Here is a 107,643-nt window from a genome sequence, read left to right as displayed (position 1 = left end):
ACAGGGTGCTACGAGATCGGGCTCGACATGGTGCTACGGCAGCGCTACGACAGTGTGCGTCACCATTAGCCCATTGTACATTCACGTGCTCGTCTTTTGAGGGGTTCCTTCTTGCCCTCAACTGCGAGAGTATAAAAACAGCTGCCCCCGGACGCCAAAAGGAGGGCTCCGATTTCTTCTGTTGAGTGAAGTGCTCTCCCGTCTCTCTACTTCGGTCAAACCTGACCGCCAACTCTTTGCGATGTTAAAATAAACAAGTTGTTTCGTTGTTACCAGTCGACTCATGCTTTGCCGGGACCTTCGGATGCTTCCAGTTGTACCCCAGGCCGCCAGGCCAACGCTACCCTTGGGGCTTGCGACCCAGGTACAACCACGGGCGTCAGCGCCGAGTTCCCAACAACCGATCGTACCAGCGGTGCGATCCAAACACCGGTACCTTTGTGGTAAAAGGTTCGCTTTGGCTACAGAAAACGTCACCCTTCGTTGGCTGCAAACAGAAAAAAAAATACCACAACGTTAAGTTCGCCAGGTGGGCTATCGAGTTGCAAGATTATAAATTTGGGACAGACTATCGCAGGGGCACTCGACATCAAGACGCCGACTGCCCCTCTCGTGACCCGGAGGCTCTAAGCGACACCTTACCAGCATTGGCAGTCCTTGATTTACGCACAGCACAGCTGCAAGACGGAGAAATCGTTGATATCCTCCGACAACTGTCCGGTGAGGTGCGCACCCCCAAACGTCGTCATAAAAGCCTTCTAGTCTAGTATGTCGTTCGAGATGGCATCCTTTGTCACCGGCACCGTCAAAATGCGTCGTACCTGCCCGTCGTGCCGGCGGTCATGCGACGATCTGTGCTACTTATGTGTCACGACGCTCCGACTGCCAGTCACCTCGGGCTCCACAAGAAACTGACACGCATCAAGGAAATATTTTGATGGCCAATCGTGCATGCTAAGTTTCATCCCACCAAGTTTCGTCGTGCACGGTCTGTCAATCTGTCACCAGTCCCCATGCAACGAATCCCTTCTCCTTAAACTTTCTTTGCGGTCGTGGGAGTCGATCACTTGGGACCGTTTCCTCGTACGCCGCACGTGCCAACTAATCGTGGCAACAGACTACTTCACAATGTGGACCGAAGTTAAACGCATCCCCGACTGTTTTCAGTGTGTTTCAGCGGGTTCAAACTTTCCATAACGAGTGCGTCGTTTTTCGCCACGGCACGCCACGCTTGCTCATTGCCGACCTCTGCATGGAATTCATGTCGCGCGGAGTTAGGAACCATTAAATGAACATAGAATTCGTCATGCCGCAGCCACCCCACAGCATCCGCAAACGAGCAGACAGCTGGGAGCGTACAAACTGCACCATAAAAGATATATTGACGTCATGCGTAAGTCGAACTCGTAACGACTGGGATGAATACGTCGCTGCCACACTGTTCGCGCTGAATACGTCTCAGCAAGGGATCACATGGGAATCACCATTCAAGGTCGTCAGTGGAAAGACGCCGAGGCTTCCGAAAGAAAGTTTACTTTGTTGTGATGCCTCGCTGCACCACCGTCCTCCTGGCGCCAGTGCCTCCGAACTTAGAAAGACGCGCTTCAGAACTTGGCTGGCCAAAGCGCACCAACAGGCAAAACTGCGTTAATCTTTCCAGCAAAGCACGTCTTCGTTTCGACCAGGAGACCTACTACTGGTTCGACGCATCGAGCGTGTATCGCAACGCTGCCAGAAGTTTTTGCCCTGGTTCGCCGATGCATGTTGTGTAGTGAAGGCTATGGTCCCATTTACCTTCCGTCTGGCGGCTACTACGGAGCTGGGCGTCAAAAGCCGAAACCATGTTATCTCGGCCCATGCTAGCCAGCTGAAACTCTACATCTCTCGAGGTTTCGATGTTGACTTCTCTTCGACACGAACCGCACCTCTGGGGGAGATGGGGTGACGAATGTAGCGGTTTAAGTGGCGCGCTTTGAAAAGGACGAACTGACTGGCAGGTGAGATCCAGTCTAGAGGAAAGAAGAAGAAATAGGATAGGACGTCGGATGGTTGTGTCGTTCGGCTGAGAAACATCCAACGTGCTGTTCGATATTTCAACATTCCTAAACTAAATATGGCCCCTAACGTTCTGGAATTGATAAAGCGTTTCTTCTAAAAATACGTTAGCGGATATCAGTCTCCACCAAGTACAGTATCCTGAGCTGTATCTCAAGGGTCCGTCTTAGGACCACTACTTTTCCACTTATACATTACCGAACTCGCTACCAATATAACATCCGGCATCGAACTTTTCGCCGACGACTGCGTAATTCATCGCGTTATTACTAATTGTTCCGATCGCCTTAACCTAAAGTGGGATTTGAATAGTAAACTCCTCTTGGCGCTTCCTATGGCTCATAACGCTAAACAATGACTTGTGCAAATACACGCTCCTATCACTCGTCCCTATCAATTTCGCTTTCCTTTCTTATGCCAGGGATGGCAGGCTACTGTCTTTTGTTTCCTCCTACAAGTATTCAGGCCTCCCGATTATTAAGAACGTGTCCTGGAGAGCATGTTCTCAACTGTGTCACTAATAATGACAATCGCACGCTTAGTTTTAAACGTCGTAACTCTTCTTCCGCGAACATATGACAAACTACAGATTTGTAAAGCTTTATTGAGGAGTAAAATTTTATCTGCAAGTGCGATGTAGGACCCCCTGGTCAGTTAACACAAGATATGCTATAGAATCAGAGCAACATTAAGCCACCCACATTATTCGGTCTAAACTTTCCCGTTACGCTAGTGTGTCATTAACGAAACAAGAGCTCAACTGACAAGTGTTGGCTTGCCGCCTTAAAATTCAACCTATAAAATCTTTTGCTTGAACCCCATTCTCAGACGCCACTCATCACTGTACTCATGGTACGTTTCAGGGTACACTTTTTAGGTGTTTGGGCGCGGTTGTAACCGCCTGATAGCTGGGAAACCCTGGGCTGTATGTTTTGTTTGTCAGTAATAGTGAAATCCCTCTTGCGCTTTGAGTCATCGCTCTAGTTTTTAAATTTCTCACGGGATTAACACTGTGGGTAATATTTAGCGAGAACTTGTGCACCATCTCCATGGAGCACTGGCTTCGATCTCAAAGTTATTGATCTTCCTGAAAGCGGACAATCGCAGTCGTTGTCATACCGGTTCTCGCAGAACAAGGCGTCTTTGAAGGGATATTTCAAAAACATATTATGCAAACAGAGAAGCGAAAGAGCGTTATTGTGCTTCTGAAATAGTAAAAACGTCACCACAGTGCACGAAGCACACAAATCTAGTTTTCGTCCGTGCCTTCGCGGGCGACGGTTTTTGTATACCAGAGAGCAAAAAAAAAAAAAAAAAAAAAACGCTAACAACCGGATTACCAGCGGTGTCCTCATGATTCTCAACGACCTACAGGTGACTTCAAATAGTCTCAGTAAGGGTGGCTGCGTTAGGTCGGCAAAAATTGTAAACGCAATGAATTCGGGACGATAGTGCTTAAAATTTATTCCAGGATATGTCACTTGCTTTGTAGCAGGAAGCAACCAAAACGGTGCAAAGCAAGCGCGAAACAAGTGGCTGCACAACTACGCCATGTATTTCTTTTTTAGTGTGATCGTCCAATAAACTGAGAAAAAAAAGGGACGATAGCTTGTATAAAGCAGCTAGCCCATCTTATAAAATTCATTTCGCAAACAAGAGTATAAGATAAACTTTGGCAGGACGATGAATCATGGTACCTCAGATAGCTTCAGCTCCCTGCTCCAGGCTGGCCGTATGCAGACAGGGGGATGTTGACTATACCAACCAAGGGCAATTTTTATTGTCTGTCCGGTCAACATAAGTACTCGTAACGACGGCACCGCAAAACGCACGTCAACACATAGAAAAGTAGTGCACAGGAGAAGCGTCGAACAAAATAACGACATAGTTTGGTAATGGCAAGGACCCCCGTAGATGTGGCCACTTTAATACAACTAGGTTAGGTGAATTCTTTCAAGAAGGCCTATTCCGCATTTACGCAGGCTGACAGATGGAACTGCTTTGCATAACTCAGTTTCTTTATAATAAATGTAATGAGAACGTGCGCACGCAGCGGGGATTTTTGTATGCATTCCTTCCTGTTTGCAATAAACAGCTTCTTCTTAGTTGGGCGTTTGCTCCTACTGTGCGCAGGTTCATACTGCCCTTCGTAGAAGGAAAAAAAAGGAATTTCGCATACCGGTTCCTTCTATCAACCTGCTTGATTGCGAAGTCAGCCTTCTCGAATAGACTTGGCTTAAGCTAGTGATATGAAAGGTGCGCGCGCAGACGAAAATCGCTGCAGTTTGCAGTCAACTATCATTTGGTAGATCCTCCCTTGTCCTCTGTACATTCTTCTATTTGACTTGCCGCCCTTTTTCCGCTGCAGTCATAATGAACATGATCGATCTCGTCCACTTTTACACCATACTACGTTAAATACCGCTTTCCTGCAGCTCGAATAGGAACGCGTGGGACTTACGCGAAGGGGCAACCATACATTTTTCTACAAGTGCGGTTCATTCGTTCGCAATAAATGCTCTTAAATGATGCAGAAGTAGTAGTGGAAAGAACTATTTCACTTGATTTCGCTGTTATTCTATAAAACTAGTGTTTTGTGTAAAACAGCAGAATTCCAAGCGCTCAAGACAAGCTATACTCAGTTCCATACATAGCAGTCAACGCTGTGGATATCTGAGACTTGTTGTAGAGGCTTCCTTCGCTCTTGGATATAGTCCGATGTTTTTTTTACTGCAGCTGTGGGGAAACGTTTTATGTAGGCTCAGTATTCACTGAAACATGTTTTCTTTCCTAGAAACAAACACACGGTGGTACACGGCCGCTAATACGTTGTTTTTGATCATCTTTATTTTTGTTCTCTTCGGGTTCTTTACATGCAACCCGTCGCGAGGAGCCTCACGTGCATGCTTGCGCGAGCAAACGCTGTTGTTGCGCAGCGAAGCATAGACTGAACGCGCGGAGGGATAAACTTTCTTGACCGAACTTCTTGCATAGCTTCCACAGCCTTGACTGCTATGCATGGAACGGAGAACAGTGTTCTTACCTAAGACGTACCAAATGCAATAAAAACTTCTGGAAACGTCGTTATTGTAAGAAAAAGAAGACACCAACCTTAAGAAATCAATAGCGTTAAAATTCCTCCGCAATAATTTGCAGACGAACGTCTTTTATAGCAGTGGCACATTTCAACACTTAGCGCAAAGAGAACACTTCGAAACAGTTTTCACAGTATGTAACTCCAGGACTAACCACGGTATCCTTAGTCTTTCTTGCTTCGGATAAAACCGCGTCTTTCGCAATCCGCAATAGTCTGAACGGCGACAAGTTCGCCAACACACACACACACAGTCAGTCGAGAAGCATAAGGGATGCGGGGAAATGTAGTTTATATCACAAATGTGTTACTAGTGGTATAGAGAAGATGGGCTGGAAGATGGTAGATGCGACCTCTGTTTAACTGCATGCACTGGCTTCGCACTGACACGCTATCGGACTCCATTCGACACCCAGTGAGTGTAATTAGGTGCATTAGTGCGGTAGGGGGGGACTTATAACACTCAGAATCCAGAACACAAGGGCCAAGAGGCCGCCGCCGAAGAGGTCTCCAAGAGCAGTCAAAAACGGTATGGCCGCGTTGTCCGGATCCACTCCGCGGCTCCATAGAGTGTATACTAGAACACGGGCCACGTAAAGCAGGATGCACACCTGAATGAAGGCTGCTACCACGTATAGCGCCACAAAGGGACCACGAAACGCGTCGCCTTTCCCTTCGACACTGTCGATGACTGCTACGAAAATGAGCTGACCCGGAATCAGTAGAAGCAAAAGAAGGCGAGCCGTTCTGGCGTGGAGGCAGCTACCGAAGAAAACAGCTATGGGTCCTACGCAGCGGCTTTCTTCCGGTGGCAAGCTAGGCCGCTCGCTACTGAGATGCAAGTATGTGGATATTCGGCTCGCCTGCACGGCCACTAGGTTTCCTCCGACGCCGTTTATGACTGGCTGATAGGCAGCGAGGCCTTCGTACTTGGTGCTAGCGATTTCCAGGATGTAACCGCCACCGCTGGAGACGACGATAGCAAAGAGGACGGGCAGCCATCCCTGACTCAAAACCTCACGCGTGTAAGGGTTGCGGTAAGCCAACAACGCCCACACCGGGGCTAGAAGCACTACTGCGCCCAGCAGTAAGCCCGACGCCCATTGCTGGTTTCGCAGTGAAACATGCAGCAACGTGGCGAAGCCGGCAAGAAGCGCCAGGGTAATGACGTCGCCCAGAGAGGCGGCCACAGGCGTGGCCACGTTGTCCGGGTTCATGCGTAGTCGTTGGCACAGAACTATAACAAGAACCATCACGCTTGCGAGCACAATGCTAGCAAGCTCCGCCGTAAGCGCCGCGCTAGTGACGAGCGTGAGGACGTGGTTCCAGTCTAAACAGCCTTCTGAGGCGAGCGACTTGACGACGGCAAGCATGGCAGCGACCAGGCCGGCAACGATTGCCTGACACTGGATAAGTGCGAGATTTCCAGCGGTGATGCTCAGCAACGCTGAACGGCTAGCCGCATTGCCAAGGTTCGCCAGTGTTGACATACGGCAAGCTAGAGTCATTTCGAGATTTCCTTTGAGACCCAGCAGCGGAGGCACCATAACCATAAGCTCGGGGATTTCCTTGAATACGTCCAAGTACTTCGCTTTATTGAGCAGCACGCCGGCTGCCACCATGCCCAGCCCGGCTAGCATGAAAGGAATGAAAACTTGCACGAGAATCTTCAGCGGAGTCTCCACCACCTCTTCGTCTTTGGGCTCTTCGGGTATTGGCTTACTCGGGAGAAATGGCTCCTGCCCGATGATCGCAATGGCATTGCCCTCTTCGGCGTCGCTGACGAGGGGCTTAGCGGGAAGATCCTGGATGACGTCGTACAGGGAGCCGCGGGGGCAGAATCGCAGAAGACATGAGTTGCGATTACGTGCCGCATCGAATTCGGGGTGCACGCCCGCGGACACTGTGCGTAGCCGGTTAGTGACGTGCGGTTTTCGAAGCACCGAAGCCTCCACCAAGGTGAGCGAGCGCTGGATGGCCGGGTGGCCCCTGTTGGTAACGATAGAAGATGCACAGTCCCCCGTGTGGCAAGAATCTATGGACTTGGAAACCTCCTCAGTTGACTCTGATGCTTCGAAGGCTTCATTAGAAAAGCCGTTAAGATGTACGCCGTTCGGACACCTGCTGCTGCTATTGACCTTGCTACTCTTCTGATTGGGGACACCACCACCGATGTTGACGAGGTGCACGCCGTAAAGGTCGTGTGCACCTTCGGTGTTTTCGTTGGTCATGATTTTACCGGTTCAGAAAGCACGCGGCGTTCCGTTGTTCGATGCGTGCGAGAGGCGATGCAAGACAGGACGATCACGCCTGGCGACCGCCGGGAGCCAGCTGGTGGGTATGAAGGCGGCGCTTGCCGATGTGTCTGCTGTGACAGTCCACGGCATCGGGTGATTGCGGAGGTGGTTCGTCCAAGGGACCCAGCGCGTAGCCGGAAGCCAACGTGCAGTCGACGGGGCTGAGCGGCACCGCGCAAATAAACTTTGACATGGAGCTCGGAACACTCACGCGAACAACACGGCTGTAGAGGCGCAGCCGTCCAGGCTCGGCGAGTTATGAAATGCACTCGTTGCGACTGGCCGAGACACGAAGCTGAAACGCTGTCAGCGGCAGAACGTTGTGAACGACGCAGGAGTTGACCGTTGTCTGCGCTGTCAAGTGCTTGACGAATGGCGTAATCGTATCTTCGGTGGGCGATAAGGATGAATGAAGTGGCCGCTGCGATGCCGTACGGGTGTGAGCGCGCGAACTATCAGCACGACATGTGAATATTTTTCTCAGGGAAGGCCCACGCTTGACTAAAGGCTGCGACGCCATAGAACGGCGAATCGCCCGTTGGAACTAACCGTATTTTCCCGTTTTCAAGAGTGACAAAACCCATACGGTTCTATCCGATAAGTGACACCGTCCTGAAATACGATCGGTAATATCTGCGTAAGGACACGTGGGGCCGGAGGCATTTAGGTTGCCGACGATGTATAATCAGAGGTTGGCGCCCACGATATTGCTGTCTGGGCAGTGAAGAGGGGCACCGGTGCCTACATTCTGTAGGTGACGTGCCGGTACCTTGATAAGCGCCTATAGCAAATATATAACACATTGAAGAGTGCCCACGTGAGTTGCGCATTTAATTTCATTTCATTTTTATTCCTTAAAGACCCCGTGATGAGGTATTACGTAAGGGGTGGGTTACACAGAAATAAGCAAAAACCATGCCTTAATCTATGGTGAAAGGTGACTGGCGACGCTTTCTATGAAAGCGGATGGACAAGGGGTTGCAGCGATGCCGCCTGGAAGGCTATTCCAGACAGCTGCTGTACGAGGAAAAAAATGACGTAGTAAAGGTAATGGTGCGGTGCACGTGGGCGAGCGACTTCAAGAGGATGACCAGTGCGATTAGATATGCGTGTTGGGTGAATAATTTATGGCGGGATACCCATAGTGCTATGAAAAAGTTTATAGAATAAAGAAAGACTGGCCATGCGGTGGCGACATGAGAGAAGGGGTAAATTAGATTCTGCTTTTAATGATGACACGCTAACATCATAAGAAAATGAACGATGAATAAATCTAGTAGCACGGTTGTGTAGTGACTCAAGAGCGTCTTGAATATAAGCTTGTCGCGGGTTCGAAATTGGTGAAGCATATTCCAATTTTGTTATCACGAGAGTTTTATAAGCTAACAATTTTACGCTTTTATGTGCGTTAGGTAGATGACGTTGCAAAAATCCAAATGCTTTATTCGCAGATGATATGACGTTAGTGCGCGTAAAGCCCAAGAAATGTCATGGTAGAAAGTGACTTCCAGATACTTGAATGATTCAACTGCTTCGACGGGAAAGCTGCTAATCGCATAAGAAAAAAAAAAACAAGTGGAAAGCGGCGGCGGTTGAAAGATAAGGCTTTGCATCTGGGAGGGTTAACTTCCATTAGGCAATCGTCGCACCATTGTTTTACATGGTTAAGATCACTTTGAATTGTTAACGGATCAGAGGCGTTGGCAAGAGGGCGATAAACAACACAATCGTCGACAAACATTCGGATATTACAAGATACATGAGTTGGTAGGTCGTTACTGTATGTAAGTAATAAAAACGGGCCAAGGACGGACCCTTGTGAAACGTCTGATGTTACTGGAAGGGAAGCAGAGGTAACATTGTTAACAAAAACAGGCTGAGAGCGGTTATTTAGAAATTCGCGGGTCAACTTTATGATGTCGGGGTGAAGATTTAAATGTGAAGGTTTGAGTAGAAGGTGCTTGTGGGGTACTTTATCAAACGCTTTCGCGAAGTCCACGAAAATGGCGTCAGTCTCAAAATTCCAATCTAAGCATGTAAGTCGTGCGCAAACATGGCCAGTTGAGTTTCGCACGAAAGAGCTCTGCGAAATCCATGTTGCGCAAGATTGAAGAAACAATTCGAATCGAGGAAGTCCATGATATGTGTGTAAATGGCATGCTCCATATTTTTGCACGGGATACTAGTTAAAGAAATGGGTCGGTAGTTTTGCCGTGATTCTCTGGTACCTGATTTGAAGACTGCAATGACCTTTCCGTATTTCCAATACGCTGGCCCGTGAAATGTGACTTTGAGTACAGTAAACACAAATAAGATGCACAAATGTTTTGAGTGTTCCTTAGAAATTGTGAATTAATGTTATCGATCCCGGGTGATGAAGATAGCTTAAGTTTTTCAATATATTGTCGTTCTGGGATAATTTTCTCCGGATACGTGGCAAGTCATGAATACGTCTGTCACTTTTATTCCTTAATACCTGACTTTTTGCCTACGCAAACACGCTATGATGTCTTCTGCCAGAAATGGGCTTCGAAGTTGTAGTTAGGATTCTCACGATTTATGTTCCTTGAACGCTGTACAAAGGCCAGGCAGTCTGTCCTTCGAATAATAAATTCTGCATACATCCACACGTTATGCATTTTACTAATCTTTTAGGTAGTGTTTAATTAAGGACGCTTGGACGCACAGGCGCAAGAAAATGGTCACTATACAAGTTCTCAGCCTAGCAGTACAGCCAGGCTTGAAGACGATGCTTCTGCTTTGAACAACGTTTCCTCGAACAACGTTACCGCAGTGGCTGGTTATTTGCTGAAAGTAAGTTTACTTTTACTCATCTTAAGTTACTAGCGGCAGATCTGTGCTCGCTCGTGTAAGATATTTTGATAATGGCACTAACAGATATGCAGTGTTTCCATGTTTATCATGAACGGCGATAACAAATTATTGATGTGTGCCACACGTGGTCCAGGCCGAACATAAACAATAACCGTTGAGCGTTTAGCGGGCGTTTAAGGATTCGCCACCTCTAGTCAATGATTCGGAATAGTATATTGTAAGTATATTGCCAGGATAGAATCCTAGGCGAGGCAATGTTTTTATCGAGTTGTAACTTGTTGCTATAAGTAGGAAGATACACAAACAGGATTTCCTCTCTATGAGCACGTGCGTCTTGGTAGATGAACAAGTTCTTGCCTTTGTACCTGCAGTTGCGGTACTTGGAGGGGCATTGTAAAAAAAGCAGATTCGCTTTGAACATTTTGCTTCGACCGATCGCATTGTGAATTCGATAGTCATGGAAAATGACGCCGACACTACGAAAAGACATGCTTGTTTGAGAAACGACTTTAATGAAATTTCGCTTCAGTTGAGCTGCGAGAATGAATGACTGTAGAATTTAAACACCAATTTGAATAACGGAGCCATTGAAACCAGTGGCATTTCTACTTATATTTGCGATAGCATTATTTATTTACTTATTTAGTCTTTCCTTCCCCTTCAGGGCCTTTCGACACGAGAGAAGGTAGTGGGTTACAGAAGAAACGACGTAGGGAGAGGGGGCTAGGAACAAAATTCGTCATTAGAAACATTAATAATTTTGTCGATTATATATTGATTACTAAGTGCTTGTTGAATGCCGATTTATAAGACAGCGTATTATACTCTACATAAAAAGAACTCGCTTTATTACTCTTATTCAATATTAGCTAATGCTTTTCAAAGCTCACGTTTTAATAGATTAAGTTGCAGTAGGAATGTTTTTTCATTCTTTCGATGATCGCGACAATAATGATTGCAAAAACACGCCGTGTAACATAGGCACCTCAAACGTTATCCTGACGATCAATGATCTAAGTAATATGCTCTTGACATGAATTTCGAAAGTATAGTATGGTGGTGACATAACATATGTAGCTATACGTGAGAAATCATTCGACATGTTGCCAAAAGGCTGGAGACCCAGACTGGATTTCATCGTAGCCACGCTCACAGCACGGCGTTAGATTCGCATTATAAAACGAGTTAATTCCGATATTACGATTAGATCAAGGGGATCTAATAAGTTTCATTGAATGAGGTCCCATAGAACTGCAGAATATTCTAAGTCTTTTACTAACAGGATTATCCGAAGCAGAATTTGAAAAGAGGGGAAGCACAAGAAAACTTACGTAATAACTGCAAGAGATCACTTTCAAGTTAAATTCTGTTCATCGTGTCGAATCAGCGATCTGGATATGGATCACGCCGAAGTGGTAGTCTAGGAAATAATATTTTACGACTTGGGACTGTTCGGAACGTGCACCTAAGTCTAAGTGCATAAATGCTTTTGCATTTACCCAGGCTGAAAAGTTGTCACAGCAGCCGCAAACACCAGCTCGACAGCGCAACTGTACATCCATTAGACAACCGCAGCGGGCATTGCTGGTTTTGTTATTTACATATTCGACATGATGACTCCACGCTAAGTTAGACGTTACGCGCATGCCTACGCATTTGTATATACTTCCTATTTATAAAGAAACGGTAATGAGAAGCTACGCGAGCAGGTTACCGTTAGATCGAGATACTGTCCTGAACTTGCACTTGCACTTGTGAAGCTCCATTCGCTACATTCAGTACTAACTGTTGACATTATTGAGGTCGGCCAGAAGCAGGGTGACGCCATGTCCGGTACTATTTCTCTCAAGACTGCACAGTCACATGCAAATAAGTGTATGTCATAAGTGATAGCAGTAGCAAAGTCATCAACATAGATAAGGAATACAAGAAGTCGCAGCACGGAGCCATGTGGAACTCCTGACTGACCGCTGCTGTGGTGAATCAGGCTCACTATTCGTTACCGACTGGGAAGAATTAGCGACAAATGATTCAATCTACTTTAAAAGGTTATCATCACGACTTAGTTTCCTTAGCTCATAAAATAAACTTTATTGCAAGCGTTGTCAGGGATTTCTGAAAATTTTTAAATTAAAAATCGCTGGATCCTCGAAAGCCACTTTATAGGATTTGCACTCACCAGTCTATCACGGAAGCGAAGGTCGCCGAAGACAACCAGTTCAGGTAGTTCAGGATGCTTCCCACTGAATAAACCCTCACATGCTCTTATTGATGTTTCTTTAAGGTTGCGAATTTCGTCGCTCCACTTCGTGCTTCGAGCTGTTTCATCATCTCCAGCATGTCCTGACTGCATTTCATAGAATGCTCGGTGCCACCTCGGCTTGAAAGGCCTGAAAGTTGTGCTGTCGTACCATAATTCAATGTTGTTTGTCGAGTACAGTTCCGAGGTAGTGGAAAACCAGCCGTTTCGGAGCCCTCCTAAACGCAAGGAAAGCTCCTTACAAATTATCGTCTTACCGGCCAGTAGCTGCAGCGTGTTGTTGCGGGGGTGGAACGGATCGTGGATAATAGAGCTTCATGGGGGAAAAAATGAGCATTTTCCTAAAATGATAACCGGATTCAGACGTGGATGATCTGCTGTAGATAGATCACTGATCGTTTGTCCACGATCGCACACGGAAAACGGAGACGCAGGAGCACTTTTCTTAGACATAAAAGATGCCTATGATAATACACTTCAAGAAGCCATCCTTGATGGCTTGAGCTCGTCGAGCATTGGCGGCAGTCTCTACATGCGGCGTGTAGATTACCTGAATGGCTACATAAGTTTGATGTTCACGAATGATGGCGGAACAAGAAGACTCCTTGTTGTCCGTGGATTCCTGCAAGGAGGTGTCCTAAGCCCCACCTTCTTTAATGTTGCCTTCGTTGGCTTTGCTCAAGTAACCCTTGGTACAATACGTAGCTACGACGATCACATATCAATATTCACGAAGGACTAATTGTTGGGCTAGCTAGTCTCTCCTAGCTGAACAGATAAATTAGTGCGACATAAGACACGTCTCTCTCTCTCTCTCTCCATTTTTTGTGTCTGTATATTTTGTCAGTATAATTTACCTGTTCAGCCACATATGCATATGGGTGTCCGGCGTCACGTGGGCTTAATTCGTATGATATTGCAACGAGCTCTGCCCTTAGCGTCTCCCCACCTGCAGTTCCATCTGCTGTTCCAAGTGGATAACATAGAGTCTATTAGCACCGACTGCTTGTCTCAAGTCTCGATATTGGCATGCCGCATGGATGACGCAGAAGATAGATCTAGACGGTGTAATCTTTATTTGATGGTCTGAAACATGTACGAAACGAAAGCTGGCAGGATTCGAAAAAGCTATTAACTAAACATTGAAAGTTGCACGTCGGCGCTGTTGTTCAACCACGTGACTTCTATCGTGCTCACCGACTAGGAACATTCCGCCAGGATGGGTTAAGACCAATTATTGCTAAACATTCCCATTTCAAAGAAAAAGAGCACTGTCTGTAGGAAGTAGGCTAAAGCGCACAACTTCTGGCCTCGTTTCCGTCTCGCTTGAAGGCACTTGGTTCAGTTTGGTAAATTCATGCAAGCCCCTTTCAAGCTCCGCTCCGACAAGCTTTTATGCGGTAACAAAGGCGATATACTTGACCCAGCTACAGAAAAATAATTGTTGAAAAGTCGAAGTAGCAAAGACACTCACCCTTTTAAATGAACGGGACTAGGTTAGCATAAATAACGAACTAACAAAGTTCTGTGATCCTTTTACACTTGTTTATCCCTCACGCACCGTCGTGTCAAATTGGCAGCTATTCAAATCTGAAATGGCGCTTTCAATAAAAGTACATATTCCCACTATAAAAATAACTGAACGCGCACGCTCTGCGTTGTTCAATACAACCTTGAAAATATTAACAAATAAAGAAAAGCGTCTACATCGCCCAGCTAAAGCCTTGGATTCTTCTTTGGGATCTTCAATAACATGGGACAAGTATCACGCTACAACGAAGCATTATAACTCGCTTAATACCGCTACCAGACGCAATTTCTTTTCCTTACACTCCCGTCAATGTTACACAGTATTCCAAAACGTTTCTGGCGAACCATCAACCTTCATCAGGAGAGCATTATTTCGCTTTGTGATGATATGGGCAGTATTATGGTGGAAAGCGAAGTTGCTAATTTCCTAAACATGACTTTAACTTCGTTTGTTACTAATGTAAACACTGAAAACATGCCCGATATTTTACCATACACTGATACTCATATGAATAACATTGCGTTTTGACCCACCTGGCATTGCTAAAATAATTGATTCACTTAAAAAAATATCGTCGACCGCAATCGATGGAATCAATGCCAAGATACTAAAAAAACACTAAGCATCATTCCAGCATAATTCTTGCCAAACTTTTCCAGCAATATCTTAATACAGGCACTATACCGATTGGCTGGCGTGTTGGCAAAGTAATCCCAGTTTTTTTTTAAAAAAAGGCAGTAAGTCCTGTCGCAAAATTACCGCCCTATTTAAATCACATGACTCAACTCCAAATTATTAGAACATGTCATTTTCTCCAGTGTAGTGACATTTCTATGGTGCATGAACTTTTTTCATTCTAACCAACACGGTTTCGGTAAAGGCTATTCCTGCTAAATGCAGCTCGCTTTATTCTTGTACGACATTCACTTATCCCTTGATAATGACATACCTGTCCATGCATTTGGCCTTGACTTCGAAAAGGCGTTCGATAAGTACCTCAGGCTCGTTTACTGCCCGAACTTTCACAATTAATTAGATTCAAGCATTCTTAACAGAGCGTCATCATTTCGTCTATGTTAATGCATATTCATCATCATTCTCACAAGTGTTATCCGGTGTCCGCCAGGGCACGGTCCCAGTGCACTTCTATTTTTAATATATATTACCACTTACCCCTTCATCTGTCATCGAAAATGCGCATCTTCACCGTTGATTTTATTCTATGCCGCCTTGTAACAAACTCGTCCGATATTTCTATCCTCCAGAACGATCATGATCACATAGAAGAGTGGTGTGAAACTAGGTTAAAGCATTTAAAAATTAATAAAACTCTACTATTTTCATTTCTCCGTCGTCTCAACTTTCCAACTCCTGAATGAAATATTAAAATTGTCCTATAATTCCCGGTGACACGTTCAAATACCTCGGTGTTCACATCTCCCCGAGACCTAACTTGAACCAATCATGTTAAGTTACTAATTCTGCAAACCACGTCTTGCCCTACATGTGTCGCAATCTCTTTCTTACACCTTCCTGTGTTAAGTTTTTGACATACGACACACTTGTCGGTTCAAAACTAGATTATGCTAGTGCAATATATGACCCTTTCAATTAAACCTAAATAAAAAGACTCGAAGCGGTCCAGAAAGAAGCGGCTAGATTCATCTTGAGTGATCGTCCTTACAACTCCAGCATAACAGCAGTAAAATCCCAACTTGATCTACCTGCCCTAGCTCATGGCCCCAGAAGTTCTCGACTAAATCTTTATCACATGTTCTGTGACTGTTTGCCGCCTAAAAATAATATCATCGTTTCCGTCCATCGCATGTCACGCAACACCCACCCAAACGCCGTCGTCCCTCTACGTGCCCACACGTCAACATTTCATCAATCATTTTTTATCCGAACTGCGCGTGACCGGAACCGCCTTCCCGACCATGTTGTTACGATCGCCGACCCTGCATATGCAACTCTGCCGTCGAAGAAATGGCACACATTCACGTTAACCCATAGGATTATCGTGACAAACTGCTACGCATCGTTATTCTTTTATTTATCGCACCTTTTATTCACTGATTTGTATACATTTGACCTGTATGACGCAGTCTTTGCTGTAACTATGGTATATCCTCTGTACCCAACTCTCATGTAATGTCCCTTATGGGAACCCTTGATGTATAATAAAAAAAAAGCAGTAGAAAGAAAATGTGTAGATATTTTCTCTTGGTCACCTTAAACTAGCCCAAATGAAATGTGCTCTTTGCTTCCGTTGGCTTCCTTCATTGCCACATTAAGTTGTCCGCGAGCATAGCCACCGGGCCGGTGCCTTGATGGCTGTTTCAGCTTCCTACAAGATCTGCCGATGTCAACCACTTCAGCTACGACGCGAACGAGGTGAGTTTCTTGATATCAGCACACGCGCGCCTCTTCAATGCCTTACTTGAACTCTAGACTTACTCGAACTTGATAAGCAAAGCTTAGGGACTCCTACTACTACTAGATAAAACTCTGGTGCTGTGATCATTCAGTCACAATGGGAATGATGGGTAGTACATGGACTTGTCAAATATTCGTGCTTGCCGCTTCAGACTTTCTTGTGGCTTCGTTTATTACGCTTTATGTGGGCCTGAATTAACATAAATTTTAAAGCAATTTACACTTCATTGAGAATGTAATATTATTCCAGAAGCATACAGAATCGCTTCTAAATGTAGCGGTTCCGCTTGTCCATGGGTGCGCGGCTTAACGGTTCCATTATCGACCTTCTGTACTACAGGTTCTATGTTCGAATCCTGCCGTCGGACATTTTTATTAATGTTTACAGAATTATTTGTAACTCAGCACTTTATTAATGTGACCAATTTGCAACGTCACGCGCCCAACCTGCCGTGGTTTCTCAGGGGTTATGGCGTGCGGCTGTTGAGCACGGAGTCGCGGGATCGAATCCCGGCCACGGCGGCCGCATTTCGATGACGGCGAAATGCGAAAACACCCATGTACTTAGATTTAGCTGCACGTTGAAGAACCCCAGGTCGTCGAAATTTCCGGAGTCCTCCACTACGGCCTGCCTCATAATCAGAAAGTGGTTTTGGCAAGTAAATCCCCATATTCTTTTTAATGTCACGAACCCATTTAAAGCCACAAGGACGAAGTTAAGCAAATCCATGTACTACCCCTCGTTTTCATGCAGGCAAAAGTGCCCTGCTTCCAACTCATGCAGACACTAGTGTCACACTTCGCTCTAGTGATTGTATGAATCTCTATGCTCCGAAGAAGCATAGAATTTCATGCAATAATTACTACAAGGAACTTTGGAGCTGCAATCGCTTAGCCACCCTGGGAATGATGGGAAGTAGATGGATTTGTTGAATCTTCGTGCTTGAGAAATCAAAAGTTCTTGTGGCTTTGTTTGTTATGCCTTATATCCCCTCATTGTCGTAAATTTCAGAGCAATCTATACATTTGGAAGTGCAGGAAGAAGGAGGTTAAAGCAAAACTGCCGGTTTGGAGGGAGCGCCCGTCATGTGAAGCCTCCGCGTCGCCAGCTAGCGGCAGGCAAAATAACGCCAGTCACCGCAGCTTATGTGTTTCGGGTCGTCGTATGTTGCCGTGTGCGGTGCTGTGCGGATGCCAAAATGTGCTAGCGGGCTCGGTTGTTTTAGGAAATAAATAATGAAATCTTTTCTTATTTTTAGAAAACATGCTACATCCATCAGGCCTAACAAAGCCACGTTGGGCTTGACTGGCAGGGCGTGACAGGCAGTATACGAACTGTTCCAAAGTGAATAGTGGAATAAAAAGAGAAAAAAAAGAGCAACCGAGAGCGAATAAATGTTAATATATACACCGATACGCACTGTAAATGCATCTATAATACGTGTACATATATGCACATATACATGTTTTAGAATCACATCAGGCGCGCACAATTATCACCATGCCACACGACTAGTTTGCACATCACTATCAAAAATGAGTACTTCATTATATACAACAAAATGAGTTAAAAAACCAGAAATGTTCTAATTAACTTTTGCAGAAACAACATTTCTCATCACATTTTTAACGAAAGCTACTCTATAGGCGCAATACAGAAAAAGGTAAGTGAGGTATATTTGTATATGTGTTATAACCACTCAAATCTGCACGTTTTAGTGCTTTCTTGGGCTTATATCTTGATATGGACTGCAGCATGTTGCAAGGCATATAATTACACAGCGCCGCAACATAGAATTCACGCATTCTTTTGTGGTATTTTGTTGCACAACGAGGTATTTGATAACACCATTTTGGTCTAAGGCCACAGGCAGTTGCGTGAGGTACTTATGTGCCCAACTGGAAGCTTTCCCAACTGGAAGACCTATCGTGTCACCGTAAATTTGCTCGTTTAACACTTTTCCATACGCTTCATCACCATCCATCTCTTCACGATGATTTCTTTCAGTCACCCCATGCCATCTTTCAACGACCTGATAATTCTTTCAAAGTTAAACGCGTAAAGTGCCATTCATCCTCTCATTCTAACTCTTTCATTCCGCGCACCATCAGTCAGTGGAACAATTTGCCATCGCACATTGCCACATAAACTGACATAAAAAATTACAAGATTTACTTTGCTGTGATGGAAATGTGAAATAATATTTTGTTCATTGTTCTTTTGTTTATCCTTTCCTTTCGTATTATGCTTTATGTTTTCATTGTTGTTTTTATTATAGCTCTATGTATTGTTGTTGCTTTTTCTAATATGTACAGTGTTATTAATGATTGCCTCGCACCCCCCCCCCCCTCCCCCTATTGAATACCCTACCGTGAGGGCCTTTAGGGGTAACATGAACATGAATGAACGAAACGATTGTCCCAGAAATGTATCAGGGCTATTGTATGCAGTAAAACCAGAGGAAAATGTGGCATTGATAATAGCTTAAAAATGTCGGCGTTGTCTTCAAGACACAAATCATAACCTATACATTTTAAAAGGGAGCGCATTAGTGAGTTACTTCTTTTTTGCCAACGAAGAGCGCAATGAGATTAAGAAGTAACCTACGGAAAGTAGACGTACAAGCAGTTGACATGTTAGCGTTATCCTTCTCATTTAAATAAGGTTGCAGATAAGCACTCACTTGCTCTAAAATGAAGGAACAACATATATTTCAAGCTCAAAGGAAACGACCGGCACCAAAGTTCCGAGACCCTCTACGCAATGAGGATGGTACAGCGCCGGCAACACCTGATGATAATCAAGATAATCTCATGCTTGTTGCATCTACTTATGCATGTACTCATGCATGTACTCATGCATGTACTCATCCATGTACTGCTGTTTCTCATGCTATGTTTTCAGTTTTTATTTACTTTTTGTTGTCAGAGCTTTCATGATTGATAAATTTAACACTGCAATAGAGAAGATGAATAAACGCTAATTATTGCGCGAATTTCTCCCACTTTCAGGCAGCTGCGCATTCAGGCCGATAAAGTGGGGAACTGTCTCTGTACTCGGATATGTGAAATCTGAAGACGTCCAATACGGCTCGCCTCATCGCGCACACTGTCGCCTTAGAACTTGAAAATCCCGTTAAGCAACTAAAAACCTCTGGAAAAGTCAGCGAGCAGCGCTGCGAAGCATTTGGCAGGCCGCTTCTTGCCCTCCGCAAGATGGCCGCCACTCGCTTCGCCCAAGCCTGTAGGCCGGTATAGGCAACTTCCACTCTATAGCAGCTTTCTTTAACCTCCTTGTGCAGAACACACTGCGAACATGCTCAATCGCTACTAGTTGCAACTATTGAGCTTGTCGAGGTAGCGAAATCGAAACGCACCAAGCTACTGAAGGCACTTGCTTGCCAGCGATAAATTCAAAAGGGCGTTTGATATCCCTTGTTGATGCATGCGTCCGTGGCGTAATAGCTTCAACGTCGGGCTTCTGTGCTTACAGGTCCTGTGTTCGAATCATGTCACCGGAATATTTTAATAAGGTATACCTACGTACTTAGTACTTAGTTGGAAATGACGAGGTTACAAAGTCAGGAAGCCGATATAAGCCAGAAGGACGAAGTTTAGGCAAATCCATGCACTTCCAATAATGCCCATGCGGGCCAAACCACCCGTATTGCAGCTGCCGCAGGCACTAACGCCAGAATTCCCTCTGGTAATTATTGTATGAGACTGTGCAGACAGATAATGATGCGGCATGCACACTGTACGTGATACTGGGCGAGCATATTTAAGATTTACGAAAATTTTACAAATCACGGGCTGCATATTACATAATTCAAGTCCTTCAGCTGAATAATTCATAGAGCATGATTTCACTGGCAAGATAAATTGAAACACGCATTCATCTAATTTACAAAAAAATCATTAATTATCTTCTTTAAAAGTACTTTACGATGCATGTGGCCGCTTTGTGGCCGGGGAGTTCACAAGGGGTAACGACTTCGAATGAGTTCCTGTAATGACACTAGTTGGAAAATATGGGATATAAAACTCGCCATAGCACTGCACTGTTGTTTCACTTACTTTTTTAAAGAAATCGTTCTTTCATGCATTGAACTACCAAAGTAACTGGAATGCCTATTTGTTTTGTTCAACACTTTCGGCACTAATATCTCGAAACTGTTGTCACCCTGGAAACTGATTGATTGGATATATCTTGCAAACCAACCGGCTACAATTCTCAAATTGCAACATGTCTCGTAAAATAATTATTTACAAAGTTAATTGGTGAATTTTAGCTAATTGGAATAATACACGTTTAGATTTTAGGCGCTTGTAATGTCCGGCTCTTCGAATAATGCAACTCAAGGACGCGAATTAAGGTATCTGCCGTAGCCAATTAAAAAAGAATTCCGTAGAAATTCCAAATTATCACCACGTATATCTAGAAAGTGGAAACGAACGCGAAACGCTTGCATCGAGACAAACACAGGCTGGAGGGCATCGCGAATTCGGAAAGTTTCGTACAAGGTGTCTTTCATTCGCCCGTTCGTTGGGCTGCGTGATCTGCCACTGCTATCCTTATGGAAAGCTTGTGCGTCCGGTACCTATAGTTGGTCAGCGGTTACCTACAATTTTCTTTTCCTACTTTGCTGCACTTACTGCATTTGGGATGCCACATTCTTGCACCACGGCATGTGAACCTGCTCTTCGCCTGTTACCCAAGTTAGGTCTGTCTCACACGGGGTATATAGGAGCCCTAAGCCTCGTTACATATTTGTCATATTTCTTTCTGGATAAAGCACTTATAGCTATTCTACCCTCGACAAGGACCATGCACTGCCTTTCAGTATTTTGTAGCTTCGTGGTCTGTTTGCTTTAAGTGCTTTTAAACACACTTAGCTTGTGTTGAAAAGAGTTTCAGAGCATGCGCAGAAACACTTAGTGAACTTGTTTCTAGGGCATCAACTTTCAGATAGTTCTGTTATCTGGGCTGTGAAGGCAGCATGGCAAACAGGAAAACTCTACTCGCTTGCACACGTGGACACCGCAATCGTGTTTTCAAGAACACAACCCCTCATGGCGGTAGCACACAAAAGAAAGAAGTGTGCCGACGAGCGTGTTGTCATCCCCTTTGAACGACGCCGTATCGCGTATCATTTAGGGCTGCCGCACATCTCCACCTTCGCGGCGACCGTGCCTACGTCACTTCCCGGTTCGAGTGGGATGCCGTGGCCGATAGCTTTCTTTTTGTGAGAGGTATGCGGGCTTCGTTGCTTGAAAACAGAATTTACAGCATTCCAGCTTCGGACGCGCGAGTAAGAATTGCCTATTGTTTTGTTGCACTTATTATGCTTTCTATTGAAGCTCGGAAAAAAAGACACGCACAAAGCATGAACACAATTTATTGGCCTAGAGTCAGGAACGCGTAGTCGTGCTATCTCACGAAGACCTTGTGTGCAAGGTTTGTCAACAGATGGCGCTTCGGATGGCACCAGACCAAAACAGAAGCATGGCTTGTATAACGTAATACATTTTTGGTACTGTGGCAGTGGATCGATTACTTTTTACTCAATAATGCTAAGTTTATTTCAATTGCTATTTTGTTTGACCAAGTACTCAACCAGCCACTTGGTACCCGCCGTGGTTGCTCAGTGGCTATGGTGTTGGGCTGCTGAGCACGAGGTCGCGGGATCGAATCCCGGCCACGGCGGCCGCATTTCGATGGGGGCGAAATGCGAAAACACCCGTGTGCTTAGATTTAGGTGCACGTTAAAGAACCCCAGGTGGTCAAAATTTCCGGAGTCCTCCACTACGGCGTGCCTCATAATCAGAAAGTGGTTTTGGCACGTAAACCCCCCCCCCCCCAAAAAAAAAAAAAAAAAAAAAACCAGCCACTTGGTTGACGAGACAAGACGTAACAGGCGAAGAAACTTCGAGCATTTCCATTTGGCGGCAAGTACAACGCCGCGCGGTCACACCACGCAGCTGCCTTCAGTGTGCGCATTGCTGAGAAGGGTAACGCCCGGGCACTCGCTATTTCTTTCCTCATCTCAATATGCAGTTTTCAAAGCAAAGAACTAATTTAACCGGCACTGCCAGGTCTCAATAGCGATGGTCGCAACACAGGGTGTCCCACGTAAGTTGAGCCAAACATCTAAAATGTGCAAATGCCGTGTACCTAGACAAAACCAAGGGGATGTTGTTTACCGTCGCTTGGAGAAAGCAGTTTTTTTTTCGAGCCCATGGAAAGATTGCAAGAAATTCCTGGGTTTAGCTGCATTGGTGGCTCAATGGCTATATCGCTCTCCTACTGAGCAGGACGTCACCTGTTGGAATGACGACAACGTCAGCCACACTTATACGGCGGCGATATGCACAAACGCTCGTCTACCTTCACTGCAGAAAAAAAAAGAATTAAAAAAAACTATGCTGCGGAATACTTCAATTTCTCCTACAGAAGATGTTGCCGAATTGAACGAACCGATAATCCAATTTAAAATTGAGTTTTTTCTTTCAGTTTATTGTTGAAGAAAGAAGTTTTCCTGGTTTTCACGGGATTGGCCCCGGTAGGTCAAGCAAAAATGTTCGCATAGATATTATCAGCGAAATACATTTGTTTGTCTCTTTTCTATCCTCAATTAACATTTGTATTGGGCTTGACCAGCCACGTGCGTATAGGCGGATAGATGTCGTATGCGCAAGTGAATTGCTCTTAATTTGTGAATAAGGTACTGTTGCAATTACTCCGAGTAATGACGTCCAGAATATGGCTATATACAATCGTAGAACGATATAGCTCGGTGTGTCACAAAGGGCCGGTTATTTTGGCACCAGATATATTGTCAGGTGGTCCTACATTATGTCATAGGTAGCACTTGCTTATCTCTGAAAATACTAATTATTTTGGTATAATCTACGGGAAAATTAGCTCCCAGAAAGCAGAAGAGAGCAAAAAGTATGTTAGTAAATTTTCTTACTCTTTCTATTTTTTATTAAGGTACATTAAGAAGTTTATATTTAGAAGCCCGTGAAGAAGCTCAAGTGGTCGCAATTGGACATCAAAGCCAACTGTGCAGTATCGGGGCTTCACAATCTAAAAAACAACAACAAAGAAACTTCAAAAGTGGAAAAATACCTTTCCCTAGTATAGCGAAGTAACAAAAGTTGCACATGACGGTCCACGATATGAGATTGTTTCCGCGTCGATGGCACGATGTTGACAATGCATGAGAAATGACGCACTGGATGAGGAGTTAGCTTTAGGAATTGCCTGATACCGAGCAAGGAAAGTACTCTATTGCTCTATTGGATTAAAGAGCCTGGCACGTTGCTTTCTTCATCGCGGAACTTCAGTCTGATGTGGAAATTTTAGTGTTCAGTGTTTCCCTACTTCTTTCGCTCAATTTCATACGGTGGATTCGCCATGGCGAAAGCCGTAGGTCGAATGCAAAAATGAAAATTTCACCTAAAGCTTGGCCGAGCTAAGTCAGGGCTGAGCAAGTTGGCAGGCATTGATGTGACTGAAAGGCAGGTGACTGATGTGACTGAAAGACAAGCGAGGAAAAGTCAGGAACAAAAAAAAAGTCTCCGCAGGTCTATGCCAATCTTAGCCACTCGTACGTGAACGACATCGAAGCTGTATAAGGGTGTACTCACACCCTTGGAATCTAAAGCTATCCTCATCGGAGGGGCCGGGGGCAGACGTCTCGACGCCATCCTGCTAGATCCCCAACGAAGATATTTCTAGGGATGGGCGGCGCAACCCGGACGAAGGACAAAAGGAAGTGGACGATACGAGCGCAGAATAACAACTGTCGTATTTTTTCAAACAAGTGATTAGATATATAGAGAATGTGGTCATGTGATGAAGTGACGCATACAAGTAGTGAAAGGTTGTCAGCCTATCTTGCCATTAAAGATTTTCGTTTTTTTATCATTCAGAGAGGCAGAAGTCTGGGTGACGCGTGCGCCTGGTAGGACATGCATGTAGTAGGCTTCCACAATCTCGCGGTTGATTTGATTTCCATTTTTATAAAATATGTTGGTTTTACAGTGAAGCTGTATACCTCTAGCGTCCAAACAAATCTTCGTGTCGTTTGCGTGGTAAGCAAAACAAAAAAAAAAAACGCCCGACACTGGGCCAATCCCGGAGATTGTGCAACCCACGGCGGAGGTGAAGCAGGCGTTAAGCACGCCCCACACCTGGGCCAATCCCGAAGATAGTGCAATGCAAGGCCGACCCGCGGAGGACATAGTAATAGTAGTAATAGCAGTAGTGTTAGTAAAAACTTTGCTAAGAGAGTGTCGGAAAAGCGGTCAAAGAGTGTTGGGTGGATTCCTTAGTCCAAGGCTCCATTGGCCTTGGGGGCCCGCTGGACTTCCTAGAGGAGTGTCCTCTGCAGCCCCAGGTCCAAGCAGGCGAGCTGTACCTCACACTGCTCCACTATGTTTGTTTGTGTTAGGCTGAATAGAAAACCTCTGGCGGCATTCTTTCACACGTTCACGAGATGTGGGAATATTCGACCCTGTTGAATTCCTGATCGCACTTTGGTGCCCCTTGATGCAAATGTTAAGGCCACTTCCCTTCTACCCAAAGTACGTTTTACGGCAGGAAAGTGGAATGATGTACACCCCTCCCACCGAGAATACCACGAGGTGCCCTGTGTGTTTGATGTGGCAAATGGCCTCGGAAGCCTGTTTAGGTCTATTGACGCTATCGGTAACCTGGTTTAAGGAGTCTTTAGCTAAAAAGACGGCTTGAACACCATGTTTTATGGCTGTCTTCTTTAAACCATGCTTCATGCAAGGGTTTGTTTGAAAAAACCGAAATATTGTATAAAAATGAAAATCAAATCAACCGCCAGGTGGTGGAAACCTACTTCATGCATCTCAACCCAGGCGGATGCATCAGTCAGACTTCTATCACTCTGCATGATAACGAAACGAAGTTTTTGAATGTCGTGATACGCTGACGCCCTTTCAGCACTTCTACACGTCCCTTCATCACATGATCCAATTCTCTATGTAATTAATCACTTGTATGAAAAAAAACCAGTTAGTCTGCGCTCGTATCATCCACTTCCTTTTGCCCTTCGTACGGGTTGCGCTGCCCGCCCCTAGGAATATGTTCAATCACCAATTCGCCCAGCTTGCTGTGTTCACCCCAACGCCTGTTAGATAAGCAGCCCCTGGGCAGGCTCGTGGACGCCGAAGCCAACGTCGATAAGACTCCGATAGGGACGCTGATCATGCGAGAACACAGACGCTGAGGTACTTGGCGTATCGTGCAAGTCAATCCCGTAGACAACTTTCTGCGGCAGCGCCGCCAAAGCTACTGAGTCGTAACACATTTTTTTTTTTGCTGTGGATCGGCATGAAGTCCGCGAATGCAAGCAACAGGAATCAGCGTAGCGTAAGGACACCGTATAAATAATATATATATATATATATATATATATATATATATATATATATATATATATATGATTTATTTTTGTTCAACCTTTATTTGATAATAAATCAAAAGCTTGCTTATGAAAATGGTTACCTTTATCATATTCCTTGTTTTCTCGCTTTCTGACCACCATTTATGATCTTCCTTGTCCTGCAATCTGCCAGCAAAAGCAACGTCCTTCCAAATGTGTCGCGAAGCTTGAGGCAAAAAGCGTTTCAGATCGTATTATGTTCGTCACTGGCACGAGCAAGGTAGGTTACGGTAGCAGCGATTGAAGCGTCACTATGTGAGGAAGGAACAAACATTGGGAAAATTGGGAAACATTGCTTTTCCAATGCAAACGAGCCGAAGATCGATTCAGTCAATGAAAATGAAATGCCTATTCAATTTTATATGCGCTTGGCTAGAAAAGGTAAAGAACTCTATTTTACTTTACCACTATGAATAAAATGCAATGCAGCTTTTTAAGTGTGCAGAAAATGCGTAGGTAAGATTCACCTGTTGCAATACGCATCTCCCAAAGCTTGTGTTGTTTTCCTTGTCGACGTTTGTCGGAATCTCGTGGGGTGGCTACATCCTCTCTTGTCGAGTCAAAACTAGTGAGATACGACTGCCAGATAATTGTTTAGCTGTTTTTGCGCACTTGCGCTGGCCGACCGGCTTGGCGCATCACGATTGTACCAGCACTCTACACACACAGCTTGAATTAAATTATGAGGTTCTGCGTGTCAAGACCACTATCTGATTATGAGGCACGCCATATGGGGGGGGGGGGGGATTCCGGAAATTTAGACCACCTGGGGTTCTTTAACGTGCACCTAAATCTAAGTACACAGGTGTTTTCGCATTTTGTACCTTCGAAATGCGGCCTCCGTAGCCGGAATTCGACCCCACGACCTATGGCGTTGGATTTAGCAGCCCACCACCATAACCACGAAGCAACCGCACCCGGTACAGACACAGCTTTTGCCGGCCTCCAAGGAATGTACGTTTTGTGGAGCGGTGCGATTTCGACGCCCGTACGGCTGATCGTTTGCTACATCGCTTTTCGCGCTGAAACCTCGAAACGCCGATCAAGGTGAATGGCGGGGCATTTTGAATACACCGCTCCAACTGCGGGCTACCAAAACAAATTTCGCGCCTTTTAAAGCAAAATTGCGTCACTTCTGTTTATAATGGATATGGGGTCACGTCATTTTTTTTTCTTCCGCCAGAAGTGTTCCTTCGTCACACATAAGCCGCTAAGCCCCATGATCTGCGGATGAACCGCTATCTTTTTAACGCATGAACTGCTGTGGAAGCTTCACTACCAGCTATATTTGCCTTGGCAAAACGTCGCCACTACTCTGCGCAGTAACACAAGAGCAGCTGATTCGCGCATGCGAGCGTGTTCGCGTAGCTTTGGCTCAGCTGCAGCGTGAGGTTCTGGTCAAGTATAAAATTGACCTGAGTTGTACTGCCCAGAAGCCGTGCGTACAAAGTGCCAGCACATTTGGGACCTTTTTAGCTGATCTACAACGTTGTGCTATGGACCCCGACAGCTTTTTGTGGCAATTAAAGAAAAGCCAAGGAGGCAAAGCGCGCACAAGCGAGATTGCTTCTGAAAAGAGTCCCACATTCTCATCCGCGTTAGTTTTTAACCCGGAGAACAGAACAGAAGACACAAACAGTCTACTTACAACTGATAAATGCAGCATTGGCAAGCGGGCCGCTCCTGCTGTTGTCAACGTACGTCTGCTTTTCTAGAAGAGGCTGCTCAAGTCCGTAGCGTGGACAAAACCTTCTAACCTGTTTCTTAGTGGCTTTCGCAACTCCACGTCCACATTTGAAAGCTCATTGTATTGTGTAGCATGTGAGTGTTTGTTCTGTGTGTGTATATAAATATAATTCGCTGGATAGTGCCCATATTTCCATACCAAAATGGGTTAGCTTCCCTCGATAGCCCAGCACGTCCGACTACTAAAGGCACCTTGCTGAAGTGACATGGCTGCGAATCTCAGAGGGGACCGTAGCGTTGTATGTCTTTATTTTTCGCCCTAGGCCAATGGTGAATATTGGTATGACAAAGGCGGCCTGACAGCGACACAATAACATCGATGGCAACAACGGTCGACGTCACTCTAACGAAATAGGTGGAGTGACAAGGCAAATCCACTTTCGACCAGTTAACTGATGTCGCAGCAAAAGCGCTGGTTACACTTCGTTTATCTGTTAAAAAAACTCTGCTCGCAACATCAATGCTTTCATGGTGTTATCTGTCCCCTATGCACACCCATATTCCTGTGATGGATGAAAACATACATGTAAGCATGTTGCATTGAGATTCAAAGATAGTAGTTTCTGTGAAGCCTCCCAATTCCCGGACGTCGAATTAGTATGGATTCCACGGCACGAGTTCCTCCGTGGAAATCAGCGTGCGCACGCTGTAGCCCGAGCTCATGCCTGCGAGGCTCCACAAGTGAGAGATACGGCCGCATCTATGGCGCCCGTATCTTTAGAACGCCATACTTCAACACCACAGATGGAACAGACGACAATGCCCACCTCCACACAATACCCTCTCATGTGAAGACGCCGTAACATGGCGACAATACAAACCAACACATACCCCCTTTAAGCAGACTACACGCAGAACACCCTACCCTACACCCATACAAATGTCCCCTATGTAACGACTACGCCTCCCTATATCACACCACATGGGCGTGCCCCAACGTCAAGGCAGCCCCACAAATACCCAACCCCATACGCGAGCAGTGGGATACTGTGCTGAATAGTTTGGACCCGCGATGATCAGAAGGAACTGGTGCGGCGAGCCCGGGAGACAGCAAGAGCCGCAGGAGCCCTGGACTATAACGGCGCCTCCCGCACAAGCAGAAAGACACCTGCTTGCCTTTTTTTTTAAATACATGTTTCTCCTCCTCCTCCTACTCCTCCTCTAGTTGGTAAGGAGCGCCTAAATACAGACACAAAGAACAAGAAGTCTTAAACGCTGTCTCAAGGTAGCCCATTCGTTCATCTGAAAGCAAACAAAATATTAAAAAGAATAATTTACATAAGGAATAAAATGAGAGCTAGATTATGAGAATTGTGATATAAAATTTACGAAGAATTGATACGCAAGCAAACTTCTCGTAGTTTTGGAAGGCGGTAAAGTGAAACAGAAACAATGGGAAGTAGAATGTGCAGGTGTATGTATGTAATAATTACAGCACTATGACGATGAAGCTTCACGGTACGATGAGAGACGCGTAGCGCATTCCTTCATCCACCTTGGTGGACCTTGCTGGCCAAGGGGAAGTTTTAGTTAGCGTTGAAACGCGTTCAATCACACGACTTGACATGCTGGACATCGTGTAAACGGTCGCAGTGCCACATTACAGTGACAAACTCGCAGCGAACTTGGGGCGACGACTTTGGGTCCCGTAATTGGCAGCTTCATAATCGGCTAGACGATGCATGCTCATGTTTTATTGGTGCTACCAAAGGGTATCAACGTGCTTCCATGAATGAGCAAAAATTATTGGAGCGTATATTCTTCCTTTTCAGGCATGCGTCCGTGGCCTAATGGTTAGGGCGTCAAGCTTGTGTCATGCCGGACATGGGTTGGCTGTGGGTATGTGACACGTCTTTAGTCTCATTATTGTCATTGTCATCTACAAGTCTTGGATCACGCCTCGACACTGTATTCGCGAGCCTGGCGACGAAGGATTGTTCGCCAGCACACCGCCATGATGCAATTGCTGATGCCATTTCTGATGCAAATCACTAATACATATATATATATATATATATATATATATATATATATATATATATATATATATGGAACATGACAATCATACGTAGAACTCATCGGTATGGGGCCACAAGATATGCACCTCTTGACAAGCATTCTTTGAGCTGTTGGAGCGCGGCGTTTTGACGTATGTTTGTGGCGGCGCAGTAGATAGCGCCTGCATAGGTCATAGAAAAGTGTAAAACGCAGAATGAGGTGTAAATAGCGAAGTGACTGCAGGTCGGTCGGTTACGGTTGCTCGGTGCGACTTCTTGCTTGGAACTCCGTGTCCCTTGGCCCGTGCGGGTGGTTATGGCGCGTTTCGTCTCCTGTTGATACATTGACCCCCGCGAAAAGCGGAAGAGATGTTCATCATAGAAATGGTGACACGTATTCTTCAAAATATTGCTCCTTAGTCTTAAAATTTTACGACAATCCCCAACCGGCGGCGGTCAAATTGAAGGAACTCATATCCTTTCTTGTGGTCGCTTTCGAAGCCTCCAACAGACTAACGTGTTGGCTTCGGCGGCAGTGGCGGTAGCTGCTGGCATCTCACTAGGCTGGAATAGAAGCGGATGAATTCATGAACGGCTGTCGGCGTGCGAACGATGGGAGGAGCCGCAGTAGAGTGGCTGCTTCCTCTTAAGGCGACAGCGTTAAGAACCCCGAATCGCAAAAAAAAAAAGATCGGCTGTCGGTATCGAACGTCGTTTCGCGAAGAGTCATTCCGAACAGCAACCGCGCAAGGAAATCGTAAAGCAGGACCTAGACACAACCTACACATGTGCTAGCGTCGCAATTTAATCTGAAGATACGAGAAAACATAATTATGTTACATGAAAACACAAACACAAATCCATTTTCTAGCGTTTCTACAATTCATAGAGCAGCGCGGCCTTCTGGGCTCCTTGCAGCAACACCATCTCGCTCGCCTCCGCGCACCCGCAAGAAAGCTGTGCTTACCGGGAAGCGTGATAAGCAGTTAGAGAACTTTTAATGCTCTCGCGATCCGGTCTCAAAGGGGAAAATTAAGCGTCCTTCAAATTTCCCGCGTGGACCTGTGTATCAGAACTATGCGGCGAACGTCGTCATTCTAGTTTCCAATGCAGCAGCCCGGAGGTGCCGGATGGTACATCTGCGGGACGGTCTGCGATAGGCTGTAACAACGACCAGAAAGGTGCACAATTTCGCTTGACGTTGGCTGAAGTCGTGAAACTCAGAAACCTGCTGCATTTATGGAGGTAGTGGACCTGTCGGTTTTGTCGGCGGAATGTGCCTCTGCTTGTCGATGAAGGTTAGGTTGGTCGGAGATGTTGGGGAAGTCGCATACTATGTAGTCGGGTTTGTGGTGTCCTCGACACAATAGCGCTAGCTCCGGGACGACCGCTACCAAGGTGGCTGCACGTAGCGGTATTTCGCAATGACAAAGCAGTCATTTTTGTGGCAGTTATTGTAGCAGCTTATGCCTTGTTGTTGAACTAGGTCTTAGGAGGCCTCCACGATGTCAGTAGGTTGAACTCGGGGCTACGCTTTCGTGCGCTACTTCGCCGGTGGTGGTTGTTCTCTTCGCGGCGGTGGCGGTGGTAACAGGATCAAGACTGACAGCGATTTCATTGGTTGTAGATTGTCTTCGAGGTCGGTTCGTACTATACGGCTGGTCGTTGACGTCTACTCCACGCACGCTACAGGAGCACAGATATGTCCACGCGGAATATTGTAAATAAACATGAACGGCTGAGCAACTGGCATGTCGGATTTGTTGTTTCGGTTATCACGCTCTCCTTCTTCTCCTGCTCTCAAGAAGAGGCGTAGGTTTCGTTTCTTTCGAGAACGTTTACAGGAGCTTCAGGTTGATAGTACTTACATCAACGCGTATGATAACGCTGCCGCCCGTATAATACTTGTACTTCAGTTTTTTTTTGGCGTAGTCCAAACAAAAAATACAATAAATGCTGGGGACATTAAAAAAGTGTTGTGTCAGACGAAATCGATGTACCCAGGCACATTCTGGCAAACAGTGCTTAAAAAGTTTGCATTCAACACATTATTGACAAAGACATAATATGCTTGAACGAAATAAATACAAGTGTAATATTATCCTTGAGAGTGATCACAGCAAAATGCCTAGAAAGTTTCACAGATCAGAATAAATCAGCGTAACGACACATAGCAACGGAAATTCTAACGCATTTTCAAGAACATTGACAAATGTACAGTTTGAGGTTCTTTTTCGTGACACAATATATATATATATATATATATATATATATATATATATATATATATATATATATATATATATATATATATTGCTGAGGTTACCAAGTCCTTTCACAATCTACTTATCCCATTTTCAGTATTATTACAGCCACGATATCTTCGACAAAAAGGCACCAACTACGGGGTGTCTATTGTAACCCGTATGAGTTTTTGCGCTGAATCCCAAAGTTTCAGAGTCACGAATACTCCCGCTTATTTGCTTGAAGGTAATAGCAATCTTTAACTACATATCATATTGACACGTGTAATTGTTTACACTCCTCCGTTGACCGCTTATCTCGGGGTAACACATCTTAAACGTTATCAGTCGGCGCAGGACGTGCCTTCATGTGTCGGAAGTTTCTGCAATGTTATCGATAATGAGTAATATACGTTGTCGGTTCTTACCGAACCTTGTGTAATTGAATTCTACGCGTGACTCGAATTATGTAGTACTTTCTGGAAGGCACGCGGGCACCAGCGATCACATTGGAACCTTTAAGTCATGTGCAAAAGCCGACAAGCTCCACCCGCTGATCAGATTTCAATGATTACTGAGTTTGCTCGCAGCTTTCGTTTTGTTTCGAGTGGCCACAAGAAATTCAGGTTCGCATAATAATATGTTAGTTTCGTCATTAACACTTTTGCTACTGCGTTCTCCACCGCCACTACAATGTGACAAAATGAAATGGTAAAATTTGGTATGTGCGAAGCAGATTGTGTGAAGAGCATTTGCAATATCACGGAGCACTTTATTCCTGAGACAATTAAAATATTTTATACTCGTTTGTCATTTGTTGTGAGGTTACATCCCAATCTAGCGAGCAGTATGTATAGTTAAGATGAGATCAAAGGAGGGTGCTAAATGTGAAAAGAATTGACTTTGCACTTAGTAAATGTCTGTAGCTAGACAACAAGCCAGCAATTTTTTCCAAATTTGATAGAACACGCTTAACTTCCGAATGCTATAGTAAATGCTTATTTAACACTACACGTAGTACTTTATTTTTTATTTCATTTTATTTGAAAAACACCTTACAGGGCCTTTCGGGCGTTGAGTAAGGGGGCAATGTAACAAAGAAGTGTAAGTACACTGGAAACAACTCAAGAATAAATCTAAGATAACCATACAGTGGCTGAACTGAAAAACAAAACAAAGCACAGCATGCTCAAGTATAGCAGATATATAAGAGAAAGGAGATTATGTAAAATCACGCACAGGCGTTGACGAAATATTTTACGATCAGTTATCGCGACGACATCATCGGGGAGACCATTCCAGTGGGATATGGCACGAGGTACAGCAGACAAATTCAATGCAGCGGTTTTACCGAAAATGCGCTTGAAGCTAAATTGATTATGTAATGTTAAGGACGTACGGGCTGGGGTTTCGAGGAGTAATATGCATGGCTTATCGAAACGAATATATCTGGGAAATAGAGCAAATCAACCTTGCGGCGGACGTTTAAGGGCTGTAAAGAAATATCGCGCTTGATCTACGTTATACTGAACTTTCGATGAAAATTCAGAGTTATACATCGAGCAACTCTGTCCTGGATGCGTTCCAGCATGGTTATTAAATATTTTTGGTGTTGTTACCATACAGCGGATGCAAATTCTAGTTGCGGGCATATGAACGTCAAGTATCCTAATTTACGCACGTCAGCAGATGAATTTTGCAGGTTGTGCCGCAGAAAGCCATGCGTTTTAGATGCACTTGCGCAAACTGTAGTGATATGCAAAGACCAAGAAAGGTTACTAGTGAGGTTTACACCAAGGTATTTGTAAGTAGTGGTACGTGACAGATTCGCGTTATTTATGGTGTATGTGAATGCAGAGCTAGTGTGCTTGCGTGAGAACGATATACTATTAAATTTGGAAGGGTTAAGAGACATTTTGCATATGTTAGACCAGTCGGTAATAATGTGAAGGTCATGCTGCAAGGCGGTATAATCGTTAATGAAATTGTTCGGTCGGTAAACAACGCAATCGTCGGCAAACAGCCGTATGCAAGAGGAAATGTTTGAAGATAGGTCGTTAGTAAATATTAGGAAAAGCAGAGGCCCCAACACACTCCCCTGTGGTACACCAGACTTGACTTCAGTGATAGAAGGAGAATCGTTAACAAAGGCAAATTGGCGAAGAAGCGATAAGAAGTTTCTAAGCCAAGAACGGGTTATTGAGTCGATACCTAGATGAGATATTTTAGAAATGAGCCGGCAGTGTGCAACGCGATCAAATGCTTTTAAGAAGTCCAGAAAAATCATCGTCTATTTTTTTACTGTTGTTCATACTGCTGTGTATATCGGTGGTGAACTCCAGTAACTCTGTTTCACAAGGTAGACCTTTCCTGAAGCCATGCTGTTTCTGAAGAAAAAAGGTTTTTTTCTAGGTGCGATTAAATGTGCGAGGCGATTATGTGTTCAAATAGTTTGAATCACACAGATGTTAGCGATATTGGGCGATAGTTTTCAGGCCTATGTCCATTTCTAGATTTAAAAATGGCGACAGCCTTCGCAATCTTCCAGTCAACGGGCAAGACGCCAGAAGACAAGGACTGCTTGAAGATATGATACAGAATGACACTTGAAATAGATACTCTGTTTTTTAATAGCTTAGTGTTAATATTGTCAATACCACAGGCAGATGTTCTTTTAAGTTCATTATTGAGGCTAACAGTGCCTTCAGTTGAGATTATTATGGGTGCCATAAATGGGTAATCGTAATCCGGAACCTCTGGAATATGGGAATGGTGTTCCCTTGTAAAAACAGTAGAAAAATATATATAAAATAAGTAGCGATGAACAATCCCCGCTTGAAAGGGGTTGTTTGTCGTCTAGCAGGAAAATATCGGAAGTGTGACGGGGTGTTAACGTTTGCCAAAATTTTTGCGGGTTAGTCTTCAGAAGAGACGGTAAGTCGTGAGCGAAGTACTTGTCTTTAGAAGTGCGTAAGGCTAAAGTGTATTCACTCAGGAAACTTCTGTACTTCCTCCATGAGGACTCGCTTGCATGGTTTATAGACTGCGGTACAGACATTTCTTTTATTACGTAGTGTTCGAAGTTTTTTATTGAACCATGGTTTAGACTATAGTTGGCTGCCAAAACGTACGGAATATATTTGTCTGGAAGAGCGAGTAATTTGTCTTTGTAAAGTATCCAGTTTTCATTACCGGAACATTGGGAAAAAGACAGCAAGAATGAGTCACTGAGAAATAACTGAAGTTCAGTGTTGATGGCAACGTAGTTTGTTGTAATCCCGAATTTTTTAATGCTGAAATCCAGTAAAAAACATGGGTATATGGAGCGTCAGCTGAAGCAGCTCATGGTCCCTAAAACCGTCAGAAATTAACGCAGGACACATGGTTTCAGGTGCAGTAGTTAGTGGCAAATCTAAAAGGTTATTGTCATGGGTGGGTTGATTGATTACCTGAGAAAGATTTAGGTTCAAGGTTAATGCAATGAAATCAGTTGCGTGCTTGCACGATGTAGACAAGCATGGCTAATTGATTTGGGGACAATTGAAATCGCCAAGCAGATAAACATGAATAGTCGAACATTTATGCATGGCAGTAGCAATGCTTTCGCGTAGTTTATCAACAAATAGAAGGGACATTTCAGGGGGCGGTAACAGACACCAACTAATATGTTTCCACAAATGGTTTGACACGCAACCCAGATAATCTCAAGCGATGACGAGCTGTCAGCTTCATAAGAAGAAATGCTTTTACTCATTGCAAGCAAGACACCACCGCCCCTTTTATCGTTGCGGTCATGCCGATAAAAGCTGAATATCTCACTTTCTGTAAAAATTTCACCATCTGAAACATCGTGGGGCAGCCATGTTTCTGCTAGGGCTAGAATGTCGGGATTGCTTTCTTCTATAAAGGAACAGAACATATCGCGCTTATTTAGCATACTACGTATGTTAGTTTACGATATTCTGAGCAAGCGAGATGAGTCAGTATAAAGGGGCAGTTTAGGGGCCTGTGCATTTATTGATGTTTTTAGCTATCTGCTGCATAGTACGGCGATGTCTCTATCAATATCGTACACGTATTCCTTGTTATTAATGCACATTTTGTCAAATGAAAGTTTGCACGGTTTGTCCTGTGCTGTTGCATATTCAAGCAGTCTGTTTCTTTCTAAGCGAGTGCTTGGCGCGAAATCCTCGCGAACAGATAAGCGGGAACCTTCCAGCTTCCTTGCAGAAGCCAAAATGTTCTGTTTTTCTTTATATGTCACAAGCTTAGCGATTATTGGCCTCCATTTGTCATGAGCGAATCGACCAATTCTGTGCACTCGTTGAAACTGGTCGCTTGATAATGTAAGCTACAACCTTTCGGCGCATAGATCGATGACTTTTTGCTCCGAAGTCGTCCAATCTTCACTGGACTCATCGCTGATGCCAAAAAAAGTAAATTTGATCTACGTAGTGTGTTATCGGCGTCCTCGTACCTTGAAGTTATGATTTTTAACTGGCGTGAAAATAACTGGATGTTGTAAGGTTTGTCTGTACCAGAGGTTTTACGTAGGCTAAGGGTGGACTCGACAGTGGCGACTCTGTCCTTAAGGCATTTTACCTCAACGTCTGTGGCGTCCTGCTTCTCTTTTATCCCCTTAAGTTCCACTAAAATTGCACTTTGGCCTGCTTCTATTTTGTGTACAAGGTCTAACACAAAACATTCAGGTCCAGGATTAAGTTTGACATCCGCCGACAGCATCAATCGCAACGAGACACAGAAATAAGCATGAAATTGCACAAAGCAGCATAGTGCGCGCTTTACACTGTCATAGAGCTCGATTGGGCAGGAAACCGCTATTAGACAGCAATTATCGCACTTAAAGCCAATGGTATTGTCCACGTAACTAACGTGTAACAACAGAAGCGGTGAGCGTCCCATTGTCGTAGCGGCGTCGTGCCCAGTAGAGAGCGGTTGTAGCGGACTTTTATATCCCGTGCCGGATGCGATGGTGGTGCCGGTGCATTGCCCGCGTTGCCAGGTGGTGATTCCGTCATCAGCCAAAGTTGGTGCCGCATGCCACGTAGGTGCTCCCTCGGTCTGCGGCAGATCCACGATTCCATTGTTGACAGGGCTCGGCCAAGAAGACCACGCATGCGTGTCCAAGATACGTGTCACACCCACGGAGACATGTTCAAGAGTGACGGGAGGCCGGCAGTACAGCCCGGGCAGGAGGAACTGTAACAACAGAAGCGGTGAGCGTCCCATTGTCGTAGCGGCGTCGTTAGTTTGCGAAACTGAATAAAAAATTTGTTGACCTATTCATAGAGAAAAGTTGCAATTGATGTTTCGTTCAAATGGTGCAAAGCAAATCGCTTGCCGTTGTTTAGTGTTAATGCGCCGCGAATTCGCGATTCTCCAGTCATTCAGCTTTTGAAGCGTGAAATATGCGTTAGAACTCAGTTGAGAGATATGAGAGATATGAACTTATGATCTTTAGTGAGATCATAATTCTCACTCACCAACGTGACGCCTCGTATTAAAATGACAGTCCGTTTCTATTTCAAGTCAGTAGGAGAACCGGGTAAGCACCGAAAGGGTAGAGCTCCTCTAAAGTTAAAGGATACGGCTCAGTGGTTACAGAAATGCAAGGTAGAGTGATATCGAATACGTACGTATCAATCAGTCAATCAAATAATCAATCAATCCTTCAATTTGCCATAATTTCAAGAGCAACATAAAAATGTATGCAAAGATTATTTGCACCGATAGCCTAAAATGTCTAGCGGCCGGTCCAATGCAATATACAACAAAATATGCACAGCTTAGCTAAGATGAAAAATACTTACACAGACAAAAAAGATAAATATATACATATACATATACCCGCATGCATATGCATTATAATACATACACATATATTTTTAACATGCAATGAACTCAAACTCAAGCCGTTTCACTGAACTTACACGCAGGTTCATTGGTCTTGCACAGACATAAAATTACTTGCATGCTAGGTCTAAATTACGTGCAGGATTTTCTCAAGGGGGATCATGATTTAGATCTTAGTTCTATTAAGTTCTGTTAGTCTTTTGCCATAGGTGTTACGACATTTCGGCAGTTTATTGTTCCCATTTGAAGCATGTCGCGTATTGCATGTAGGAAAGGAAAGAAAAACATTGAACAGGAAGAAGCAAGTATATTTTAGATTGAAACAGGAGCCTTGTAGGAGCGCAAGATCGGAACGGAAAAAAAGCGCTGGGATTGAAAAATGTCACCTGTAGGTCGATTGTGGCCTATCTATCTGGATACTCCCTTTTGTAGTCCTTCTAGTCTACACAAGTGTAACTGGTGTATGTCCCACCCCATGAATCCAGGCAGTAACTTTTGTGAGAGTGACATAATGAAAGGCACAGTATATAGTGAATAGCTTATGGGAAATATTGGCGAGCTTTTATTGCAGTATAGCAATCATAGACTTCTTATGCGCATAGATTCTTAACTTGGTCGTGCCAGTGTAAATCCTCATCAGAAATGAGCCCCAAGTATTTGAAAGAAGAGACTTGCTAAATAAGAATATTGTTTAATGATACGTAAACTACAGCATCAGTGTGCTTTCTGCGAGAGTAAAATACAACGTATTTTGTTTTTTGCCCAGTTGGTAGTCAACTGATACTTGGTAAACCATGCTTAAATCTTTGACAAATCGGTCTTCATGTCGTTTTGGAGAGCTGCAGGGGGGCGTCCTGTAAAAATATAAAGCAGCCTTGTCCGGGTACAGCGATGCTTTTGACCTTTGGAGGGCTTGTGGGACATCAGTCATAGTGAAAAAATGTATGCTGGGGTTTACGTGCCAAAACCACGATATGATTATTAATCACGCCGCAGTTGGGGACTCTGAATGAATTTTGACCACCTAGGGGTCACTAACCTGCCCCGAATTCATGGGACACGGACGTTTTTGCATTTCGCCCCCATCGAAATGCGGTTGCCGCGGCCTACATTCGATGCCGTGACTTCGTGCTTGGTAGCGAAGCACCAAAGCCGGTAATCTACCACGGCATTTGGGACATCATTTATACGAACACAGAACAATATAGGGCTTAAAATTGAGGCCTGGTATAGCGCGCAGTTAATATTAATATAGAATAAATTAATGTGACTAATGATTACCTTTTGTTTATGCGCCGATAAATAGCCGGAAAATAAAACAATGTAATCTGTGATGTCATAACAATGCATTTTTTTTCTAGTAAAATTGAATGACTAACCGTATCAAAAGCTTCTATAACGTCGAAAAATACTACTATTGCTATGTTGATTTCATGTAGAGAAGAATTAATACAGTGCAAAAGCATCTGATCAGCAGTAGATGTAGACCTGTACGAAACAAAGCTACGCCACTGGGGAGAAACAACATCACGATTTCTCAGGAAGGGCTTTAACTGCGACGAAATTCGGTGTTGATGCAACTCAGGACAGGTATCGATGTATAGCTGCCTGGGAGGTTCCAGTCACCAGATGTGCATATTGGTTTTACTTATCGGTCATCAGCGTGTTAGGATAAGTTGTAGAAGAAAATATGTGGTAAAATAGGTGGGAAAACGGGCTACAGAGAACATTAATGTTTGCTCTTAAAATCCTCGAAGCTATAGCGTCATGGCCGGCCGCCTTCTTCCCCGGTAACTTGTTGATAACCTTAACTGATGTCATCCTCGGGTACATCGCGCAGATTAACATTATCTGCAACAGTACAGAATGCACTGAGATTCAATATATGAGTACGAAACTTGCTCGCAAGGCTGAGTCCATTAGTAAACTACTTGTTAATGTTGTCAGCCACTTCACATGCTGGATTATCAGGTAGAATGCGTCATTTCTCCACTGCGACTGTAAGATCTTAAAACTTTGCCATGCCTTTTTGGCGTTACCTACATTTTTTTAAAGATTAGGTTGGTATAGTAGAACTTTGATTTTCTGTAATTGCTACTGATTTATTTCCGTTCAACTTAACATTTCGACGGTACTATTCACTGGTACTGCTATTTTTCCATCAATCTTAAAAAATCATTCAGCTTCAAGTCTTTGAGTATACTTCAATTCATCTATAGGCACATGGCATGCTCATAATTTCGGCCCGAACGGCTGCGCGTGGACTGCTCGATGGCGTCCGCAATGCGTTGAACAAAGTTTTCACATACGGCATGCACGTCATCGTCATTAAGTAATTCAATATTTGTCGACAGAAGTAATTTTCGCGCGTAATAATAATCTGGAACATAAAACTTAACACAGAGGTAATCTCACAATGATTGTCGACGATAATGCGACTAGCATTCAAGCAAGGTAGGACACAGCGTACAGCAGAAGCGACGTATGTTTATTTATTGTAATGGTCATTATGAGACTTTTCTTGCTTCAGCTATACACGATATGCACTGCCTCCGAGCTTACGTTGATGCAACAGCAACATGACAATGTCGCCAATGAGCATGACTGTATGACCACAATGGCATGACGAGCACTCAATGCCGATAATTGAAAGACGAAGACGGAGCGACTTTGAAAAAACGCAGATGTGGTATGACGACGACGGCGTGACGACAACGAATACAAGATTCTAAAATTATCACAAAAGCATAAGGAGGACAAGGCGACGACGCCGGCATGAAGACAATGGGATGACGACGAATGTATGATGGCAGTGGTATCCCGACGACTGTACGACGGCAACCACATGATAAAGCTGGAATCACAAAGATCGCACAACCACGACGGAATGACGACAGTGCATGACAAAGCGACTGTGTGACGACGACGTAATGTCGACGATGGCATGACAGCGGTGGTATAACCAAGAATTAATGACGGGTAGAATATTAACATAGAGGAAATCCAAATGACGTCAATTAAGCGGCGAAAACACTATAATGAAAAGGCTGGAGCGACGACAATCGGACGACCGGAACCCCATCACAACGAAGGACAACAAATGCATGACGACTGTATGACAACGACGGCAGGATGAAAGTGATACGGCAATGGTGGGATGGCAACGATAAAATGAATGCGAGAGCATCTAATCCATGAGCACATACATACATGGTCGGATACGTAGAAGACGTGACGACGGTGGCATGACAAGCGTCAAATGACCGATCGGTATTGATGGTGGTGGAATGACCACGGCAGCACCACGACCATGAGCATGACGACAATGGTATGGCGAGTACTGCATGACGACGATAGAGTGGTGACGAAAGCACTGCGAGAGTCGGATGACGGACGCTTGAATGACGACAATGGAATAACCACGACGGCATCATGACAACAGCGTCGCCCCAAAGGCATGGCGACGATGCAATAAAGGCGTAGAGTGATGACGGTATTATGGTGAGAATAGGATGACGAAGCTAAAGTGGCGGCGATAGAACTACCTTAACGACATCACGATTGAGGTATGACATCCAATGCGGAACGTTGATGACATGATGACAACGACATGACGAAAGTCGGATGACAGAGCTAGAACGACGATGATGGAACAACTACGATGGTATCGAGCACACGGCCAGGCACCTAGGGACCCAGGCTATCAGACAGCTTGGACCACATGGTCGGCATAGTAGGCATGACGACGATGGCATGACCATTCACATGACGAAGCTGCAATGACAATGGAATGATCACGATGGCGTCACCACCGTGATCGCATGCCTAGTGGCCCTAGAAAAAAGATAATTTTAGCTGCTATGTTGGCGTATGAAGACAGACAGACAGACAGACAGACAGACAGACAGACAGACAGACTCGAAATGCCTGAAGTAAGCAAAGAATGCTAATCACATCAATATAGGGCTGATGTTCGGGAACTCGAGCACTACGCCATCGCGACTGTAGACGAAGGCTGTATAAAATGAGTAGCTTATTCAGGCCACTGGGTGCACCATGGCCTCTTTAGTGGGTACGGGAGTAACATCGTAAAAATGGCCCGCCCATTAGAATAGTTCGTTTCACATAGTGAATGCTAACTTGAATGCGCCAAAAAAAGTGCAGAAAACCTCTGCACGTTTAGCAGCGGTAGTCTAAGAGTTGTGAATGGTCTGCCCAGCACGGCGTACGTGTTTCAGAAGAAAACGCTTCTGCGACTAAATGTAAAGTCAAAAATTACATTTCTGAGTTTTATGTTCATCGCCGCCTTGCGCTTGCAATAGGCGATATTCTAAATGTCAAGTGCAATCTGTCGTAAGGCGCCACCTACCATCTTGTTGACAGCATGGCAAAACAAAACTGCTCTCTACAATATAGCTTGTCATATACCTGCTACTTTCAACCGTGTTCTGTAACAAAGTCCCAGTGCTGTTCACTGCTATGTGTCATTAAACAGTGGCCGATGATGACGCCTTTGCGGACAGGGTGCTAAAGTTAGTATAGGACAGTGCGTATTATTTATTTACATCTGTGTCTTTGCGCTTTACCGTGACTAGTACATTAGGGCCCTCCCAACTCAAAAAAGGCAGATTTCTGTAAAAGTTCTCACCGTGTCACCTTCGTTTAAATTTGCGCTTAAAATCAACACTATCATCATCAGCAGCAGCCTGGTTACGCCCACAGCGGGGTAGAAGCCTCTCCCATGCTTCTCCGGTCATGTGCTAATTGTGGCCACGTTGTCCCTGCAAGCTTATAAGACCGTTTATAGTGTCCTTGTGTATCGTGTCCCTCCCACACGCACTGAGTGCTCACTCTCTCCCTTTCTTCCACTTTATATTCCCCTTTCCCACACACCCAGTGTAGGGTAGCACACCAGATGCTGTTATGGTTGACCTCCCTACCTTTCCTACCCTTGTTTTCGCTCTCTCTCTCATCCGCCAACATAACTTTCTGCCGCACCCGGCTACGCTTCCCTTCCCTTGAAATCCAGTCCGTAACTCTTAATGACCATCGGTTATCTTGCCTCCTGATTACATGCCCTGCACATGCCCCCCACCATTTCTTTTTCTTGATTTCAACTAATATGTCATTAACTCGCGTTTGTTCCCTCACCCAATCTGCTCTTTTCTTATCCCTTAACGTTACACCTACCATTCTTCTTTCCATAGTCCGTTGCGTCATCCTCAATTTAAGTAGAACCCTTTTCGTAAGCCTCCAGGTTTCTGCCCCATACGTGAGAACTGGTAAGACACAGCTGTTATAAACGTTTCTCTTGAACGATAATGGCAACCTGCTGTTCATGATCTGAGAATCCCTGCCAAACGCACCCCAGCCCATTCTTATTCTTCTGATTATTTCAATCTCATGATCCGGATCCGCAGTCACTACCTGTCCTAAGTAGATGTTTTCCCTTACCACTTCCAGTGCCTCACTACCTATCGTAAACTGCTGTTGTCTTCCGTGACTGTTAAACATTACTTTAGTTTTCTGCAGATAAATTTTTAGACCCACCCTTCTGCTTTCCCTCTCCAGGTCAGTGAGCATGCATTGCAATTGGTCCCCTGAATTACTAAGCAAGGCAAAATCATCAGCGAATCGCAAGCTACTAAAGTATCCTCCATTAACTCTTATCCCCAATTCTTCCCAATCCAGGTCTCTGAAAACCTCCTGTAAACACGCTGTGAATAGTATCGGAGAGATCTTATCTCCCTGCCTGACGCCTTTCTTTATTGGGATTGGGTTGCTTTCTTTATGGAGGACTATAGTGGCCGTGGAGCCGCTGCAAATATCTTTCAGAATTTTTACATACGGCTCGTCTAAGCCCTTATTGTTTAATGCCTCCATGACTGCATAGGTTTCGACTGAATCAAACGCTTTCTCGTTATCACTGAAAGCTATGTACAAGGGTTGGCTATATTCCGCACATTTCTCTATGACCTGATTGATAGTGTGAATGTGGTCTATTGTTTAGTAGCCTTTACGGAATCCTGCCTGGTCCTTTGGTTGACAGAAGCCTAAGGTGTTTCTGATTCTATTTGCGATTACCTTAGTAAATACTTTGTAGGCAACGGACAGTGGGCTGATCGGGCTATAGTTTTCAAGTCATTGGCGACCCCTTTCTTATGGATTAGGTTTATTTTAGCGTTCTTCCAAGACTCCGGTACGCTCGAACTCATGAGGCATTGCGCATACAGGGTGGCCAGTTCTAGAATAATCTGTCCATCATCCTTGAAGAAATCTGCTGTTACCTGATCCTCCCGATCTGCCTTCAAGGGAGCAGCAGCAACTTCCATATAAAAGTTCTTTCATAAATGCCTGTCCAGCTCACTACCGTGACGATACTTTATTTGTAGGGTCCTTTTTGGGTAAAGAGAGCATTTTGAAGTGTTTGAGCGGCTTAGCTACCATATAGAGTCGGAATCAAAGGAGCCTGTGTTGTTGCAGCAAACATTCTGTCTAAATTTGTTCCTGACCAAGTGCAAATAATAAAAGCATCGAAGAAGACAGCGTGATGTTCAGAAAATTGTATTTCCATCTGCACTGGAAAGAGAAATTCCGGCAGAGCCCATCACAATAACACTGTGCACGTTAATGCGATTACCATTAACTAGTGTAGCGTCACACCGCAATGCCGAAGACAACTTTAATCAGGATCTGTAGTGCTTATTCAGAGATTTTCATTGCTTAGGTTATGCGCGAGATAAGTATTTCCGTGGTCGGCCAATTTATCCATGACACTCGCTTGGGAGGGACGTCCATGGCTATGGCGACATGGCGACAACTGTATGACGATAAGACGTTGATAACGATGGAACGTCGAAGCAATGACGCCGACGGCACTACGAAGATGGTTTGGCAGCTAGGGGATGTTGATGATGGGATGACGCTTCTCAAGAATGACGATGGTGTAGCGACGACGGTGTGACAAGGACTGCATCACGACACTGAGTTGACGAGTGTATGACGACGATGGCTCATCGACAACTGCGTGATAATGATGACGTGGCGACGATGGTGGCGTGAGAAGAATTGGATGACGACGACTGTATGAAGATGATGGCGTTACGGCGGCGGTATGAATACGACGGCCAGATAACGATGGTGCGACGAGTATTACCATCGTGAACACATACCTGGTCGCCCTAGGAATAAGATAACTTGGGCTGCTGCGTTGACGTGATAGGATAGATACATAGACAGATAGAATTCCGACGGAACCCATTTCACGACAATGGTCGACATTACACTGATTAGAACTAACACAATGTATTGACAACACCATAGTGCTGAAGACAGGATCATTTAAAATCTGTAGTGGTTATTCTGAGAGTTCTGCTGCTCCCGGTATATGCATAGACTGCTACCTGATATCGGCCCGCGTTGTTATTACGTCAGCTTGGCAAGGTCAGCCATAGGCATGATGAGATGAAGACGACGCTGCGACAACGATAGAGCGATGAAGGAACCTCGAAGACGATATGACAACGGCGGCATTGCGGCAGTGGTGTGGCGACTGCGCAGCGTGACGAGGATGTTACGGCAATAATTAGGTGACAACGATGAAAGTACCCCGATGGCCTCATTACGATGGCACGACAAAGAAGTTATGGCGACGAGTGCATAACGACGACGCATGACGATGACATCATGACGGCTATAGTAAGGCGACCATGGCATGACGACGACTGTATCACAAGGACTACATGATTCTTATTGGTGGGACAAGAATGTAATGAAGAAGATGAAGTGACGATTCTAGAATGAACACAGGAGCAGGACCACGATACTGTAGTCGCTGTATGACGACAACGGCGTGACGACAGTGGTCGTACACACTAGTATGACGATGTTTTAGAGACGACGATGCAACGATCACGATGGCGTCCCGACAAAGGTATGTCAATGAATGCATGGCGATGAATGTATGACGACGACGGCACGACGAAAGCCAGATGACGAATATAGAATGACGATCACGCAATGGCTATGACGGCATCAACCTCAAGCCCAAGCTATACCACAACTTGGTCCACCGGTTCGGCGAGAAAAGCGTGACAACGACGGCATAAGAAAAGTCGGATGACAAAGCTACAATGAAAACAACAGAATAACAATGACAGCCTTACGCCGCCATTCTGACAGGGAATGCATGATGGCTGTATGACGACGATGGTGTGAGGACCACCGTAGGACGGGGGTCAGGTGACGAAGCTGGAGTTACGGCGATACAACGTCCATGACAGCAGCACAGTGTACCGGGTGCCCTAATTAGATAGCTTGGTTCACGAGGTCGGCGTGAAAAGCGTGACGACTTAGGCATGACACGTGTCAGACGATGAAGCTGCAATGACGATGATACAATGACCATGACGACATCAGAACCATGAGCACATACAGTCAGCGCCTCTAGAACGCGTGCCTGTGCAACAAAATCCTCTGTATAAGGAAATAATTCTGTCCTGATCCTATTGTGGGCAGTGCAGTCTGAGACCACCAATGCACCAATGTGATCCGTAAAACAAATGGTTTTGGATGCCTCCATTACTCCGTTGTAAAAACACTTGACTGTACTTAGTAACCAAATCTGGGGGACGATTTGGTTCATTTTGTCCTCAGAGGCTAGATAGATAAACAGGCGCCTTCTCAAGATGAGGTTAACAGACACCATCTCAAGCAATGTACACAGACACTTTATGTCACATGACGAAGTTGTAATATCGATGACAGAACGACAACAATGGCAAACCGAACACAAGCACCTACCTAGTGGCCCAAGCTGGTAAACAACTAGGGTCCGTTAGTCAGGGTAAGAAGCGAGATAGATAGATAGATAGATAGATAGATAGATAGATAGATAGATAGATAGATAGATAGATAGATAGATAGATAGATAGAAAGATAGATAGATAGATAGATAGATAGATAGATAGATAGATAGATAGATAGATAGATAGATAGATAGATAGATAGATAGATAGATAGATAGATAGATAGATAGATAGATAGATGTGCTCAAAGCGCATAAAGTGCGTAAGGAATGCAAATCGCGTTATAAGACTTATTGGTCACGATGGTATCACGGTGGTGATGTGACAACGAATGCATGACAACGGCTGTATAACGATGACTCAATGATGACGCCGGCATAAGAGCAGCAACACAGTCAAGATTGAATGACCACCGCATGGTTACGCTGGACTGAAGAAACAATGACGTTGTTTTGAAACACGAAAGCTTTATGACTGCGTCGCCATGACGTGAGTCGGATGAGGAAGTTGGTAACGCTATGATGGTATGAGTACGACGGCATCATAACAACGAGTACATCCCTAGTAGCCCAAGCTTGTAAGCAACGCTTTTGACTGAGTTGGTGTAAGGGTCCTACAGATAGACTCAAGTTGCCGGAAGTAGACGAAAGAATGCTGATCGCGTTAAACGCGCTTTGGCACGTTTGTGTAAGCGTGCAAGCAGGGAACTTATTAGAGACATTTATTCACTCAAATGGTAAGAGAGCACAGCAGGTCCTGCGAACCGAGTTAATAAACTGGAAGAGCGGTTACGTCAGTTCTCTGTAATTACTGGTGCAACTATGGTAAAGGCAGGCAACATACGAGCGCTCTATCCTTTAGCTGCCGCTGCTCTTTACACAGCGGGTTGTTGAATCGCGTGCACGTTCGTTTCGAAAAATTTGGCGTTTCTCACCATGTGCTTCTTTGGTTTCTGCTCTGGTATTTAGAAGCCGAGCTCGTAGACCTAGCCGCGCGCTTGCAAGGTTGCTCATGGTCTTGCGATGTAGTTTCCGCCATAGTGTATGTGAACAACGCCTACCACGGCGGTAGGCAGCAAAGAACACCGGCACGAGCCATATGTCCGGCAGCGCGTTCCTAGGCGCATGAGTGCCGCAGAATTGGCGCCGCATTCGGAAGTGCCACAACACGCGCCTAATGTCATGAAGCTAGCGACGCTACTTTTGAACGCTGCCCTACCTTCCAGCGCACCTTCAGTGAATATGGCTGAGACAAGCGAAATTGAAGCCAGGAAACCACGGGTTGATGACGACAGGACATCTACCTATGAGCTAAGTGAAGATGAAGACATCGACTGCGATGGAACCTCGCTCTCCTTGGTGACGTATGAAAAAAAGTGGCCTGAGGTATTTCGAGTTGTTTTTCGACCCTCACAGGAAGGACACAACTTATGGCAAGTGAATCCAAACCGCGCTGCGTCGGAAATTGTTTCAGCGGCATACGAAAAAGTACAGTCATTCCCCGTGAATAGAGATGGAAGTTTCTGTGTCAACGTTACTTCAGTCTCATCTGCAAGACATCTACTGTCGATGAGCGAATTGGCTGGTTTGAGAGTCAAGCCTTTCATTCCTGCATCTTATACCAAGAATGTTGGCAAAATACGCCATGTGCCAATTGAGTATACCGAAGAACAACTGGTTGGCTTCCTGATAGATTTTGGCATTACATTTGCCCGTCGTCAGGCACGCTACAATCACCAAGAAGACGGAGCGGTAGAATCACGCCCTCTGAGAACCGTCATTCTCCATTTCAAAGAAGACCAACCAATGCCGTAATGAGTGCATTTAGTTTTACGAGTCATTCCGTAGAAGAATATCATGACCCTACTCTGAGATGCTACAACTGCAAGATATTTGGACATTTATCGAAGAACTACCGCAGTCCACGTCGCTGTAGATGGTAGATGTAGATGTAGATGTAGAAGACCACAACCATTCAGCGTGCAAGTCTGCGTGTCAGCCAAAGTGTGCCAACTGTGGCGGAAACCATACCGCTTCCTACTCCGAGTGCCCTCAGAGCAGAGCTGCCTCAAGGTGACGCAGTCATGAGTGTAAATACGGAAGGCTGCCTCCTCGTAATGCGCCCCACCCAACCTCGATCCTGTAAGATGCGCGCCTCGAACTCCCAACAAAGAAAAAGAGCAAGGGGTCAATATGAACTATTCTGCAGTTCTAATACACGCAGGTCGACAACGTTCGGACAGCGAGCGAGACAATCCACTTTCAGAGAATACTGCTCATCTTGCCAAGGCTTCGAGTGAAATGGAGCTTCAGCGTTGTTTGAGGATTACGCGTCTTTAGCCGTGGAACAGATGATCCTGCCCATGCTGATATTCATAGCTCTGCGTGCAATTCTCAGTGCCATTCCGTAGGCAAACCAGCCACCAGAGGTAAAAGCACTCCTTTCTATGGAATCGTTGGTGCTTCCAGAACCACCAATGGCTCCACGGCAGGTTTACAATGAATAATAGTTACAACAATGTTTTCATATTTTAGTGGAATGCCAATAGGCTTCAAAATAAGTCAGCTGATTTTCGCAAACTACTATCTCAACATAGCTTGCCTGATTTATGCATACAGATGCCAGGCGTACGAGATGACTTTCGTCTTTGAAACTATGTTATATATCATCGCGCATTGCCGGAAGTAGCAGAGCGATGTATGCGTGAGAAAAGACCTGCCGTCCTATTTATTACAGTCGAGCGATTTAAGTACACCGGAGTTCGTAGCATGCAAGATACCTTTTAGAAATACAAGCGTCACATTGATCAGACTTTATCTACTATTTTCTAGCAAAATATCAGTTCGGTATCGAAAACTCACGCGTGCTGGTTCGTGGGGACTTGAACTCACATACCGTCATCTGGGCAGTGAATATAACGATTCCGTTATAACGTTATAATGAATATAACAATATAATTATAGCGCAAGGATTATAGAGTCTGCTGCAGAAAAAATAATCTGGTCGTGTTAAATGACAGCTCTCCAAAGTTCTTGCACGGGTTTCGTTACTCAAGCTGTATAGATGTTACGCTCTGCTCACAAGGCCTTCTTCATGGCGTTGAATGGTCAACGGACATAGAAACGCACGGTAGTCATAATTTCCCAACGCTGGTAAAACATCGCCTCATACGGAGTGAAGGGACTCGGCGCTGCTCAAAATATACTAATTGACAAAGTTTTTGTTACCATTTAGGTAACACATTGGGTGAAAATCTGAACTTTCAAACTTTTGCAAATATACTGTGTGAGTGTTACAAGATCTGCACAAAGCAAGTCCTTCTTCCAAATGAATACGCCGCAGTCGACGGGTAATATGAATCTCTAAGGAAAATTAGAAGACGCGCAGAAGGGTTTTACCGCCGCAGTGGAAAGCTGGATGACTACAAAATGGCACAGGAAGTTCAGTCAACTTCGCGCAGGCGCTTACAAACATTAGGTACCAGAAGATGGCAAGAATACTGCGCGTCGTTGTCTCCGTTTACTCCAGTTCCCAGAATGCAGTCAGCTATCCGATCTTGTAGTGGTCCAGTTACCTAGAGCCATCCCTTCCGAGCTCTTGCCGTAGCTCGAAGCACTCCGCAAAAACGTGTTGCTGACGAATTCTGTCAACTTCTATGGAGACCAGAACTTCCGTCCGTTTGCTTGCCTACAATTACAAGTTCGACAAGACTATCAGAACAGAAGGTTCGCACGTGCTTTATGTCACAACATTCTCAACTTGACTGTGACTTTAGCTTAAATGAATTGAAATATGCCCTTTCGTTATGCCGCATAAAAACAACCGCAGGCCCAGATGGTGTCACATATGTGATGTTGAAAAACCTTGGTCCAGTAGGAAGAATGACTCTTTTGGAGATATTCAATGATATCTGGACAACAGAGACTCTTCCAGATTCATGGCGATTAGCTCGGGTAATTCCAGTACTAAAACCAGGAAAGACACCCCTTTATCTTGACTCCTACCGACCCGTCAGTCTCACAAGCTGTTTTTCCAGATTAATGAAGAAGATAATATAGAGTGGACTGCAATGGTGGTGTGAACACACAAATGTGTTTTCCAACTACATGACCGGTTTTCGGCAAAATTGGTGTACAATGGATGCAGTGTTAGGCAATGTCACATGCGTCGAACATGAACGATTTTGTGGAAATGTGACAGTAGCAGTATTCTTAAACATTCAAAGGGAATTCGACACTGTAAGTCACATATACGTCCTTGCTGGTATGTTAGAGCTCGGCCTACACGGTCGAACACTGCAATGTGTATCAGATTTCTTGAAAGATAGAAACATATTTATGGAAACAATCGGAGGAGAGAGTAATTATCCCAGCATCACGCCGGGTGTTCCGCAGGACAGTGTTCTCAGCCCGTTTTTATTCAACTGTGTCATGGCAGCCTTGCCACAAAAGCTCCACTCTGGTCTACACTATTCTCTGTACGCAGGTGACATTTGCATGTGGCCCTCTGGATCTCATATACAAGTCCTTCAAATAGCGCTGCAAGAGGGTATTGATAGTATCGAGACCTTTTTAAAAGAAAGAGGCATGAGTCGTTCATACGCAAAGACAGGCGTACTTCCTTTCACCAGACGACAGTTCAATAATTTCCAACTTACTCTTAATGGGCAAACTTTTATGTTTGTGAAAGAGCATAAATTTCTTGGAGTTATTCTTGACCGCCAGCTACCATGGGCATCACACATCCGCGCAATTTAAGAGCAGACCAATGTAGTAATAAACGTACTTCGGCGACTCGCTGGCAGAAGGGGGGAGGATGAGTCTCCTCACTACTACAAGTTCATAACACACTCACAAAACAAAAAATTGCTTCGTCGGCACCTATTCTTCATGGTTTATCGCAAACTTCTGAGGAACGTCTCCAACGTTTTCTAACAAGGGGGCTACGAGTGTGTTTTGGAGTTCCGCAGGCTACCTCGAGTTGTTTAGTATTTGCTGAAACTCGTCACCCACCATTTCCAGTCATACGAACGGTTGAAACATGCTGACATATTTATCGCATCTTAACCCAACACGAGAAGCATGCATCAAACCTCACGCTTACCGAAAGAAAAGCAAAATTCCTGATGTTGTTCGAGAACATAAAGCATTATTACCGAGATTTGAATTATGAAAAGTGGATGCTAGTCACCCTCCCTGAATGTTAACATGTCCTAATATAGAATAATTTGTTGACGGTATTATATCTAAGAGAAACATGTTCATAGTAGCCGCACCAACAACTGGCACTCTTCCAAATTTACTCATTATATCCCCAGTACATCCACGTTTACACAGATGGTTCGTGTTATAAAAGTTCCTCGGCTTCAGCATTCGTCATTCCACATTTAGTGTTAGAGCAAACATATAGATTTTCCCGAGAGACATCTTCCACCGTGGCAGAACTGTTTGCAATCCTGTGGGCTTTCGCTTTCATAGCATCAGAAAAGCATTCGCAGATATGGGTTATCTTTAGCGATTCGCAAACCGCTCTCACATTACTTCAGAACAATAAGAAAAATTGAACACCCTGCTATTGCATGAGACTTTCAAAGAACTTACAAAAGCAAGCGCAATGAGCCACGTAACTGCGTTTCAGTGGAAAGCTGGGCACTGCAATATTCCTGGTAATACTGCAGCGGACGCAGCTGCAAATCGAGCGCACAATAAGGCAGAGACAGCCAGTCTCCCTCTCTTGCGTAGTGAAATCCGTCTGATCTTGAGACAGATTTCCTGTCGCCTCAGCAAAACTACCTGGTTTGAACAGCAAACTAAAAACTGGGAGTTATACTTTATAGACCCACGTATTAACTTATCAATGCCGGCAAATCTAAGATACAACAGAAAATTTGAAACATTGGTACACCGCCTGCGTCTTGGTACTGCATTTACGAAACACTTCTTGTAGATGATAAAATGTGTCTCGAGTCCGCAGTGTTCTTGTGGTCACCCAGTCGAAGATGTGCATCATCTTCTCCTCGAGTGCACGAAATACGATCCACAAAGAAGGGTACTGCAAGCAAAATTGTTAATATTAGACAGAAGACCACTCACTCAAAAAAAGATATATGGCCCATGGCCAACTGCGGACCTTCATAAAAGAGCTCTTCTTGCTCTGAAAAAGTTTTTAGAGGACAACAACAATTTGGGAAAATATTAAGTTTCAGATTATCCGAATGCGCTAAATGAGTAACATAAATGTTGCTCGTGGTTCATAACTGGTTTATGTGGTGATCGCAACCTTTACGCAATGTGTATAATTCTGTTCCGTACTTGCAGTGTATTACATGTGTTGTGTCTTCTGGCTGTTCAGAATATCTGACTTTATAATGCGTACGTGTACTGAACTCATGCACATAGCTTTGCGATTCATGTACTGTTGGGCTGTATATTTTTTATTCATTCAGTGTTCTACTGAGTGTCATATATTGTGTCGCTATTTTCCCTTTTTATGCAAATTTGCTTCTTTTGCAAAGTGACAAGGAGTAGTCGGTGCCACCATAAAGGCGCCAACCTCTCCTAATAGTCATTTCAATAAAAAAATGTGAACAATAAAGTTCTAAACATATAGGCACAAAAGCATTAGGAGTATTAATCAGTGCACAGAGCTCGAGCGAGAGAAAGTAAGTGCAATGATATGTCATGCAAAACTTGATACGCGCTGCGGTGAAGACAGCACTTAGAAACAAATCTTGACATTCGACTTGGTGATCGCATCCGCCCTCCATTTTCATACTACATGCATCTCGAACGTGGCATGCACAATTTCGTTTCATCTCCAGGAAGTGAGAATCCAACGCGAACTGAGCAAGCACAGTTCTCATTAGTTGAGTGCAGAGAGATTTATTATCAGGTTCGAAAAACAGCCACTATTATTAGTTTCTAAATTTTTTTTGATGCGACGGAGTTTCTTGCGTACGCAACGAAAATAGACCATTGTATTGCAAATAAAGGTGGTATTTCAGCCTAGTCGTCAAAATTAAAGAGCGAATGCTTAATTTTTCGGGACACTCAGCTTAGGTTAAAAGCGCACACAACGACAAGATTTGTAGGTTTTGGTTTTAAAGCAGTAGGCCTCTTGTGAAGGATGTCTGCAGGGATATTCAAGGGTGCGAAATCGCACTGGAGTGGCTTCGTTAATTCGTCGCAGAATATTCAAGTTTGCTGTTCATTATTTAGTGGGGCACAAAGAAGATTGTTTCATTTTAGAGTTCTGAACAGCAGCATGCAGCTGCCTCGGTAAAATGCCTCCAGCAAGGTTCAGATTTTGTGAGTGTTGCCAGATGACGGTGCATTTTAAGTATCTCCTATTATAGCAATCAGTTTACGCTCAGAGTGCTCTATTATTATGGTCGCAATGAAAATGTATATACGAATAAACGATGATTGCGTTCACTTATTCTATGTTCGCCTTTGTTAAAACGGGCTAATTTGATTCAAAGTTTCAAATGAGCAAGAATAAGCAAAAAATCAAAATGTTCAAAACAACCTACGGAGCTTCCACGCGTATATTTCCTTGTGTAGCGTAGCTAATGAGAGCTTGAATTCCCGCGAGAACGGCGCTTGTGACATGGCGGAAAATCCACAGTGTGGAATTGGGCTTTCTTTTCACGTGCGAACTCCCACAAGGTATAATCCTGCTTTTTTTCATCTACCCTTACAATGCAATCGCGATTATCAACAGGCGTGGATCCCGTGCATCAGATAGCACGTTCGTGTCAGCTTGAATTTCCGCGAGGAGGGCGGTTGTGACCTAGTGGGAAATCCACACTGTGGAAATTGGCTCTCTGCTCACCTGTGAACTCCCAAAGAGATAATCCTGCTTTTTTTCATCTACGCTTACAATGCAATCGCGATTATCAGCAGGCCTGGATCCCGTGCATCAGATAGCACGTTCGTGTCGTGCTTTTTGCAACAGCGTTCTGCAGCCACTGCGAGTGCACGCGATCCCTCTGAGTATGCCATGAGTTTGCACGCGCGTGAGGGCCGGATGTGAAACGCAGCACTCTTCCCCGTACCCACCGGCCGTGCAAGCTGCTATCGCAGCTGGTGGGTATTTCCATTGATTAGCGGGGGACACTTTCCGGATAACGGGGCTGTGCGAGAAAGTTGCCACTTGGGAGGGTGCTATTCCATCGTTGCTTTCGCAACGTCTTCAGTTGTCGCAGCAAATCTCCATGCTTGACCATCCCGCAAATATTGCTAGAAGTATGAAGCAAGCCAGAACGCGCGTAACGATGTGTAGCTGTTAGCTGACCGTCACACCTTGAAGTAAGACCATGTACCGTGATCTCAATCGCTGAACTATAATTAGCATTATGGCACAGACAATTGCCTCCGCAAGCTTAACAGAAAACAGATAGGCAGCGAAACAATAGGGGACCCACTTGCAGCGGTACCTTGTTGCGTTTCAGCGGATAAGTATGAAGTCGCTAGTTCAACATTGAACATACCACGTGTAGCGAACGTTTTGGTGACAACCGCATACACATATACCGCATACACATATACCGACTAGGGTTTTCAGGCTTTTCGGGTCAAGATAAAGTGGTAGTAAAGGCAAAGTGGTAGAAAACGCAAAGGGTTAGAAAACCTAATTTGGTCGAAAACGTAACGATGGGATGCATCAAAAGTCTACTGATGTGACATTTCGGACCCTCCATTTTCTTGCTGTAAATGAAAGTCCATGGAATTAAAAAATCCCCCAAAATATACTGGCGTGCCTCAGAGCACCCTGAATAATTTACTAAAATGGCATTCTACGAACCAGTTTCGGATTCAAGGAAGTATATGTGTTGTGACGTGACACCGAAGACGATCACAAGTGACCAAGTCATCACGACCTTTCGGCACTGGCTCCGGTTCGCTGAGTGGTCCGCTATGTTGCTATATCAAGCCACTTGAGTAGTTGCATACGGGACGACCGAGCTAATTGTGAAGTTTGTACGACGTCGCGATGTACCGCTTACCAACATGTGGCCTTGATTTTCTAGCTTTGAAGGGAAAAAATGATAATTTAAAAACTTTGTGTCAGCACTTGAAGATCTCTCTCATCAGTTCTTGCAGACATAACATGAGAAGCCCGCCAAGTAACCAAGAAAAAAAGCCAGATGACCCTGAACGAGGAAGAGCGCTGACTTGCAACTTAAGCCATCTTCAGCGAAGCTGCACATGAATTACATGAAACGAATGACGACCACACTCGACACAGTTTGATCGAACGTGTAAAAAAAGAAAATGCAGAAGATTGAGGTAATATTTATGAGCCTGAAAAAGAAACCGGAATTTACGATTGGCAGTCACCCTCTTGAAATTGTGAAAAAGCGCACTTATCATGTAGTCGCAGGAAGATGAGATGATGTGACTGAAAGTTTAAGTTGAAGATCAACTTCGTTGCCACGCATATAGTTGGTACTCTCAACTAAGCAACAAAATCATTTCGATAAGCTTGATGGGTACATAATAAGTGGACTCCGTCAGTGCGAACCTACGAGTGCGAAACTTGGAGGATGACACAAAATGTCGACAAGAAGCTAAGTGCCACTAACCTTGCGATTGAACCGAATAAATAGGTAAATAGGATTACGCCAGACGAAAGAAACGAAGCAGTATCAATTGCAAACTATGGTATTGAGAAATCTAGGTAAGGCAGAAAAATGGGCTTGGCAAAGTCGTGTCATGTGTTGCGAAAATAATAGATGGCCCATTCAGCTACAAAAATTGGCGTACATTCCCAACAAAAATGCATTCTAGTATGGCTAGAGTTACCTTCGGCAAAGCTGCACTACAATTGCAACAAACCAATCACGACCATAGGTGGTGTGAGAAAACTATAAAATTGACAAGAACAAGGCGAAATAGGCGGACGCATAACGGTAATATTTGCATTTGTGTTAAGAGCTCCCATCGGTAGTACAATAACCTTTAGATATGCTGAGGGTTTGGGTGATTATCAAGCAAACGACGGCCGTCTGGAGCGCCAATTTCTCCAGTCGTTCCTGTGCGACTCGTTCCTTACGGCAGGGTAAACTTGCGTACTTAAAGTTTTCCAAATTCCTTCTAATGCTATAAATGAGCGCCTGACCTGGAAAGCCTGCGCTTTCAGAACGTTTTCATTTTTGAACAAAACTTTTTTTACAACATGCCGCATGCGTTACAGCGTACGTTTACGAAATGCCATCTTTTTCTTGTTTAAATCTATAATAACGCTAGGGCTGGCGTCTTCACTCTCGATCGACATTGACGAACTTCTTTAATCGCAACAAGCCATATTTTGTGGTCGCATCGTAGCTTTTGAATGACTAGTAGCAAGTAACTAAACTGCTGAAACATGGTCCACCCATGTTGTTTAATGCTCTCTCTTACACAGTAATAGTCTTCGAAGAAATGTATTGCTGCGAGCATATTATACCTGCAGCTGCAACTACAACGTACCTCGCGGTTTCCAATCTCCGCGATCATGGCATATTCTGCGGCCAAGATAGTGTTGATGCCGCTGCATGTATGATCGTGTTAATGAGCGCCTAAACTCTCCTGGGGGGCGTCTACGACCCGTTAATTTTTAAGGAGGCGCTGAGCCTCCACTCGGCAGGTGAACTGTAGCGCTGCGGCAACCACTCAATAAGCGCTGGAGGTGATTTTATTACCTGTAGTACATTGTGCGGGACAGGTGTAACTCACCAATTCCTTCTATAATCCTTTATTCTCGATTAAGCAATTGATGTGGCACGAGCAAAGCAAAGAAAGCGGGAATTGACGTACTGGCGCATGTACTTCCTCCAAGCGCCGCATATGACGGTCTCCACTCCTGTTCGACTAAGTTTCTTGGCACAGCGTACTGTTTCATGAGCCGCCTGAACATGAAGCTACCTACTTGTGCATTAGTGAACATTCATTTTGGTTTCTTTAGGTTACCGGTAATTTTTTATTTGTTTAGTTGTGAGTTATCAGCGCTATGTTATACCAAATACGCATGCGCATTGTCCACTTTACTAAGTAGGTAGGTGTGAAGGCAAAATATATTGTTGTAGTGCCGTAGGTTTTCAACGAAGCAAAGCAACTAATGTCCTGTGTCGCAGCTAGACTGATTGGCTCTGAGTTCACATATATTTAAACATTTACCTCATGAATTACTTTTTCAAAGAAGAAGTTCCGCGAATGCCAATTTTGAGCAAGTACTAAATAAATCGGCATATTAAATGAGTGCCCGAAATACTACCATATTATAATATAATAATATACTTATTTGCAGAACGGCCGTAAAAGATCGCTTATTTCCAAGGAAAGCTTGAGCGCGGTTACGCGCGCCCCCCATTTGAGCTAAATTGCGGCGAGGTGCAATAGCTAGCGAACAGAGACCTTTTGGGGCGCTGTGCGCACTTTATTCTCGCGCGCTTAGTGCTGACCGTCTCGTAATCTAAAGCTTCGGAGGCAGCATAAAGCGTTCGCTCGCAGCTACGGCCGCTGTTCATCAAGGCATTGATCAAACAGCAAGTTTCTGCGGTTATCGAGTAAAGCCTGTTTCAGGTGATGTGACTTTCACCGCAACGGAAGTGCGATTTCGCTCGCATGCGATGAAAAACGTAGTCGCAGGTGTCGACTGCACCCCTCTGCGGCTGCGACCAACCGGTTGGTCGCACGTTGCACCGATCGCAACGATCGCTGCGATTTTCCGTTGAAGTTGTAGCAGGGTGCGGAAACTCCCTATACCTCCCTTGGGACACTCGGTCTGATGCCGATACGCGGCGGCAGCGCCGCTTCCACCGTTGGCTGTTGTCAGATATTCGACTGGAAATACTTCCCAAACAAAACAATGCCTCCATGACGTCACTGATGAGGTCAGAAGGCAGAGTGAGGGTGCGCGCCGCAGGGGGAAGGAGGCGTTGCCGCGACGGCCTCCTTTGCCACTTCGCATACAAGCGGGCTGCGTTCGCGCTCTCTTGCAGGTCAGCTGGTCGCGCGGCAGCATTGCTCAAACGCTGAGCAGAACCCGCTCAAGTCTGCCGTGTTTACAAAGTGCTTTTTCTCTGCCGTATTTACCTTGAAAGCTTCTATTCATATTTTGAAGCCCTGGGGCAGCGCTTGTACGCACCAGTGACAAGGAATTCTAGTAAAAAATATTTATATAGCAAATCGTCGTTAACTGCCAATATTCACAGGTAACATATTACATTACATCCTTTCCTGAATGTAGCCACTTTGTAATTGCTGACTTGTGCTTAAGCAGAGGGCTACAGTTCTACTAGTCCACAGATATAGTGGACATAAAAAATAACTTCCTGGCACCATCAATCGTTAATTGTGTTCATGTGTTGTGAAGTGAATCTACTAAAGCTGGCCGATTTATCAGTCAACCAAAACAAAACACTAGTAAATGTTGAACGTTTTTGTTTTTATTCAGCGTGTAATTTCTGTCATAATTTGAAGTACATGCCGAATCAGCGAGCATACTTCTGTAACGCTTACAACCGTATATAATTTGCATGTCGTCATACTTTGCGTCACATTCATATATACAGAAAAGCACGGGGAGTATTAGGACACTATTTTGACAAAACAGCAATTCAAGAAACCAACCATTCTTAAAATGAACTTCATAGCAATCTTCATCGTAAGGCGGATTGCCAGTTCGTACTTAATTAGCATTAAGTTGTCTGTACTTGTATTACTGGTGTTATGAAATGCCTTTTGCCAGCGAAACAAACAACATTGCGCCTCGTCTGTAATACAGGTGCTCAAAAACGTCCGCACACCGAAGCTGAACGTAAAGCAACGTAACTGAGCAACAAAAACAAACTCGTACTCATGTATTTCAATACAAGTATTTCACCGACAGCAGATGAGCTGCAGTCATGAGGAATGGGTCGAGCGACACTGCTCCTCTGTCGTTCCACTCAGGCTTGCACAAAACGGGTTTACTCATGCAAACTGGTTTACTGATGGAAACTGGCTTACTCATATTCATGCATGAATTGCTGCTCAGAAAATAAAGTCAAATACTTGTGCGTACCTGCTGTCATTAGGAAACCTGTAATACATCGTGGAACTGGAATTCCCGGTGTTAGAACACCTCAGAACAGCTCAACACATGCTATCCCTCGTTTAGCCATCTTCGTATAGTGCTTGGTTGACCTGGTTCCCTGCGTACTCCATTCATCGCATGCCTGATCAAGCTTCCCTGTGTTGTCTTCCCGCTTTCGTACTTGAGGCGACAACCGAAGCAGCTGACCAAGATCGATCCGACTTGGGATGTAGCTGAGCGAGTGGCAAGGGTGAGCGGAGGTAAGCTCGACGCACGCATGAAGGCAACCACTTCCTGCGGTTCGCGCCATTTAAAATTCACAAAAAGAGAAATAAAAAAAAATAAGTCAAGATGTCCGGCCACCGCTTGAAGCGCGCACGTTCCTTGAAACGGAAACTGGCACTCGACTCCCGGAGGTTGATTGTACCGGGACTCGAGGGAGCTATTTCGCGGTTTGTTTTGTGAAATGGCGTCGGTCGCTCAACACAACATTTATCGATACTATTTTATCTGTCAAGGTTTGCTCAACAAGCCTTGAACAGTGCAATTAATCGGGTCGAGCTGTGGAATGCGCAAGCGGTACGTATCTTCGGAACCGATGCGCGAACAAGGCAGATAAAATTTCGCACTTCATATTGAGTTCTGTGATTTGTATGCGTTGGTGGACAGGATACGTTGCTAATCACGCGACACCTTTCTTTTATGTTGGCGTCGGGAGCTGATCGTAGGTACCACTGCACGCCTTTCGGTTATTCACATGTGCTTCGAGTCCTAAATACTACGACGTGTGCCTCAGGCGAGACGTGGTTTTTGAATGTCGTCCAGATTTTCTGACTTGTTGCGTACAAGCTACTCTGGATAGAAGAAAACGTGGCAATTGTATCACGGTGTGCTTTTGCGGACGGAACAATTTAAATACTATGCAACTATGGTCAAAGGCTCCGCAGAGGAGACATGATGTCGCAGCACGATATCTGACTTGTCAGCGTCACGGTGTACGCGCGACCATTTAATTGCATTCTGTTCGTTTTGTCTTTCACGTGTATTCTTACGCGCTGAATTATCTCATTTCAAAGTTCTGTTACTTCCACTGTCAGACGCGACTGCTTATCTATCTTGCAAAGCCAACGTGCAAACCATACATCGTTATCAATTCCCTACAATAGCTTATTTATCCTTTGAGTAGGAACAGTGTCGTCAATTTATTTTTGAAGCGTTAATGCGGGATTGGCATCATTTAAACACTTTTATCTCTTTTTTTACTGGTGTATCATTTTTATCCTGCACAGAAATCAATAGGCCTTCAATGTGTCACCGACTTTGTATCCTTATTGGACATGTACTAACCAACTGTACCTGTATTAAACCTCACTTTCAATGGTGATTGCAGATTGCACTTACTTCACTGGACTGAATTTCTTTTTTTATGAAGGTCGTATCATATCGCAGTGTTCTAAGACACTACTTCACCATAAGCACTCATTCCTTGCTTCTCTCTCTCTCTACCTCCTGTGAAACACATGCGACAACGGGAAACGCCAGCAAACGCCTTGTTTTTATTAGCAGTAGATAACACAATACACAAAAGATGAAAATCGTGCAGTGCAGTGAGCTAGTTGCATCCCTTCCTGCGAATGATACCATATCTTGAAGTGCCGATGGGTTTTGCACGTCCACAGCTATTAAAGTTTGCAGACGCGTCGCGATCCACAAGTCGTGCCCAACAAGACGGGCTCAGTGTTGCTGATGAGTTTGTAATTGCATGTATTACTGTATAGACGCGTAAAGCCGTATGCCGTCATCACTGTCTCTATGGAATGAGATTATGCAGTTTGGAAGGTCTACAAAGACTGCCCGACATTAATTTGGTCTATATGAGTTTTCTTCTTGGTAGGTTGTGAGATGCAGCTTCTTACTGTTTTATTCCATGTTGAGATTTAATGGCATGTGCGAGCCGACTCCCCGAAATTCTACTCAGCCTAGCCCACGCTGACTCAGACTCAGCCGAGCTTGTTCCGACTCATATTCACCAATATCCTAGACAGCCGAGCTTGCTATGATTCATACTGAACGAAATTCTACTCAGCCGAGCTTGCTATAACGCCTTGGCAGGCACAATGACTGCCAGCAGTGCGTGGGAAACCTACCAAGTTAATGAAACGACCATGTGAGCACCAAGACGCAGGCGGGTATTTCGTCACCTGCATGACACGAATTTCATGACATTCATGTCTTGACCCATCATTTGCCTTCATCATACATGCTTGTTATACTATGCGAATTTCGGCACTTACCAAGTTAACGAAACGACTATGAAGCACCAGGACGTAAGCGGCTAGATAGATAGTGTCAAACTGGCAGTTGTTCCCCGAGAAATGCTTCTTATTTAATATAAAATTGTTGATAACATCTTGCAAGCGTCGCATAACTTATATAAGACGAGCCCACTGTTAATCGCGTTTGACTGGAGAAGTTACCCGATATATTCATTGCGCATCCCTTTCTTCGCGAGTGCTTCTTGAGTATATTTATTCAATGGGAGAAATATTATCGCTGTCTGACTCGCGGGTGACGTTTTGCACGAATCTCGCACTCATCACATATTGAACGCTGTGCACAAGTGCAGCTGGTCACGTGGAGCAACGCACGTTTCCGCAGCTGAACAGCTGTAAACATTTGTGGCGCACTTCAGAATGGTAATCGGAAAAACTGTTGAATTATTATTTTTATTGTAACCCTTGCTACTGTGCTACAATTGTGCGGGAGCACCGAATCGCCCACCCATGCCAGGGCCACAACATGTTACTAAGTCTACTGCACTGACCCGTGTAAGGGCCGCACAGCGAATTCGGCAGCCAAAATTTGTGAAAAAAGCTTCCAACAGAAAAGCAGTCGCGTTCTCTGCCCCGACGCCGCGCGCGCGCATCGGTGAATTTTCGCGCTCTGCGCATTTCCGCATGCCACTTATAGATGGCCAGAGCCATCCACTAGCGGCATACAGTATCTAGAGTCATCTAGTGGCGGCCCTTACACGAGTCCATACAGTATATGATCTGAATAAATTACTGGTTCCAATACGTCCCATCAAATAATTCTTGCGAGACATATTGGCGACATGCCCAAATTATAACAATGGAAACATGAAAATTCAAACATATTTAGCAAGAAACGTTATCATAATACGCATATGTACACACGCATTAGTTATTTACTAATCCTCACCAGACGCCATGAAAGGTCGTTTTTTTTTGTAGCAAACCATCGATTGCTGTTTCCGAAAAAGAACTTTCGTGCCTCGGTAGTTCTTAACGTAGCGTTTATTTGTAGATATTAAGTTGCTTTCTTTTGTCTATGCACATATTTATTTGCTTTCTTTTGTCTTGGTAAAGTTAGATTTTTATCGTTGTTCCTTTGCTGCCGACGTGTCTCGCGATTGGCAGTCACGTGTTTGTGAGCTCGTGTACGTGTGCATGTGAAACTGAAAATGAAGCGTAAACGGGTATTGAGCACAATGTGTCTCTCCCTGTTTTTCATCCTTCGTCTGTTTCTGCGCTCCAGTCGCTTCAGTATGAATGGAGAACTTGCTGTTGTAAATCATATGAAAAAATATTTTCGAGCTATATGGGGATACTCTGTGAGGTGGAATCGCGGGAAAGGACATGGGACGGCCTCTCCACACGGAGATTCTCCATGTCAGCGAAGAAGCAAAAAGGAACGTCACTGCTGTATACAATAGCCATTACTATTACATTTCCTGTCGCCAAGAGAAAGCGCAGTGAATACCATTCTACAGCGTTGGTAGTGTCCCACACACCTCGTTGCTGTGCACCGCATGACAGAGGCGGTAACCTTTAACTGCACCTGAATGGACATCGTGGGTGCTTTTCTGAAGTACATTCGCGTGAACTATCCGTTATATGGTCAATAGTGTCTCAATTTTCACGATAAGCTGAGCGACATTAATAAGGGGGAACTTTCTGTAGCAGAAATACTTTCTGCTTAAGCCATGCCTGTTTAACAGAGATGTGTTTGGTTGCCCTAAAAATTTTGGTATGATTGGTAAGCTTATTTACTTCATTTGAATTTTCTTGTGCACTGTACTTAACAGAGCTTTTGCTGCGAAGTCTGCGTGAACGACGATAATTTTTATGTGCACGTATCAGAGTGTTTTTAATAACGGACATCAACTTATTGTTACTCAGGTGCATGTGCTTCGCGTGTTCTGGTTAGCTTTATTTCCTGTCATCTAAAACTAACGTTTTTTGCAGATTGGTGTATCGGTGTTTCTGGTAGGCGTATGCTGGTAATATGGGGAGAAGACCATTTACCTACTGTTATTTAGCAGGTGCAAAATGCAAAGAACATTTACATAATTATTGCCACGTCAACCAGCCTTTTCGTCGACATTACTTATCGGCTCGGCATTGATTACCTTGAAAATGATTCTATGACAACGACACGGCAAGTCGACGATGTGCTCAGCTACGACGTGATAATGCAATGTCAACCACATGTTCGAAAAATATTATTCTGGATTGGTTATTTCATGAACTTTTTTTGAGAGAGCGTAACGAGGAATTGAAAAGTGATCTGCCTCCGTTATGTGGCTCCTTGAACATGCCGTATTAAATGCGGCCGGAAATATGGCTACCTCATTGTAAACTATTTTATCATGTTGCCGATTTGACTTCCAGTTACAGCACAATCCCGCTTTTTCAGGTATGACGTACCGAGCTCTAAATCATGCCATGTCATGTTCTCCAAATTGACCTGTGTGGCCTCATATTGACGCGACAAGACAATTCCACCGCACCCACCGGTTCTAGAAGGAGCACCACTTGAAGAAGTGGATTTATTTCTATCAACACTACCTTGCTAATCAGTACCTCGCTTCGCACTGAACTGTGTGCGCTTGGAAATGCTAGAATGAGGAAATTGTCTCAAACTGGAAAGCTAGTAGCCCATCTCTACGATAGGAAAGAGACTTTGGCTTAAAACTCTTACCTTTTTATTTCTTTAGAGGAGTATACATTGGGCGTGTACATAACTGTGCTTGAAGCTTTTTGTTCGGTCATCTTGTGCTTTCTCTATGCAAAAACAATCTTTTCACTTGGGTCTTAGAAGGAATTTTCCATGTGGAACTTTGGTGCCCAGCGACAATCTGTTTGATTACCTCCTGGAGCAGGGACTGGATAGAATACGAGATGTTCTTTCTGCGATTCGGAGGGCTGCAGTGCTTTGAGTGATGCTGGCGCACGTTAATTTCGCTTTTAAAAGAATGCTTACTTAGTTAGGCATTAGGCCACCTCAAGAGAAATTGCATGCTCGTCAGACTCAGGCCAAACCTAATTTTCTGAAGCTCGGAATTAATTTACAGGTATTTGATTTTTTTTTCACAGAAAATAGGACCTCATATTTTGTTGGTATCTCGAGAACCAAATTGGATGCTTGGACAATCGGTGAGCGCGCATAATTTGCAGTTCTTGAAGACGTTTTATTTAATAACTAGCTTCTCTCATCACACTTTATGAAACCATTTAAACATTCTTCTCATGAAAAAGATCCCTTTCTTGCGATTTCCTTTCTATGGGTCTGTAGCCTGCCACAAGGCCTTATGCATAAAAAATGGCAAGGTAATCAACCGGATGTTTGACCCAAATTGATGGCTTAAAACTCTTACCTTTTTATTTCTCTAGAGGAGTATACATTGGGCGTGTACATAACGGTGCTTGAAGCTTTTTGTTCGGCCATCTTGTGCTTTCTCTATGCATTGCTAACCATCCTCCTATCATTCATATATATGTTTCTGTAGCATTCTTTCCGACGACAAGGCAGGCGTTGTGCCCTTTCCGTTGGCAGCTGTCAGGCTGCACTTTTCTCTCTGTTTTGCCCTTTCATTATTGCACGTTTTTTTCAACCCAAACGCCAACAATAATAAGCTGTTTCTACATCGTGTTGATGTATCTCACGTCACATATTTCATGGCGTGCGACGTGGAGATAGGCTTGTAGTTCCTTTCGGTCGATGTCACACACAAACAAAACTTGTCACGTCATATGTGCAGTGTTGATGCAGTATCAGAAACTGATGCGCATGTTCTGACCCTCTAAACATTATAATTAGCATATTAAGCATTGCCGTCTCATGCGCCGATAAGCACAACCGTTAGTCCAATACGGGGTAAATTCGGTGAGTGAGACACAGCTACTGTATTTTCAAGACAGTACCTTTATTAGCAAGCTTCTCCACTCGCCCTTTTGTATCGAGTGTGTGTGTCATCAGGCTCTTTCTTGTGCTCATCCCGAAGATAGTGCAGTCCAGAGCCGTTTCCATAGGTAAGTGCAGTCTTAAAACGTGGGTCCGTTCGGAGGAGGCGCAGATTAAAAGCCTGGCTCATTCCGTGGGTCTGTGCAGTCATACGTCTGGACATATCTGGAAGATAGAGGAGTGAAAAAACTGAAGCAGTATGGCGTAGCTCGTGCTGCCTTCACGTGAGGGTTGATGCGACAGTGCAGTAACTCTCTCTTCATGTCACCTCCGACTCGCTCAGGAAGCCATTGTCATGGATGGAGGTAAAGTAGAGGTAGAATCGCGTTCTCACTTTATAATTGACTGTGATACGTCTAGCCACGATATTACAGAGCAGCACATTAGAACCGTGCCGATGCTCTCTCTATTGACTGGTTTTCGCACTTACTGAAGACTATTAACGAAGCCGTTGAAAGGTTGAGGGAAACCGCACGTGCTGGGTTCGAATTTCTTAATTGTTTGATGCAAGGCTGGCGTTTTTTGTGTGCAGACATATTATATCTTTGCTCCGTTTGACCACTTTATTAAATTCTCCTGCGACGTTAGTTATAGGCAACATGCTAAGGCCACATGTAGCTCCGTGAAATATTTACCTCACACAAGTTAAAATGAGAAGCACGTGTAGAGCAATTTCCGACATGGATTTACATGACCTGGAGAGTCCTCCTACCTTTCGCTTATACTAATTACTAATTTTCAAACAGGATTAGTTGCCGACATAGTAGACAGAAAATTTTGGATTACCTGTGGCATGGTTGGGTCTTGCTGCGCAAATGATTTAGCAACAAAGAACTCAGTAATTCATAAAATATTGCAAAAGTTGTGAGAACGGTGGGTGTCGTAGATTCTTATGAGTTCGGCCAAACAGTCAGTTCGTGCGTCAGTAATCTTCATTGGTCTCTTCAACGAAATTTGAACCCTAGCATCCTTCCTGACGTCCATATGTGGGTCCTGCCAAATGCTTAATGAATTCAGTACGTGGTTTTCGCATATCCTGACAGAAACTATTTCCGTTTGAGTGTGCAAGGAGCTTTTTGTAATAAATGCACATGCAAGTCATTGGTTATCATTCGTTATTCAGAAGGTGTTGCCCATCATGAGCGGAAATAGTTACAAATTTTCCTGAATGAAAACTGTGATAAAATATACGCTCAGTTTACATGTCCTCTTATTAGAATATGGATGCAGTATAAAAACATCAGCATACATAATGGAATGTTTACTTGAAATCACCGATCATTTGCAGATGAACGAATCACATGTAAATTTAGCTATCAGTAAAATTCTGGTGCGAGTCCTTCCCAGTACCGTCTACAGAAACGCATTGTGTACCAGCCAGGCTCTTAGGAGTCGAGCACTAGAGTTTTCTTAACATGCTTTATCTGTAGTACCTGAATGGTGGCGTATGGTACTTTTACTGTCGGCAACGCTTTGCTCAATGAGGTGTGACAGCAGAATGAGAGCGAGTATATCGTGCGAAAGTATTATCAGCACTTGTTCAGCTGATCTCGGTCAACTGGTTGGTTATTATCTATTTTGGTCAGGGTAACATGGTATCGCAGTGACGCTACACGTATGCGACCCATTTTTCCCGCGGCGATTAGGAAAGCTTTGATGAATAAATATACGCTAATGGGGCTTAAAACGCTTAATGTCTGAATTGGTTAAATAATGATGACTCGGTAACGAGGACGTGTACAAATTGTCAGTAAGAAAGATTAATTGCTTGACAGAAAGGCCTTGTGGTGCACCGTGGGGCGGCGGCGTTGGTATAAACAAGCAGCGTGGAGGAAAATATAACAACAAATCACAAGAAATTACCGCAAGAACAAGTAGACCCTTAAGGGGTTGTTTCTCAGAGGTACAAGAAAAGATAAAAAAAGAAAGGCTGCACACATCCACGCAATTGCGTGTACAAAGTTTCATCAAAAAACAGTTGAAAGGTTAATGTCACTTATTTCACCTTAAGGGCACTTGGGAATTACTTATGTGGTATAAGTGCGCAGTCTAAATGCAATAAAAATCTAAGAAATTCTTCAGACAAAGACGGTTAGGTACTGGAAGCTTCATCGCGTCATTCTGCACTGATGAAAGGAAACTGTAAACGAAGGAGGCATGAACGAAAATTTTAGTCAGCACACTTTGGCGACAACATTAGTTGTCAATGACGCAGCATTCTGAAGGACTTCACTTGAGTCCTGCGTTGTGCCAACATTGTAGCATGGTGTTAACAGCGCAGCGTATTTTGAAACGGGCGCAGGACCCAAAATAAATTCTCTCGCGAATGGTCCGGCGCTGTAGTGAGTTGAAAATAAAGCGCTACGGACTATCAGGATTCAGAGGTACCTAGTAATTTAGCGGTATATTCAGGAGCGTGTTCTGGGCTCCTCACGTGATACAGGCACAAGGGAGACTCGCTCATCGCCTCCTTGGAGTAACGGGGAAAATTCCAGGCTTATCCAATTGCAATAGGCATAAAAATGACTACAGACCTGTCGAAGAACTGTAGACACAAATGCAAGCATTGGAATCCGTAAGTGATTTCACAAATTTCTTGCTAAATGAAAAGTAAAATCGAATGTAAAAAAAAACTACGAAGCGCTTGAATGCCGACATTCAGATAAACAGTGATTTCTCTAAAGACCTCCCAGGAGGGGCACACGCTCCCTCGTGTTTCTTCTTGATGGACACCCTCCACTCACTTTTGTTCCTTAATTCATGAGAATTTTTGTTACAGGTGATGGGGAATTGTGTTCAGCAGTGCCGAGAGAACTTGACATGCACACGAATGGACACATCGTCCCACTAATTTAGTTTAATTTAGTCAATGGTTGGGATATGCAAAGTGCATGTGCTAGTACATATTCAGCCAGTTGTGTGTAGCAGCCATCAATCCGTATCTACATGTATCTACGCAATGCACATCGTCGTTCCTTATAGCAAAGCTCCGATAGACATCTTCCGCATGCGTGTACAATGTCAAGCATGAGTTTAAGTTCCTGGTCTTTGTGTAGAGGATGAATTGTACGTTGTCTTTGTTCATCCGTTTCGTCTGTTCGAAATACGATATTAGACCTTGTGTAAAGTGAAGTAGTTTTTCTCAATCTTTGTCATGAAGGTTGCAGTCGTAAACGTTAATAGTCCTGCGCGAAACATCAAGGACAAAAATATAAAAGGTGACTACCGCATTTCCTCTATCCTCAACCTCCGCCGAAGAAAATTTGAACAAACTCGCTAATTTTAATTCCCGAGGAGATCCCTGCAGATGAATAGACAAAAACAAGTTATGTTTGCTAAGTGAAGTACTTACATTAAGTAGCGCAAACTTACTTTCACGCACTCTGCGCCATGTCTCAACTTACAGTATTTCTTGGTCGCATGAATCACCCTGTTGATGCTGCGTGCTAAGCAAAAGCGTAAATGTGCATATACTACACATTCGCCACTTACAGATCAACTGCGTATGCAAAGGCAATGTATGTTCTCTAAAACTGAGTTTATCTGGTTTAACACAATTACTTGTTTTCCTTATGAGATGTAATTCTTCGTTAATTAAAACACATAATTGTGTAAGGGTGTACTAGGAATTTATTTGCCTATTAGTAGCTATTGTGCCCTTTGTGTACCCAGATTTTTCACACACTCTGCTAGCTGCTTGTGGGTTCCTGTTTTGCTGCGAAATCTCCATGAGAAAAATATTACTCTTGAAATAAATACCATGTCGTTGCATCAGGAGAAACACATCTAGGATAGCTTCGTAAAGGTGAATTCGAGACACATGCAGTAGAGCATATTGCAGTTGACTACAGTGGTTTCGACCCTTACGGTACTGCGATCTTTGGTCGAATTATCTCGAAGGTCGAATTAACAAACGGAAGCAACATGAAGGAATTTCAATTCTTTCTTGCTTGAAATTAGTGTATCGTTGTCGCCAGATTATTGCAACACAGCACTAAAACAAGTACACACGTCATTGTCGGTCAGTAACCGACAGATCTCAACACTGTCGTTGGCAATGACAAAATCGTCAAAAGGGGCTTTCATCAGGGCACATTGCAAGTCGTCATCTCTCTGCAGCACAGGTTGCTGACGTCGTCATCTCTCTGCAACATAGGTTGCTGAGGAAGAAGCAGGTGCGTCGTGTGCAGAAGTGTTTGTTCTTTCAAACTGCTAATTAACTCTACGCGCATAATGGGACACCGGTGGGTATCTAATAAACGGAAGCGACATGCTTTCTTATTCGAAATATTCTAGCTTTCCTTCCATACCCATGTAACATTCATACCGGATGCCCAGTGTGTTCGAAATAGAACAAAAGTCGGCATAATGAAAGTCGAATTAACGGGAGTTCCCTGTAGACGAACGTTAAAAGTAGTGCTAAAGTAACAAGCTGATACTGTTTGAAAGTTTCTAACAGGGATAAAGGGCCTCAGAAAGGCTAGCCTACGTTTCGATAGATGGGCCAACTTCGTTAAAGGCGGACTTCTCATCTTCGACAGGTTAGCGTTGACGGCAGGCTTAGTTTAGTGTTATAAGTAACCTGTCTAGGATGACAAGGGCGGCTCGAACAAAGATAGTCCCAACTACCGAAACTCAAGGCGACCCCTTCTGATGTGCTTTATGCTTGTCTGCAACTTTTATGCTGCTGTGTGCTACGGCATCTGCCAGCCTCTTTCTTCAAGATGATAATGTTGTATTGTTTCCTTATCTTGGCCCGAGTACATCCAGATACGCAGAGCGAAGAGCACTAAAGTTGGCGAATGACCAATACACACGGTCAGTCATGAAATCTACTAAGGATCACTTAACCTAATCAAACGGCACTTGTTTCCTTCTAGATGGCTGAACGGTTGTCTATTGAAAGTATTTGCAGCTTATTGTGCTTTTGGGGCGTGAAATGTGAGATGGCCCATGAACTAAACTTTGTCTTTCTATCAAGGCGCATGATGTCCCTACGCGCAGCAGCTTACTACAGGACTTGAAACATCTCACCAGTCCCATGTATTTACAACATATAGCGAGAGTCTACACGTATACACCAACGGTTCGGTCACATCATGTGCCACAATGGCCGCATTTCTTCATCCCGCAACTTGGCGCGACTCGGCGATATCAACTGGACTACAAATGGACACCTGGGGTTGTGCAACCGGCTGCAACACGGGCGGTAGTACGTTTTATCAGAGCTGAGACGCCTAATAGATGAACAGCGTTCTGTGATTCCAGAAGATTGTTGCAGGAGCTGAAGTACTTTTTGAAGAAAGAACCACGCTGCCTGATGGTACAGAAAATCGCCAAACTTGATCACAGTGTTGAGCGAGGTGGCCACATTACCACATTCTAACGGGTTACCGGTCATTGGGCGATTAGTAATGAACTCGCTGATAGCGACGCATGATCAGCATTCTCTTCCTCTGATGCAGTATGGATTGTCTACTCACGACCTGACGCGAACTCCATGTTTAAGGCACTCCTGCACGAACTTACAGCAACATACGGAGCCCACGCTGACACAAACGTCTACATGTAATCGACCGAGATTGCAAATCCCCTTTGCCCCGGTAAGTTACGTGCAGCAAAGTGCTATTGCAACGCAGGATTTGTCTGGGCCTTGCTTTATCTCGCCGCTACGCTAACTTCATCGGCCAGTCTAACCACCCTGTCGGATGCCTAAAACGCTGAAACACATATGTTATTGACCAGCATATATGCCGGAGCAACGGATGCTTGATAATTTCCTAGCCAGTGCAGGGAGGCAACCACAGTCGGAGCAAGCTATTCTCGGCACATGACCTGACACAGTGACTTCAATTCGGACAACTAACGCCCTGTTGAAGTTTCTGCATGGCAGGGAACTAGATGAGCGATTCTAGGGTTGTTCCTCTCCAAAAGTGCATCATCGCGTTAATTCCAGTACCTTCACTCCTCTTCGTTCTTCCCCAGTGCAGAGTAGCGGAATAAAGCACTCTTGCTCAGGTAGACTTCTTTGTCGTTCCTTGTTACATTTGCGAACAAGTTGTCATGCTTGCAAACAAACGATTCTTAAGTGAAAAGGTGGAGCGACTATAAAAATCACAATTTCCCTACCGCAGTTGATCCCTCCGTGGTTCTCATCTAAAACACTGCTAGTGTGCATTTGCAGTTGTCAATGTAGATAACATCATAGTCAGAGCAGCAAGCTTACACACATTGTCTGTACTGCGTACGGCATTATTGCAGGGGACAGAACGTCAGCAAAAATTAGGGTGACATTCCTGTGGCGTAAGTGCTCCAGTATTTTCTCTGGAACAAAGAGAAGTGATCATAATCTGCTTGCAATTTGATGAAATAAGAGCTCTAGCTAAGCATGCAAGGCGCGAAAGGTTGAAGCTGTCCCTCATCTTTTCCACGGAACGCGTATCTGAGCTCTCTCGGCACTGCTGTTCTTAGCGATTGCATTTCGCAAGGAACCCCATTACTTCCATCAGTCGGCTCTTAGGGTTTTGTACAAATAATTTCGGCACTATGTTTTGTGTAGTGTATGAAGCCTGGACTTCAATGGCTAACTGGATCATGACTAAAGTGGAGCGAACAGTTGTTATTTTTATTTCATGAGCAACTGACCGGATTCTTTACTTGCGTAGCAGAAAGTTCGCATTGCAGATAACGAAAAAAAGGTGACATCTAGGTCATGGCTCTGCCCAAAGTAGCGCAGGACTTGGAAGTATAGTAGGCCTCATTTTGCGCACACCGCGACAGAGATATCAGCTTGCGTAAATATTCGTGGACCTCATTGTTCTCCAGCGCATAAAAACAGGTGCATGTGCCTCTAGTTTACCTTCAGGCTTGTGGCACAGGCGCTTCAAGATGAAATCCTGCATTTTCCTTGCTTTCGTGACCACCGCATTTGGTAGGTGCCGCTTTTTTGTTGCCAGGCGTATTTCGTAAGTTACAATTTTGATGAGTAGATTTAAGCCGTTATGCTGTAAATAGAAGTGTTAGTAAGATTTGGTGGTGTATATTCAGATGGCCTCCTGGCCACCTCTAATGGATTCAATACAAATTCGGCAGTACTTAGATTACAAACAATGTCGCTGTTATTTGAAATGGTCCATATGTAGTTTGTGAACCTTAAACAAGCCCTTCCCCTGCGGTGGCGTCATAGTGGCTTTGCTGTTGAGCTGCTAAGCTCCAAGGCGCGGGATCAAACCCGGCCACGACAGCCGCAAGAACACGCGTGTGCCCGGTACTGCGCGCATGTTAAAGCGCCCCAGGTGGTGGTCAAGATTATTCTGGAGCCTCCCACTATGACGTGCCTTATAATCACATGCTGGTTTTGACACGTGCAACCCAAGAACTTTTTAAACATTGCACTTGCTTTTTAAGAGTACTTAAGAATATCATTTAGGAAAATGACAGGCCATTGTGCAAGAGAACATCACTGAGCTTTTTTCAGAAGATGAGCAGGTAGATTTGTCCTGTGTTACCCGCTCAGAAGCTTACTTTTATGTAGGAAGAGCTAGATATAGAAATAACGGCGATTTTCTTCTCCAATCTATATTACTCATTTAGAAAGCTCAGCACATGGTAAAATATTGAGACGTGTACTTAGCTTTATCGGGCGACCACGTTTCGCCGCCGAACAAATGTTATCGCACAGCGCGGGACGCGCCTGCATGTATCCGAAGTTTCTGGAAAGTTATGGATGCTTCTATTCGCTTTCTGTTGTCGCCGAACCTTATGTTATCTGATTTCATCGTCTGACGCGAATTGTGTAGAACTTTTTGGAAGGCACGCGGGTCCCAACGATTAGTCGGGAACATTCGACGATTGATGTATAAAAGCCGACGCGCTTGACCCGTTGATCAAATTTTCGACGATCGCCTACTTTGTCCGCCGCTATCGCTGTGCTATAAGTATAGCCTGTCTTGTGGGCACAGGGGGTGCTATTCTCGACACGCATGGCGGCTGCACGGCTGCCATTATCCGCCATGTTTACTCTCGGATTGGCTGTGGAGAGCTCACGTACCTTAAAATTCGTGCCGGGAAACGGAAGTTTTGTGAAATGTCATTTGGCGTTTTCATCAAGATGACGAAACATGACGTGGAGCTGCAAATTTTATGGACTAATACACTTTTTTGGTTCTTGGCAGATATATTGTGGTGTTAGCGCTTCAAAAAGAATGTGAGCGGTAGCGTGCAGAAGCAAGTGCAATGCATATGCAATTGCGCGAATACGTGGTGGCTATCCAAGATATGCGCCATGCCAGCTTGCTAATTGGCTGAAGGAATATCTCATGAGGAGCGTCACAGGAAGGGCTGCTTCGTAAACGTCATTTTGACGATGTGTGACGTTGCGCTGGGCCGCCATTGCTGAGATTTTCCGCCATAATTTTTGCTGCGACGAGCCGCGCGAATTATGCGAATGAGCATCCATATGCAATGGCAGCCGAGAGGAATGCGTATCGCCACATTTTCCCCGTCGTTTGGCACCACGAAAATATTTTGTTCATAACGCGTGCTCATAGTATTTGCATCGCTCTCGCGGGGTGTTGGCATTTGTGTTTGGGGCCATAATTTTTTAAAAGAACGCATTTATACGAAATAATATTGGCTGAACATAGCAAACTTTCGGCAATGTTGTCCATTTTTCACTGCTGCATTTGTATTGTAATCAAGATTAATGCCTTTTCACACAATCAAAAGTTATGACAATGGCCTCTTTCTAATTTATAAAAAGAAATGTACGCAAGACGGCGCCTTGAAGTTTCCTACCTCGGTGCCAGTAACCAGCGAAATGAACAAGAGATGGGGAGTGCCGGCAAGGTCGATTCAAATAGGTCGCGAAGCTTCGGGCGAAAAGCGGTTCAGTACAGATCGTCACCGACATCAGCATGGGGGGTTATGGGAGCTGCGATTGAAGCGCGACTATGTTTGGAGGGAACAAACATTTGGAAAGAAAAACGCGTTTTTTAATTCAAACGAGACACAGTTAGATTCATTCAACGAAAATAAAATTCCTAGACAGTTTTATACATTCTTGACAAGTTAAGAAAATACAAGTTTAATTTTATTATTATTAATAAATGCATTTCTTTTAAGCGCCCATCGCTACAGGGGGCGTTGACGCCACTATCACTCGCAATGCAATGCACGTCTTGAAATGGGCAGAAAGGCGCACTCGTATCACCTGTTGAAATACGCCCCCCTCACAGCTTGTGCTTTCTTGCTTGTCAAAGTTTGTCTGAATTTGGTGACGCGGGTAGCTTCATTGCTTTTTAATCTGTTCAGTCAAATGTGAGTTACGACCGCCAGATAATTGTGTAGTTGTCTTCGTGCGACCGTGCTGGCCGACGGGCTTGGCATCCAACAATAGGATCAGCACTCTACACCTAAAGCTTTCGTCGGCCTCCAAAGAAAGTATGTTCTGTGCAGGGATGCGATTTCGACAACCGTACGGCTGGCCTTTTCCTGCATCGCTTTCCACGCTGAAAGCTCGAAACGCCCATCAAGTCGAATGGCGGGGCATTTGAATATATAGCTCCAAAGGAAGAACAACGAAACAAATTTCGCGCCTTCGAAAACAAAATGACGTCACTTCTGCTTTTAACGGGCATGGGGTCACATTATTGTTTCTTCCGCCGGAAGTGTTCCCACCACATACAGATGGCGCTAAGCCCCATGGACCGCCGATGGACCGCCATGTTTTGAACGTATGGGCTCCTATGGAAGCTTCGCTACCAGGTATACATTTACCTTGGTGCCGGCGCTTGCGTCGCTGTAGTGGATATCTCTGGCGCGCGCAACGCTATCGGTGATACTCGGCCGTTCCTCAGCCAGCCGAGTCGGGCTGAATCACTTGCGTTTCACGAGATAGTGATAACGTGGCCTAGAACGTGCGCGCATCACCACTGGTAGGTCGCGTATGTTGTCTCAAGCAAGAAAACAGGCGCGTTGGCGCCAACATGCGATGACTCATTCCATTTTCCGGGGACACGCATCCTAGCTATTGAAGCAGACGATGGCTTGTAGTACGCAGCAGACGACGGAAGCGAGAAGCGTTTTCGACGGAATAATCATACGCTTTGAGATAGCTGCTTTATTTTTACTGCGGAGGAAAACTGTTTTGCTTCGCCGATAACGCTATATTCAGTGCCTTCATTTCTATTTCTTAGGCGAAACGTCAAGTTGGAGTCACGTTACGTAAGCAAAACGGGGCCACCAGCGCCATCTTGTTTGCGTCGCGCCTGCGTCATGCATCGAAGAAAATGGCGGAATGTCCAGAATAGCGCCCAGGTTCGCCCAATAAAAGTTAGTTTCGCGTTCACAGTATTGCTACTGTGTACTTCAACGTCATCACCACGTGACAATATACCGCACCTCGAATGCTAATTGATTTGCTGTGTCTTTCGAACAAGCGAAAATCCAAGCTTAATTTTACACCTAGCTTACAGCTTCATATCTACAATTGCGAAACGATTTATCAGAATTTCACGGTTTCTTTATGATTGTGTGACGCAAACTAACTACATGAGCGTGGACATAGCCAGCATAGGTATTTTTCATAATAACTTTCATTCTTTCATTTTAGTTTGTTTATTTGTGGACGTTCTTAAGACTATGCTAGCATCAAATAAATCTTAATTTGGTTGATTTATATGTTCACACGCGAAGACTGTCGATTGTAGACAGTTCTTATGTTCCTACAAAAGCAAGTCCTCGGAAGAGTTTCCGGTAGCCGCAGCTTCCTGTTAATTGCAATGAATTTCACAAGAGAAACTCATTCTTGGATTACAAAGACAATTTTTGCACAATCATTGGAAGAGTTTATTGAATTTTATACCTGTATTGAAAGTGTCGGTGCTGAGGCCTAAAAAATTTCTTAAACAGCAGATGAATATGTCTGAGGAAAGTAAACATCAAAATAATTCTGTGATTGAAGTTTCCTATTTCAATCAGGTGCCGTGGTGGCTTAGTGTTTTTGACATTGTGCTCTTTGTGCTACTGAGCGTGAGTTCAGGTGTTCGGTTGGCGACTATGACGACGGCATTGCCATGGAGGTGAAATAAGAGTAACATTACATGGGGTACTATTATAATCATTTAAATGAAAAACGCCGTTGGTTTGGTTCAGAAGTGCAGAATTTAAGCAATTACATCGTTCCAGCGTCACAGACACAATCACACCATAGGTGCCCCTTGGGCATGTGCTTGCTTCTAGTACTCTAAGCGGTAGGTACCGCTTGATGGCTTTTTAGCTTTGGGAAAGGAGAAAAATTGACGATCACATTTCTTTACTCTCAGCCGCGACAAATTTCGAGCAGCAATGCGGCCAGGGGCCCGAACCTGGACTCTGCAGAGCTTTTCTGCCGATGTGGTGGTACAACGCAAAAACAGGGAGATGTGAGGAGTTCGTCTATGGCGGTTGCGGGGGCAACGGTAACCGATACGAGACGAGGAGGGATTGCGAGGAAACCTGCTCGGCCAAAAAACGTGAGTCCTCAATATAAACTGAACAGGAAGGACACACAGTCGTTCCCACCGCTGCTAAGGCCAGGTAATGGCTTGTGCGTCTGCTTCAGTATGTAGCTAGACGTTACACCGTGAACTATTTGTAAAATACTTTAAACGAAAGTTTGCAATAAGTTGCTTAACAAGTAGCTCAGCACATGTGTAGAACATAGCTGCGAAGAAACGTGCGGTCATAGCAACGCCCCTTTCAAGGCGGTTGAAGAGGCGCTTGAACAGTAAAAGTCCGCAGTTTTAAGAATTTAGCAGGATGGTAACGAAAATATCCCAATGACGCCGTTCAGGGGTTTGTAATCCGAATACGCAGGGGGAGCTTTACGTGTACCGTTGTTGCTATTCGTATACAGAATAGGCACTCAGAACAGTAGGGGAAATAGTGGATGTCTTTTTGGCGACAGTGGGAACGTGCAACAGGGGAGGAAAGTCTCATTAGCACTACTGCACGCAATTTTCACTATCGTTTTGGCGCCATATATGTAAAGCAATCTTGGCCATTGAAAAGTTTTACCCAGTTAACGCAGATGGAAAACCGAAGCGCGAACTGCAGCATCGGCGTTCAAGAAGCAACAATGCCATAGCCTAAATTAAACACTTTCTAATAGTAAAAACAATTTTTATAATGTGTCACACTTGTGAAGCGAAAAAACGCAGACAAGTAGAAACAAGCCGGGCGATATGCAGGCGCTATGTTTCAGTACATCTATGGTCGAAATTTGTGGCGTTGTGGTGCAGATAGCTCGACAATTTGTCGAGTCTGCTTTGTGAGAATTATACGCAAGGAACTCGCCTCATGGGAAAGAAATCTGCGGAGGAATGAAAATAGGCTCGAGGGCATACATCAGACATTACCAAGTAATCAACGGCAGCATACCGTTATTCTTTAAAAGAAAAGTGTAACAATTGCATTCCAACAGTACTAACATATAGGCCAGAAACAGGGAGCAAACTTGAGGATAAGCCTACGTCTGCGTAAGGAAAGCTGGAACGAAAAATGTTAGGCGCAGCTATAAGAGAATGGAAGACCGCGGTGTTGATTAGATACCAAATGAGGTTGCCGATTCTATAGTTGATTTAAAAGGGAAGAAATGGCGCTGGGTAGGCCATGAAAGGCAGTAGGGCAGATGGCCGCTAGTTACAGGGGGGGAAGAGAAGCGCAGTCGAGAACGGCGGAGACCTTGATAGGGCGAACAAATTAGGAGTTTTTCAGGCATAGGATTCGGCCTACTGGCGAAAGGCATGGTAATTGGAGATCGCTGGCAGAGGCCTTAGTCGTGGCGTGGACGTAGTTTTATCACGGTGATAAACCCTGCAACTGTTCATACACCTTGTCTATAGTCTATAGACTGTCAATGACAATAAGTCAATCCGTTCCTTGGCAATTAACATACAATGTGAACGCATTCGTAACGGGCCTTCATTGACAAGACAGTTGTAGAGATTTCCGAACGTGGATTTTTATACGCCAACTGCAACAAAATTTTGGACCGTATTAAGAGCCTCGTTTAATATAGCGTGCATACAGAAGGGCCTCCGCGCAAAATTTGACTTTTGAAACACGAGCAAAAGGATCACGACAAGCTAAAAAAAACGGTGTTTGTGAAACTGAAACTTAAAGAATACGTCGCGATTACAACTCGCCGGAAGTAGTGCATGAACTAGAGCGTGGAGCTAGTTGACGTGACCTGTCAGATAAAGCCCCACCCACGGATGCTCGCGGTGCGCGTAAACATCTTGGATTTGGCGCGCTGAGGCTCACTTCATAACGACGACCACCAGGTTCGCGCATTGTCTGCTTGGGTCCTGTTTAAAGGCTGCCAAGAATAAAACTGCAGTCGATAGCCCTGCGGCTATGCCAAGATTGCCTTAGCGGTAAACGTTAGCCAAGCTGTTCAACTAAAGCAAACAGTTAGAAAACACGGTGCAAGATACAGCTATAAAACGTATCCTCTTGGGTCGTTAGAGGTCTGAGAATTGAACACCGTAGGTCTTAAGATCGGACCTTGCACCATGATACTTTAATCGTTTTTCCTTCATATAACAGCGTGGGAAACGTTGGCTGGGATACCCTATATTGTACTTATATATAACGAAAATTGCAAAAGTAGTTTTGTTACAGTTGGCCTTTAATATCACGCTAAATAATTGACAGACAGCACGGATACGTATACCCATTCGTAAAATACCTTCCTTCCGTCAATTCGGATATGTGTCAGTCTGCGGGCAGTCGAACGTGACAGAATAAGGCATCTCGAATGTGCTGCATTATGCTTCTTTCAGATTGTTAATATTCATTTTAAATTGGCTGACGTCTGTGACGTTGCGGGCTTCGGAAAGAGTGAAACCCAAAGAACCAAAACCTAAAAACAACAGAAAGGTATTTAGTATTAGATGAAAGCAAGTGTATATATATATATATATATATATGTATATGGACTAATCATGTTATTTTGCACGGTGAAAAGTGGGATAATTCTTGCTTACGTGCGCAGTATGAGGAACCTAGGATTGCTAATGACAGAATATGCTCCATTTTGCGTCTCTTGAGGTAAGGGCTCTTGTAAAAACAGGTAGATGCAAACTTACGCGCAGAACTTATGGAAACTTGCAAACTCTTCTGAATATGGCACCTGTTCTTGGCGTTTCATCTACAGTGGCGTACAGGAAAGCAGGAAGTGAGGCTGCTCAGGCTGAAGGAATAAAAAATACGGCGTCAGGTAAGCTGAAATTTACCTGTCATACTTTCCCAGAAAGAATAATAAATTCTTTATGTTTCTAAGCTTTCGAATTGCGTGCTGGATTGCATACTATAAAATGGAAAACGGCAACAGGCCGTTCGTGGAGCAGTTTGCGTTGTTCACTTCTGCTTCGTCGTTCGCCTTGGCCCATGTTCTTACCTAGTTTACTCCACCAGCATTTTGTTTTAGAATGTCAATGAACCGTGCAAAAAGTACGAGAACCACAAAAGCAAGTTTTGAAACAACATGTGCATCTAGTAAAACGTATCAGTAACCTGATAGCCTTGCAGTGTTTCTCTTTCTGTCCGTACTTCCATATAAAGTTGCAAATGAATGCACGAAGTATAGCAGAGATTAGGCCTGATGGCTGTAAAACAATAGCAATTCGCAATTGACCCTTTCCCCATTCGGAAGTGCGTCTCACGGCACTGTCATTTTGCCCAGCTAATGGATGCAGCCGTCATCCTTCAAATGAAGATGAAGTGCAAGCTTCAGACGATGGGGCTTATCTTTGGCACGTGGTTTCGTCACGAGAACCACGTCTACGTTTCTACAAATACAAAGTTTGTACAAATCTCAAAGTACAAGTACACGTGCTTTTACCCGCAGTTTGCAAAAAGATGACCATGGCGCCTATTGTTGACCGGGAAAGCTAGATTTAGAATTACGAAATGCATCTAGCCCCTAACATTACGCGCTGATGGGCATCTTGTAAGAACATACATAAGAATTTAAAACAAGGTTCACTTTTATGTATCATGCATTTCAGTCATCTTCGGGCACATTCCGCTGTTGAAGATATTACTCCTGCTGCCGACTTAGCCGTTCAACATACTTTAACTCCCATATAAGTCTGTCACTCCGAAATGTTTTCCAGCTTTTGTGGTTTATTTATGTCGCTCGTACTTCTCATATTCGACATTAGCTATTCTCAGGCTACTTTCACGTCCGGAACGTTACGACACGCTCACACGGGCGTGCCCTTCGCGTGCAGAAAATACGCGGAGTGCGGCTTTAGAGAAACGTAAAATGGACGTAAAATAGGAGACGGCTAATGTTGGCCGACAAGGCAAGGCCCAAAGGCTGTACATTTGTTTAGAGGGTTCTATCAGAGTGATAGAGACGTACCTGCGGGAAACAACTTGATCCTAAATGAGCAGCAATTGTAACATCAATGTCCTGTGCCACTATTTCCTTGCTTGCGAAATAACACGATTCATTTCATTTTATTTCCTTAAAGACCCCGTAGTAGGAGTATTACATAAGGGGTGGGAATACAACATGTAAAAACAAGTGTTACAATGCATTAAATTCCGTAGAGAAAAAGTTGTTACATCTTGAACAAATTGTGAAGAGCAGAACATGTGATAGCATGACAACTTCATTGTAGAGTGTTTCATAATTGATGCTCCTAATTCGCTGTAGCTAACGAACATTTCAGATTGCTGTTGCCTTGTATACTTCCCCCATTGTCTATAAAGAATTTAGATTATTCCCACGCATGCTACTCAAAGCTACCAAGAAATCGTGTACTTTTTGGCAAACGAACTACAGTTGAAAACATATGGGTGTATGAGGGAAAAGCAATCTAGCAACTTAATTAGCAAAAAACGAGCTAGTATATTTGACTCCTGTTCAAAAGACTCAAAATTTGCCCATGTGATAAAAAACGCGAGCTTGCAAAAAAATAAACACAGAAAACAGAAAAGTTGAAGTGGAAATTCCTTAAGGAGCAGAGTGAATATTGAATGACATACTATTCGCATTTTAAATGAAAGGCCGTAGCGGCGTTATCGAACAGAACCACTGTGTGGTACAGGATGCGGTCACTTCGATAATTTCTGTTTATGTTTTTTCTATTTACAGTATCAGTTGCAGACGTGTGCAGGAGACCAGCTTACCCTGGCCCTTGTATGGCATACTTCCCACGCTTCTACTACGAACCCAAGACCAATTCCTGCCACCCATTCATCTACGGAGGCTGCAAGAGCAACGGAAACAACTTCGAGACGCGCCGTGCCTGTACCGACTTCTGTGTTTCTGAGTTGGCCGTCTAAACCACGTCGCGGCCCGAATAAGAAGAGCTGACACATTATTCCCAGCATGGCGCTTCGGATTGCTCGAGCGACACAAGGTTGTGCGATACGAAAATAGAAGCCATGAATAGAGAGGCAGGAAGCACTTCTGGAACAACGATGATTGGTACACTGTAAATCGATTGACACCTTTAAGAGTGTTTTCTGCCGAGAATACGGGGCCTTTACACCTTTGATGGCGTAAGAGCGTATGTTATAGGCCAATTTGCATCCTAAAATGTGTGTAAAGTGGTTTATAGTGCATGAGTATCGGTGCACACAAGTGGTCAAGCGACATGATTGAATGAAATGCTAATAATCTAAGAACGTTTACGACTGTTTCCAGCTATAAGTGGAAACTTCTGTGAAGCCTTAAGGAATAAATGTGTCAGTACACGTTCTGTTCATTTCTTTACTCGACGGACTGCCGTTGTTACTGTGTGGCTATCAGGTTCTTCTGCTGAGCACAATGTCGATGGTGGGATCCCAGCCGCGGAGGCTGCATTTAGATGGGGTCAGAATGCGAAAGCGCTCGTGTATTCAGATATAAATGGATGGTACCGAACCCTAGGCGGTCCACATTCACCCAGAGTCTTCCAAAATGACATGCCTCATAATCAGATGATAGCTTTTAGAAGTGAAACTACAGAGCTCATTTTTCCTGTATGACGTCCCTCATAAATAAGTATGAGGTTTTTGTACCTTAAAACACATATACCTTTTAAAATTATATTCTCATGGCGAAAAAGAAGGCGAAAAAGAACAAACAACCCCGGAAGCAGCCAGTGGTGTGGAAAGCTATATGTATTGACTATTTTACGTGCTTGAGCATACGTAACTGACAACATCGGTTCCACCAACGTTACTAGAACCGACTTAGTTTAGCCCACATGCTGCCCAACGCAAGCATGTGGCCTACGCGGTGGTCGCGAGAAATAACGGCGTAACGGTGGACTTCGGTTACCGGCTGAAAGGCAATACTGCCTTTCTACTTAGAGTTTCTTGTCTTCACAATGAGGGACAGTTCGCAAGTACACTACGAATCCTTAGGGCGACGTGTACGCTTTGATTTCAAGCGTTATTGTAACTGCGAAGCTACTCCGACATCAAATGTGACTGGATGAGTCTTCCAGTTCATCATCATCATCATCATCATCATCATCATCTTATGTCCACTGCAGGATGAAGGCCTGTCCTTGCGGTCGCCATTTGCAGCGGTCCTGCGCCAAACAATTCCAACTAGCACCCGCGAATTTGCTACTTTCATCGTATCACCTTGTCTTCTATCTTCCCCTGCTGCGCTTCCCATCTTTTGGTGCCCATTCTGTAACCATAATGGTCCAACGGTAATCTAGCCTGTGCATTACACAACTTGTCCGACGCAATTTTTTCTCCTAATGTCAATTAGAATATCGGCTATACCAATTTGCTCCCTGATCTAAACCGCTCTGTTTCTGTCTCCTAAAGGTGTGCCTAGCATTCTTCGTTCCATCACTCTTTCAGCAGTCCTTAACTTGTCCTCAAGTTTGTTTGTGAGTCTCCAAGTCTCTGCCCTATAAGTCAGCACCGGTAATACGCGCTGATTATACACCTTCGTTTTCAATGATAATTGTAAGCTTCCAGTCAGGAGCTGACAATGTCTGCCGTATGCATCTAACCCATTTTTATTCTGTAAATTTCGTTCTCTTGATCAGGGTTCCCTGTGTTTATTGACCAAGGTAAACGTACACCTTCACAGACTCTAGAGGCCGACTGGCGATCTTTAACTCTTCTTCCTTTGCCCGGCTATTTATTATTATCTTTGTCTTCTGCATTTAATCTTCACTCCCACTCGCACACTCTCTCCGTTAAGGTCGTCAATCATTTTTATAACTCTTCTGCATTGTTACTGAATAGAACAATGTCATTGGCAAACCGAAGGTTGCTGAGATATTCGCCATCGATATTTACTCCTAAGCCTCCCCAGTTTGTTAGCTTGAATACTTCTTCCAAGCAGGCAGTGATTAGCGTTGGAGAGATTGTGTCTCCTTGTCTAACCCTTTCTTCATAATTATCTTCCTACTTTTCTTGTGCAGAATTAAGGCAGCTGCGGAATCTAGAAATATTCCATGATATTTACGTAAGCGGTCTGCACTCTTTGATCATGTAATGCCTTTATGACTGCTGGTATCGTTACTCAATGAAATGCCTTTTCGTAATCTATGAAAGCCACTTATAGAGGCTGATTGTACTCTGCGGATTTCTCGATTACCTGATTGATGACAAGGAAGGGATCCATTGCAGAGTATCCCTTCCTGAAGCCTGCCTGTTCCATTGGTTGACATAGTTGAATCGAAAGTCCAGTGTTGTCCTTATTCTATTGGAGATAATATTGGTGAATATTTTATATAATAACGGGACTAATCTAATGGGCCTATAATTTATCAATTCTTTAGCGTCTCCCTTTTCTAGTTAAGTATAATGTTTGCATTCTTCCAGTTTTCTGGGACCCTTGCCGTCGATAGACATATCGTATAGAGTCGCCGGTTTTCCAAAAATTATGTCTCATCTATCTTTCAATAAATCGATTGTTATTCCATCTTATCCGGCCGCTCTTCCCCGTTTCATGTGTGGCAAGGCCCATCTCACCTCATCGCTAGTTATAGGAGGAGTCTCTGCTTCCTGATCTTAACGATTTCTAATTAACTCTGGTATAAAGGTTATAAACAGGGATAAAGTGCCTTATGAAGGCTGGCCAACATTTCGATAGGAGGACCTATCTTCGTCAAACACGACGTCGTCATCCTCGGCATGTTAGTTTTAAAGGGTTAGTGCAATGACGTGAGACTGAAATAATCAGAAGAATAAGAATGAGTTAAGGGTTAAGGGAAGAATAAGGGTGCGTTTCGCAGGCATTCTCAGATCATGAACAGCAGGTTGCCATTATCCTTCAAGAGAAAGGTGTATAACCAGCTGTGGCTTACCAGTACTCACGTAAGGGGCAGAAACCTGGAAGCTTAAGAAAAGGGTTTTACTTAAATTGAGGACGACGCAACGAACTATGGAAAGAAGGATGATGGGTGTAACATTAAGGGATAACAATAGAGCAGATTGGGTGAGGGAACATACGCGAGTTAATGACATCTTAGTTGAAATAAAGGAAAAGAAATGGGCATGGGCAGGACATGTAATGAGGAGGGAAGATAACCGATGGTCATTAAGGGTTACGGACTGCATTCGAAGGGAAGGGAAGCGCAGCTGGGGGCGACAGAAAGTTAGGTGGGCGGATGAGATTAAGAAGTTTGCAGGGAGAAATTTGCCACAATTAGTACATGACCTAGGTAGTTAGAGAAGTATAGGAGAGGCCTTTTTTAAGGAGGATAATTAAGGAGTGTGCAATGGAAGTCGGTGGTAACTACGTTAGGCAGGATACCAGCAAACTATCGCAGGAGACGAAAGATCTGATCAAGAAACGCCAATGTATGAAAGCATCTAACCCTACAGCTAGAATAGAACTGGCAGAACTTTCGAAGTTAATCACCAAGCGTAAGACAGCTGACATAAGAAAGTATAATATGGATAGAATTGAACATGCTCTCAGGAACGGAGGAAGCCTAAAAACAGTGAAGAAGAAACTAGGAATTGGTAAGAATCAGATGTATGAGTTAAGAGACAAAGCCGGCAATATTATTACGAATATGGACGAGATAGTTCAAGTGGCTGAGGATTTCTATAGAGATTTATACAGTACCAGTGGCACCCTCGACGATAATGGAAGAGAAATTAATCCAGAGGAATTCGAAATCCCAAAGGTAACGCCGGAAGAAGTAAAGAAAGCCTTGGGAGATATGCAAAGGGGGAAGGCAGCTGGGGAGGATCAGGTAACAACAGATTTGTTGAAGGATGGTGGACAGATTGTTCTAGAGAAACTGGCCACCCTGTATACGCAATGCCTCATGACCTCGAGCGTACCGGAATCTTGGAAGAACGCTAACATAATCCTAATCCATAAGAAAGGGGACGCCAAAGACTTGAAATATTATAGACCGATCAGCTTACTGTCCGTTGCCTACAAACTATTCACTAAGGTAATCGCAAATAGAATCAGGAACACCTTAGACTTCTGTCAAGCAAAGGACCAGGCAGGATTCCGTAAAGGCTACTCAACAATAGATCATATTCACACTATCAATCGGGTGATAGAGAAATGTGCGGAATATAACCAACCCTTATATATAGCTTTCATTGATTACGAGAAAGCGTTTGATTCTGTTGAAACCTTAGCAGTCATAGAGGCATTACGGAATCAGGGTGTAGACGAGCTGCATGTAAAAATAATGAAAGATATCTATAGCGGCTCCACAGCCACCGTAGTCCTCCATAAAGCAAGCAACAAAATCCCAATAAAGAAAGGCGTCAGGCAGGGAGATGCGATATCTCCAATGCTATTCACAGCATGTTTACAGGAGGTATTCAGAGACCTGGATTGGGAAGAATTGGGGATAAAAGTTAATGGAGAATACCTTAGTAACTTTCGATTCGCTGATGATATTGCCTTGCTTAGTAACTCAGGGGACCAATTGCAATGCATGCTCACTGACCTGGAGAGCCAAAGCAGAAGAGTGGGTCTAAAAATTAATCTGCAGAAAACTAAAGTAATGCTTAACAGTCTCGGAAGAGAACAGCAATTTACAATAGGCAGCGAGGCACTGGAAGTCGTAAGGGAACACATCTACTTAGGACAGGTAGTGACGGCGGATCCGGATCATGAGACGGAAATAATCAGAAGAATAAGAATGGGCTGGGGTGCGTTTGGCAGGCATTCTCAGATCATGAACAGCAGGTTGCCATTATCCCTCAAGAGAAAAGTATATAATAGCTGTGTCTTACCAGTACTCACCTACGGGGCAGAAACCTGGAGGCTTACGAAAAGGGTTCTACTCAAATTGAGGACGACGCAACGAGCTATGGAAAGAAGAATGATAGGTGTAACGTTAAGGGATAAGAAAAGAGCAGATTGGGTGAGGGAACAAACGCGAGTTAATGACATCTTAGTTGAAATCAAGAAAAAGAAATGGGCATGGGCAGGACATGTAATGAGGAGGGAAGATAACCGATGGTCATTAAGGGTTACGGACTGGATCCCAAGGGAAGGGAAGCGTAGCAGGGGGCGCCAGAAAGTTAGGTGGGCGGATGAGATTAATAAGTTTGCAGGTATGGCATGGCCACAATTAGTACATGACCGGGGTTGTTGGAGAAGTATGGGAGAGGCCTTTGCCCTGCAGTGGGCGTAACCAGGTTGATGATGATGATGGGAGAAGCCTTTGCCCTGCAGTGGGCGTAACTAGGCTGATGATGATGATGATGACATGACGTCACGTGCGGTTGTTGTCGGTGACGGCTTATTGTAAAGGGAGAGACTTCAAAGAGAATGAGTGCTGTCGCCTAACGTTTGTGAGCGTGGTTCCCAAGAAGAGTGTACAAGAGCGGCAGAGTGGGAAGGCGGGGAGAAAAGAAAAGAGAGAAGGCCAGAGAAAAAAGGGGACGCCCACAGGGAAAAAAAGGACAAGAAAAAAAGAGGGGCATGGGAGGGTGTCGGGGAGCAGTTAGGGTTGACGTTGGCGGCATGTTTTTGTGGCTTTAGAAGAGCAAGTCAGGCGGTCAGTGCGCGAGTAACAAAAAAGACCCAGAAACACATCAGTTGTAAGAGTGACTTTAGTGGCGTAGCAGCAATGTGTCGAGTAATTTTGAAGGAGTTAAGATGGCGGCAAGGAGTCTGGGGTGCAATGCATGGGGTAAATAGAAGGCAGCGGCATGGTTTTTCAAGGGACCCTAGCCCTAGTAGCTCAACTTATGTGTCGTTACGGAGGTAAACAGAAATGGCGATAGCCAGCGTGGCCGAGGCACTGAAAAAGGTATCCTGGCGTCTGGGACTTTGGAATGTGTTGGTGTTTCAAAAACTGAGAAAAAAACAGAGAAAAAAAGGGGGAAACGAAACCGGAATAACAAATAGGAGAGTGACGTGCACAGAAGCGGGTAGGGCAGGTAATCTTGGGAAAAGGGGATCGTACAGTTGATATAAACCTAAAAACATGAAATAGTATATTAAATTGAGTAGTAGGCAGGAAAAAATGCTCGTAATGGAGGAACAGGTGAGGCTAAGAATTACGGTTAGGTGGTAGCATAATGTGTTTTGTGCCTTACTTGATGATACGAGAATTTCGGATTTAAGTTACCGCTTTTAAAGATTCTACGTTGCCACGTGCCAAATTGATTCCTGTCGATTGTAGCAATTGAACTTGTGTGTGAGGTATGATTCCGTATATTTCCTTTCGCGAGGTGAGCGGAAATTTGTTTGTAGTATATAGAGCCTTGCTTTGTCGAATATATGACCATGTTAATTGAAGTGGTTGGCTCCTGCTTTAGGTAAATTGTGTTTTGTATATCCGCTGGGTGACCATTGAGTCTTGTATGAATTTTCTGTCCAGTCTCACCTATGTATTGTTTGCTAGAAGCGGCACATTCTAGAGAGTAGACTACGTTACTTGATGTGCAGGTGAAACCCGAAGTTAACCTTGTGTTATTCGACGCTCTACTTTATACTATAGTAGTAGATTCAAGATGTTTGCATGTAGAGCACCTAGGGCGGCCACAGGGACCGGTTCCCAACTTTGTCTTTGTCTTTTGTTTGGCATGCACAAGAATATCTTTAAAATTAGTGTTGCGTCTGTAGACTACTCTGGGCGGGTAGGGAAAAATCGTAAGTTTCTGGTTGCTGGTGAGAATTGGGTAGTATTTACTAAGGATGTTGTTCACCTTTGGGAGTGCGTTTGAGAAGTTAGTAGTAGCTAGAGGCATTGTTCTTGTGATTTTCGGGCGGGGCTTGAGGACCACGGCTCGATATAATTTGGTTGCAGCTGTAGAGGCTTTCTGAAGGTCACGATTCGGGTGGTTACTGTTTGAAAGGGTTTCTTTAAGGTGATCGAGTCTATCTATGTAGTCTCGGTTTTCAACGCAAATGCGACGTAGTCTTGTGGCTTGGCCTTTAAGGATGCCTTACTTGCAATGTCTGGGACGGTGGCTCGTATATTCTAGGTTCTGTTGTTTGTCGAAAGGTTTCCTATACATCGTTGTCTTTAGTGCCCCATCGTCAATGTATATTGTTTGACCAAATAGTTCTGTGGAAACCCGCAAGGTGGAGAGAGGTAATTAGTAAAGGGAAAATTAGACATCCACCCGTTCGTAGCAATTGCTACAAAAAAAAAAACCCATACGGGTTCGTCGATAGAAAGCCTCACAGTTGAAAAAAAATTTGTCCTGGTCCGGGACTCGAACCCGGGACCACCGCCTTTCCCATGTATCTGTCCCAGGTATCTGATTGTAATAATTCTTCTCGAATACGAAGTGGGTACGTGTTAAAACTAATTCCACGGGAGACAAGTAGACTTCAATAGAGTGTTGTGCATCGTGTTTAGACGGCGTTTGTTTTATCGAAGATAAACAATCGGCGATTGGAATGTTGGTGTACAGGGCCGTGATGTCTATCGTTGTAAGAATTATTTTGTGGGGTATTGTGCCTTTAGTATTATTGTCCTCCATAATTCTCAGCGGGTGGGTCGTGTCTTGTGCAAATTACGAAAGTGCTTTTGGCAAGTGATCAATGAAGTGGTTCAGGATTGTGGGGATGCTCTCTGTCGGGGTGTTGGTGTAGTATCTTTAATGTATACCTGTTATTAACTTTGATTACGACTACTGCTACCCTCTCATTAATGTTGTAGAATTCGTAAATGTTGCCCGATATGATTATGGATTAGGAATCCCACCCCGCATTGCTTCTTATCTGCGAGATATTTGCCTGAGAAAAGTTAGAAATTAAGGTATAGTTCCGCCAGGTGGGCGATACATAACGGATAAGCTAGCATACTTGCACTTTACCGTGAGGATTTCATGATCATATGTAATTTAAGAGCCATTCCAGAGTACTACGCTTTGAACTCCATCTTGTAAGACCACCACATTTTTTACCGCGACGATTTAGAGAGTAGGGCATATAACAAGGCAATTTCAGTACCTCAAGTTCACTTGCATGCCAAGTTTTGGTCATCATAACTACATCAAAACAACATTTAAATCTTTCTTTAACAGTTGTAATGACGTATTGTTTGTTTCGGGCCGACTGCTGAAATATGGCCGCCAACAGAGGCGGGTATACTTAAAGGACTTGGCAATTTGAAGTTTGGAGCCGTCGTCCAAGAGTAAAATTTAAAAAAAAACGTATGAAGCAAATCTAATGTTGAACACCCAGCTACTGCAGGTGTCCACCTGTCTTGACTAAGTCAGCGACACAGGTTATTGGAAGTGCGTTCGAAGACTCTGTCATTCCTGGAGGGTTTTACCATCTGTGGTCTGCACAAACCGCCATTTTTTGCCTTCTTTTTTCTCAATGGGCACGGCGATCAACTTTTTAGGCTGTATACAAACATGCATATTTATGTATATGGGAGATCGTCCAGAATATCCGACATCAGCCACGGAAGGACGCAGCTTCCGTGCTTTGCGAACAGTGGAGTCACGTTTTGATGTGCTCCTAAATATAACAATGATCAGCGGGCCGCTATCATTTGAATGAACACGGGAACACACATCAATGTCATTTCTCGCGGTGGGTTCAATTATTGCATTTCCAAGCACCTCAAGCATTTGAAACACTTTTAATTTGTAGCAAGCGGTACATTCTTTAGTTCATTGTTTTTGTTACGGGAATACAGTTCTAGTGCAATCACTATCTTGTCAGCGTCGGAAACCGGGTTCTGTATCATCACATAATCTTTTAATAGCACTTTATTTCGAGTTCCATGTTCCAGATTTTCTTCATGCAATTTTTCACAACAGGCTCTTATGTCTTCAATTTTTTTGGTGAAAAACATTTTGTCATCTCTCGATGCAGATTTCTAAGCTCTCTTCCAGGAGCCAAACGCATGTCTTGAAATTGTTTCTGGAAATCCCGGACAAGCTTCTCTATGTCATCACGCTTAATTATAGATGACATAGCACCCAAAATAAGAAACAAAAATATATATCGTGGGCATCACAATAGGCAAACAAACATGTGACTACTCTGTAATATTTCAGAAAACGTGTTTCAGCAGACATGAGTCAAATGCTGCCGTCACTGCCAAAGTGCGCAGGAAAACGCTTGCTTGGACTTGATGTAGCCAACGTTTCAGGGGATGTTCCCAGAAATCTGTTGCTAGTAGATCTAGGGCAGGGAAATCGCTGGGATGATACCGTCTCACTGCTTCGGCAATCAGGCTGTCATATTTCAAAAACGTCCTTCAGCGGACATGCGTCAGATGCTGCCGCGGCTGCCAAGGTCCATCTAAGGACTTTTGTGTTAAAACACGCTGGCTTATTTGATTGTGCTTTCATAATTTCGTGGTATGAAAATAGCATGCAGTGCTCATAAATAGTGCATCCATTAAAACCTGTAGATTTCTTCTTGCATGGTATTCCCATCCTATTACACACGTTTGTAATTTCTGGATGAAGACCCTCAAAGTAATGACGAAGAGCGTGACAAATAGCCTGGCAATAGGCCTCTACTCAGAACTCTGTCAGGTATCGTCTCCCGCATGCCACAAGGCTCAATTATCTTCTACTATAAGTCTGACCTCAGTATATTGGACAAGAAGGGGTCACGAATTAGGTGGCTTGTGAGCTTCTCTACTGTGGATGACTTACTTCGAACTCGAGGCCTTCTAAGAAGAATGTTATGCATAGACTTTCTCGATAACATGACATCAGGTAAAAAAGCCATACGGAAGTGTGCGATAATTGATGCGCTGTACATGTACATATACCTATTGATTATATAGCCGCATAGTGTGGATATGCAGAGTGCGTTACGGATCTGAAAATATCAGGAAGTAACAAGAGGGGACCATGTGGCCAATGTACACTACCTTAATTTTTTCGCATAGTTTGCGGTAGTATAGTACTAAATAAAAACCACATTATATGCTAGTATACGAAGGCAGTGTTAGTATTTCTGTGTTGACGAATTTCAAAAGTGGTTAAAAAATATTGAGACGAAAATTTCTATTTTCAAACGGTATCCTGTATATTATGTTCTTCCTCGTCACATGACTTTCAGTCGGGTTCGGTAACAGTGCTTAGTTTTGGCCAATGATTCGTATGTGAAATTGCCAGTTTCTCAACGGTAATTTAATTTTTGTACAATTTTCTGTGAAATATATCGCTATAATATTTCTGTGCTTTGTAGTGGGCGCGCTTATGTCCGAAGTGAATCGTATGGTTGGTCCATTACATGGACTGGTCCTCCACCAACCAACCAGTCGCCTCGCGGGGTGATCACTTTGATTTACTTCGATACGACCAGATGGACACGAGCGCGACTGAAATTCGTTTGATCGTCCTTCAAAAATGGGCTCCTCTCCTTGCGCCCTTGCGAAAAGACACGTGAGCACCACAATGGCTCCGACGAGAACTCCGTGCCGCGGACACAAGTCTCAGGCAATACGCGCCTTCGTTAAGCATCCGTGCTTGTTGTGACTGTTTTATTTGTAGTGACTTGTGGCTATCAGCTAGTGCGGCAATCCACGCCGTGCTATACGATGCGCTAGTGAGAACCGTAGCAGTATTGCGCAAAGTGCAGCAGCATGGGCCGCTATAAATTCAGTGTAGGTCAGTTTCTTCAGCAATAAATGAGAAAAAAAGAAGGCATTGTCAAAGCCGATGCAACAAAAAACGCAGATTTGGATCATAAAAATAAAGGTAGCACCATCTCTCGCCACGGAGCTGCAACGTCCTTACGACGGATGTTTTAAACACGATAGATGGCGCCACATTTTCATACAAAATATGCGTATTACGCATTTATTACTGGCAATACAGGCAGGTACTGACTGCATCCGGACAAGTTAACTTGAAATGCTGGCTGGTAAGCCGGCAATTATCTTGCTTGAATAATAATCTTTCCTCTCACCCGGCCCCTCCTCGCCCAAAGCAATTCTCTTTGGGTAAACGAGACCAATAAGGAATTACATTAAAATTTTTACACACGAATACCAAAGTCCTCTCTTGCTTATTCCTACACTCTAAGAACAGTTTACACCCTTTGGCGTGCCCCTTCTGCCACACAACAAAAATCGTCATCTGCCTTGATGCGTTTCCTTTCTTTAACGCTGCGAGCCCGGAACTTTCCAGTAACGAACGGCACGCGCGTTATCAGCATAGAACAGTTTACACCCTTTGGAGTGCCCCTTCTGATAACGCGCATGCCGTTCGTTACAGGAAAGTTGCGGGCTCGCAGCGTTAAAGAAAGGAAACGCATCAAGGCAGATGGCGATTATTGTTGTGGGACAGAAGGGGCATGCCAAAGGGTGTAGAGTGTTCTTAGAGTGTAGCGCAAACACAATTACTGAATTACAAAAGTATTTTATTTTACAGAGAACGGATGGTGTCGTAGCTGGACAAAGGGTGAAACAGTCTGGCAATGGGCCAAATGTTTGTTTACCAGCAACCCATCAGCTAGATTTTACTTATACGTTACGGTAGCGTCATTTCAGTTTTCGTTCTTTCTGGCAACGATGCGTTCCTCGTACACTCTAAACAAGAGTTCACGCCCGTTGTGGTGTACCCCGTGGCCAAACGGCACTCGTCATCTGCCTTATTTCTGTTTCCTTCGTTCAAAAGTGCGCTCGCTACATTCCCGCTTAAGATGCTTTTTCATGCAGATAACGCACACGTCCTTTAGTACCTGGACGTGCTAGGCGCGCATTGTATAGAAAGAAGAGGCCTGCGAGGTAGATGACAAATATTGTTTGGTGTCAAAATTAGCTTGAAAAGGTGCGGTTTTTCTTAGAGTGTTGGAGTTTCCGGTCACTCACTGTGGCGTAGACCTGTGGTACTCCCGGAAAGTTGGAAATACTGAGATCTGACGGAGGTTGAGTGAGGTGGTTTCCCGCTTGCACCTCATGCATGGTAGTACACTGTGTTTCGCGGTGGACACGGAATACTCTATGGTAGCGATGTTCCTACGTTTGTACATGTGGGCAAGTTGTTGATTACGTGAAATATACTGACGTACTGGCTCCATTTCTTTAGCTTTAGGTCAAGTGTCGGACTTTCATAATCTCAAACAACAGAATGCTGGTAAGCATTAGAGCGTCGTAAACAATTTATCATGGCAGTTTTGATCAGCCTAATTAGGAGCTTTTAGAAGCTGACTTGGTCGCGACGTCATAACGCAGAAGATGGCCACGTGGGATCACGACATTCCGATATCGTGGCACTCAATCCAGTATGGTCGGTCACTTCCGATGCAGCTACGTCGAGTTGCAACATAGGAGTTGCTAACAGCATGGTATATACCTACATTAACCTTTAACGCTACACGTCAGCAATAATTCCTAGGAAGCTGTGCAGCAGCAGAAAATTAAACCGATAGGTTTTCTCCATGAAAAGAGGCTCACAGTTTTCGATGAAAGCGGTATTGTACGTATATTTTCTCATTCTAAAAAGAATAACATGCTATGTTTTGCCTGCTTTAATTACGAATAGTTATCAATGTGTGCTCGAGGACGTTCTTTGTCACTTTGTCAATAGCTGCCTTCTATTTCTCTCTCTCTCTTCTCTCTTGTCGATAGCTGGCTAAAAAATTTAGCAAGCTATATTGCTGCATGCTTTTTGTACACAATATCAGTTATGAATACGGAGAAACCCCGAGTATAACATAACATTTCGTTGTGGATGCTAAGATCGCTAAGTTAGCCTTTGTCTCAAGAATTCGTCCGACTTCATGTTTGTGATCTCAATGAAATACGAAAAGGAGCTCCTCACTTTATTGCACGAATATGATATTTAACTCGGAGGCCCCTTTGTAGCTCCTCGTATCTATTGCACATTTACATATATCTTTACAAATGCCCTCTGTCCTCCCTAGATCCCTAGGTGAGAGGAAACGGCCGTTCAACCAAAGGGAACGTTCAAATTCATTGTTGTCGACCCGCCTTTGAGGGGGAGGGCTTACACACTCACTTCCGCACAGGCTTCACTGACCACACCAAGGTGAGAGGGTTTTCGCAGACATGGGTTGGCCCCGAGAAGGCGCCTCTTCATCCCAGTGTTGACTCCGCAGAGAATGGCCGCCGCGTCTGTCCGTGACTTCTAAGCCCTGTGAGACGGCGGCAAGACATCTTTGCCCAGGAGTTCCACCGCTTCAAACAAGCCGTGACGGCCACGGCGAATCCGCTAATAATACTTGGTCAGCCGACCGCGTTCAGTCATAGCGGCGCCGAGGGGTGTTGACGCAGCACATTGTCGTCCCTACAAAACGAGTCACCGCAGCAGGTGGGGAAGGGACCGAAGATCGCTTCTGGGAAGCACACCACCTCCGCGGCTGCGGCTGGCTGGGAAAATTTCGTAGGCCGGTACCCTTGCAGGCCGTTCGTAACAGTTCCTGGGAAGTGGCTGTAGCATACGAATCAAAGCGTGGCGTAGCTATGCTTTCGTTTAGAAAAGAAGACCACGCATAGCAACTGATTTGCGTTATCACAGTGATATGGGAAGGCCACGTATAGTGAGCACTCCTGTAGAGCGGTGTTCCTACGAAGCGCAGCGAAATTGTGGTTATGAGCACATCTTTCTGGTCCACTACTTGTTGGTGCACGAAGTAGCCGCGCAAGCCAAGTCGCAAACTGTTGAAACGTCATATGCTAATATTTTGGTAAATTGGACGTGAATGTCGTCATATATATAATTTCCAGCTACGTCGCAATGCGTAATCGCCCTGGACGCCATTTACGAATTCGCACTTCAAACACCTTCACCACGTGCATTGGTAACCGATTTCGCTTAAGGAAAATTGCAAAAAACGGCTAACACGATTTTACAGCAAAGGGGAATTCAATGATCGAGGCCATCATCCCAGGTATTTTCCCATCTCTTTCTGTAGTAAAAGAACGGGGTTCTTTCAAAGTAAGCCGTAAGCCTTTCTGCGGGGACTCAATATAAAAAAAACAGAAGAGGTGATGACATTCATTCGTTGCCCCAACGCTGTGGCTTCAAGAAGACGCACAGCTGCATTTCTTGTTTTCCCCCTGTTTCGTTCCAGATCACGCTATCTTTACTACTCCCCGAATTTTCTAGCGCACATGTATTATAGGCACTCTAACTATCGCAACGAGCTCATCCTTTGAAGCCAACGTTAAGTACCATTTCCAAGTGCTAAATGCAGTAGCAATATTCATCGCGTCGGGACTCTCGAGAAATGTTTTGACCATGCAGCTCAGCAGGTATTCTGAAGCTCAGAAATCCTAGCATCTGCACTGAACTGATCATGCGTACTGCTTAAAACATGCATATTTACCTAAGCAATGTAGATTTTGTTCCAGTGAGCGAAATACTTCCGGTATTCGAATTCAAGGCAGGTGGCAATGCTTTTGCCAGAGAAATGATGGAGGCATATCATTAGAAAGAAAAAAAAAGTGCCTGTATTAGCGATACGTCGGTTGTTTTGCGTAGCAAAGAAAAGCAGTTTTTTTTAGAAATGATGCTGTAATCGCTTCTTGACGTGATGCACTGGTTGGCTTGATGCTTGCGCGATCATGATCTGCTGTGTACTTAAGTAGGCGATGTCTTCAGAGTAAAATTTAGTTGTGAGTTAGCATTTGTCATGTGCTTCTGTGTCTATCTTCTGTCCTGCCTTCGAATTGCCATTACCAGTATTCAGTTGTTATGCTGGAAGCAATTTGGGGTCGGTAAACCTCACAATTTTAATGCTGCATCAACATGACGCCCCTAAAGTCCTAATGGCGAGATCACAATCTTACCTTGTTTTTAGAATCCTACGCCAGCCAAAGCTCCAAAAAGAAGATCGTAGCAGAAAAGCGGCCACGCGAGTATAGCCACGACACCGTTCTACATGGTGACGCATGGTAAGAAACGTTTGCGTTGCTGCGGTTTGCAGCAAAACTTATGTGGGATTTAAGACGTAAATGAGAATATATCTGTCGCGTAACATTGGTGAAGGCTGGTTGTTTTCCTCCTTAGGTAAGAAATTGGGATACGAGCACTGAATATGATTATAAGTACCAGTGTTTTCTTTGCTCTTTTGCAGTTTGCGGTCACCTATGGCTTGAGCAGCTGCGTTTCCCACTGAAGGTTATAAGAGGGACATGTACAGATTACGAAAGTCAGTTTATTGCCAGAAATTGATACACGCATGTACGAGGTATACATTTGGTCTACACAATATGCGGCACTGTCTACGGCGGCGCACTTCCCTTGCAAACCTCCATGCAAATGAGGTATGTTTCATAGTTGTTGCCATTGCTCTGGCAGCCTTCGTAGACAAAGGGGTAGCGCATTTCTGTCTTATGGTCATCGGGAAATCGCCGCTCGTTGCCCAGCCACCTGCCACAGTGGGGCGTATGGCGGCACATGCTCTCAGTATGCCCTACATTGAAAAATGTGTCATTGAACAGCTATCAAGCGTTACCGTATGATTATATTATGAGATGGTAAAGATGGTCACGGTGGATATCTGCCATCCTGAGCATACTCGCTGTAGCTCGGTACTAAAAGTCAAATGTCGCGCTTCCAAATAGCTTCTAATGCAAGATAAACAGAAACTGTTGGACGCATTATCAATGATTTGTCATATGTGTTGTAAATTTAAGAAAACGATCTAAAAACACTATTGACAATATTCATAAGAGATAACGTTGTTCTAGTTAAATTTCTGTGTATCTTACCTGGAGTACCAAACACATTTAGCACACTGTCGACTTCTTTTGTCTCGCGTCATTACCCCCCGGGGGAAAACGCTCGCAGCATCCGGGTAGGCTGGAGTACTGCATCAGCGGATGAGTTATGCGGCTTAGAAGGGCACTGGTTCGGGTTAGTTCGTCACTTTTCGTGATCGAAATGACATAAGCGCGAACTATTGTCCCCTGGTGCGCGTTTGAAGTGGTGCGCAAATAATATTAATCATGATGTTATTACTCTTACATTTCGCTCCATATCTGCTCCTTGGTTTGCCGCACATTTTATTGCGTCTCAGACGAGTCATTTGATAGCAAGTTATGTGCTTCTGATATGTGAATACGCATTTGTGAAGCCTTCAAAAAGTTAAGCTACTCCTTCTAAACATGATCATTTTCAAGATCATTATATGCCGATCTTATCACTGTGATAATAAGCATACTTTCTCTTCAATTAAAAATTGCCCGCCCGACAGAAAGAACATGACGAGGGCGGCAGTAATCCCCTGCGTCGCCAAACAAGAGTTTGCGCTGCATCGTTTCTGACTGACTAAATCCTTTAGCCACGAAAGTCAGGCGACACTGAATTGGCCACGGCAGAGCAGTTGCGATGGTCGCATGTAATCCTTTCGTCTTCGTCGTGCAGCTTTTCTTCGTCCTGCTGTGTTCCTTGGCTGGGGTGCGCACGGACCGTCCTGAGCACGTCAGCTTCGCGTAGGCCAACCAGCCCAGCGCGCAACGTATCATGGTCAAAGATATACACATGCAAGATGGTCTTCGCGATTCACCATGGGACAGCAAGATACGTCACTCGACAGTGCCTGCCAGTTGCACGGCCAACAAGCAGCGCCTCACCACAACACCTGTATAAAAGGACTCCCTCGGCACTACGGCTTCATTGGGCACGGCAGCGCAGTTGCGATGGTGGCATTTAATCTTTCCGTCTTCGTCGTGCAGGTGAGATTATATGGTTTATGCTTTCGCTCAAACGACCAATTCCTGCTATTGCTACCGTGCCCACGGACACGCCTTTCCGTTGATTCGGTCGGTTCCATTTTGATTTGCATCGGCATCACATTGTATTTGAGAGAACTGCTATTGTTGTGCGCTGATGCAGAATCTAACCCGGGACCTGACATAAACCACATCGCCAAACAACTTAACGACATAGCCGCTGATATTAAAGAGGGACGCCTCGTTCAGATAGACGTGTTAACAGCAATCGAAGGACATGTGTCATTCTTTGAATGTTGGATAACAGATATGAAGGTGCGCTTCCAAAGGCATGAAAAGAGAGCTGAAGACATAGAAACTCGGAGCAGACGTGCACACCAATTACTATATGGCCTCCCTGAAACAGAGAGAGAAAGCAGTGAAAGCCCAGAAGTGGCAGTGAAGAAACCAATTAAGATAAGAACACTCTTGGTCTGGAACCCGTTGTTATTGAGCACATCCACCCTTTAGGTAGATATTCAAGAAATAAAACCAGACCGATCATATTCAGGCTTCTCGGCACTAGGGATTAGACTCAAATATTATGGAAGGGCTGCAAGTTCAAACGCTCCAACTTGTCGATCGGAGAGGATTTAAGCCGCAAAATGCGGGAGACTAGAAAGAAACTCTCGGATAGTGCAAAACCCAATCGGGAAAAACACGAAGAAGTCTCTTTTATCACATGATACACTCCACATTAATGATCGCGTATTTCTTTGGGATCACGAAAAAAAATGAAAGGGTGTCCCTAAAAAAACCGTAGAAAGAAATCGTCCGGCAACCCGAAGTCAAACAAATGTGAGACCCTAACAGCGCTTAATATAAATGCGAGGAGCATAGTATACAAAGCAGAACTGCTGGAAGAACTGTTACTAGAACACAGTCCCGATATAGTGGCCATCATGGAAACCTGGCTATCCCCAGATATCTTTAATCACTAGATATCTCCACCAGGTTACTGTGTTATTCATAAATGTAGGCTGTCTCGTGGTCGTGGCGTTACCCTGCTTCTTAAGAATGATGTTCCATTCGTTCCACTCCCTGAAGTCTCCAACGCAGAAGCTGTATTTTGAAAAATATTGTACAATCATATCGGTATATTTGCTGGTTGCGTCTATCGAAGCCCTACTAGTGGATCCCAAGCCGTCCTTGCCTCGAAGGAGTATATGCAGTTCCACGTTCGTACCAGTAGAGTGATCCTTATGGGGGACTTCAATTCACCCGTTCTGAAATGGAGTACCATGCACTACACTTCAGCCGCATCCGCAGCACTTACGTATCTAATGCTAAATTTCAACCTTTACCAGCTAGTCAACCACCCAACTCGCTTACAAGGCTTTACGAATAGCATACTTGATCGCATACTCATAAGTAACCATATCCCACTTCACGCAATTGAGATGGCAATAGTCGGTAATATATTGGAGCACGACATACCTAAATGTAAGCTCTCGCTTGAAGGCAACATAAAGAAGCTAAACCTGGAGCGTGCTGCACTTGATTTTCATAGAGCAGCTCATGACCGTATTCTATCTCACCTGGCACACGAATTTGATGTTTTTCTCCAAGCAGCTTCAGAAACGTATCGTGATATCAAAAGTTCGTGGCATCAATTTAAGTCAATCGTGCAACACTGCACAACAAACTTCATCCCAATGAAACGATGCAAACCACAAAAGAAAAACCCATGGATATCGCGTGAGGTACTTCAAGCGAAGCGCAATGTTAAAAGATTTAGACTTACCATTAAAAGAAAAGGCGTATACAATGCTTGAAAGACAAACTGACCTCCGCTCTCGCTGACTTCAAAGGAACGTTAAAAAATGCAAAGCATCTCTATTTCAGCACAGAATTCCCCGAGTTCATTGCCAACAATCCACGGGGATTTAGGAAATACTTTCGCCCGTGCTCAGGCGTGTCACCCGAACGGTCTCTAGAAGAGAAAACTGCTCGAGCGAGGACATTCAATAACTTTTTCTTTTGGGTTTTCCCTTCAGATAGTGGTTTACTTTTCTCCCTACCCTTCCCACCTAAAACCATCGATTCATTAAGCATTACCAATGCTGGAGTTCCTAATCTATTGCTTAACCTCTACATCAAGCAAGCTAACGGGCCAGATAATATCCCGAATGAGTTTTTAAAAACGTATGCAGAATGCTGTAGCCAATACCTTGCCATTATATAACACAAATCACTCGCGTCGGCACAACTACCAGATGACTGAAAAAAAAAGCCAAAGGTGATTCCTATACATAAATTCGGCGACAGCAACGAACCTTCTAACTACAGGCCTATATCACTTATCAGCACATCTTGGAGAATATTGGAGTATATTATCTTCAAACACATCACTACATTTCTCAAGCAAGAACATATATAGATACCTCAACAACACGGCTTTAGAAATGGTCTCTCAAAGCTCAAACAACTAACCGAAGTGGTGCATGACCTTGCGCTCAACCTAAATAACCGAAGCCAGACAGGCATGATCCTCCTCAGCTCCAGTAAAGCATTTGATGGTGTAAATGTAAAATTAGTTGCAAAACTAGAGGCTGCAATCGGAGATGGTCAGATTGCTGCATGGATAAAAAAAACTTCTTATCACATCGAACACAGTGCGTTATTGCAGATACCAGCCCTTCCAAGTCTATAGCTGTCGCTTCCGGTGTTCCCCAAGGGTCAGTATTGGGCCTATTGCTATTTTTGATCTTTATTAGCGGCATTGTTGCTAACATTGAATGTGACATTAAGCTCTTCGCGGATGATTGCATTATTTATAAAGAAATTGTCAGTCACGCAGACCACTTATTATTAAACACAGCACTCGATTTGGTGTCAAGTTGGTATAAAGAATGGCAAATGTCAATTAAGACCACTAAATTTGTATGCATATCCTTCACAACCAAAAAGAAACCTGCGGGATTTTCTAAGGCCCACGGTAGTACTTACGTGAATAAAGGTAATAAGAACAAATACCTAGGTTTGACATTCTCTTCTGACCTTTCATGGAACACACATATTGATAACATGACCTCAGTCGCATTACGCAAGCTTTTCTCCTTAGACAATGTTTACGCCTTGCACCGAAGCATACCAGACTACTAGCCTATGCAACTTTTGTTCGCCCCGTCTTAGAATACGCTAACATCATCTGGTTTCCGCACACATGAAACATATCAAAACTAAAAAGGTGCAAGGAAACGCTGTGAAGTTCAATTTTAACAAATCCAGGCCCTGTGACTCCCCTAGAAACCTCTTAGCTGATGTAGGTCTTAAAACACCATCTGTTAAGGCCACACAAGCCCGCTTAAAATTCATCTGCCAACTAATGCACGACAGTTATAAGATACACCGAACTAAGTACGTTACTTCGTCTACATCACGTCTATCGCGAAAAAATCACCAATTTACACTTCGCAATGACACATTCGAATTTTCACTTTTCCCACTTCCGATCAGAGAATGGAATCTCCTCCACTCAGGCATCGTTTCCTCTCCGTCACTTTCATCGTTCATCAACCCACTAGAGACATCAAACAGAGAAGAGGCCACTTAGCACAGCCACATATCTTAAACTGCAATACCTATTTCTGTGCGTGGAATTTCTACATTGCAACCCCCAAACTGGCCGCTTCTGCGTGGATATCTGTTAGATGTATAAGTTCTCTAAATATTACATGGGCCATTTATTCGCAATGTTGTATAAATTCTAGTGATACAATGTTGTTATATTGTTATGCCTACCAAAAGTATTGTATTTCACATCGTCATTGGTCATTTCTGCAGTAGTCAAGGAAGCTTTTTCCGTTTTCTTTCTTCTTTTACTGTGCCATGTGACATGGCCGGTTCGATTCTTTCTGTAAAACAGAGCCCCCCTGCTTTGGTCTCACTGAGACTGGCCGTATTGCAAATAAATAAAGAAAATACTGGGGCCGTATTCTGTAGCGGTTCCTTTGGGAACCGGTTCCCTTTGGCTGTTACGTCTGGATTACGTAACTCGGAGTAAGAGTGGAACGGGGCGGCGTGAGGGGAACCAATCAACGAGCGGCGGTCTGCCGGAAGATCACGTCATCATTTTTGTTTGTACTTGGGGGACGGTATAGCAATTGAAGGATGTTGCTGGTTTGATAAAAACACATTGGTTTGTATAGAACACTTGCAAATATATTTTCAATAATAAATGTGAGCTTGCGGCGCAGACCGCTACTGGGAGTTGTAAGTTTATTTGTGTTGTTTTCTTATTTAGTCGCTAGGTGGTGTGCCATACGTTATGCAAACAAGTTGCCTCGCTTTGTTTACGTTTTGGACTTGCCAGTTTCCGCGCGGCGGATCCAAAACGATGTCCTCGCTGAAGGTTAGGCGGCTGGGTCCTCATGTTTCAGCGAGGCAACGCGATATACTCGTGTCATTTGTTGAAGAGCACCCCTACCTTGCGAAGGCGTCGTGTGTGCTGGGTCAACAGCTGACGGCGGCGCGCAAGGAGGAGCTCTGGCAGAAAGTGACTGCCTTGCTGAACGCTGAGGGCCCGGTAGTGAAAACTGCAGCCCAATGGCGCGGCGTGTGGAAGAAAGACGTGTATAACGCCCGCCGTGATGCAGCCAGGTAAGCACACTCGTTGACGGAGCTTTTGCGCACCATATTCTAACAAACGTGTTAATCACAGAGGAACCGGAGGAGGCAGCCTGCCCGGACCGCGAGGGCGGGCGAGCGCCATCGGAGTCTGCCCGCCGTTCTGTGAGCCCGACGAAGATGTGAACATCAGGCGCATGGGTTTCAATAGGTCAACGCCAAGTCGACGTGCTGTCGCGATTCGCTCAGTCACCGCCGTTATGGCTGACGTGTGGTCGCGCGCTAGTGTTGCCGCTCAGAAGATGGCCCGAGCTTGAGCGAAAATCGTCAAGCTATTTACTATCGCTTGCGTCAAGTAAGGTCGACATTTTTGTTAAATACCTTTCATCAGTATTTCAGTGTACTCATTCAAACATTAGTGGGGTTAATGGAGTTGATTTTCCGGTCGGAGCCGGCGAAATGTCTGAGGTTGTATTTAGTGTGACGAGCATCGAGCGATTATTACAGAGTTTGAAACGAACAAAAGTGTGTGGTCCGGATGATATCCCATCATTCCTTATAAATTGCTCGGGCATCTTTGTACTTCTGTCGCTCATTGCAAAATTTCTTAAATAACAGCGCTGTTCCTGGTGATTGGAAACTAGCGCGAGTGGTGCCAATTCATAAGAGTGGACAGAGGGACAGTGTTGATAATTACGGACTAGTATCCTTAACTAGCATTTTATGTATGTAAGGTTATGGCACATGTGTATACCTGCATCATGTCTCATCTTGATAACAATAACCTTCTTCATCCTAGTCAGCATGGGTTTCGGCAGGGTTTTTCGTGTACGGCACAATTGGTTGCATTCACTCATGAGCTAGTCTCAGCAGTCGACAAGAAACAAATTGTTGATTGCATATTTCTGGATTTCAAAAAAGCTTTTGACGTCGTTACGCATAGTCTACTGATCGCTAAACTTCGACTTTACAAATTGGATGAGAAGGTTATCGCATGGATTGCCGAGTATCTTCGCTCAAGACAGATGTCTGTGACTCTCAACGGATGTTCCTCTGAATACGTACCTGTGACTTCTGGGGTACCCCAGAAGTCACATTCATGGCACCACTTCGGGCATTACATCATCATTTACAGCATGGTTTCCAAAAAGGATTTTCTTGCGAAACCCAACTACTAGAATTCACGTCAGACTTACACTTTCATATGAACAGTAATAAACAAATTGACTGCATCTTTTTGGATTTCTCGAAAGCATTCGATCGTGTAGCCCATAGTCACCTGATATCAAAGCTCTCAGCAATTAAACTCAACTCACTAACCCTATCATGGATTCGTAATTTTCTTACTAATCGCGAACAGTTCACTGTTGTTGCTAACTTTTCCTGTGGCCTCTCTGACGTCACCTCTGGTGTACCTCAAGGCAGTGTACTTGGGCCTCTTCTCTTTTTAATTTACTATAACGACTTGCCGAACGATATATCATCTTCTGTACGATTATTATTTCACAGATTTGTTCACACAGTTGGCCTAACCTTATCAAACCTGAAAGAAGCATCCTCGACGTCACAACGACTGAACAATCAGTTCAGCTACACCCGAATTTATGGCAACACACGCGCTTTTAATTTTTGAACCTTGCCCTGTGGTCCGTTTATGGAACGCACTACCAGATACCATTGCATGCCAATCTAAACACACTGCATTTCACAATCTGCTAAGCAATCAATATGCCGTTTCAACCGTCTAAACACGTCATGTCTTTTGTAATTTACTTGCATTTTTTTCTACAAGTTAAAGAATTTCAGCGCTCCCAATTTTTTTTACAATACTTACTACTGTATAACATGTAAAAACGTTTACCATGTTATTATGCTATTATGTTGTTGTTTACCATTTATTGTTATTGCTCTACATATTGTATTTGCTAATGTATTAATTTTCCATGTTCTGTGTGCACTCCTTTCATTATGCTGATGTTTATTTCTTTCCAGATTCCATACTAATATGTTACCGTATTTCCCAATTACACTATGCCTTCTCGAAGGCCTGTAAGGTACACGTAAATAAATAAATAAATATTTAGAATGTTTGAAGATGACTGTATAGTATATAAGGTCATCAACAGCGAATCTGACCAACAAGCACTACAACATGATTTGGATTTGATTGCCACATGGTGTGAAAAATGGAAAATGTCACTGAATGAGAAAAAGAGTGTCCACGTCACCTTTACCGGGAAGCGCTCATATGACAGCAATCGTAACACTATAAATAATGCTACTCTTGAACAAGTGTCAGAATATAAATACTTAGGTGTATTTTTTTCTGCTGATCTAAGGTTGAACAGACACGTTACTCATGTTAGGAACAAGGCTGTCGGAGCATTAGGTTTCTTGAAACATAACTTTAGTAGCTTGCCACAGAAGCTTTGGGAGCAACTGTATTTCACACATGTGCGCAGTACACTAGAGTATGCGTGTGTTTGCTGGGATCCATATACTACAGAACTTGTAGATAAACGAGAAAAAGTGCAGAACAGGGCAGTTAGGTTTGTCCTTGGCAATTATGACAGGATGCTTAGCATGACAGAAAGCAAAAAAGCATTAAATTGGCATCTTCTTGAACAACGTCGCCGAAACCTCAGATTAAAATTTCTTCATAACATATACCACTCTAATACGGGGATAGTCAGGTAATTGTATTTTCAGCCTCCCACATGTTTCTCAAAGGCGAAATCACAAATTAAAAATATGTGAGATTCCTTTTGACCCTCTATTGCATGAATTATGAAAAGTCATTTTTTCAGCTTTCATTATTGATTGAATGAACAAACACGACTGTAATAATAAAGATAAAGCTTTGTGCCAAATATGGCACACGATGAAGATGGCTGAGCGCTCTTGCTGCCATGGGCGGAAAACAAAGCTTCACGGACGGTGGTCTTTTTAGTGCGATGTGGGGTATGAAATGAAACGGTTGTTTGCTGCGTTCAGGCACAGATGAATGTTGCACTTCCTCTATCTTACCAACGACTTGTTTGTGCAAGGTGGCCGCTTACATCTTTGTTTCTTCTCGTCAAATTCTGGCCAGTGGCCGACTTGGTCAGATCGGTCGTCTTTGGGTGGCATTGCGGCCGCTGGTCCCTGTGCTTTTTTGACTTCAATCTGGAATTCGATGTCCTGACTAGAAGTCCTTCCTGGTCGCTAGTTGGGTAGGCACTTGTTATGCGAGGTAAGGCATTCTGCAATTTCTGCGTTTAAATGAGCCAGCGGTAGTACTTGTCTCCTCCTAAGCTGCTCCTGCACACTCCTGTACAATACCCATGCTGTTACTACCGATAAGTCTAGCATAGGCTTAAAAATTCGAAAGTGCCATTTCTTCGACCTCCGATATGTATGCAGTAAAGTCCAAACAGTGAGTGCAGCAGGTCAACACCACCCATATGCCTGTTATGGACCTTTACTACGCTGGGGCAATCAATTTCGCGAAACACCTTGGCGGAGGTAAACCAGCGCTTAGTCTTTTGGACTGGATCTCTCCCAACAAAGCTCGACAGAAATGTCACTGCGCGGTTATCGTATCAACGCACACACGATAACTCCACGTCATCTATCGCGCTTGTGTGTGCCTCTGAAGCACCACGTCCTTTACATTTCAGTTCCTTTTCGCTTTTCAGGCAGCTGTTTGGTAGACAATTCGCCCTTACCGTACCGATCATCAAAATTCCATCTTGTGATAGAGTGACCTGCAACTTCGGGCTATTGAACAGATGGCAGCACGTTACCATATTTTGTATTTCAAGTTCATACTGTGCCAAATATGGCACACACCGATTTAGGTTTCTCTGCTGTAGTTGCAGGCAAAATTGAGAAAACTAGTAACTGCCTTGAATTTACGAGACCAAAAAATATCTCAAAATAATTTTTCTATGTTTCTGCGGTCGAAATTTTCAGAGAAAAAAAAAACCAATTGCC

The 107,643-nt window shown here is 44.2% G+C and overlaps 1 protein-coding gene and 1 pseudogene across 1 annotated transcript; one reads left to right on the top strand and one right to left on the bottom strand.

The window, feature by feature from the left end:
• Positions 1–3,502: 3,502 nt before the first annotated feature.
• On the bottom strand, positions 3,503–7,984 carry LOC142587480 (solute carrier family 41 member 3 pseudogene; annotated as a pseudogene).
• Positions 7,985–8,174: 190 nt separating this feature from the next.
• On the top strand, positions 8,175–82,739 carry LOC142587482 (kunitz-type serine protease inhibitor 6-like). Its single transcript, XM_075698532.1, has 4 exons — positions 8,175–8,263; positions 77,308–77,496; positions 80,184–80,246; positions 82,134–82,739. Exons 2-4 carry the CDS (start codon positions 77,376–77,378, stop codon positions 82,322–82,324), a joined length of 375 nt encoding a protein of 124 aa, XP_075554647.1. The 5' UTR covers positions 8,175–8,263; positions 77,308–77,375; the 3' UTR covers positions 82,325–82,739.
• The last annotated feature ends 24,904 nt before the right edge of the window (positions 82,740–107,643 follow it).

Source organism: Dermacentor variabilis, chromosome 7 (genome assembly GCF_050947875.1).
Source record: "Dermacentor variabilis isolate Ectoservices chromosome 7, ASM5094787v1, whole genome shotgun sequence".
NCBI classification, from domain to species: Eukaryota; Metazoa; Arthropoda; class Arachnida; order Ixodida; family Ixodidae; genus Dermacentor; species Dermacentor variabilis.
Note: the sequence above shows the minus strand (reverse complement) of the source record. Positions and strands in the feature narration are given on the sequence as shown.

Coding starts and splice junctions, on each gene's coding strand:
- LOC142587482 (XM_075698532.1), top strand. CDS start 77,376: ATGTGGTGGTACAACGCAAAAACAGGGAGATGTGAGGAGTTCGTCTAT. Junction 77,497..80,183: donor AACCTGCTCGGCCAAAAAAC/GTGAGTCCTCAA, acceptor TTTCATCTACAG/TGGCGTACAGGAAAGCAGGA. Junction 80,247..82,133: donor AATAAAAAATACGGCGTCAG/GTAAGCTGAAAT, acceptor TTCTATTTACAG/TATCAGTTGCAGACGTGTGC.